Raw genomic sequence first — 144,179 nt, 5'->3', positions numbered from 1 at the left:
TATCCACCAAAGACAGATTTTACTGTCAGTTGGTGTCAGTGTAAGACCCCGCCCATCAAGGGTTGTGCTCAGCAATAGTGGAGGAAGTATTCAGATCGCTTACTTAAGTAAAAGTACCAATATCATAATTTGGGTCGTTGGGTCTTCTCTAAAGAGTCACAAGATGAATCTGAGGGGCCGTAAGATGATTATTGGGGGAGGAAAGGCGATTTTCATTTTTGGAATCCAGTCCTATCTTTAATTCAACCTCTTTGAGCTTCAAACTGAATTTAAATCTAACCACCTGAGAAGTTTAGAGAGTAAATCGCTCAATGGTGGAACTGCTCACAACTCATAAACTAAAACCTGCCTGCCAAGGGTCAGAATCCAAAAACATTGGGAATCACTGGTTTATTCTTTGACAATGCTATTTATAAGCTGATCATATGTGTATCTATGTGAAATCTTATTTTGAAACATATGTAGTAGCTATAGCTGTCAGTTAAATGTTTTGCAGTAAAAAGTACAATATTTGTCTTTGGAATAAAGCGGCGTATATATATATATGAGTAGCATAAAATGAATAAAGTCAAGTAAACAAGTATCTTAATATTGCACTTAAGTCAATGCTCAGGGTGCCGGTGGTGCTGGACACGAGACATGACAGAGTTGGGGTTTGTGGGACACGGCTTGCTTCCTGTGCCTCTACATTGCTCCTGTGTCGAGCATTGTGTTAATCCGTTGAGGCTTAAGTTGGGCGACAGATGCCCCGCTTCGCGGCCTGTACAACCGGGACCTGATGAGGAAATCCTAATGGAGCAGATTGGATCTCTCTGAGTACTTTTCATTGTTCCCACGTGGCTCAGTGTAACATATTTGTAGCAGTTTGTTAACAAGTGAAACCAGATACAAGCAAACTATGTTAAAAGTGTTAATATTGGATTTTGTTTTAGTGTAACTGCTTTGTTTGTTGACCCCTCTGTAGTTCCTTTCACCAAGTGGGAGATATCGCTAGGGTTTAAGAAATTCCTGATATGTCCGACTCGAGTTTACAAGTCGGAGGCTGACGTGAACAGTATTTCCCACTCGGCTGCTTATACTCACGCTCTGAACGATATGACCTGAATGTTGCACCAGCTAGTTTGGGAGACTCCTCTTTCCTCGTTTCTTTCGAGACACATTTAAACGATTGGGACATCCTTGATGATGGCGGACCTCAATCGATTTCCAGGTCACGGGCCGGAGAATGGAGGAGCGGAGGATGGGAGGAAGCATAATTACCAGAATGGAAAGAAGCATCTCTCTGACACGTATATCCCCTGTCTCGTCACAGACATCTCCCTCCTCTCCTGCTTCGATGGAAGGCGATGGCTGTAGAAAGACGGCAGTGATGCAGCAGCGTGATCTGTCGGGCCCAGTCATGCCGGACAAAGAACCGTTGTGATACTGTGCTGTCACGTCTCTCTCCGCCCAGCTCGACAGCTGATTACCGGATCAATAAATAGATTTAGGCACTCAGTCGACTGTGGAATAACTAGGTTAGATGGCTATGCTACAGAGCTCCCTCTGGGCTGGAAAAATACTTTGTAATAGATTTGGGTCTTCGGATGTATACACCACACAACAATGTCACATTTCCTGTTAATATCCTGTTATCCAAACAAGAAAGGCTTGGTGCTTTTTACACAACATTCCTGTCCTCTGGATTGGTCATTCTTCTTATGTCGACATCTTTTCTTCTAGAATAATCTATGGCCAGCTGGCTTGTCCTTGCTCCCACAGTGCCAGTGGTTCAAAGTGAGGCCCCTTGCTGGCGAAGTGCAATTAGGCCAGGGATCTTTATGTAAAGCCTGTTTGTTAAATATAAAGAAAGAAAGAAAGAAAGAAAGAAAGAAAGAAAGAAAGAAAGAGGTACGAGAAGGAAGAGGATGAGAGAGATTTTGTCTGGGCATGACTTCTGATTTGGTCAAGCTCCTAAACAGATTTTCTTAAGAAATCAGTTATTAAGGTAGCACAGTGATATGTTTTCTCAGCAATAACACTTGTGTTTGGAGCTCGGTGCATGATTAGGTGATTGTTGGCAGTTCGGGAATAGGATAAAGTCATCATTTTTAAATTTTGCTACTGAACAAGCAGTGCAAATGTGGAATTGTTCATCTACAGTCCAGCTGAATACGTTCACAAAAGGCAACTGTGAGCTATTGTTTCTGACGAGATTTTCCATTTACTGCGTAATGTCTAGCTCCCTGCAGCTCATGTGAAATCTCACTCAGAGCGGTTTTATACATCACGACCTCAGGTCCATTACCATGGTCGGCTGCCTCCTCGATAAGCCCTGACTTAGATTGTGGCGGCTGTAAATTGAAATCCTCCCTCACAGACGTGTGCAGCTCCAAGAGAATCTGTATCTGTGCATGTTGATCTGTACCGTAGATGCAATATGCTCTCAAACAAGGTCTGTTATGTGTAAATCTGTAAAATTGCATCAGGAAATCTCCCAGTGGCCTACTCAGAAGGATAGCATTCTTTCTGAGCAAAGACATGTTTGAATTTGCATGACAAGGACGTTTTATCTTTACCTATCCAGGGTAGGAATATTTATCCTATTCTTTAATGTAAAGAATAACCTTCAGGATCATTAATTTTCTCTCCAGTTTTCCTTAAGGCTCTGACACACCAACCCGATTATCGGCTGTCGGACAGTCTGGCGAGGTCGGTGACTCGAGTCTGTTTGGTGTGTTCCGTGCCGTCGTCAGTCTCAGGAGCCTTTGGCTTTAATTTGGGCCGATTTGACTTGTTGAATCGGCCAACGGTGGGCAGTCAGACTCAGTGGTGGAGGAAGTACTGAATCTCAGTACTTAAGTAAAAGTACAAATAACCAGAGACATATTTACTTTAGTAAAAGTAGAAGTACAATGATGACAACCCTACTTAAGTAAAAGTAAAAAGTATCTGATTTTTAATGTACTTTAAGTATTAAAAGTAATGTCTATATTCTAATAATAAAAAATAAAAACAGTATGGGCCGTGGCATTTTTATTAAGTTAGTTTTAGGTTAATGTAATTGTGCTTACCATCTGTGGCCCAGTTTACATTCTGACTTACAATTCTGGTCAAATCTATCAGGGTGATCTGCATGAAGCTCGACTTTGCATTATTTCCCACGGGACAGTGAATGCTGCACACATTTATCTAGCGAGAACACATGGGCTTGGACAACAAGTAGGCTACGTGACTTCACAGCACAGGAGGACCAGGAGTGTTTTTAAGATAAATATACGGCTTGTATATTAACCCTACGTGAACGGATGCTTCACATATGACCAAGCAAAGTATCAGGAGCAGCAGCCACAGGCAGCAGCAGTACCGGGAGCAGCGGTAGTACCGGGAGCAGTACGCACCTGGCCAATAAATGCTATTGAAGGGCGGGTCTTAGCGTGGGACTCGTAATATTGCGAGCGATACCAGGAGCTGGACGGCCGCTGCTGAAGGCTTCCCTGCGGACTGCAAACGTGTGACGTCAGGAGGACCTTTTGGCAGGGGGGAAAACTGATCAGAAAATGTAACGAAAATGTAACGGAACGTTGTAGAAATGTAGTGGAGTAGAAAGCATAGATAATTGCTGCAAAATGTAACGAAGTAAAAGTCAAAAGTATGCATTATTGATTGAAGTAAAGTACAGATACGTGAAAAATGTACTTAAGTACAGTAACGTAAGTATTTGTACTTCGTTACATTCCACCACTGGTCGGACTCAATGACCAATCTGATTGGTGGAGTGTTAGCCCTTGACTAGCGAATCAGTGCACTTATGTTAAAACACTTACCAGAAATGGCGAGTGGGAGGAGATTTTTGGACTGACGGGAGCCGAATGATCAGCCCGACTGCCTTTTCTGCCGACGGTCGGCCGTCGGGTTGGTGTGTCAGAGCCTTTAAAGGGGCAATGCAGTAATTTACTGTTGCACTTGCCATAAAGTTGGGGGACTTGTGAGAGAGACCGATTGGATAGGGTGGTCAAAATCTCAGCAGCAGAGGTCAGGATATCCTGACTTTTAGTCCCTAATATGGGCTTTGCAAGAACTGGATCCTACATTTCCCCTAATGCAACTTTGAATAGAATCTTCAATCCTGGCTAATTTCCACATCTTAAAAATCCACAGCTGCAGTTTGTAACACAGACTTTTCTTTTGTAGTGGAATAGAAGTATAGCATAAAATGTAATGTACCTCAAAATAGTACGTCAGTACAGTACTTACAGTACTTTAGTAAATGGACTTAGTTACATTACTGTTATTTGACTGATCATTTCAGCATTTCTTGAAGTTTAAATATATCTCTGATGGACTTCTGAATCTAAGCTATCAAATCGCTCATCTGTTCAGTCAGAAATCTTTGGAAAACACACATTTTCCTTATTGTACTTGTATGTTTTCAGGCTGTATCTGATGTGTTTTGTGTCCCCCCTGTCAGAGATGTGGTACTGGGTGTTCCTGTGGTGTCTCTTCTCCTCCCTCTTTGTCTACGGGGCGGTGGGGCTGCTCATGTTGGTCATGCTGCAGCGCCACAAGAGGGGCCGCCTCATCACCCTGGTGCTGGTCAGCGTGGGTTTCCTGGCCTCCCTCTCCGGAGGCGTCATCACCAGTAGGTCCAGTTATTCTCTACCATTTTTTTTTTTTTTTTTTTTTTTTTTTTTGTTAATCCTTTTTTTAGACTGACCTCCACAGCGTTCAGCATCCAGTCAGCCAGAAGAAGCCGGGAGATGACAGAGAGATTTCAGACTGTTTACATGTTTACCTTTCTTTTTGTTTATGTAGCACAGGAAGCTTCAACTATGTCTGGGTAAAAATCAAATATATCATTGTTCTTGGCCAAATTCAATATCTTGATTTAGAAAAATGTGATAATAAAGTAAGGGTGGCTATTGGGGCATTTACAAAGTATGTACACCCAAGAAAAATAATGACTGAACAAGTGCAGAAATGTAGCCTCAGTATTTAAACTGTCACAACATTACATTAGGGCTGAGAAATGTTTAGAAACTAATGCCACCATGATACCTGCAAGGCTGGATTACAAAGTGGGCCCAAACGCCCCCAGGGGCCCTGACAAATTCATTTGTGGTAATTTAATTAATTTCTATTAATACTTAATGTACCACACAATCATAATATAAACTGAAATGACAGGGGCCTTAAAGGGGCACGCCAGCGATTTTACACATTGAGATCAGTTTTCTGGTCATGCTGCGCACTGTGATTGTAGAAAAATGTGGGCATCTACAAGGCAGGGATAGTCTGACAACAAGATGCCGTAGGGCCCTATTTTAACGATCTAAGCGCACGGCGTGAAGCGCCTGGCGCAGGTACGTTTAGGACGTGTACGAATCCACTTTTGCTAGTTTAACAGCAGAAAACAGGGTCCGTGCGCCACGTTTGTACCTTGGGCCATTGCTATTATGATGGCGGATTTGCTAAGCAGGAAGGAAACATTTTCAGGAGAAGAAACTGATCTGCTTGTGCGTGAGCAGATCATATTATAATACTATTTCACATTGTAATATTTAAATTTTTTAGTCTATTGCTAGTTTGTGTGCTGCTGTGCGTCCCTGTGTGTGTAACAAGCATCGTGTGCGCGCCCTGTGCGCGAGCCTAGGCGCATTTTATTAATGCTGTTAAAATAACAATGAAATGCTGCGTTATTGACTTTAAACCAGGTTTTTGTTGGTCAATGGCCCGGTCACTTTCCGCTGCCTCATGATAGCAATATGCCAAGAATGCACCTCAACACACCTCCCTGTAACTGGCAATTTCCACCGGTTGCGGAACGGCGGCGGAGTCATTAGGTTTCCGTTAAAGTCGATGTGTGTATTTCCACTGACTGCAGAACGGCTGCGTTCCGACTGCGTCCCAGCTCCGTCAGTCCACAGCCCTCCGCAGCAGATACGCAGAGCTTCTACTTTTGCCGGACGCCGGAGAGCTCCGCAGCAATTCAGCACAATTCAGATTGTGCGGGACAGGAAGTCGAGCACAGAAACAAAATAAACATCTGGTTAATTTTCTAAATAAAATACACCGTGCTCACGGCAGATCATATTTCCCTGCACTACACCTTGAAAACAGCAGAGAGTCGTTTCCCCTCTACTCCTCTGGATGGAAACAAACTGTTGTTGGTTTTGTGGTTCTAATCATAGACTTAACAGTCTATGGTTCTACTCTACGTGAATTCACGAGATCTCGTGGGTCCTCGTGACTTCAGCTGTCAGTCATGGCCGCAGCCGTTCTGCAACAAATCCGGCCCCGGTGGGTATTGATGGACGGCGGAGCACGGGGCCGTTCCACAGCGGAGCCGTTCTGCAGCCGTTCCGCAACCAGTGGAAATTAGGAGTAAGGGGCGCACAGATTTTCATTTAAATGACATGGGCGCTGGACAAGAAATTGACAACTGCGTCGGTCTTAAACTAGCAAAGACACTTGCGTCGGGCTTTGCGCTGCGCCGGGTGCAAGATAAGCCCCAATTATGGGAATTTTAGAATGCATCATTTATGGACCTTAAACCAAACTAGGGAGTAAAAGTCAGGATATAGATTCGGCCTCTGCTCTATCAAATTTGTCTTTGCCAAGGCTAGGTGAGGCCCCTGACTTTACAAATGAAATACAAAAAAAAAAATTTTATTTGACAAAATTTCATTTGGTTAGATTTTAATTACAATTGTATCCCAGTCCTAGCTTTACCCTGTATTTTGCTGCTTTCCAGTCACCTTTTTATTTGTATTTGTTTATCTGAATGCACTCCACAGTTTGTTTTACCTGTTACGAGAGCACCAGATATTATTTAAGCCTTCCTTTGTATTTTATTACATTCCATGTTATCACAGGATGTGTAAATAGACCAGAATCTATCTGAGCGTAGGGCAGATGCTCTTCAGGGCTCAACTGTGTGAATCACTCTTCATCATAGATGCAAGCTGGCCCCTAAAATAGAAAGACATTTTATTATTAATGTGTAGCAATCAGGGAGAGCAGACTATTGACTGTGAGCACACACACACACCCCTCAGTCTCACCCTCCATGTGTACACCAGCCTGGCTTAAAGTCAAAGTTTGGCAGAGCAAAAGCAGCAGCCAAGCAGAAGGAAAGGAAAGGTCATGTAGTGTTAGGGAGAGAAAACATCAACCTTTAAAGCCCCCAGGCACTTGGTTTCCGATAATCTGTGCGGGTGTGTTTTGATCAGATTTTATTGACACAGTGGTAACACAAGTAAAGAAACCTATAATAATTGCTGTCGCATTGTGATTTTAAAAGTTACGGTTAGACTGTTTTCATTATGCGGCAAATTTGTGAGTGTAATGGATTATATAGGTTAATTTAGAGAGGTCTGCGATGGCTTTTTTAGGCCTATATTTGTAGAATAGAAAAGAGAGTGAATTTGATTTCTTCTTACATATATTTGACAAAGAAACAGGAGATAACTGAAAAAATAACACAATGAAACAGATTACAACTTGGACACTGTTTGCTTTAAATATTCCTAAATCCAGCTTCAAAAGCCCAGACAAAAAAACACAGACAGAAATAATCCAACCAGTTTTAACTAAAATTGCTCATAATATAAATAACTGTAAGGCTTTTGAATCTAACTTAATCCCTCCGTTTGTTAAATTTTGGACCAAAGTCAGGTCTCTCTGTTTTTGTCCTGGTATTAAATTCATAAAAAGTTCCACTTGTCACTGTCTGTTTCCATGACGATGGCCCAAACAGCATATTGTGAGGCTAAGCTTGAACACAGTATGTGGCTGTGAATTGAATGTGGTCACATGAACGCTTTAACCATCTTTTAGTAAATATTCACACACAAAAAAACAGATTTTTGTGCAGAATACTTGACTCCCGGCGGGACGTTGAAAGGATGAGGACGGATGTGTTTGTCCTCATTGTGAATGGACAATCCGCAGTAATGGTGACAGGCCGTGACAGTCAGCTGTGTTTGTGTTTCTGTTTACTCACTGTGTGTATTAACACTGGTGATGTGTTTCTCCCCCCCAGGCGCTGCGGTGGCGGGGGTGTACCGCGTGGCAGGGAAGGACATGGCACCGCTGGAGGCTCTGGTGTTGGGCGTGGGCCAGACCGCCCTCTCCATCATCATATCCTTCTCACGCGTCCTCGCCACTCTGTGAAGCGAAACCCCTCGACGAGTAGACGCACAGACGCTGAGACAAGAGCAAATGAATCAAGCCAGTCCGAGATTTCTCGGCGGCTGGGTTTGTTTAAGGAGACGAGGCAGAGATGCTCTGGACCTTTGGGGCTGGATGCAGGAGACAGCGCCCCCCGGTGTCTCTGCTCTGTTACTGCCACAATCACACTGCAATTCAGAGGGAAGTCGATGCAGGCCGGTTGTCTTCATGTCAGAGAGCAGCACCAGGCGGAGACGGCCCAATCCTTATCTTGTTGGCTTGAAAGCCATGTTTTCGGGTGTTTCCAGAGTTACATCACTTCTATATGCCAACAGCCTTCTCTGGGACATCCAGATGCCTTTTATGGCCCCTGACTCTTTAAGGCTTTCTGTTGCACTTGTGGGCGGAGGGGAAGGGAAACCTTTTCTTTTTTTTGTTTTTGTTTTTTAAAGCAGAGTGACGACTTGTAAGGACGATCTGATGATCTCCTTCGGTGATCAGTGGGAGAACTAAATATGAGCAATGCGAGGTGTTTAGGGAGTGACACAACATTTTTTCTTCAGTATTAAACATCAGCCTCACCGGTCTTCACGTACGGTTTATCATGATCAGTCCTTGCCCTTAACTGGTTTTAAAGCTGCACCATCCAACTCACGAGCAACATGCAGCTTTGAATTTTGCACTTTGTAAATGTTTGAGATGCTGTTTGCCTAACAGGGTGTGAAATCAGTAGACGAGGAGGAGAAAACCAGCATCGCCGCTACGTTTGGTTTAAAATATATTTTCATTGTGTGCCAACGAGAACTCCGATTAAAGTTAAAGGAGTTAAGGGCATGTTTTGACACATAGGGAAATATGCTCATTCGCTTTCTTGCTGAGAGATACATAAGGACATGCCACTCTCCCGTCTGTATGGTAAATATGAAGCTACAGTCCGCAGGTGGCTATCTTAGCTTAGCATAAAGACTGGAAACAGGAGGAAACAGCTAGCCTGGCTCTGTCCAAAGTTAACAAAATCTACCTACCAGCAACTCTAAAGCTTAATCATTACCAAGTTAGCTTGTTTAGTTTAAAAAAAAAACTATTATACTCCTTTTCCGCATCATATTTGTACTCTTAGGGTCTTCTGTTTACATGCTTTGATGTTCAAAAAAAATATTATGTTTCTCATACTGCCTATTGCTGCAGCTCCTCCACCTGAAACAGTATGTCTGAGCTATTAGCCCACCTTCCTGAAAAACCCAGTCTGCTCTGATTGGTCAACTGGCCCCTGTTGTGATTGGTAACCAAATTCAAAAAAAGCCACTGGGCAGGCTGTGCTTGCTCAGGCAGCACCAGTGGGTAGCACATATGAAAAACTGGGCTGGCATTCTCAATCAATGAGATCACTAATTGAGGAATTTCAGTCAGGAATGTGGGCGAGATCATTTTTAGGCAGTTGAGAAAAGGTGTTGTCTGTGGGAGAGAAAGCTCCATTTGGAGTGAAATGTTGTTGTTTTTTTACTTTATACATCTACTACATTCACAAAAAAACTATACAGCATACTAAAAGATGGGAAAATCCAAAAAGCATAATAGGGGCTCTTTAAATACAACAATTTGCAGTTTTACGGGGGTTATGTGCCTGATTTTGTCTTTGCTTGAAGCAAAAACTTGGAACATGGAGTCGAGAGCAGTTGTTCCAAGCCAAGAAATAGTCACCACATAGAGAGGCAAAGTCCCTCCCCTTTCCGGTGGACCCCCATGGGACCTTATTTCGGAAAATAAATATGTACAGTAGTGAATGACGAGAGACAAATATTTAATTGATCCCGTTTGAATGGAGCAATGAATTACACACATGATGTTCATCAATTTAAAGATCATTTTTCAAGTCAAGAAAGTTTCAGTTTGTCGTAAAACTGTTGAAGTATAATACTGTGAAAATACATAATTAGAAAGACTACTCACCCCAAAGTCACGTTACTTACATAAGCAACAGGTCTTGCTCGTTCTTTTGTTTCTTGGCAGATAAAAACACATCAGGTAGACAACGTTATGTGTTGTAGAATATAACTTGAATATAACTTATAGTATTGTGAAAGCTGTAGTAACAGACAGTTATAAGCACTTCTGTGTCATTTGTGTCTCACGAAACAGTCGTACACACAATTCTGTCCATATTGTATCTGTGGTTCTATCTATATGTTGTTACGCTGTTTGTGTGCACAAAAAAACAGCGCAATGCGTTGTTAGAAAGTGGTATTGCTAACATGGCTAACCTGGATAGAGCTAATGAAAACACTGAAAATCTGACTTGTAAATGGAACGCGTTGAACTGGGTGTGACATCATTCCCGGCTTCTGCTTCCGAGTTTCTGAGGTAAACGGAACAGGCTATTAGCTAAGTTAGCTAGCTAGAGCAAGCCAAGTAGCAAAAAAGTTGACGTATATTGTGTGAGACGAGATATGTATTTCACTGAGCGCTTTCACACAATACACACAATAAGTGGTACTACGACAAACTAAGACTTTCTTGACTTGCAAAATTATCTTTTAAATTTACAAACATATGTGTACTTCATGGCTCAATTCAATCTAGGTCAAAAAAATTGTTTGTCTCTTGCCATTCAAAAAAATAAGGCTCATGGGGTCAAACTCTCAGCAAGAAAGAGATTAAGCGTTGAAATATGTCTTTAAAGTATACAGAACGGCCTGGATGAGCCCTCGGAAGGGTTTGCATTGAGCAGGTTTGATTCGGGTGTGGTTAGCGTAAGATCAGGTTCCTCTTATTCAGGTTTTAAGAAAGATGGGGGTTGTTTTGCTGCTTGAGATTTACATTTTCAAACAAAATATTCTGCGTCCGTGAGTCCTGGTGCAGATTTTCTGTAATAACAATGGAATCCATTACTAACATTGTCTGAACTGCTACAGCATACATTCCCCCGTGAAAAGCCATCCCTCCCTGGAGAAGGTCAGACCGATTCTGCTGCTCAGACGGCCATTTTTCTATGGCTTCCTCTTTTTCTTGTTTTGTTTATCAACCCATGTTCCTTAAGTTTAACTTTGCATATTGCACTGAAATGAACTGCCTTGTTTTAGCCCAGCGTGTGGTGATACCACTCTGGTGTGACCCAATCCAGTAAACACTGTTATTATTCACAGAAATCAGTGATAATAGACACTGATAATCAAAGAAGAAGAATGTGCGTGAAGCTACTGTATTTACTCAAACTGGTTTATCATGTTGATGCATTTGTGAACCCATAAATCCTCCCAAAATTCAAACAGATTATCTTTTGTGCAGCAGGGTGAGAGGAGTTAGATTCTAATGCCAAAGTATCGCTGACGTTCTAGCTTTATTTATTATCTTTGTGCCAGTCATTTAATTGATATCATAGCCACGGATTTTTGTTTTTGTTTATTCAGTTTTAGAAACATTTGCACATTGGCTCGGCCCCCAGACCTGTGGTACAACTTCATAAAACCACAGTTTATATGAATTTGAAAAGAAGAAAAAAAGATGCTTGCGTCGTTAAGTGTGTGTGCTGTGTGGTTTTGTAGCTCTAAAGGTAAATGAGTTATGTAATTGACACAGCTCACCTTCGGTACCAGCTCAGCACACAAGAGGGCGATATTGCACAGAAATGAAGTGGCAGCCTGAATGCCTGAAAGATGATTGTGGATTTTAAAGAATAATGAAAATGCTACACAGTGTTTTGATACAGACATCGGACAAAAAAAAAATGTTTTCTATCCTAATTTTCTCCCACAAAAATGTAAGTGTTAAATTTGAGAACCCCCCTCCTTTTTATCCACTGAATGCTCGACATATTGTTCATACTACCTGCTTGAATGTTTTAGCTCAATTTCAGGGACCAAATGTGAGTTGCTGCTGATGACTCACCTGCTGTCATAGTGGGGCAGTTTCTGCATGTTTGTGTGTATGTGTGGTTCATAGGAGACATGTGAGTATTGTTGCTGTATTTGGTGTTGGCATGTGAGTAGTATAACAGAATTTATTTTCTTTCCTTAGAGTGGGTTGTTCACATTCTTTAGCGGACCCCTAAAGCGTCAGAAAGGGTGAGGACTTAATTGTAAGTGACGCCGCGTTCAGAGGAGCAGCTCACTGGGCAATGTCTTACAAAATGTGTTGGAAAACTTTTTTATTTGATGTGTTAGAAATGACTATTACTGCAGATGAAACCGGCAGACTGGACATAAGTTGTGTGTACTGTACATCCATGAGCTGTATATAGCCATAGTGTACCAAGTCTTCACCTGGATAGTGTAACCAAGAGCCAATATCAACAAACAAACCACTGGATAGTATTCAAGGTGATTTTGGGAGTATTCACACCCAGTGCCATGATCGCTCTGATGATGACTACTGCGTTTTATTCTGCTCCAGGTTCTGTGATTCAGCCGCCGTCTAAGTGGCTGTGTGACTGTGTACTGCAATATCTAAGGAGACACCCAGCAACTAATAATCCCCTCTAGACTTTTTAAAATGCCATCGCACTGCAGCAAGACGCCCAGCTCAATAATCCTGTCTCTTTCATAGGCTTATAACTAAAGCTGCCCCCTCAGTCTCCTGTTGTCCAAATGCCACATATTTCCCCCCGGACACTTGCTGTGTACCCGCTGTGATTGCATGTGCAGTGCAGCTCAGATAATGTGTGAATGGGACTATATGGACAATCCAACAAGAGACAATGTTGTACAAAAACCCAAAGTGGCACTTGTAGATAATGTACAATATGTTCTTTTTTAAATTTTGTACCAGCCAAACCGCTGATATTTATAACTATTGCCTATTTATGTACAAATTGTTCCTCCTGTACATACTCAACAGCGAGTTGAATTAAAAATCTTTTGCAGTATAAACGCTCAGGTGTTTACATTCTTTATCTGTATTATCATCCTGTGCCCTTTACCTTTTACCATCACTGTCCTCTTTCCACTCATTACTTAGACAAAACATGAAATACTTAATTAGCTGAGGAGAGAAAATGTTCTCCCAATTTAGTTAAACTCAGCAAAATTTCCACATTCTGCAGTAATTTAAGTTCTTTCAGAGCTATAGTTCATCTAAAGGCTGGGAAATCTGCTGTGTGGTGTGGATTCAATCCATCGTGGTGGCGACCTCAGTCAGCCTTAAAATGAGGAATGCTGCAGATTTTCCATTGTTTATTAGAGCTCATTTATTTAAAGTTGACAGGTGTTGATTCGGGAGTCGTTTGTCTGCTCTTAGAGCTGATAATGGTCTCTGATAAACATAAACTGACATTGTGTTTGTTTTTATATTCTCAAAGTTACAGTTAATATTCTCTGACAGTTTTTTCTGGGTAACGAACCTAAAAGAAAAGAATAACTTAACAGAAAACTCAAGTATTTGACTTTTCAACAAGTAATATCCCCCCAAGAAAGTGCACATTTGCAAATGATTTCATCCGGCCTGACTCCAAATTGACTGCCTGACTATGAATGTAAAGTATCATACTCATTAGTGTCTGTTACTGTTGTGTTTGTCTCTTTATGAAAACAATTAGAGGCAGCATCAAACTGGCACACAAAGCCCAGTTTGTGAATGCATTATTATTCACTGTGTCTCTTTTTCTATTGTCCCCGGGGTCAGAAGCATCATCTCCATTCGTGGCTCGTCTCCTGGTGGCACCGGGTCAGACTGAGATCATCGGCCCTCCTGGCACAGCTGAGAGCCACTCAGGCACTTCACTTTCCTGTACGTGCTCTCCTGCAGCAACCATTTTTAGAGAAGCAAACGTGTTTTGTCCAAGGAAGTTGGCTGTTTTCATTTGGTGGTATCATTCCAAAAAAAGCTTCCAGTACGTGATGCTTCATGATTGTAATGACAGGGGCAGGACCTCCTAAAACATTTTGATTGTACCAAAGACTCCATGAATGAACAATACACAATTCAGACCCAGGCTTAATTCTCATATCTGATTTGACATTTTGTTGCTATTCCACCCGTGTGATGTGCTTTCCTCCCTGGCTTGAAAGGATTTGACCGCTGGCTACTTTTTAAGGCTTTTTAAGACTAACATAGCCATGCCTCAGTCGAGCCAGTTGTCTAATGTGATATGTTTATAATGCTGAGAGGAGGGAAGGGGGCTATGAATAACTGTGATGGAATTTAATCAGCATGCTTGTGAATTTGAAGGGACAAAGGTCTTGAGTTGTTATCACCTTGGTTTTTGTTATTTTATTATTTGATGGCACAGAGCCTGTGACTGTGCTCCTGGTTTCCACTCATCAGCAGCAGCAGCTATGTGGACAGCAGTTTTATAACCAATAGAAGAGAAAAGGCTGAGCAGAGCTGATAAGAGCTGCTCTGAGGGCAGGACGTGTTTTAAAAGAGGCCAGGGAATGTGGCTTTTTATTTATGAGTGTTTGGTAAAACGTGAAAAATTAACTGTAGGCCTACAGCAGAGACAATAATGTTTATGCTCTTAACTAACTCTAAATCACCTTGAATCATTGCAACATGAGAATTATTTATCTATGTGTTTTCTTGCAGATTTGATGCTTAATTTTCCCAAAAAGAGTTTGTTTACCCATCGTGTCACAACCTCTGCCTCTCTGTCCCTCCCTGCAGCAATGTTCTCACTTCCCGAGCCCTCTGCGTTGCCATTCTCCATCCATCCACCAGATGCCCTCAGACTCTCCCACCTGTTCCAGTTACCAGACTCTCTCATCCACCTGCTCACCTGTTTCCACTTTCCCTCATTAGCCCCATATAGTATATAACCAGCCCTTTTCCAGTCATTCCTGGTTAGATTGTCAGTGTGGCTTTGTGGCATTCCAGTCATTTGGAGCCCTGGTCCTGGAGCTGAACTCTTCTTGTCTGCCTGGCCTATCTGTGTTTGCTACCTCACATTCACCTACCTGACACTGACTGACTGTAAGTAGTACAGATATGCACTTATTTGTCAGGGGCAGAAAGGTTAAAGATATAGTGCGTAGTTTCTGTCGCCCCCATGAGGAATTCTAAGTGATGACAACCACACTGTTGGTGCATCCACATGACACAAGTCTTTGAGGAACGGACACCGCACCCACCCATCCTCCACGCAGTTGCTAGTAACTCAAGGAGCACACGGAGGATTAAAAAACATGGATTCTTCAGAAGAGGGAAGTGAGAAGGCACCGTGCGGCACCGTGTTGTAAATATAGCCATGCTGAGAAATGCATAGTGAGTTTTGTGGAGCTGATAGGCTTAATTAGCCTCCTATCAACTCATTTGGCAATGGCTTGAATGTAATGGACATTCATTTAAATAAAATAGTTGCGAACTATAGCTTTAAGTGTATAAATCCATGACAATATCAGTTAATGAATCTTCCAGAGATGGATGGTTCTGCAATTTTGTGTGTGTGTGTGTGTGTGTGTGTGTGTGTGTGTGTGTGTGTGTGTGTGTGTGTGTGTGTGTGTGTGTGTGTGTGTGTGTGTGTGTGTGTGTGTGTGTGTGTGTGTCATAAAGGTTGATTTCTGTTTTGTCACAGGACAGGTTACAGACTTTCCTGATAAAGATTCTTTGGGGCTCTGGAAATTTATATTGTTTGCAGTGATCGTTTACAGTTTGTTTACAGCCACTTTGCATATCCAAACATTCAATCATGCAGTAAAGAGCCCCCGACTCCCCTTCATGCTGACCACTGAGCCACTCGCTGCTATTGTCTTATTGATTCCTCCACAGGAAATACTCAAAGAGTTTAGCGTGAGTGCAAACAAGGGGATTGCATGCTTACTTTGAAAAAAAAACACCCCTTCAACAATGACTGGAACTGGGCCAAGTCTTTTGACCCGGCGGATCACTTCACATTATTGACCTTACCTTTGTGCTCGTTGACTTGACTCCAGTTGCTCATAATGTACAGTATATAAAGCACAGACAACAAACAGCGCCTGCCGTCTGGATAAAGCTGTGATCTCTGTCTTGGTTTCCTCCGATTCCTGTAATGTCCTAACCATGGAACATATTCTCCTACAGTGTCAACACAATGGCATCTGAGTAAGACTGGGGTGTGTTTACATTCGAAAGAATGTCTTTATTTTCCAAATTTTTGTTCAGTTTGTGGCCTGATAATGATACTTTTGATGGATTAATCGGAAGAAAAACCGCAGCTGCTTGCAGAATTTGAGGGTGACAAAGGTTTTGTAATTTAAGGTTATAAATTATAACTAGAAAATACATTTGCTGTTGAAACATTTGTGATAGCCAAAATACTTCCACGGTTGAAGATGTAGTTGAAATGGCAGTTAAAATACAAACACTGAAAGAAGCTGAAACGGCAGATAAAATGGGAAGTGCTGAAAGGAGTTGAGGTGTCAATTTAAATGTAAGCAACTGAGTAGGCGTTGAACTGTAAGCTTTGAAAAGAGTTGGAATGTCCGTCAAAGTGCAGGGGATAAATTGAGCTGCAGATTTCCATTAATTGAAGTGTAAGCCCTGAAAGAAATGAGTCAAAGTGTATAAGCAAAAGATCTCAGTTGAAGTGTGATTGGAATGTAAGCCCTCAAAGCAGTTGGATAATTGTGTATGAACAGTGGAAATTTGGGGAGCGTGAAAAGCTGGAGACGTTTTTCTTGTTGGTCTTCAAAGGGGACCTGAGACGATAAGGATTTTGAAGTACCAGCCTGTGTCCGCATTTTTGAAGGAGTTGAAACATCAGTTAAAGGAAAAACTGATGAATGTAGTTGAATATTAAGTTGAAGTTCAAGCACTGGAAGAAAATGAAATGTCTGAAATGTTAGTGAGAAATTGAGCTGCAGGTTTTAGTTTAAGTCCTGAAAGAAATTGGTGCCAGTTCAATTTGTATAAACTAAGAAAAGATGTCAATTGAAGTGTTAGCACTGAAAGCAGTTGGCTAATTGTGTATGAACAGTGGACGTTTAGGCTTCTTTTCATCTTTGTTGTTCAAAGGTGAAGACCTGACACCCTGACAGGTTAGTTAAAGTACACTGAAAGAAGTTGAAATGACCCCACCAATCTCTGACCCCGAAAAAGAAACTGTTACAGATAATGGATGGATGATGACTTTATATCGGTTATGTAGATTTAAAAAAAAAAACAGCAGCTGGAAGTTTTCTAATCACAGGTGATACATTGGAATAAATGTCTCTTATCATCAGATAAGTAACAAAGTAATTGTATTACAGAAAATGTGGTTACAATTAATAAAAAAAATTGCAAGTCACCTCCTCTTCCCGTCTCTGGGGCAGGTTTTGTTAACAGATTATTAGATTGATGATGAAAAATACCCTTTTTTCTTTGCCTCCATTGTTCTGTAGAATGTCAGCTCGACACTCCCGAGTAGGAACAATGTGGGATCCCCTGCTGACTTCCTCCCTCGTTGATTACTTTCTGATGAGGCACTATTGTCTCGACCAACAGTGGTCGCATGCGAGGGACAGTGTGACAAACCTCAGCAGACAGCCCTGATTCTCTGGCTCGGTCTCCAGACAGGAAGGACCATCCACTTTGAGGGAGCGAGAATCCAGGAAGCCTTGACAATCCTTAATATGGGGCCTGATAAACTTTGAAAAATGAGGGCTGGACCTTTAAACATACCCACATTCTTCTTGATCTTTGGGCCTTTTACATCCATTTCATTCATGCATATCTTTAGCCGTATACTAGATGCATGGTTCCAGGGATGGTAACGCCCGTCTGTCCAACACTTTCCAGACTGAAATATATCAACAACTTTTAAATGGATTGTCATGACATTTTCTAAACACATTCATGTTACCTAGAAGATGTGTCCTTATAACTTTGGAGATGTCCTTATAACTTTGGTGATCTCCTGACTTTTCGTCCAGTGCCACCATCAGATTTATCAAAAACTTCAGCTGTATTCAGGTTTAGTGCTACTCTGCATGTTTGCTAATATCAAACTTGCTAACATGCCAACATGATACACAACATTTGATAATAATAATACACAAGCAATAAAAAAAATCTTTAACTGAAAGTAAATAAGGAGTCCATATTAAAACCAAGGACTGTGGACTGTATGTCTAAGATAGATAGATAGATAGATAGATAGATTTTTTTTTTTTTTTTTATTGTCTTTTTTTTTGTAAAGAGAAATGCTGTTATTTTACACTCAAAATAAATTGTGTTAAGGGTCAAAAGGGTTATATTTTCAAAGCACAAACATTTTCTGTCATTGCAATTATTTGCGTGTTGAGTTTGTTCAGTTATTGCATCTACTTCACCACATCTGGATCTCAACTTGTATCTGACAAGTTTGTTTTTCTTTACTAGCTTTAGTCAAACAAGACCTTGACAGCAGAACACGGTAGAGATTATAAACGATCCGGTACAACCAGCTGTGAGATTTTAAAGTACTGTTGGTGTAGCAGGTTTCTAGAATAACAAATGGACAGCTGCAGTCTTTCAAAGCTCCACATCAATTGTTATTCTCTATAAAAGCCACAAGAGAGCAGCATCACATTCCTCACTCTGTGGTTGCCGGCTGTCCAGACATCACCCACTGGGATCCCCACAATGATTCAGCCTGCGAGCCGCTGCGAGCCCATCGCTCATTTAGCTGGTCAATATCCGATCCAAGCAGTGATGATCCCCCATAAATCGTGGCATTAACCTTTATATTCACCTGAGGCCCGGCAGGAGTGATGGCCTTCTCTGAAGCTTCTCACAGAGCTGTGGCACCAACTGGAGGAAAGATTGGAAAAAATGAACCATCTGCAGGAGGTGTACTGGTTTTACTGTTTTTATTTGATTACATATCCAGAGAAGAAATTTATTCATGTACTGTAGTTAAGTACAAATTTGAGGTTGCACTTTACTTGAGTATTTCCATGTTGTGCTACTTTATATATAACTTTATTTCTACTGCACTACTACACTACATTTCAGAGGCAAATAAGACTTTTTACTGCACTGACAGTAGTTACTTTGACGATTCAGATCAATACCAGAACATATAAATCAATAAAAAAAAAGATTTTTACAACAAATTAAGCTACCCTGTAGTACATAAAATGGTTCAAATTAGCTCCACCTTTACCAGCTGCAACATTAAAGTGATGCATCAACAAATAAAATCAAATAATGTAATATACATTATTCTGAAATGGGCCATTCTGCATATTGAGTATATTCTGATGAATACTTTTACTTAAGTAAGATTTTGAATGGAGGACTTCAACAGAGTATTTCTACTCTATAGTAAATATATGAGTACCTCTTTTCACCACAACCACCACGAGGTATATTTGCAAAGAAAAAACTAAGTACATCCATGTAAAGTGGATGTTACAGTTGACTGACAGGTAATTATCCATCTATCCGTCCTTCCATTATCTACCAATATATCCACTTATCCTGTGCAGGGTCCCAGGGGTGGGGGAGGGCTGCAGTCCATCAAAGCTCACATTGGGTGAGAGGCAGGGTCCTTCTGGACAGTTTATCGGTCAATCACAGGGCTGATACAGACAGGGTTAAAGCTTACATTCACACCTACAGGCAGTTTAGTCTCCAAATCTCCGAGCCGGCACGTCTTTGTATTGTAGGAGGACATTGGAGAACCTGAAGGAAACTTACAAAGGCAACAGAGCTGCAACGATTAGTCAACTAATTGACTGGTCGATCGACAGAAAAATAATCAGCAACTATTTTAACAATGATTTATTTTCAAAAACTTTCCTTAAAATAAATAGACATTCATCACAGAACAATCTTTAATATAGTTGATTATTCTGAAAATGTTTTGATAGAGGTCCTTTCTCTCTTTCTATTGATGTTGGTGACCCGGTTAACTTTCCTCTCGCGCCACCATCAGACCGACACTTTGTCTAATCATGTTTGAGCCTCGTAAATGTGCATTCTTGGCGTTTCTCTTGGAAAGATACGGCAATATAATGTATAGTTGAATGAGGTCATAAAACAGAAGTTTGAAAAGAACATCAGGCAGAAGACATCTGAAATTAACAGAATCATCCAGGAGGAACAGGATATGAAGTATAAAATGTGATTGTAATTGTGTTGATTTTTTTACTGGGATTCCTCTGGTCACTCTGCCTCTAAAACCTTTTGGCAAACACGTTCACATCTGCACAAATTCCATCCAGCCAGATGGGCAAAAGTGATTTGTCGTTGTGACTCTCTATCAGATGCGATGGGTCTGTTTGAGGATGGCAAGTTTTACACAGTGTGATGATAAGACAGAACATGTCTCCCCACCGAGATAGCATCACGCTGCACAGCGAGCATGTCGGATGCTTTTCAGACACAAGACTAAGGGATTTTCTCCTTCATCCACTTCAACGCACGGTTATGTAATGTGTTCAGTTATAACTGCAAAGTGTCTGGTGGTTTCTTGATCCAAATAAGTTGTGCTAAAAACAAGCTTCTTCATCCTCATCAATAATGGATTCCAACTGTAAAAACGTTTGTCGTCCCTGCTCTTCAGGACCACCCTACCAGAACAGTTATGTAACACCAGGGGCGGGGTTAGAAACCTGGGAAGGAGGACTTGAGCTCAGTTTTGAAGAAGGTAGGCACATTTGTAAAATTAGTAAAAATGTGTGGCAATAAATAATTAGAGGTCATTAGAGTCATTTTGCGTCTCTTTATTTATTTATGTAATGAAACATAATGCTTGCATCTGTTTGTGGTCGGCCTCTTTGTGGTCGTTCTGTCTTTTTGTTCTGTCTCTTTGTGGTTGTTCTGTGTCTCTTTGTGGTTGTTTTGTGTATCTCTTTGTGGTCCTCTTTTGCATCTTTTTATGTTAATTTTTTTTTATCTCTTTCTGTGTGGCCGTTTTCTGTCTCTTTGTGGTCGTTTTGCATCTCTTTAAAATCGTTTCAAGTCTCTGTGGTCGTTTTGTGTCTCTTTGGGGCCCCTGGGCCTAAACCCAGAAGGCCAGCTCAGTAATCCATCCATGATGCTAACAAGCCAACTACCCAAAACTCTGTTACTCTGGTCGGGGGGACACGTGTAGCATGGCCGACAAGTAAAATGCCACGGGCAGGGAGGATGGCATTCTTTAAGATGGAGGGGACAATGGTTGGACCCCTATCAGGCCACCTCCAGGCCTGCCTGCCCACACCTCGGCCTTCCTGCCAGGCCCCGGCCCTGACATTATGACTGAGCACACGAGGTCTGTGGCGGTAACAAGCCACCGCTGAGATGTCGCTGCTGATTTGGGCTTTGTCTGCCATCCTGTGACTTTACCTCAGCGATGGGAGGGATAGGAGCAGTTTTATTCCGGCCATTACTCTCAGTCCACTTGCTGGGACGCTGACCTTTTCATCAGTGTTGGTTTGGCGGTAAATGCTGATTAGCACAGTTTTACTGAGCAGGAATGTGACAGTGATGTGCTGGCAGGTGTGAACTGAGCCTGCAGGTTGCTGAGCACCAGATGAGAGTTTCAGGCAGGAGTAGTGTTATGTAATGAAACATAATGCTGGATTTGTGCAGACTGCAGTCTCTTAAAATAATGACTATGCACCAAATCTGATCAGTTCTTGTCAGAGGCAGTGTAAAGATGGGATGGAGTATAATTTACAGTGTTTGCTGTGTTACACTCTTTATCTCCATCATGTAATCACAATGATATCTTGCCTGGAAGCAGATGCGTTTGATGTTTTTATTTTATAATTTAATCAGCTAAGCCTTTTATTTTATACTTTTTATAAAATAAATTCTACTCAAACTGATTTACAATTACAAAAAGCAGACAAATACGAATAATGGCAGGTGACAAAACAAAATAATGCATTAGTTCAAGGCTCTACAAGGCACATTAGAAGGTGTTTAAGCTGCTATGGGAAGCAGCTTTGGGTTCTTCTAAAACTGTATTAACTACTGAAATGATCTGGCTTAGTGAATACCCAGTGACTCAAAATGCCCCTAAAAAAATGCCAAAGACATTTGGCTGCTCCAAGGCTTGCTTGCCTTTTGTGTTGAAGAGTTTCAAATACATATAGAAAAACATTTAGCTATTTTAGCTGATGTTTTGTGATTTATTTTACATTCCAAAGCCTGTGATTGAAGAAAACAGCACTTGGAAGATTGACGTGTAGATAACCAATACTTTGATTATTCTGGAGAGGAACAAAGATTGTAGAGGAAGTGCCTGGAAAAGATGTCTAATGATCCTTTAATTCATTCCACTATTTCAACCTGCAGCATTTGGGAGAAAATGATCAAACTTGTTATATTTATTTTGGACATCATTCTGGGAAAGAAATGTTGTTGGTTTTGGTGAGGAAGATGCAGTCATATTATAACAGCTTTGTACAGTTGGGAAATGTCTAAACTAATACTCTTTTCTTTTCTTCTTCTTAGAAATAGGCAATGGGTGGGTGGGCAGATTGTGGGGTATGAGTCACCGTTCCCTCAATCCCAGTCTGGATATAAATACATCCACATAGGCACACGTATACACATACGCTTCTCCACGCGTGGCTGACATTACATAAGATGGAGCGTGGGAGGTGTGATGCGAGGCATGTATAATTCAACAATGTGGGATTCAACTGAGGGGTAGCTCTTATACCCAAGCAAGCCCCCGAAAACATCAGCAATGTTTCTGGGTTGAGTTTGATGCTCGATTCTTCGTAGACGAACGTGAAAATGAAGACTTGAGTGTTAAATCAGTCCGTTGCAGTGGTGAGTGTGACAGAGGGCCCAGAGGCTGCAGCACAGAGCGGTTATCATTTAATATGACAGGAAGGGAAGAGAAAGATCAGATTGTCACAGTGATGGAGCAGAAATGGAGACATGAGGATGTACTGAAAAATCTGCCAGGAGTTGGAGGAGGATATAGTGTGGTACCAGAGTCAATTACATTTTTAATTCATTTTAAACCTGCAATGTTTTGGCCACAGCTGTAAAACACAACGCTGACATACTGTATAATTGCCGTCATTTGCACACATTTTGGAGTTGTGTTTCTGGCAATATTCTCTCTTTAACTCTGTTTTGGTCTCCTCCAATTCTTTAGCTGCTAAATGCTCCACTACATTCACAAATCTAGTCTCAGATGTCTCTAGACTCACAGCTGCAGCCAAAATGAGAGCAGTGAGAGTGAACCAAATCAATAAAGTTGGGAGGTGGAAAATCAAAACAGTGAGCAGAAAGATGCAAAAATGATCTGTGCTGAGGGGAGTTGCAGAGTCAGGTAATTATTCTCTGTGAGCCTCAGATACAGTTATTTAACCCACTGTTGGTATACAAATTAGGGTTATAGCTGCTTTAATTTACTTTATTTAAAGGTCCGCAGTTGAAAAACAAGATAACATTTCACACATCTTGCTGATTTCACTCATTTTATAAACTGTCAGGTGGCCAAATTTAGTGTATAACAATTCATTGTATTATATAGGATTTTTAAGATATGATATGTCAAATAAATGTAGTGTAGAATACCATATTTACCTAATATATAAAATAGTGGAGTAGAAGTATAAAGTAGCATGGAATTAAAATGCTCAAAGCACTACAACTCCCTTAGCATTTAAGGTTTAATTTTACTGTAGCCTACTTGAGCAAATACTTACTTTACACTGTTGCACACATACATACAGAGCAATTACATAGAATGAAATAAAAAATAAATAATATACGTTTTTGTGCATGCTGCAAAACTGCCACCACAGGTAAAGAACTGAGACCCATCTATTTATAAATATTACAACAAAAGTGTTTGGGATCAGATATTCAATTATTTTAATTTTATTTGTTACTATCCAAGTGTGGGAAGTGCTGGCTGAAGTGTGTTTCTGTTTTGTCCACAGGGGGCGTAAGAGAGCTTTAAACAGTAACAAATGTATGATTCCCCACTGCAATCGACTCCTTAACAGTAAACAAAATACCTCCTACTTTACCATTAACATGATCCTGTAGGAATGCTGCATTATCCTTAAACAATTACATTTTTTAATTTAGTTTTTTTTTCTTTTTCTTTTTTTAAACCTGAATGTCTAACTATCAGAGAGAAAAAGAAAATGAAAGCCAGAGCTGCTGCCAGCAGTGGTATCAAGAGAGCAGTAAAGATGTGTCAGAGCAGCATGGGGAAAGCCTGCATTTGATTTTGATTACAGCTAATATAAGATACTATAAAGAAACTAATAACATGTTTCCAGTCTAATGCGGTCAGATTCGACTGAAGAAGTGAAAGAAGTGTTGAAAGCCTGGAAAATTTTTTGAAGAAACACTTCCTACGACTGAGACACACTATGATACATTTTGAAAATAATTTGAGGTTGATTAGAAGAAGAAAAAAACTATTTTTAAGAATATAATTAGCTTGTATACTTTCACATCCACAGGGAAGTACTTCAAGTATGCTGCGTGACCCTGACAGCAGGAAGTAACCTATTTTCACCACCTCAGGTCTCTTTGGGGAAACACTATATGCCAACAACAAGTAACCGAGATACTTTCTTCCTCCTTAATGTCAGATAACGGTTCAAGGAGGAAACTAGACCAAAACAAATCAGTTTTAACCTGTCAATTAAAAAATAAACTAAACAAGCTAAAAAATAAAAAAAGCAGGAACTAGCATTTAAATCACTTATTTCTACTCTCAACAAGAGCCTTGGTCTCCCATCTTAAAGGTATAATTTGAAATTTTGGGAAATATGCTTATTTGCCGTCTTGTTGAGAGTGAAATGAGAATAAGACTGATACAACTTTTTATGCTAGATATAAAGCTGAAGCTAGGAGACAGCTAGCTTATCTTAGCATAAAGACTGTAAACAGAGGGGGGCAGCTGACCTGGCTCTGTCCAGAGGTAACAAAATCCGTCTATCAGCACCTCTAAAGCATTAATATGTTGTTTGTTTAATCTGTGCACAAACCAAGTGTCAAATGGTTTTCTGACGAGACTGCAAGAATTCGGCTCCTGACCAAAAACAGTTTGGGACATAAACCTTGTAAAACCGCATCTTGTAGTTTTACACTTTTTGTACGGATTAAACAAAGTATAACTTGTTAATTGGTGAGCTTTAGAGGTCCTGGTAGGCATTAGCTTAGCATGGTATGCTAAGCTAAGCTTAGCATGGTATGCTAAGCTAAGCTAACTGTCTCCTGGCTCTGTAGCTTTGTATTTGGAGAGTTGGATCAATCTTCTCATGTGACTCTTGGAAAGAAGACAAATAAGTGCATTCCTGGTTGTAAACAAATCCACCGGTAAGTCTATTTGGATTATTACCTAAATTGTTTGTTTGTCAATAACCGTTTCAGATTTCCATGGTCTTTGAATGTTACCTCCAAATAAAATGGTTTAGCTTTTACTTGTTGCGATATTATGACTGTAGATGTTTCGGACATCTTTTAGCATTGTCACAACATTGTTATTGTTGTAATAAAGCAGAATTTGAATCAGTGTGGATCAGAGGTGAAAAACATCACACAAGGTAGATCTCCAAGTCAAGGACAAAATATTTACTTTTCAGCACTCCGAACAATTGATAGATCATTAAATTGGAGGTTCCCCAGCACAATGACCCCTGGGTCTCCTGTGCTCTCTGCTTCAGGGGTTGGACTACTTTGACGGTCCCCAGGGCCCACCGCTCACAGGGACAGTAGAGGTTATTAAGTGCTGTGTGTACTAACCCATAAATCAGCTGATGTATGAAGTACCAAGGGAACGGTATCCGGCTCCTTCTACCCTCTCCGGCTTATGCAGCTTTTTTCCAAGCAAACTCCGTGTGTTTCTTTGTTTCCTGCTCTCTTTTCCTTTCCAGTGAGATTGAAATGTAGCAACAACCTACACATTCTCACTCCCATCGTGTAAAATACAGACGCTTGGTCAGGTGCTTTTGGCGTTGTTATTGACGCTAAAAGTCTCCTTTAGCGCCCTATCTAAACGCGCTTTATCTAAACTCACTTTTGACGCAGTTAGGTTAAGGAAAAGGTTGTGGGTGGGCTTATAAAAAGGTACGTTTCCATGACACGCGGGACAAGAACGGGACAGTTGTGTTTAGGAAATGTGACATGCGGGACACAAATGTTGTTTGACCCATCCACCACCCCAACCAACCTCCCTATGCAGATTTTTGGGCTTTCATACTACTCGCTACCGTTGTCGCTCTTAATGCTACATCATCTTCAAGCGCCGTGTAGCTGCTGTTCTCCCCGGTGCGTTCCACACACGCTGAAGGGTGATTTTTGCGTCGTATCTGATGCTGACAGCTACCGCCCAAGCGTCTGTATTTTACGAGTTTGGAGCGAGAACGGGTTACAACAACACAGCTGACATGATTCTTTCCCCTCTTCTTTATGTAAACGTTTTCCACGCATTCAGAGTGCAAACAAGTGGAAACAAACCAAGAAGACTTTTATTTAAAAGATAAGAAAACCTCATTGCCAACTTTGAGGTGCTGTGTCATACTTGAGTTATAAAGTTCAAGATTCAATACTTTATTGCCATTTCAACATGATAGGAATTTGGTTTGGTGAGCTCAAAAAAACAAAAACACGTATAACCCACTCGCATAGCAGTGACCACTTAGGACATAAATTAATAAATAATAAATAATTAAAGCAAGCAATCTTATTGGGATGCTATCAGTACCAGCAGCTATGATGCATACCATTTCATACCACCGTCAGTAAACATACCCTTACAGTGTCTTACAGACAGGAATACTAGCAGCACTAATAGCATTAAGGATCAAGAGTTAAAGTTTTGCACGAACAGCCTAAGTGCTGTTGCAAAAGCTGGTTGTTCTGGTTCTAAACCTTTTCGGTCTTTAAAAGAAGGGAGGAAGTGTTTCACAGGGTGAGAGGAGTCATGAAAAATATTGTGTATTTTTTCGTCCATATTCTAATGGTGTAGATTTCTGCAAGGAATGGTAACTCCTTGCTTATGATTTTTGGTGTTTCCCTGGTGTTTTCTCATGCGCTGTTTTGAAAAAAAGGAGTAGGATGCATACCAGTTTTTAAATGGACCTTTCACTTTCACTTCAGTATTCCTAGAAGTATCTGCGATCTCTTTTTGAAGCTCAGTGCAACGTTACGCCACTCCACCTTTAGGAAATGGTATGACTAACAACCCACAAAAGTTTCAATGTTTCCAAATATTTTCACATTTTAGTTCTTTAGTTGACATTTTGACTTTATTTCTAAAAAGTAACTAGCAACAAATTTAACAACTTCAGACCATCAGGAGAAAAGCAAGATATGTTACATTGTAATTGATTTCCATCCATGCTGTTCAGAGTAATCCGTCCACGGCTCTTCTTGCAACAGCACGGGGTTTCTCTCTCCCGACTTTTGGCGACCTTTGGAGCTAGTGCTAGCTACTTTCATTGGCTAAGAGTTGGTAACACTGTGTGTCACAGTTGCATGGTTAGAGTAACTGAAACAACTGACAAAGCTACAGTTAGCCAGGCTTGTGCACAAAATTGAATTGAGAATGACTCCTAAATTTCAATTCTTGAATTTGAATTTATGTCAAAAACAGGATCTAGAATTACAATTCAAATTTGAATTAGAGGAAGCAGATTTGCAATTCAATAAAAAATCAAAGAAATTAATATACATGATTTAAGAGTTTAACAATTAAGCTTTACAATATATGTCAGATATGATTGCATTAAATATTCTATAAATGATATTAGTTTGAACTACTTGTACAGATTACATTAACAGGAAATGTTTTCCCCCAGCAATTCATGTTAAAAGCTCTAGTCACAGAACAAATAATTATGTTTGATTTATTGTAATTTAAATTAAATTTCCCAGAATGCTTTACTTTAACCAAGTATTTAAAATGGTTGCCAAACAATTTGAGGTGGACATTGTTTGAAAGTTTTTTTTCTACAGTCCTGTAATATTTTAGACACCTGTAATAACAGCGACATGGAAAATAATAGCAGGCCTAAAAGGTCCTCTGTACTAGTTCATTTTGAAGAACCAATTCCAACAAGAACACCTGGAAACTACCAGGTTTCAGAGCCATTGCAAGCACTGCAGTGCTCCAGTCTGTGGCTCCATCAAGGCTACTTCAAATTTCAAAAGGCATCTACAAGTAAGTTAACAGACAGACAGTCTTTTATTTTGAAAACCCTCTCTTGATGGTATTATGCTACTGATAGTGTTCCGTTCATGTATACATGCGGGCGCCATCTTGGGAAAGCAGTCACGACCAGGTGAACGACGAATGCCGTGCTTGAGCTATGTTACTGGTGACTGGTTGCACGGCATCCGTCGTTCAACTGGTCGTGACTGCTTTCCCAAGATGTTGCCCGCATGCATACATGAACGGTACTGTCTTTCTAAACTATCTTTTTAATAAACTGTCTGTACACTTACAAAGTTCTCAATGCTTTGGAAGGACCGTCATTATGCTACCGTGGAAGTGTGGTGCTATTCTGAGCCTTGTTAGTGGTATAGAAATAGCGATTTCTTTTTACTTTACCCTCTGCCCCGAAGACTAGCATTATAAGCTAATTAGCGGTTTGCGATGAAACTGGTCACATCCGATTAGCATGAAAACATATCCCAGAGAACGGTCGACTCGGGGCACGTATGTAATTAACCCCTAGGTTTATTTTGCGTCGTATTTGTCCTTTAATATAAACACTGGCCATTCACAACCTTGGTCTTTGACAAACCGGCCCACAGAAAGGAAAGAGACCACATGATTGGCACACTGGTTTGTCTCTCATCTGAACATTGGCCAATCACATCCCACTATGGCCCACTTCCATCCTACCATTAGAGAGGGAGCACATTTACGTCCCGCCCCCACCGGTGGTGAAAATACTCCACAAAGTGCCCATTAGCTAGCTAAAAACACGAGATTTAAGCATGTCAAACGATTATTTTAGCACCCTTTGTCTAACAGTGAGGAGAAGTTAGCTCTTGGTAAGCTAATGTTATGTATTAGCAAGCTAAGGCACTTACAAACATAGAAGCCTACTAGGGCTGTCCTCGACTAAAGAAATTCTTATTCGACTAACACTTATACGATTTTGTCGACTAATCGATTAGTTGATTTAATTGACAGAGCTGTGCGCTTTGAGAGGTCGTTAAGACTAGAAAAGCCCAATATAAATGTAGTTAATTAACCATCTGTAAAACTGAGTTTCTCCTCAATTAATCCTGCAAAAGCACCACTTTAAATCTTGTGTTTACCATAAATGTGCTCAGAAGTTTCTTGGAAATAACTAATTAAGCATGAATAAGCATAAAAAATGACTAATTGACTAAAGAAATCTTAGTCGACTAAGACCAAAACGACCGATTAGTCGACTAATCGACTAAGAGGTGGCAGCCCTAAAGCCTACTATACCGTTCTGATTTATCCACATTCCACTATAACACAAGCTGCATACGGTGTACACAATGCAGCTTTAGTTTAACTTACAGACTTGTCATTTGTTTATACTATACAAGACATCTTGATGACAGCCATGCTCCACCCTCAACCTTTAGCCACCTTGCCATCAGGAGCCAGGCAGCCTGTTTGAATCAGTGAGTACATTATCATACTATCTTACTTACCACTCAGCTAAGTGAGAGTATTTGGAGATGGTATGCAGGGTTCAAAATTAACTTTTGTCCACCAGCCAAATGGCTAGTGAACGTTAAAATTTGACCTTTTTTTGGGCTGGTGAGTCAAGCAAATCTACCAGCCACTTGCATCATTTACCTGTATTTGGCTGGTAAATGATGCTAATGTTGAACCCTGCTGGTATGTACATGTATTGAAGGGAATTGCAAGGGCGGTTGGTGTCCGGCCAATTGTGGTGTGCTGGTCTGTGGCTCAAAAGTCAGAGCTGATTTATTTTTTTTACCCCAGTCCAGCCCTGTAGCCTATGAATACTACTAATTGTAAAACACATATTTCACTTTGTACGCCTATGAACACAACAAAGTAACAGCTACATTTACAAACGATTGCAGTTAATGTATTTAGCTAGGACATTTACATTTTTGTGCTTTACTGATTGATTCAGAAAATTATTAGTTTGAAACTAGCTAGTTATTCACTAAGTAAGGACGTTGCACACAAATTAATCCTATACAACCCTGCCCATGTGGTTAAAACCTCCCAAATCCTCAATGGTAGCCATGGCATGGTTTTTGAGCACTGCTATACATATTTTAGCTACAGTAATACAGAATACAGCTCTCTTTGATATTTCTACTCCGCCCTGGAATAGAATTATCTCCTCTCATAATAAAGCATTTACTGTCATATATGCAGACACTTAAAGCATTTTCCCTTATTAGCGCAGCCTGGCTTTCCCAACAGCAGGGGTTTTTCCCTCTGTGGTAACGTCACTGGAAATGTTGACATAACACCAGGCTTCTCCCTGAAAACACTCTTTTAGGATCCAGGATTTTAAGTCTGGCCTCCCTCAACCCACATCCTAGTCTTAGCGATGCTGTGGAGATGTCGTCACATCTCCAGCTCAGTGTCGTACCCTGGTCTGCTGGTTAGTGTCTGCAGCTAAATGGAAACTCAGCTGCACTGTAGTAAAATTCACTGGCACCAAGTCTGTGGCAATGACTCAACGCAGGGCCAGGATGATGGCTGTGCTTTAAAGAGTGGCTTAAATAACATTGGATTTTTTTTTCACTCTGGACAACATGTGGGTCACATGGGAACAATGAAAGAAGAGGGAATTTATTTTTTGCAAGCGCTCACTTTGCATGGCACTGAGAGCTGGATGGAGCCGCTGGAGTTGATCGGAGCACAGAAATGGCATTTTCCTTAGCAATACTTTTCCGAGAAAAAGTGTTGCCTTTAAAGCTGACATAGGGCAAAGTGATTTTCTTACCAGTGATTAGTGTCAGCGTAAAATCTTTCCACTTCTGCTTCACTGATTAAACATTAAATTCACGTACTGTACGATGCTTAAAGTCGGGCCTTAAAAGTGGCTTTAGCTTGAGTGGATTCCAGCTTAAACCAAGAAGATTTACACAAACAAACATTTCCATATGAAATAAAATTTCTTTTTGTCAGCTTTTCCCTCCCCCCACACATACACACAATTAAACAGTCTGTATATGTGTGTATATATATGTCTCCCTCTAAGGGCCAACACACACACACACACACACACACACACACACACAGTCCATCCCTGCTTTCCTTTTAGATTGATAAGCATCTTTATGTGTGAAAATGCTCTCTCTAGCACTGAAAAATGCAATATACACACATACCTTTTCCACACCTGATTTAATTTCCTGAGAAAAAAACACAATGATACTTTGCTCTAAATGCTAACATTATGGTTGCTGCCACGTTTATAAAGGCAATGCTAACGAGCTAATGTTTAGCAGGTATAATCTTAGTTTTGCATATTAGCATGCTAACATTTGATGATTAACACTAAACAAAGTACAACTTATATTTGGTATTTGGTTGTAGCATTGGACAACCATAAACTTTGACCCATCAAAGTTATTACACATTTCATTGCAATCTATCCAATTGAAACATTTCACTTAAAACCACAGATGTCAAACTTATGTTGGCCGTAGAGGAAACCTCAGAGTATCATTAAAGTCATTAGGGTTCATCCTCTGGGGATCATGAATGTCCGTACAACATTTTATGGAAATCCATCCAGTAGAAATTTAAAAGTTTGACCTGCTGGTTGCGCTAGATGAAAAGTCAAGGAATCACCAAAACATAGAAGGCAATCCATTAAATAGTTGTTGAGACATTTCATTCTGGACCAAAGCGACAAGACAAATAACATATTTGGATTTCTACCCCTCTAGGAGTGTACTTTCTATTAGCTAGTGAAAGAATAATGTGAATGGCATGCCATTATATAAAAGATGTAAAGGAGACGTCACCTTAATACTTTTGGACTGCTTTCTTAGAAACAGAAGATGGGTAAGATAGCTGTCCAGGGGGACAAAAATGGCTTTTAATTGATCAGTTTGCTGACAGATACAGTGGCGGGGGGAGGCCCAGAGTTTCTAATTCTGCCTTCTGAACAAGAAGCTGGTTCGATGGACTGTCAGATGGTGTGTGAATGGAGCTTCGAGACGGCGTCGAGAGCTGAGAGCGTGCTCAGCGGCGCTGTACAATTCATCACAAAGAGACAGCTCTTGTGCGGGGTTGCCTGGTGTTGTTATTGTGTGGCTCAGGAAGGCAGGAGTGCCTCCCTGACCTTGAATTCAACTAATGTAGCTGATTGCTCACACAAAGTAATGAAAACTGACTCACACTCTTGCCATTCAGCAGCCGCTGACAACATGTACATTGTACTGTGCAAACTGGCTGGAGAGCTTACATTACATTTAGTTGTGGGCTGCGATTTGATGTACAGCCATAAATAACAAGATGTTTGATTGCAGGTAATAAAATGTGGTGAATGTTTAATTTGTTTATCATACAACACCGGGGTGGATCATCATATTGGAGATGTTTCTCCTCCTGGTGACTGTAAAATATCTCTTAGGAACAACATTTCCAGACACCAGAGAGAGGCCATCTCGTTAAAGGAGAGCACCAGCGAGCGTTAAATCAACCAGTCAAGACACGTGGTCGCAGAATGTCCTGTTGCCTGAGCAGGGCGTGAGTGTGTGTCTGTGTGTTTATATGTATGAGTGTCTAAGGGTGATTGGGTGAGGGGTGGAGTCTTTGCGTTGCCACGGCAACAGCCTCAGTTATGTAACATCATATGGTGCGGTGTAAACAAAGCGTCCAGCAATGTCTTTTTATCAGTACTGTGGAGAATATACGAAAACAGACATTTTGCCCAAACCAATGCACAAAGCAGTTAAATTATAAAATCTATCTCACTAAATCCTTTTGTTGCATTAAAAACACCCTTTATGGATACAAATTACACTGAGAGCAGTGGACATTATAGCCTCATGATTTACCTTTTACAACCATGCATGGTACCTCTAATTAAAAATCCTGATATAGTTTGTTAAGGAGGCGAGCGGCTGTTTGTGCTCTGCTTCTGGATTCTGTAATGGTGTTTAAAGGGAAAGCTGTCCGGTGTGATATGTGTATAAGGTAGAGCTTATCTCCACTGGACAGCTTGGGTGTCAAAACCATTGTACCATATTTATATAGGGTGTTTAAGGCCACTTCCTTGCAAATCTGCAGCAATAGGAAGTGTACGGAGGAAAAAAAAAGGATGAAAGGACACCACCCTATAAATATTTCAGCAACATCAATCTTTATTCAATGGCCTCACTGTGTGCCACGTGAAATCGGACACTCAGACATTCCCTTATGAATACTGTCTCTCTTTGGAAGGTCGCGTCCAATAAATATCTATCATTAACATGAAGGAAAACAAAGATAGACAAACAGCACAAGAACCCCATAACCATCAGTTAAATAAGGACACAAACAGCAGTGCCTTCCCTTCACATAAGAGGCTATTGTTCAGGAGGACAGTTCTGCTGGGCAGCTGTGCTTATTTTCTGTAACCACTTAAGGATATTAATAGTCCCCACTGCCGTTCACTAACACTGCTGTGGGAGCAGTTGAGGAAGTCCCCTTTTGACTATGACTGTGATTACATTGCTTCACTGACCAAAGTTTAACTGACAAGGCAGAGTTTGGGAATGTCAGGGAATCCAAACAGAGAGGACCTACTGTTGAGTCTGTAAGTTGACACACAGATTTGATCTGTAAACGTGTGAGGGGTCAAGTCAAGTCTAATACATTTTATTTATATTGTCAAAAATCACGAATCACAAATCGTACACTCTATCCAGAGACCCTTGATTCAGGTAAGGAAAAACTCCAAAAAATATCTTTTTAACAGGGATGAAAAAAGGAGGAAACCTCAGGAAAAGCAGCATATGTCATGTTCAGAATAGACAAAAACAACAGTGGTAACAATAAATGTTATTACACCCAGGATCATCAGGATTTGAAAAATAAAAAAAAGGCAATTTTTGTTTCAGCTTTCTGAAACATTAGAAGGCTTTTAATATGGACACATGGCAAACTTGCACATTTTCTGATGCATGTGCAATTGATTGATGAATGTATTTGTTATGCTTTTTTTTACTGTTGCTTTTTGATTTTATGCTGCAGACACTGTGATGTCCAAGGCAAATTTTGAATTGGGACAATACAAGTCTATCTTATTTAATCTTAAGCCTGAAAAGCAAACATTACAGTAGTCAATTCTGGAAGAAACAAAGGGCTCTCCACATCAGCCATGTACAGAAAAGGCCACAGTTTAGCTATGTTGCACATGTAGAAAAGAGTGGTTGTTGATGTGCAGGTCAAAAAAAGAGGATAGGATTAAAAGTAACAAAGATTCATGGCTGGTCCTAGGGTGAATTATTAGGAGAGAGGAACAGCACCTCTCCCTCCCTTCATTACTCTAAATCTACAAACACCTCAAAGCAAAACTGCATTTCTGAACCTTAAAGACATACATGGATCTAGTCCAACTCCAGCCACAAAAAACTCTGATTTAATAGTTGCTCGCATTGACTTTGGCCAACAGAGTGGCAGCTAAGGGCTCAATTAATAAACAATTATTTTACTCTTGGCATTGCATTAGCTTAAACCAAACAAGCTGTCTGAAAAATGTGGTTATGTAAAAAGGTTTTTACATCACACACACTCCCTCCCCCTCCTTGACTTTTTCATCATGCACTGAAGAACCAAAAACATCTCAATTGTTATGTGGGCGTACAGACAGCAGTGAATGCAAAAAAAAAAGAGAGAAATGTCAGAATCTCAAAGATTAGAAGCCTTTGTTGCCATTTTAGATTATTTTAAGCTTCATTATATTTGAGAGAAACTGAAAAACTTTTACATGCATAAAGGGAACAAAGCCCCTCATTGATTCATACAAAATCAATCGCCAAACGGACAGAAACGCTGCATCAATTTTTTTCCGATCGCTAAATGTGGAAAGACAACACACCCCGTTTCTATACTTGCATGGAAAAAAGTTCCACTATTCAAATGTGCCATTTTAAGTCGAAGCAGTTGAAACAGGTGAGTCATAAAGCTTGACTGAGCCAGTAGTCCCACTCTGCAGTCTGCAGGAAGCCTGTGATATGAAGGTGGGCGGCTGTCACACAATCACTTATTAATGATTTGCCTCACTGCAGCAATGTTTCTTTGGGTGACTGTGTGTTTCTCATAGACAGTTTTTGTAGCGGCTTGACATGAACAATTTTAAATGAAAACTGGGATTCAGTTCAGTAATCTGGGTCATCTCCTCTTACACTAAAGCATTACATTCAATACAAATGAGCCTATTTTTAATTAGCCTGTCAATTATGTGCTAATTATACTGTAATGCTTTCTCATACACATCACATGTTGTTGCTCTGGGTGAAAACTTTAAATTTATTTAAGTATATTTGAGATCTATTTCTGACTGTGGCAAAAAATATCATGACCTTTTTCATCTCCGTGATGTGTTATAGCTGGACCAACTCACACTCAACGGTGGCCATAATTAGAGGACCACGGACACAGGATAAAAATAACAACACAGTGCCTTCTTGACACTAGACACACCAGTTCACCAGGCAACAAGTCTAACAAGAAAAAAAATCCATCAAATATAACAAAATATAAAATCATAATCAGGAAATCATCTTATTTTAAGGACATTTCTTTGACTGCGTGGGCTGTGAGAACATGTTGCATTGTGGGGCGGCCATGTTTCATGTTTTTTCACATGCTTATTGGAAGAAAGGTGAAACTGAGCAAGAAGTAAAATTTCCCTCCATGCTGGTATGCTTCTCTTCACTAGCTTTAACAGCATAAGCGGCTCACTAAGATAAAGGTACTGTGGAAAGTAACGCAGGGGAAACACAAGCGTAAAAGTGAGTATGACTTCACAAAGGTCATTTGAAGCTATAACTCATTTGACTCTTTACATTAGGTAGGCTACTCACATACAGTTTGATCTGAAGATATGTGAATGGTGTGTAGTCCTCAACAGATCAAAATACAAAAATATTGGCCTGTTTGACAAAATATTACTGATATTAGCCTTAGCATAATTGGGGAAAAAATAGCTGAACTATTGATCATCTGTGTTTTAGATGTTTGTGGCGAACTTTAAAAAACTCATCCATTTCTGCTGTCAAAAAAAGGGTATGAAAGTAATTTTAGGCAAATGTGAATTCTCCTTTTGTTAACTAATATTTTACTTACAGAAGAAAGAAAATATGTATTTGCTTTGGAGATATATAGCTAGCTCCTTAAGCCTCCTAGCCTCTGCAGAGGCATGCTGCTACTTGTTTGACTGACAGTTGAATTAACAGACTTACTTTGCTAACTTTCATATAATGTTAGAAGTGATACTGAAGAACATGTTTAACACTTTCCATCATCTAACAGCTGATCTTAACGCTTGTAGGTATGTTTTAAGGCTGTTCACAGCCACAAAGGATATTTGTTTGCTAGTCATGGATGTAGTATTGATATTGCTAGTTTGTTCAACAAGTCAGGGGGACAAACCATGCAGTCTGTGGGACAAACATGCTATGTAATATATATGTTTGAGGAAAAGATAAAGACATTGGTTAGAAATGGAATGGGTGTTTTAAAGCTATTGTGCGTAGTTTCTGTCTCCCCCATGAGGAATTCTAAGTAATGACAAAACATTTTTTTGGTGCATCCACATGATACAAACCCTCCGTGATCGTGCGCCCACCCGTCCTCCACGCAGTTGCTAGTAACCGAGGAGGACACGGAGGATTAAAAAAAAAACATGGACTCTTCAGAAGAGGTCATTATATTCACTTGATTTTCTGTGCATGAAAGTCGCTGGATGAAACAATCTTCTGAACATAGTCATACTGAGAAATACAGAGAGAGATGTGTGGAGCTGATGGTCTTAATTAGCTTTGTAGCAACTCATTTGGCAATGGCTTGAATGTAACGGAAGTTCATTCATATAAAATAGTTACGCACTAAAGCTTTAAGCATCTAGGCTATATTATTTTATTAAATGTATTTGTCAATAAAGTGTCAATAAAAGTGTATTTATCATGTAAAAAAACATACCTCAAATACAATGGGATATATGCACTTTATTTGAATTTAAACTCAGATATTTCATTGCCTCAATGATGTTCATTTTTGGTCCGTAAGAAACAATATAATTAGCTATATTTTATACAAGAATTTCAAGATAAACCTGAACTTGAAATGCACAAACTCCCATACTTTAATCTTACTTTAAGTAGTCCCCTTGTGAATTAATCTATGTTAAGCTACTTCGATTCAAAGCCTACCTGGGAAACTCAAATTCACCTGAGTTAACCTATCTTTATTAACCACCATTATAGCAAATCAGGCCAAGCTGGTGTAATTTACAGGTCAAGGGCATGATTATTTTGGAAGACTGATCCCACAAATTAACATTTCCATTGGAATACTGTTGAACTGCAGTTATTTGAGTGGTTGTTTGCACCAATGGAGGCCACATTTTATCCATGTTTTCCATTATTAATTACCCCCCACCGGCACTTGCTGCAAGAGGACCCCGATGTTATGAGCCCGCTGCGGGTTTGTGCATGGGAAAGCCCGGTCGGTAGTGGCGGAGGGGCACAACGTGACCTGACAACAAGGAACCTCCGGGAAAACCGTCAGTTCTAAAGTATGTGCAGAAGAGAGGGTGGTGATCCGCCAGGGGGACTTACGACAAACGACACGACCTGCGGCTCCATTAGAAGCGTCTAGCAACGAATAATATAAAATCCCCGCGGAAGGAACAGGAAGTGTAGCTTTACGCATACGGAGCAACACACGGGTGAAATTTTGGCATCGGTGTCATCGGCCTTACAGTGGCGGAGCAGCCGTCGCGAGCCTCCCGCTGCCCGCAGAGGACACCCCGTGGCTGGGAGGCGGAGACGGGACCCCCGTTGACGTCAGTGGGCCTGTCTGTTTCCTGCAATAGAAAGTGAGAGAGAAGGTGAAAGGAGAAAATACAGAGCTGTACCCCCCTGCTTCTCCTTACACTTAAAGGTGTGTTACAACCCTGCACCTGTGAGTATTAAAAGTCAGTTTGAGTGTGCTTGATTTGTGTTTCTGTGTGTTTTTGGAGCCGATGCCGGAGCGGGGTTCTGTCAGTGTGATATAGGTCGCTCTCGGTAGCTGCAGCCTGAGAGAGTCGGACATGCTTTTATCAGTGTACGCTGTGTGTCTCGTCCGGGTTTAGCCTGTTGTGAACTTCAAAGGGTCCGTTGAGTCCAGTTTGTTTAGGTAGAGGCAGGTTTTTTTGCGCAGTATTGTTTTGGACTTCTGCAGCAAACCGGGCTCTGAGGAGGCAACTTAAGCTCCCTGTGCTTCTCTACGCAGCGCTCTTTGTTGCTCTTTTTGCACTGTAGGAAAGCCACAAGCTACTCCTGGAGTGTGTTCATGTGTTCACACATTCGCCAGTGTTACGATAAATGTGCATGTGTGACGGCGGAAGGTCTTTTGGCCGCGGCGGGGTTATGTTGGATAAGGGGGAAGTGTCCCATTCGAGCGCTGTTGCAGAGACAGCGAGGGGTTTTCCCTGGCTCCTCCCTCACTTACAGGGCGTTCACGTGTGGCAACAGGCACAAAATACGCTAATTCCCACGCATTGTTTTGGCTGACTTCATTGCATGCCGTTAAAATCCCAATTTTTTTTTTTCCCACTGCTGTGTTTGTCATAAGTGCACCCGCTGAACCAGGCGCTCATCATCTCTCCTTGCAAAAAAGCATGTGCATATCACTCTGTATTTATATGTTCTCATATTTAATCGTATTAATTAGGCTATATCAAAACTCTAAGACACCGCCAATGCCTGACTTTGCGTGCATTACCGCCGCTGCTGCCCCGCTTTTTACATAATGCTTCTGGTTGATCCTCAGGTGTGAACGGAAATCATTAGTCACCAGCAAGCGCATTCCAGCCTGCCTGTGTTAGGACATAGCGTTACAGCGCAGCTTTGGCTTAAATCACCGGTATGTTTAGTTTTTTTCCTTGTGCAGTATCAGGGTGTTTCCTTAAATATCTTTGCACACGCACGCGCGCACGCACATACACAGAGTCACGCAGAGAGGCTGGCAGACGGACTGACAGACACGCCAGAGAAGATGTGCACGTCTCTCTTCTCCGCCTCATCGTCCGCGCTGTAGATCCTGAACTGAAAAAATATGCATCACAGGTGAGGCGCTCTACATGTTTCTATCGTGTGACTTCAACCCGACCTGGATATGTTTTTAAGCGACCTGCTGCAGCCGTCGTGCACACTCTATACCTACATCCACCGTGAGATGATGTCATTGCTCTAGCGCCACATGTAACAACTGTATGGAGCAAAATCATCACCCAGTTGTAGTAAGTGTTATGTAATATTGGTAAGAGGGGAAACAAAGGCTGATTCCTGAAGCACTGCTGCTCTCTGCAGCGCATTGCTCCAGCAGAAGGTAGAGGTGTTGTGGGTGACATGGTGGAGATGATGCAAGGGCAAGAAAGCTTATAAAATATGATTAAATTAGATATTTATTCATGATGTTTAGATTTTCTGTCTATGCAGAGGTGAGCTTTTCTTCTGTGGTCGTTTATGCACATCAGGGAGCTCACAAAAGCGTTTGCAGCTCTGTTGGTTTGACATCTTGGTAAGGTTAACTTCTACACCCAGCTTGTTTCCTCACCTAATTTGAATGAAACCTTTATTATGCTTGTAATCCTTCATTTTGCAAAAGGGCATCAGAGTGAAAACAATTACCCTGTTAAAGGTGAAATGCCTTTCTACAGTTCTCTAACTTAAACAGGGAGATTTCTCAGATAGTAACCTCTGTGTGGCCGCCCAGCTGCCCAGAGTGTTCATCACCGGCACACACAGGACCTTATTGTTTGCATCATTCGTCATCTGCGCTGACATTCGTCAAAGTGAAGAGTGGGCACCCTGTATCAGCCACTGACATGTCAATCAGACGTTTCCCCATAAACAACCTCTGCTCCTCCACCTCTCTGTCTTTTGTTCGAGATCAGAGTGGCAGATAGCAGCTGCTGCAGAGGTTATACTGATATGGGGGAACACATTCACACCTCCTCCCAATGACCGCAGACAGTAGCCCGAGCTGCACTGCACATTATTACACAGCAGTTCAGAGTGGAGAGGCCTGAAATGAAAAGTCTAGCCTTGTTTGGGGGCAGCTGTTTGAGGAATAAACTCAATCAGCGACTCTGTCCTGGACTCCCAGACAGCTGCCAAGTGAGAGCAGAGGACTCTACCCACTGCAAGGCCAGCATAGTGCCTTATTGATCTGTGGGAGTTCATGTTTAGCTGATTCTGACTCAATATAATATATATATATGTGTGTGTGTGTGTGTGTGTGTGTGTGTGTGTGTGTGTGTGTGTGTGTGTGTGTGTGTGTGTGTGTGTGTGTGTGTGTGTGTGTGTGTGTGTGTGTGTGTGTGTGTGTGTGTGTGTGTGTGTGTGTGTGTGTGTGTTTTCTGTAGATGTAACCAGACTGTGGTTCAGGAGTCAACTCTTCTCAAGGTCCACAGTTAGTTTCCCCAAGATGCACCTGTGAACAGAGGGCGGAAAAGATGCCGCGCACCAAACAGCACAATCCGAAAAATTTAAAAGGTAAGTTCACAGTGCTGTGTTCTGCGTTTCCTGTCAGCTGGCGGATTTGTTGATTTGGATTTCAAGGCCTAAAAGAGGAACTGCTCAGTTGTCTCTTGTGACCACAAAGTAATTGGATCACTTCATATTGTTGGTCTGAGATGTTTGGCTTAAAATAGTGTGATTATTTCATTCCTATGTGTCCTGAAATACAATTACAGAAAGACTTGAGGAAAGGATTACAGTAGATAGTTTTGGTAAGAGCAGGTGGTCTTCTGTTTCTGTCATAGTGGTGGGTGAGATTGCCTTAAAAGGATGCCATGACATTGAAGGATCTATTAATGTCAATATGATGAAATACTGAGAAATACTTAATTGACTTTTGTTGAAACAAGTTGCCGTTTCTGTGGAGATGCTTGACCCTGCCAGTGTAGTTTCGGTTGTCCAGTGAATACCATGCATCTCCAAATTTGGTGATTGTTTAATTTTTCACGTCAACTGTTTTAAGAATTAAGAGAGAAATCCTAATCCTAAAAGAATTAAAGATCAAATAGATTGCTGCTCTGTTACGAGCCATGCAGAGCTTTAAGATCCTCTGGGACAGGTTTGTCCACGGTCCCCAGGGTCTATGCACCACAGATCTGGTATGAACTTCCAGAACACTTGAGGCCCGCCCCAAACCTTTTGTTCTTTTAAACCGAGGCTTAAACGTATTTGTTTGCCACTGCTTGTCACGTTGTAATTCATTTTTATACTTGTAAGCCTTTTAAATCCTTTAAATCTACCGTGTTTTTTTTATTTGTATGAATTGTCTTTCTTACTGTTTTATTTGTTTTGTATGTTTATGCTTATGTAAAGCACTGTTGGTGCGTTCCGACTGGGAACTCGAAAATTCCGATTCCCGTTTTGAAATTTTGCCTCTTGTAGTCGGCTTTCCAACTTGAAATGTTAGGAGAACCTCACCAACCTCGGCATCACAACCCAACATGGCTGCTCCAAGCATAAACATCAGTGAAAGTTGTATTAATATACTATTAATAAGCACTTCTGTCTTATTTGTGCTTCATTAAATCGTCCTACATACAGTACTGTCTGTCTTCTATCTGTGGACGTGTTGTAAATAAAAGCATAATGCGTTGTTATCAACTGGTATTGCTAACAATGGCTAACTTGGCTGGAGCCCCTTGCCAAATAGTGTATGTAATATAAAATAAAATAAATATGGTTTTCTGACTTATTACCGGAGCGCGGTGAACTCGTGTGTAACGTCGTTCCCAGTTCTGACCTCCAACTTCCGAGGTAAATGGAACGCAGCATTTAAGTTGCCTTTGTGTCTGAAATGTGCTATATAAATAAACCTGCCTTGCCTAGATTATCTTCTTTTGGAGATGCATGGTTTTCACAGGACAGTGAAGCTTGTGTGATCTTTGGCTTTCTTTGTACTCAACCGGTTGCTTCTGCTTCCGATGGACTAATAAAAAGTTTCTTACCATCAACCCAACATTTACTTTTGTCTGCTATGTATCTGGGTAATCTGACGACAACTCTGCAAGTGGTGTACGAAAAATGTCTCTGATTTTCCAAGTTGTTGTTGTTGTTTGCAGTCAGGAACTAATTTTTCGACACCTCTCGAGTGCAGCATATGAAGAAGAGGAACATTAACTGGGCAAATGATAACATTATTCAGAGACTTTGTGGAGATGCTTTTTTCCCGGCTTGAAAACGTGCTTTCCTTGTTGTTACTTCACTTTGATGTTTGCCCTTCACTGTGCAGAATTATATCCAGTATGTGCAGTTAGAAGGCTGTTTTCACATCAGTCTACTGAAGGGAAGAAGGTTCCCCTTACTTAAATCTAAGTTAAACAGGTGAATGTATGCATGTGGTTTAGAAGCCAGTCATGGTTCATTATTCTACACTTTTCAGTGAAGTAAGAGACATATTGTGTCCAGCAGTTAAACATTATTTGCATTTTCATAGATAATGGATTTCATCAATGAGAAACTCACATTGGACACAAATTATAATTCATTATAATTCTTCCAATCCAAAGAAAAAAATTGGGTGTGTAAGGCTCTAATCCGGCTGCTTTTTCTCTGTGGGTCAAATCTGGCAACACTGGAGCCAAACATTGCGTTACTTTTATGTAATCATGAAATAAATAAATCAACAACATTATGGGCCCTGTTTTAACGATCTGAAATGCAAGTATCAAACGTGAAACACAAGTAGCTTTGTGGGCAGATCTCGGGCGCTGTTGCTATTATACTGGCGGGATAAATGACTCCTGTGCCCGACGCAAATCTAAAATGGGTTGGTCTGAAGTAGCTAGGTGTGGTTTGGGCGTAACGTGCAATAAACCAATCAGAGCATCATCTCACATTCCCTTTAAGAGCAGGCGTGCTTGTTCCATGGCGGATTGCTATTATAACAGCGGATTAGCCTGGATCACGCCAGCTGGAGCGGTCCGGGATGCGGCAAAGTAATAAATGCCCATCTTGACCGGGTGGCGATGTTACTGCGGCCTCTCGGGTGCATCTCCTCAAGTCTGGAGAGGATTGCTGCAGCCATGGAGCGTGGGCCTCCAAACGCACCACATGCTCCTGTTGTGCCCCTTCCTCCTTCCCAAGGGCATAAATCCCAGGGGGGTCAGGGGGGTCACGACCCCCCCCCATCTAAGGGTTGTCCCCCCCCCTAGAAATATCATTAAAACAATGCTGAGAATTGTAAATAACATAATGATGTACACTTAAATATCTGTGTAAGCAGTAAAACAATACAAACCCCAAAAAGTGCTTTTTAAGTTTAGAAACATTTTGAGTCCCCCCTCCCTTGCCTCAGAGTGGTTTGGTCCACTGCATGCTTTAGGATCTGCGCTACATTCACGGTGACAGTCACATCAGTAGTGACAGGAATGTAGTAAGTAGACGGTTCAAAGCTGTCTTATTCACATTAAACATCAGATTAAGTTTTTCTTTTCTCATATAGAAATGATGCTGAGTAATTAATGAATTAGTCATGACAAAAAAGTTTGCTATGTTAGTGTAATATAGTGTAACGTTACCTAGCTTGTTGGATAGAAATGCACCCACTACAACTAACGTTACCGCGGCAATAAGCCTTATGTTATGTGTGTGAACTTATATTAAGGGTTAATTTTGGACATCTACAGTTGTTTTTTGCTCAATATGAAATTAAGTGGCTGATCAGTTAAGTATATATCCTCTGTCCCAGACATAATCTAATATTTATGTGGAGGACACAAGATCTTTTTTATTGAATCACGAGAAACACTGAAAAGAAGGATAATGGTACATGCTCCATGCTACACTAATGATAGTATTAAGGCTTTCCCCAGTGTACGCATGTCTTCTACGAGTATAATTGTGGCTGTATTATTTGTGTCCCCTTCAAAAATTGCTCTTCAGAAATTTTATGTTTATTGTCCCCCCCTACTGTTAGATCAGATTTACGCCCTTGCTCCTTCCCCCGCTCCATCTCCGTCCACCCGCTCCACCAGGAGCGCATCGCGCATTACTCCCGGACCAGATCCTGCCGTAGTGTCCAATCACGCCGTAGTTCAACATCACGTCTCCTTAAGTCCTCTAATATTTCCTCATTTATGTCATCAAAACATCCATGATTCATGGAAATGTCGTGTAAAACACAACAAGCCACAAGGAATGCTGCGACTTTTTGAGGACTGTACTGTAAAGTGCCTCCTGACCGATCCAAACACCTGAAGCACATTTTCAGTCATATTTTTCCTTGTAATTATGTATGGTTTGCAAAAATGGGAACTGCTGCGTCCGTTTAGATGAGAGAAGCAAAGTGTATGCGCGTTGTGCACACGCTACATTATTGCCAAGCATGCGCCTCTAAAATAGCATCTGAATAACGCACCACTGACTGTAGACTAGGTTTTTCCTGGTCTGTGGCGGAATTGTTTTCTGAAACGGGAGCGCAAATACATTCCCTAATTTATCGACGCGCGTCTGGGGAGGGAAAAGTCTGCTGTGCGTCGGGTGCAAAATAGGAATGATACGTGCGTCGGTGTACAAAGGCAATTGCGCTGAGTGCAAGATAGGGGACTATAAATAATGTGGCATTATTGTAAACAATCATGATCTGGTACACGTCTACTCTTGTCATTTCTGCTTCTCTCTACCATGTTGCTGAGTCTGTGGCTGCATTGTGTGTGTTTGGTTTCTCTCAGTGGCGATCATATTGTCTCATATCTAATGAGACCGTCTTAAACGCAGACGCATATATTCAAAAGGTATTTGTTGTGAATGAATGTGTCGCTGTGAGTGAGAAAAGGGACACTTTGTGAGATGGGACGGATCCTCGAGCAGCAGAAAACACTTGGATATAAACTACAAAATACAACCGAATGCAGCAAAAGTACATATTGAAGAGAACGGACTTGACAAGATACTGCATCTTCCCATGCTAACACAGAACACCAATTGGCTTGAAGGATTTCGTGTTATGTTGAGTATTGACAGATTTACGTGTCAACAGACGTTTGCAGTTCACAGATCTACGAATTTGCAGCGTTACATGCTGGGTGGGAAAATGTGCATCTCTGCCATTCCCCAGCAGCAGATCCACACAGCAGATTGCCTCATGTCTGTGAGCAGCGAGCCAGAGTCCCTCTGTTTATTTATCATATAAACACTTCCTGTGCTTTCCGTTTCATTCTGATTACTTGGCCAAACAACATAAATAATTAAGTTTTAGAACAGTACATTACATCGCCCAACAGAGGACGATAGGAGCGGCGGCCAATACTTGATTCTATTTTTAATGGTGACTGTTCCCTCGCTGCTCGTGGTGCAGACAATAGAGCTGCAGCTGCTGCTGCGGCATTTTGGGATTTTGTTGTACTTGAGGGTAAAAGATCTCGATGTGAAAAGAGTATAATTGACAGTAGTTTGATTGGTATTGAAGGCCCTTAATTCAGGGGCGGGTTTAGAGACTTTTTAAAGAGAGGGGCCACATTTGTGAAATGAGTAAAAGTGTGTTAAGACTCAAATTGATAAGCGCTGGTTCTCAGCAATAATATCCTGCACATTATTAAGAGTTACATTGTTTATTCAGGGTAATAAATGAACTCCAAATGAATAACACCATATTCTAATATGAAATAAAATCAATAAATAGCTGATATTTGAAAATCCAAATATTCTACATCCATGGACATATTATGAGACAACAGGCCCCTGGCCACAGACACAGACATGTACAAGGCCCCCTACCCTTCCTACATAGGAGCAAGACCCCCAGAAACAAAGAGGTTCTTTGTATCGTAGGCTCTCTGTACTCGTTTTGTGTGTCTGTGTTTGTTTTGCATCATTTTGTAGTCGTTTTGTTGCTCTTTGTGGTTGTTTTTGATCTTATTGTGCTTGTTTTTTGTCTCTTTGTAATCATTTTGTGTCCCTTTTGCAGCTTTCCCTCTGGTCCCGCCCCGGCCTTAATTGTGATTTATCGACTAAAGAATTACATTTAAAGGCAGTTGAAGCAGCAACAGTCTCTCATTTAAATACAGTACAGTGTCTTAGAGGTGTGATCTGGAACTCGATGTAACTTGCAGTCTCCGGTTCTGCTGAAATGACTCATGTTGTGGGGAGTACCCAGTTCACTTCCTCATCATCTGATAACTTGTTGAGACATTCGTTTGGCTTCTTGTTTTGCCTTCTGACTAAGTTCATCACCTCTCCTCCTGGGCCTGCACTCAAGGCTTTCCCTTCATCAGACAGGAAATGATAATTGCATGGCATGCTATCACATGCTTAAACTCTGCCGTAGAGAATGTCTTTTCCTGGGAACTCTCCTCATACTGCCCTGAAGCCATCACACAGTGATTCGTAATGCCTAAGACCTGCTTTTAAAACTCTGTGCTTGAAGCTAAATGAGCCTTTTAACACTGTATTTCAATTGCTTCACAGCATAGCAGTAATTAATCTCAGCACCGATGCAAATGTGGTATTTACTTTAGAGTCTTGGCTGGATGATGGGAAGACTCGGCTCTTCTCGGGTCATTTCTGCCTCAGAGGCTTGGCAGCAGTCTGACTATATAAAAGAAAATTTCGCTCTCGGTGACCTGACACACTTTGTCCTGTCGTGGGACACAAAGAATGAATTGTTTTATTGACAGCTTCCCGACGGGGCTGCGCTGCTGACATCTATCAGGTGAATTCAAGGCGGCACAGCTTTCTTATATGATGGTATGAGTACAAGCTTGTTGTCAGTAAAGCTGCAGTCTGAGCTCTCATCAAAACTTAATATGAGCCATGATAACATATTACCTTCACTTTTGTTTAGTGTGAATACTTTGTGACATTATTATTTGCATTATTTTACTAAGTGTTAACTTTATTGAATCCAAGTCGTTATAATCTAATTCTAGCCTGGGAAAACGCCTGACGAACTTCCGGCAAATTTGAGATTTGCTCTGCAAGTCCGTCTGGTCAAGAGCCCCTTCAAGGCCATTTCCAATTTTTCCAAATCGAGGCACCAATCACAACCGTTGAGGCGGGCTTTACACGATGACAATAGCGCAGCGACGGCAAGCAGCTTTTTGTTTACATTCAACATCGAAGCGCAGCAACCCGTTGATGTCGCTGCTACGTCACCCAGATCGTTGGTCTGATTGGTTGAAGGACTATCCAATTGCGCCCAGAGGCATTTGAGCGGCGTCCGTTGGTGATGCCCCTTTGGAAATGAGCTGTGAATGAACGTTCCCAGACCCACTCTCCGTTACAACTGAGAAGGTTCTGGTGTCAACCAGGCTAGTGCGGTTCAACAGCCCTGCAATAAATCTGTCCTGTAAGAAGCTTACTGTTTCTGTTGGCGTTGTGGGACAGTGTTGTTAATTAATACTAGTACTAAAAACTCTTCATTACTTTTTAAAGTTATATTTCAGTTGCCATTGTATTGGACTAAATTATTTGAAGGGAAAGGATATTTAAAACTCAGGAACAGCTTTAAGTTTTTCATGGCTAACTCAGCTTTAGGGCCGGTCCATTGTAATAAGCATACAGCTTCTTGAACCGGTTCCAACTTGGAACGGTTTCAAAAATTACGATTGCAATGGAATCGTATTTATTTTTTTTTAATCGTTTGGAAAATTCGATTTTGAATCTGATCATCGGTTCCAAATTTAAGTTTAATGTCCAATTTTTGGTTTCCATAGCGCCACCGTGCTTCCAGGCGCTTCCAGCAAATCTTCACATTGACAAAGCTTGAACCAGAGAGTTTTCTTTTGGGCATTTCTGCTTGAAAAGTGATTTAAATGATGACAATCAATTGTTAACATTCCTGCAGATTAGGTTTCAACTGTTCAGCTCTAGATTTTTTGGTATTTTACATTTTATGTAACCATAATACTATAAATTCATTCATTGAAAAAAGTAATGGGTTATTCAAAGATGTATATTATCTTAGTCACTGTGGCAGAGATTAATTGTCAACTCTAGTAAATTTTCAGGTCTGTACTGCATTAAATGCAGGCGACAGAATGTTCTAAAAAAATTATTCTGATTTCAATATATACATAATGATTAGCAAATGTATGCAAAATCACATAAAGAAAAGTATAGAAAAGCTAAGATGACTATAAATGACAATATGATTCTGCTGAAAGTTGATAAATTATAATTTTGGTTTATTACCGACATTCATAAAAAATGCCTTCTGTGTACCTAAACTGGTGACTCTGTGTTTAAATGCAGAAATGAACAAAACAATGTACAATACAAACATCAGAGAGGAAGGAACTTTGAGTCTGTTGTGATGAATCTTCGGGAGTGCATTCCTGCCTGTGTTTTTATCTGAATCATAATAAACCATCACACACTGTAAACAGAGTAACTAAAGGAATTGTCCGCTGTTTTAGGCTGCATACTCGGTTATTTTCGGATCCTCTTTGTAAAGAAAGAAAAACCCCCGCATAGAGACGCTCAATAAATCATTTACCCTCGAGGGGCATTTCATGTCATTCATTTATTCATTCATAAAACTTGACAGCTTAACAAAGTAATGTTGAACAGGATGAAATGCATAAACGGTTACATTTTCACTCACTTGAATCTTAATTTTACAAATGTGTTATGAACCTTTTCTAATATTTTTTAATATTTCTAACATGCCTGAGTCAGTATGTGCTCCTGTGTTTGTGAGTCTTATGACGCAGTTTGTGGGCAACAAAGAAGGAAGTGAGGAACTCCTTTAGTCTTTGTTTACTTTTCTCAAACAGCTTTGGTCTCATTTATAAACGTGGCATACGCACAAAACGGGGCTGAAAATGTACGTACGCCACTTCCCACGCAAAGGTTGTGATTTAGAAAAAAACAAACTTGAGGGCAAAATGTGCGGTCCTCCACGCAAACTCTGACCCATGCGTACGCACATTTTGGAGACAATGGGAATTGGCGACGCAGATGGTGAGGTGGTGAACTGAAGTCAGACTGCAGAAAGTACATGTGGGGATAACGATTACTCGTAATATTTTCAAGTATTGATGCCTCACGCACATTTCTTCACTCCATATCATCCACGTTGTCATGAAGATTAAATCCAGCAGTGCTATTTGCGCTTGTACTGAGTGATAACTGTTCCATAAACACCTCCAACTCAAATCTTAAATAAAATGTGTTCTTAATATTTAATCAGCGGTGTCTCACCATCACTTTGTCTGCTACGGAGCGCAGGAGGAGGGGATGGCCCGACTGCATGGAATACAGGATAGCATCAAATACCCTAGCATTAGATAACTGCAGAACACAGTGTAAATAACTAACTATCTGTCTTTAAAACTGTGCATATATCATCAAATGTCAAAGTCTGGAAATACAGCCGTTAAGCTCTCACGCAATCGTTACGCTCTATGTCCTCGTTATCAGTCCCAACTTTAATACTGTTCATTACAAAACCTGCATGAAGGAAAGTGTGTTTGCCTATTAGACTTTTGTCTTCAAATTGTATCTCGGGGTGGGGGATACCACTAGTTGATACTGTGATTTTGGCAAGGTGTCTACAGTCACAAATTGTTGTAAACATGTATATAAATAGCTGATATAGTATATAAATACTGCGGTGACCTCCGCACGTAATGCTGCATGATTGCATTGCTGGCACTGTAGGAGGTCTAACCCCCAATGGAAAAATCAGGAGAGAAAGAGACTTCAGGGGCCATGACGATTCCCTAAAGCTGCGCTCTTGGAACTATGTACTGAATTGGGTCCAGTAGAGAGGGCAACGCGCCGCAACCATGCCATCCCGGTCCAAATACAGGTCCTCGCCACTCTGGGGGACACCGGCTGTTTCCAGAGGGAAATGTCAGACAGCTAAGTGTTTTATATAAATATTATATATGATCTTCAACTTCATCGCTAAGGCTTGTTTGGATATAATATATAGTTCTGTTAAATCTTATCATATAGGTCTGGTATATCAAAGCTGTCCCCGAGTGCCAGCCGTTTTGGAAGGTATTATTAATATAGGTAGTCTATAGATCAGGTTTACCAACACCAGGGGTGACCACACTTTTTCAGCTTGCGAGCTACTTTTAAAATGACTAAGTCAAAATGATCTACCTACTATAAAAATGCAAAACATTTATTTATACATATTTATTTATAAATATATTACATTCTTTATATGTACAATATACAGTAATAATAATAATCTTCATGTGGGAAAAGGCTGACTCACATAAATAAGTGGAGCCGAATAATGCAGTCAAGGAGGTAGCACATTTCCTCATGTTGGGGTACTTTTCCCCTGTGAGTAAGTTCCAAAACTGTCCATGAGCCCTGGACTTGAGCTCAATGTCAGCTTGTAGTGTCAGGATCTCATCCTCCACTCCAGACGAGTTCAGGGTGAAACAGTGTTGCAGTTTTTGATGCAAGTAAATCAACCTCTGCATCTTCCCGAAAAGGGTAGTACATGAATGTAGCGACTGACTCCAATAAAGCAAAGTCTTGAAACCGTTTTGTTAAAGTCTGACAGTTTTCAATCTGCTCTGTGTAGCGTCCACTGTCAAGTTGCGAACATGTCTTCTCTTGCGTCTCCAGTTCTGATACGAGGTTCTGGAAGTTTGCCAAATCATGGCGCTGCAGCTTTGAGCACAGATGTTGCATTTTTAGTTTGAACTGTTTTGTCTTTTCCTTGCAGCTCAACATTAAGGTCATTCAACATGTTGGTCAGATCGGTTCAAAATGCTAAGTCTAGTAGCCACTGTTCGTCATTTAGTTGGTTGTATTCTGCATGTTTAGATACAAGGAAAAACTCTTTAATCTCCGGACAGAGCTCTCGAAATCTTTGCAGGAATTTCCCTCCACCAAGCCACCTTATGTCAGTGTGTAGCAACAATTCAGTGTGGTCACAGTCCGCCTTCTCCTGATGCACACGGAACAGCCGTCTTTGAAGAGATCTGGCGCGAATAGAACAGGCAATCTTCTGTTAACAGCTCCTCTTTTGCAGTCATATCGGTAAACGCCATATGAATAAAAATGCACAACTGGGCTGTGTCACTCACATCTGTAGACTCGTCCAATTGCAGTGAGAAACACTCGCAGTCCCTCCTAAGTTTCTCGGTCACATCCTCGGCCATTGCTTCAAAGCGCCGTGTAACTGTACTTCTTGACAGCTGGAGAGATTTGATTGAAAATACTATGTCTGTTTTTTTTTTTAAAGTCTTGAAACAACGATTCAGCCGCTGCAACGAATGCCTCTTTTATCATCTCTCCGTCTTGGAAGGATTTCTTGTGTTTAACGATGACGTGACTCACCCGGAACGATGCTTCGGTGGCGGTCTTTGCTTTTGTGGTAAGCTGTGAGAAAAAGGCCTGCTCTCCGGACAACTGGGATTTTAGTTCTTTCACCTTTCTCCTTCTCAGTTTGCTTTTTGGAGGGAAGTCCGTGTCGTAGCTTTTATGAACAGTCCGAAAATGCCGCTCCACATTTCCCTTCTTCGGAATAGCGATGGTAGATTTGAAGATGAGGCAAACGCACTTCGAATAGGACATTGTGAAAAAAAAAGTCCTCCTCCCATTCTGTATGGAAGTGGTAGGTTTTTGGCTTCTTACTTGGCCCAGCTCCCCCACTAATTTTTATACCCTTTCTAAGATCAGACATTAGACTGGTTGTCCTGTATGTCAATCAAGTGACAAATGTCATAGTGAGGATGGATGATAGGCTGACATCTATTTTTTTTTTTTTTTAATGCCATGCGATCTACCCACACTACCTTTGCGATCCACCAGTAGATCGCGATCAATGTAATGGGCACCCCAGACCTACACTGTGTGAGAACAGGCCGAAATTATAATTCAATTTGCGGCAATTCCTGAGCGTCTCAGAAGTTTTTAACTTTTTATCCGCCAGTTGTCATGATTCTGCGTAAAAGAACAACTGCCAGGCCGTTAACATACTAATCAGCATTCATGAGGTCCTTTGCATTGACTATTTATGGTTAAAAATGGGCGTGCACCGGGCGGGATTAGAGGCTGATTCACGTACGCACACTTGTGGGTAATCTGTGATTTATAAAGGGAACATTGCTTACAGATGTGTGTTCGCACGGTTTTATAAAGCTGATTTTTTTTTTTTGCCGTACGCCATTTTTTAATGAATGTTTTATAAATGAGACCCCTGGTCTCTAAGCAAGAATACACAGTAGTTTCCCCTTCAGACAGACTCGCTCTCTCTCTCTCTCTCTCTCTCTCTCTCTCTCTCTCTCTCTCTCTCTCTCTCTCTCTCTCTCTCTCTCTCTGTGGACTGCAGCTGAAATACACATAATACTCACTGCTGCCAGGCAAACTGTGAATATAATAGGTTTTCTTAATGTGTACAGTAGAAACTGTAAAACCAATTAAAAAGTTAGTTTATTCAGGCTGAACTATGTCGTTCCAACTACGAGATTTTTTGTTTCTCAGTGAGTAAATCTGCAGTGTACTATCTGTAGTGCACATTTTTCGTACTTTAGTATTTTGTTTGCATGCTACTTTTTCCTTCCACTGGTGTGTTCATCCAGACAGTGCCTTCAGTGGCTATGTGGAGTTTGTCAGCGGTCTGTATGGCGTTTGTTTTTTTCAAAGTGCCCCTGAAAATGCCCAGACTTGTTAGCAACACCAGTGTTTATAGAACTGACTCTTGCATTCCTCTTGTCTTATAAAAAAAAAGGCTCCTCGCCCCAGAGCCCTACAGGTCTTTAGTGGAGAACATGCTGCGTGATAAATGGTGAACTGCAATGAAAAGGGGTACATTTAACAAGGTGGAAAATGTTTACCCTGTAAAGCAGATGCAGGGACATGGAGACTGAGTTTTTCATCCCTCCAACATCACTGTGCTGACAAGGATTTTTATGAACAGAAATAAAGTTTGTGTTTTATTACATTAACGCTGATGGCTGATTAATGCTTGGTGGATTTATTTTGCTTTAAGCAGGCGCAAAATTGCCTTCACGAGCCAAAATGTGAAAGGATGAACACAGTTCAGATTTCCATGGTGTTTGTCACCGCCTCAGTAGTTTGCAACAAACTGACAACAGTTTCCTGTTAATGATCAACCGTGCTTCTGACCTCAGCGCTGACTGTGGTTAAATAGCCATGGTCCGAATAAACTGCACTGATCGGAGTTATACACTAACCCAGAGACGTCCACACCCCATTTTGTTGGTTTAAAGCTACCTTGTGAGTCGGGCTTCTCTGGCCCTCATTTTGAGCTTAATTTAACCCTCAGAAGTGTCTCAAAACAAAGGTCAGAGAGGTTTGTGAGGCTCTTCTGCAATTCTTTGCCCCAGCCTTGTACTTTGTCTTTAACTGCTATAAAGTTCCTTCCCAATCCCTTTTAATCTCCTTGTCAGATCCACGATCAGGGTCTCCTGCATAGCACACCACTGCTTCAGCAACCATCGGTTTTGTAGAAAAAAGACGAGACGAAGAGATTTAAGTTTTATTTATTTCTCTGCAGACACAATGTGCCCTAAAGTTTCTCTTCTCACTATTAAATGAGTGTAATTAGTGTACTATCTGTTTCTGCAGGCACTGAAAGTCATGCGTAGTGCCACTTTAATTCCAGTGGACACAAAAATAATACAAAATAGAATGAACAAATACATTATGATTTATTATTATAGGTTAAGATCAAACTTTAATGATCCCCAGGGGTACATTCACAAGTTACCCAGCAGAATAGAAAGACATTTTTATATAAAACATACATAAATGAAAAAAAGTAGCTCCACATTTACCAGCTGCAACATTAGTGATGAACACATTAATGCATCAACAATCATAATCCAATAATATATATTATTCTGAGCAGTGTCATTCAGCATAATGATTATTTCTACTTTTGATACTTTATGTATATTTTGATGCTAATAGCACTTTTACTGCACTGTGGAATTACTACTTTTAAGTGGAAAAAGTCTGAGTACTTCTTCCATCACTTTCTGAGTGTAAGCTAGTTAGCCTAGCTTGCTAGCTTATGCGTCTCCTAGCAACACCGGCCCTCAAATGTCAATTGACCGTGAAACTTAAAATAAAAATAATATGTCCAAAAATTATTATATTGTCTTTTGATTTTAGATTTCCTTGTGTAAAAGTTCATAAGGAAATTTGAGTGTGCTGTAAGGTATTGAGCATGACTACTTTTACTGTACTGTAATTACTATTTTACCTTTTTACTGCTTTTTAGAATTTTAAAAATGCCTCAGGGGTGCAGAGAAAGAGTTAACATATTGGCCTGGGCAAATGGATTTTTACATGTTGTGTCATGCTCAGGCAGCCAAACCAGTGTTTCCGTACGGTCCCTTCAAATTACAGTGTGTTCAAATACAGCGAGATTCACACAAAGGGAACTTCTCTCCCTGAGGCAGGAATAAACCAGGGTTTTAGCAACAGTAACTACAACAGACGGGCTGAAACTAGTTCGGGGATGTCTGTTTGAATTAGTGGTAACGCCGGAGAAGCTTTCACTTTAGGCAGCGCTGGGCTAGGGAGGGAGGAATCTTTATGACCATATTTTGTGTGAATGAAATTGAATATGGTGAAAAGAAACTCACTATGCCATCCTGAAATATCTATTCCTTCTTATTAATGGAGGCATATACTTTAATCTTTGTTCAATGTGTGCTGGTTTTAATGGTTCAGACATCCTGGAGAATACATTTTGAATGATGGAAAATGTGATTATGAGGGACTTGTGCCCTTTGTCCATTTTGTGTGAACTCTTAAGTGTGAGGTGTATCTAAAAAATGGCGATGTTTTTATCACCTCGGGTCATTTGCTAAGTGGAGGGCGGTTGCTCCCTGACTAATCTGCCCTCAAGGTAATAAGTACACTGTGGTGATAAAAGAGAGGAACCTCCCCAACACCTGGCAACATCTGGTTTACGAGAAAGCAATTTGTGAGTTGCCTAATTTGTAATGGATTTCAGACTGATGTTTACAATGTGCTCCCTGTAAATTCAGAAAGTATTATAAATGAAGTAGAAATAAATTTAAGAAGTATTAATTAAAATATTAATTGGAAATGGTGAATACATTTTAATCACTTAATTAGGTGAGTTAGAGAACTGAAGAGACGATACATTTTTTATGAATTATAAGAATCAGAGCTACAACAATTAGTCATTTAATTCATCTGATCGATGGAAAATTCATTAAAATTAGTCAGGAACTATTTTCATAATCGATTTAAGTAATTTTTCCAGCAAAACGTTCCATGTTCTCAAAGCCTTACAAAAAATTAGTTTTGGACTATGAATTGGGCAAAACATAAAAATTGATGGTGCTGAGTACTTTTACTTTTGTACTTTTACCTTTTTAATCCTCTACATCATCACTTATGACCCGCTAGAAATGTGTTGTGGTGTCTGTATCTGCAGAGATCCTGCTCTCTGCCTGCTAATACAGCAGCTAATATTGACAGCAGGTTAGCGGATGCCCGATACTGCACCTTTCCCTGCTGTGTGTGTGTGTGTGTGTGTGTGTGTGTGTGTGTGTGTGTGTGTGTGTGTGTGTGTGTGTGTGTCCCTGCTCTCAGTGAAGCACGAAGATCAAAGGAGAGAAGAGAGAGACAGCAGACTGCAATAAAAGACTCTCCCCATGAACTGAGCTGAAATGGAAACACTGCGCTGCAACACGTGTCTTTCGGATTTATGATTATAATTATTCTACAGTATTGAAAAAAAAAAAAAAAAAAGCCAGCCCTGTTAATTACTGCACTGCATCGGTCAACCAGTAAATGACTGTTACTGAATAAATGATCAATTTAAACAATTTATAATCAAATATAACGTCTAAATTCACTTGTAAAGTATAATAAGCTCCGGCTTCAGCCTACACCTTTTCGGTCTTGTTTGTTTCTTGTCGCTATGTATGTTTGACTGTTGTGAGTTACAGATAACCGAAAAACGTATTAAAGAATTAAACTTATAGCCATTTAAGTAATGTGTCTTTACATTGTAGCTCCTTCAGTGTTTTGTAGGCCAAAGACCCCTTATCTGAAAGAGAGATCGAGCAGGGACCCCCTTCTACATATATTGTATAGAATTAAGTTGCATATTAAACTGGGCCTACAATAACATGTAGGGCCTGAAGTCTTTATACATACCCTTTTTGCATAGAATACAAAGCTATTGAAATAGCCTAATAATTGTGGGCTTGATTTTATAAAACATGTTTTCATGTTAAACATTCATGTAGCACACATTTGTGGATGGCCTTAGTGACTACCTTGACTATAGGCCAGTAAGCAGTGGGGATTTATATTTGCTAATAATATGTTGGATTTATGTTAAGACTTTTTACATTTTTGAAATAACTTTTAAAAATTAACAATGATTTGGAGGCCCCCCTGCATTGACTCTGAGGACCCCATGTTGAAGATCCCTGCTTTAGAGTGAACCAAAGTTTAATGTTCAGACCTTAAACTAATGATTATTTTCATTATCGATTATTCTGCTGATTATTTTCGTGATTAATCGTTTAGGTTTTAGAATGTTGGTTGGACAAAAAAAACATTTTCACCTTTTTATAGACCAAATATCTTTAGTTCACTATCCCACAAGACAATATTTAAATTCTCTGCCACTTTAGCGGTTCTTCCTCCCACCTCAACTAAAACCATTTGCTGTGTGCAGATTCTGTTTGAATGTCTGTCAAACTCTGCCCGTTTATGAGACGTTGGTGACTAATACCACAGCTAACACCACCCGCCTGCTTGTGCAGAAAAGGTTTCAACTGTGTGCATGTTTGTGTGTTCATTCGTTTAAGGCTTCTCGTTTTGTGCTGCGAGCGTCTCTCTGTGGAGGCAGAGATGCACAAAATGTTCTACAACTGATCAAGGCATCCTTCATTAACAGCCTGCCAAAGCCTGTTTACCTGTCGCTGCTCAGACGTCCACACATGAGCCAGGTGTGTGTGTGCGTCAGTATCTTGCCACCCACTCAGCCATTTACGTACGGCCCCCTGAAGACAGATGACCTGACTGTTTACAGCTTTGTGTGTGTGTCTGTGTGTCTGTGTGTGTGTGTGTGTGTGTGTGTGTCTTCATCTTGTGTCAGTTATAAGGACTGCTGCCCAATCAGTCATATTACTGGGCTTAAACTTTTCAAACTGAAGCATTAGTGAAGGGCTCAGGCAGGCCGAGTTAAATTGGAGCTAACGAACGGTGACCTTCCCGTACTTGTTAATACCTTTTCCCTCCACAGGTGAGCTTTTGCGGCCCACGGAGACACTTCCTGGAAACTTTGTTGAGCAGCATTGATGTTGGCAACTCAGAAAGGTGAGCGTCTGTGCGGGAATGTCGGGAAAAAAATAAACAGGGTGGGGGCCGGCAGGATTTGCTTCTGCTCACGTCAGCACAGAGACCCAGAACAGTGGAAGAAATTCTCCCGGCGGTGGTGAAGCAGGAGCGATGCCGAGGCTGGATGTCACATTTTTTTTGGAGATGTGCTGAGGACACATTGAGGGGGTGGAGAGCTCCTGTACGCACTAAGGATGTATGTCATCTGCAGAGAAATGCCCCAACAAAACCTGCCTCTGTTAGACGGGGGCTGCTGATCCTCAGGGGGTCATTTTTATGATTGTGGGGAAAATGTGACGCCAGTTAAGCTGCAAGAGTTTAAAAAAATAAAAAATAAAAAACCTTTGGAAAAACTCAAATTTGGAGAAAAAAAAGAAAAGAAGGGAACGTCTGCAAGCCGGAAACCCTTAAAAGGGTGTGTGTGTGTGTGTGTGTGTGTGTGTGTGTGTGTGTGTGTGTGTGTGTGTGTGTGTGTGTGTGTGTGTGTGTGTGTGTGTGTGTGTGTGTGTGTGTGTGTGTGTGTGTGTGTGTGTGTGTGTGTGTGTGTGTGTGTGTGTGTGTGTGTGTGTGTGTGTGTGTGTGTGTGTGTGTGTGTATAGCTGGCATTGCTTAATGGTTTGCACACGCAAAGCCCAATGTAGGGGTTGCCAGGGAAACAGAGCAGCATGAGTCTCGGTCTGCAGGTGCTGTTCCTTGTGTCCTACTGCTGGAACCTCCTACGAATGTGCAGGGAGGGGTAACAAGACAGAGGAGGGCAGAAAAGCATTCTGGGGGGAGAAAAGCTCAGAATACTGGTAGAAAAATAGCTGCTACAGATACATAGCTAATGGTACAAAAGCAGGGAAAGTTAGGATTAGGTCGGACCTAGTCTATATCCTTGACGTTCCACTTCTGGGATTGCTCCGTTGCCGACGGAAAGTCACAGCATCACAAGGTTAAACGTGCACTGAAAGAAATATGTGCCACTGTTCAACATCACTGTATTATCTCCTTGGGCACAAAGAAAACATCTGTTTAATAAACTTGGAGCCAATTTTAATTTTGCTGAGAAGATTTTTCTCTTATCAGATCGGTCTGTAAAAACTATTTTTCCCCCTCAAGCTGAAACAATTAGTCCATTGACAGCGGCCAAAAAGTGCAACGGTTTTGATAATCGATTCATCGTTTCTGTCGTTTTTCAAGCAATAATAGTGAAAAAGTGCCAAATATTCTCAGTTTTCAGCTTCTCAAATGTAAGGATTTGCTACTCTTATTTTTCATATATCGTTGTTAGATGAATATATTTGTGTTTTGGACTTTTGCTTGGATAAAAAGACATTTGAGGAAGTCACCTTGGGCTTTTGATGGGAACTTTTTCACATACAAAAACCTTGTTCTACCACAGTAATAATCTGACCAGCCTTCCCTCTCTTTATCTAGCAGAACTCTTAGCATACGGCATGCGAGCTAATAGAAATTAAAAGAAAGTCACAATTTCAGGGACAGCAGATGTAAAATAGCCTCCATGCAAATTCTGGCACATTTTACTTTTATGTGTTATTAGTGTGCATTGTCCCTGATAAATAAACCTGAAATAAATATTATTTAAGTGCTTGTGCATGTTGTTTATAAAAATGTATCTGCTGATTTGGAGCATCGAGATAAAAGCTAGAAGAGGGCGCAGAGAGATGACGTAATTAAATGAGCAGCAGTCAAACCTCAAACGAATGACAATGTTGTGGAAAACATGATGGAAATATGGCATTTATGTATATTTTATGTCTTATTTTGAGGAAAGTTACACCGCTCATCGCTCCACAGATTTAAAGTTTTCATCTGCCGTCATTTTTCTCTTTGGTGGATATTTCAGCCTAATGCTTTATGTACAACATGATGGATTCACTCCGTCTGTTTCCATTGCTCTTGCTGCATTTTACTTTTATCGATAAATTTACTTTTCCACCTCAACCAAGCTTAAAAATGTTTCATAAAACGTAAAAGACACGTATGTCGGAATGACAAAACGCCAGCACTGCATCAGCTTGATGTTGCGTATTCCACGGCTGGAAAAGGGGCTTAAGTTGAGGATGGATGAACCATAGTCATGCTCTCAGAGAGGGTTTGAAGGAAAAGGAAGAAGTTGCTCTAAGAGAAGGGGAGGGCAATAATACTGTCAATTCAACCCGAGTACCTGGCAGAGAGCGGGGCAGTGAGGTTGGTTTGAGGGATGAAATGGCGGAATGTGTGGCTGTCCGTTAAATCTGGTGTTCTCCCTCCTGTCCTCTGACTGACAAGCCCGGAGGTACATTCAGACTCCTCTGTGAATCCCCCTCTCTCCTCTCTCCTCTCTGCTCGTCAGCCTTTTTCCAGTCCGTGTCTGTCTGGTCCAGTCAGGCTGCGCTCACATCATGCATTGATTCATAAGGCCGTCAGGAGAGCTGCTGACTCTCTGATTTCCCTTATATACGTTTATTATTAGCATTAATGGGAGCAGTTTGCTGCAGCGACATAATAGCTCATAATTAATTCAATGTCAGTGTCTTAATTCTGCTCACGGCATCTGGGACATTAACCCGGATGTATTTTCTTCAGTGATAACACACGTTATGCTGAATTTAAGATCATAAATTACATTTAAGTTTCAGTTTGTGAGTCTAGTCAGCCTTCAGGGGGAGAGTCCTCTGCAGCTATGCTCAGCAGATGTTGAGGGCAGGTGGGCAGATGGGTGAGAAGGCAGAGGTAAGCAGTGTGGTTTTCTTTAAGGTCAGTCCGTGGGCTGTATTTATCAACAGTGACACTTGCTTTTTCTCTGCTGCGTGGGACGTCTGCCATCATCACTGCAGTGCAGTAGCCAATCCGAGCACGGCTGTGCGGGGTCACATGCATCAGGCAGGGGAATGACTATCTAATAACCAGCAGGCCTTGTGTGAATAGAAACTGTTGCTTTGCTTACATGCGTCAAACTGAAGCATACCCCTCCTTAACACTTCACTGTCAGGAGACATGTTAATTTGCTTTCTTAAAAATCTCCACACAGCACTTTTCTGCACCAGTAGAGATCATCCAGTCGCCTCACTGCGTGTTTCAAGCGTTGACTTTTCTTTTCTTTTGGTCCTCTTCCCGTTTAAACATTTTGTGATCTGTGGAGAATCTCAGAGGGGAAAAATGAAAATGTGCTGTGCTGATGATTAGAGAAAATTGCCACAAGCCTTTTGTGGTGTGCAGTGAAGATATTCTGTTTGTTGACACAACACTGCTGAGACAATAGTTTCGGATGGTAGTGCTACGAAAACATTGTTTTTCACTTTGGACACAAGGCTAGCTTGTGCCCCTGCTCCCAGGCTTTATGCTAAGCTAAGCTAACCTCGATGTGACTCCAGAGGCCTGTACTACGAATCAAGATCAACATGCCCTGGATTTATTTCAGTTACCCGGCTTCACCTAACCTAACAACAAGAGCCGCATATTTTACATAACAAGAGTAAACTATAATTCTACATAAATATGAAGAACACAGACATGGTTTTGCAGGCAAAACGCAATACAGTCGCTGCTTCCTAAAACAGGAGGAAAGCTGGCAAAAAAATAGCCGACGCTGTTATGCGTAAATCACAATGCTTATCAATATCACTTCCATCAGTCAGGCACAAGATCTGACCATAATTACACTTGTGCTTTCCATAAACTGTCGTTGCTTTAGCCTTTTATTTCAGTTGCAACCTTGGCAGTGGTAAGCGATCGTGAGAGCAAATAAAAAAATATAAAAACATAATTCAAACCGTTTGCGCATTGACAACACACGGCTCAAGAAGTCAACAAATAGCCTATACATAATTCCCTCCTTTTGAAAATCTATATCTTTCATAAAAATACCCTTCAGGTAAATGTTTAAACCTTTTATGAGCGCACCTCTCTCTCTCCACGCACAAAGCTCGGGTTGTCTAAGAACGGTGATGCCGTTATCAATCGAGTATTGATTGGTCAGTACACCGGTTGATCTCTAATCGCCAACTTAACCTGCTCCCAAACAGGTTAGGTGTTCGGCATAAGTTACCACGGCAATTTAACCCGGTGACAAGTGAGCCACCTGGTGATACACAAAACCCCGAAGTTACCTCGTTAACGCCAAATCTTGCTTCGTAGTACAGGCCTCTGGTCCGTACTCAATAAGTAAGCCTGCTTTTTACATAAAAATATCTCATTCGACAGCTTACAGCTGTGCCAATTTATATTATTTTAATGCAATTTTTCATTTATCAGTTAATTGTTTTGTCCATAAGTACCCATCATAGTTTCAAATGTTTGATTTTGTCCGAACAACAGTCCCAAACTCAAATATAAACAATTTCACAAAGTTTTAAAACCAAGAAAAGCCACAAAACTTCTAATTTAAGAAGCTGGAACCAGGTAATGTTTGACTTTCTATGCTTGATAAATGAGTTTATAAGTAAACGATTACCAAAATAGACTAATTTATTGATTAATAGGTTGAGCAGCATTGTTTGACAAAAATAAATATATATAAAATAAAAACATTTTAACAAAAAAAGCTCCAATCTCTCAAATGTTTCTTAAACTGTTGTCTTAACACTTAAAATACGGCCTAAAATGTGATAATTCTAAATGGACTCTTGACGTGTCTGCTACTTCTACAAACATTCATGTTAATGTTCACTCAGTCTGAGGACTCACACAGGCTTCTGTGGTCTGTCAGCATAAAGCAGGATGCTGAATAATGGAGCTGAAAGCGATTTAACTGCAGACTGTGGGCGTTTTACAGGAATCAGTGGACCCTTTGCATGTCCGCAAATCACTTCCCTCTGTACAGCCTCTTTAAGAAAGCCAGGGGCCCCGCCTCATATCAAGAAGCCTGTTCATTCATAAACTCTTTGTTTTGTTTTCTTGCTGCTTGCAATCACCAGGAAATGTGTTGTTTCATCTTTGCGGTTTGTGTGTTTGTAAGGTATTGACTGAGCGAGGATTCAGAGGAGGAGTAGGAGGAAGTGAGTGTTGTGTGCCCTGAAGAGTCTGTCAGTGTCAGGGGAAGGGGAGCACAGGGGTGAGGAGTTTGTCCTCAACTGCCTACGACCCTGCGGACTCCAGCAGGTCGATGTTGAAAGATTGAAAGCCCCTAAACAGTGTGAGTCATCAGGAAGGTTGTGTGGGGTCAGCGAGGTCGGGTCAATATTTTAAAGACATATACACACTCCCTACTAATATAATCGGAGAACATTGTGTTCGTTTGTGTGAACGCGCATATCACAAGGACCGTTCGACCGATCCACTGCACACTTTGCCGGTTTATTGCTAGAGACCCAAGGAAGAGTCGTGTCAAATTATTATCCTAAAACATTTTTTTTTTTTTTTTTGGGAGGAACTACTGTCAACCGGAAATACATTTCCGCTGTAACACACAAAGCGTTTAATCTACTGGAAATATAACCGAAGAAGAAGAAAAATAATTTTCTGTTTTACATTAACGTTGTGTCATGCCTAAGTGCAAATCGGCACTGTTGTGCCAAATGGAGCAGATTGGCTCCCGGTAGCAAATCTCCAAAAAAGTCAGGTAAGATTTCTGAAGTATATTGTAGATTGGCTGTTTGTCCTAGCTAGCTATCGTTAGCTCAGCGTTCGCCTTTCGTGCTTCTTGAGGTTGGCACACACGTTAGAAGCTAACCTTGGGTTGCTATTTAAACCCAAATCATGCACGTAAGCCTAAAGCCTGTCTACAGTGCCTACCTGAGCAGCGCTGGTGCATGGCACCATCGCAGACATGTTAACACCATAGACTGCTTCAATGTCGATATCTGAATATATATATATATATATATATATATATATATATATATATATATATATATATATATATATATATATATGTATATATATATATGTATGTATATATATATATGTATGCATGCTCCCCTGGTTGTTTCATGTCACACAACTATCTGACTTTCAACTAAGCACCGTGAGGACAACCGACAGAATGAGGCTGACCAGCTCAGATAAATACTCATGATTTCCTATTAACTCTTTCCACCTGCACATGTATTGTGACCTCCCTGGTCTCCTGGAAATTATGTTTTATGCGCTACTAGTTTGCAATGGCAAAAATACGCTGTTAATTAAAGTATCTGGTAAGTCTCGGAAATGTTGAAACTGAATGTATTGGTAAAACAATAAAAACTAAACTATGACGGACATATGGGCAAATTAAATAAGTTGTTTTAATGCAGAGTCTTAATGGATGACCTGCAGAACAACGCCCAGAAGCCTCCTGGCTCCTGATTCGTAAAACAGTATTCTCTGCCGCCCAAATATATCTTGTTCTGAAGTTGATTTAACTGCTTGGCCTGTTGCACTACTGTTAATAAGATGCACCTTGCATTCGTGTCTCTCTGTCAGGAATGTTAGTGTTTTGGACTAAATTCATCTACAATTCACTGAGAGTTCAATAAGAAGCAGCAACAAAAAAGCTGGGACAAACTACAAAAACATGCAGCCAGCACACCAAACATTTAGAGAAATGTAAGCCACAGTAATGTTACTGTATCAGGTGATGTGGACCAGCAACCATCTAAATCTTCCTCCTGATGTTTGTTAAAGAAATATCAAAACTTAAATGACCCTTTTTTAATTGATCCATCCATTTTTTTGCCTCTTATCCAGGTTGCAATAATGAAATCATATTGTAAGCAAATATTGTTATACACTGCTGGAAAGTACTGAAAAAATGTGATAAGATGATAAATAAAATTTTAAGTCATACCGTCCATCATACTTTGACGTTTCAACCAATGTGATCGTGACTACAGGTCATTGTGTGTGGAATTAAAAGGTCTTGGTGAACCCTGTAGAGACCCTGATTATGTGACGCAGGCTTTACGGTGGGAAACTTGTGCTCCGCTCCCCTCAGCAGGGTCAGCAGGTCACATCGAGCCTCCATCAAGCGAACGGGTCAGTTGACTGTAGAAAAATCTTCTTCTTTTTTTTTCTTCTTCTTTTTTTATGTAAAGCCGCTCAGCCATGAAGCAGCAACATCGCAGTGTTTCTGCAGCCACGGACAAAGATAAATGCCTCTGAAAAAGACTGGAGGAGAGTGTGAAAGGGGGAAATGAAAAGGGGGTGAAGCAGCAGTTGAGGATGGGGAAGGGAAAGATGGCAGAGCGCCAGAGTTAAGGGTGTGAAAGAAAGCGTGAAAGAGGGGGAATGTTAGGTTAAGAGAGCGATAGGGACAAATGTAAAGAGGGTTAATAGTGAGGCTCTGAAAATATGTGTGAGGAGTAGGAGGAGGAGGAGGAGGAGGAGGAGGAGGAGGAGGAGGAGGAGGAGGAGGAGGAGGAGGAGGAGGAGGAGGAAGAAGTGGTGCCTGCCTACTGGCAATGCTTCATCCTCTTACATAACATGGGCTGTATCTTCCTTTAGCCACTGTTGCCATTGGGAGAGATGTTGGGAGGGGTGGGGGGGTTTCTGAGCTCCCTATGCCTCCCGGGTGGGAGAGACTCTGGGGAATTCTGAGCTGAGAGTTCCCTCCTCGAACAGAGAAGAGTGATTTATAAATCCTCTGGTGATATTTTTAGACTTTGCATTCTGAATGATTTCAGTCAAAGCATTAAGCAAAGCTGCCGGCTACTCCCAAACAAAACACATTTAAAATAAAAAAATAAAGAAGGTGCCCCCTTTTGAACCCGTGCGTGGGCGTCATAGGTTTTGTGCGTGGGAACCTGCAGGGCGTCGATGGGTGACTCAGGCTCTGGTTCAGGTGTGTCTTGTAAAATGAAATCCAGGCTTTGTTTATAACCTTTTTTTTTTTTTTTTTTTTTTGTATGGCATGACTAACCGTTCGTCTCAGTTGCGTGTGTGTGTGTGTTATCAGTCCAGTAAGTGAGTGATGAAGAAAACATGTATCCTCTATCACCTGTAGTGCTGATATGAACAGTTGATTCATCGAAAGCAATTGTTTGGCTCGAAGGACTCTTCCAGGACATTTTCTTTTCTTTCTGAGAGTTGGATGAGAAGATCAAAAACACTCATCTCCGTCCGTTTAAATGTATAGCTACAGCCACAAGGTGATTAGCTTAGCCTAGCATAAAGACTGGAAACCACTGCTAGCCTGGCTCTGGCCAAAGTTGAGAAATCCGCCTTCACCAGCACTGTACAGCTCACTAATTAAGATGTATCTGTTTTGTGTTATTTATATGCAAACAGAAAAGTAAAAACGTATAATTTGTGTCTTTGGAGGGAGTTGTCACAATGAGTTTAACCACATCCTAACTCCAGCGCCATATTTATAACAGCCATGAGATTGGTATCAATCTTCTCTTCTCACTATCGAGAAGACAGAAAGTAACTATTTCTTTTTAATCATTTAAGTAATTTTAATGATCACAAATTACTAATGTTTGTTGTTTCAGATTTCTCAAATGTGAAGAGTTGCAGCTTTCTCAGTGTTTGATATAATTTAATTTGTTTTAAGTTTGTTGGACAAAACCAACAGTCCTTGGACATTTTGATGGCTGTTTTTCAGATGTTATAGACGTAACCCTTGAAGGCAACACACACAGGTGGCGTCAAGACTCCGGGATTGTTTTTTTATGCAAGCCCACACAATGTGGTGACTTGCAGAGAATTTGTGAGGTTGTTTATACCATAGTCGTGTTTTATGCCAAAATGTCGAAGTAGATTGTACATGGGTACCTAATAATGTGGACACTGTGTTTATATTTGAGTGGAAACTATTTATTAGCAATTCAACTAGTATCAAAATAACTGCTATTAATTTTCTAGTAAGTTTTCAAGCAAAATGCCAAATATTTGGAGGATTTGATGCATTTCTTTGTCGTATGTGTCTTTGTGTTTGGACTGTTGGTCAGACAAAACAAGACTGAAAGATGAATGGATTAATTAAGGAAAAATAATCTGCAGATTAAGCTCTAATCAAAGTAAAAATTCTCAACATAGTCATGACTTGCACCCAGTCTTTTCCCTGTGTGTTGATGTTGAGGCGGTAGTGCGTTCAGGTCCAGGTTGACCCTGTACGTCACACACCTTCTTCCTTTCAGTGCCTACATTAGTCCCTCCTGCTCATTCCACACAGATAGGATCAATGCACAGAACGGATAGATGTGTATTAATAGCATCTGTGGGGACGTGGGAGGTTGTACGCAACAAGTAGGTTAGCTGCTAATCTGATGTTGACAGAGCGTGTGTTGAAGAGGAATTAGTGCTGCTTTTAGAGCCTCCATCCTGCTTTTTTCTTTTTTTCTTCTTTATAGGAAAGGGCACTGCTGCTCGGCTCTGGGAAGTCAGCGCTCATGCAGGCAGGCAGGGAGGGCTTTCCCTGATTTAGAGTAGGGTTTTTTTTTTTTTTTTTTTTTTTTTTTTTTTTTAGAAGGAAGACGAGGAGGAAGGAGAGGAGAGAAGGGGGGGAGAAGGAACACAAAGGCAGGCAGGGAGGAGGAAGAAGCGTGGTTGCTACACTGACAGAGGAGAAACCAGGCAGAAGTGCGAAGTGAAAGCACAGCGGCACAGCTGTGTGTTAGTGTGCGAGGACAGACGGCGGCCAGACGCTCGGCTTTCCGCTCTGCAGTGGCATTTTAGTTTTTTTCTTTTTTCTCCGGGAGACAGAGAGGCAGAGGAATGTCAGCGGTTATTGGTTGGGAAAGTGTCTCTGTCTCTGTCTCTCTGGTTCAGGAATGTCAGGTGTTCCCCCCTAAGCACAACTGACTCCGGGAGGGAAAACCAGCAGCAGCTACTCTCTGAGAAAGTGTCGACCTTCTTTGGTTCACTTCTGCCTCCTAACAGGTATTGTGCTGCGAGAGCTCGTCTTTGTGCTGTTCAGTTTATGTTTTATTCCTCGATGCAGGCTTTTTGTTTGAAAGTGGGCTCAGTGTTTGACAATATCTTCCTCCTCATTTTCTCGTTCTTTTATGTCATTACATCATTTCAGTTCTCCTTAAGTTTGTAATTGTTCCCCTTCTTGCCTCTCTGTTTTTTTGTGTTGTTTCATGAGGGGTTGACCCTGCTGTGATGGGGAAAAATCCATTTAAATTTATCAGGATTCACATTCTTTCACTTATTTTTAGGGCTGAAACTAACTATTGCTTTCATTGTCAATTAAGCTGCCAATTTATTATCTTGATTCATATAAATTATGGTCTAAAAAGTCTATCCATTCCAGTCTCCTACAGCTTAAGGTGCTTAAGGTCTTTTTTGTCCACAACCAACCATCCACACAAAAAAAAAATCTGTTTGCTTGTTCACACAAGGCGATATCAAAAACACATATGTACATTATTCAGTTTACTAAATGTAAGACGGTCAAAAAGCATAGAATCTTTACATTTGAGAAGCTGGAACCATGAAATGTTTGGCATCTTTTGCTTCAAATGATTATCAAAATAGTTGCAGTAGTCGACTAATCAATCAACTAATTGTTCCAGCTGTACTTATTTTACTGTTTGAATTCAACAGAAAATAATCACAATGTCACGAAGAAAACAAGTTTCTGAAGTTTTTCGTCCTTAAAATATGATTGTTACTTTCCACACCCGCCAAAACATTTCCTGCTGCCTGTTGGTCTCCTTTTCTTATTTACGTCTTCTTCTAACGGTGTAAGTCATGGGGCTCTCTAACTCCACACCACTAACAGCGCTGGCCTGCGGCGCCGTGTCCGTCTTCCTCGTCCAGGCTGCAGCAGCTGACTAACAACATGAGGACAGGATAAGCCTGTGGATGAGCTGCTGGTGTTATGCAACAGCTCGGTCCAGAGATAGAGCAGAGCTGAACTTAGACACTTCTGACTTCTTCTTCAACCACCATGAGATCATCAGACTCACTTAGCTTCCCTCTCCCCCATGCTGGGCGGCTTAATGTAAGAATAGATGTAACTATTATAGAGAAGACACACAGTGAGGTCAGTAATGAGCGCTGTTGCATGCACTCCTGCCTGTATTTATCTGTAAACATCCTTTTGTTAATTGCTTTTGCTTTGTTAAATTCTTCTGTAATTTCATTACGCTCTTTTAAATGCGTCATCTTGTTAGCTTTCCTGGAAACATCCACCTCAGCAGCGGCCTCCGTTAATCCTCCGGTGTTGCAGGATTTCCTTCCTTTCCGAGTTGAGCATTTACTCACTAAGTTTCCATTCACCTGTTTGTATGGCCATTTTTTAATTGAGTAGAAAAGTTTGTATGCTTGGCTGAGGAGAAAAAAAAAAACCAAATGAAATGGAAACAAAGACATCATGATGTGTGCATGCGACCCAAACTACCACTGCAGAGACACCAACATCTGATCTCAAATGAATACACAAAACAATCGTAAACAGCACATTTTCCACATTGTTTTCCATCGTTTGAGGTTTGACTGCCGCTCTTTTAATTACATCATCACGTTACATCCTGCATCAGTTCAATGGCACCCGACTGGAGAATTAGCGCCACCAGCTGTTTATATCGATGAACCAACGCCCAATGTTCACATAACAAACAGTAGTGGATGGAAAGGGACATACATCCTCATTTTCTTTTGCAGAATTTCTGTTAATGTCGTTAAAGATTTGTGCTATATTTGGATGGAAACTTGACTATTATCTTGTAGAAAAGGATATCGTTAGTAGAGCTGCAACTGTTTTGATAATCCATTTATGATTTAAGTCATTTTTATTTTAGGCAAAGGTACCAAAAATGTGATGGTTTTGGCTTCTTAAATGTGAGAATTAGCTGCATTTTGTTTGTCTTACATTGCAGTGAATTGAATATCTTTGGGTTTTGGACTGTTGGTCAAACAAAACAAGCCATTTGAAGAGATAATTTTGGGCTCTAGGAGGTTGTGATGTGTGTTTTATTGGCTAAATGATTAATCGATAATGGAAAATGATCGTTAGTTGCAGCCCTTATTGGGACTGGCATTGTTATTTTGTGCTCAGATAGATGGGTGAACATGGGAGTAGAGCATTAGCATTAGTCCTATAAAACAGGTTTTATAGGACAGACATGTCCTTATACTGTTTTTCAACTCTGATGTGATACAAACAGAACAGAGGGGAGTGGACAGTGGAGGCAGGAAAGAGATGGAGAAAATGGGAATAAAAGAGGGTGACGATGATGAGAAGAGGCAGAAAGGAGGGAGGAGAACGGGAAGACAAGGTGGGGAAATTGAGGATTTTAGAGTAGGAGGAGAAGGAACAAAAAGGGAGGGGGACGCCATGTCTCTCGTGCTCGGTGTGGTTATGTAACGTTACCTTCTGCCTACTGCTGATGGCAGAGGAAAGCGCAGAGTAACAGCAGTGAATGTTGTGGCGGTGGGTGGCAACAATAAACACCGCAGAGGAAGAAGAAGCAGCAGCAGTAGCCATCAGAACCATATCAAAGGTCAAAAGCCGCTTTAACCTCCCTGTTATTCCCAGAATGCAACTTGCTAAAGATGATCGGTGTTGTTTTTTTTAGTTCTAGGTGGTCGTAAATCAATAATTTGGGGGATTTTGGACTGGTGATTAGATAACACAAGTTATTTGGAGACCTTCACTTGAGATTTAGGCAATTAAAATGTATTTTGGTAACCATTTTCTCCCATGTTATAGACCAAACAATGAACTGATTAATTGAGATAATGAAAAGAGAGAGAAGAATTTGCTGCAGCCCTAATACGTCATTTGTTAGGCAGTTTGTGGGTTTATGAGGTTGCACAATTTCACTCTGGCTGGTAACTGTAAGATGATAACATTTAAATGACTCGCGTACAGTTTTTTTACCACACTTGTTTCTGTAAAAAAAATAAAAAATAAAAATAGTTTTAAGTGATGTATTTTTGTGAAAATGTAAGGTTGCTGTTGGTTTTTCACAGGTTGAATCCCTCAAAAGGTTAATTTCTGACTCTGGTGCTAACGCTTCACTGGTTGACATACACATGGCTGTCTGTTGCGGTCACTGTCGAGACATGTCCCTCTGTGTTTACATGCAGTACCAGCCATGTATGTACGAGACCGTGTATGTGCTAAATGAGCTATAAAAGCAGATGGTTGTCTGGCGGCATCTACAGAGAGAGAAACCAGAGAGAGCCTCAGAGCAGCTGCAGGAAAGCCCTGTGGGAGTCTGCAGAGCCGGCCACTGGTCTCTGCAGGCATGCCGACTGTACAAAGTAACAACACACTGTAACCACTAGGGCTGGCTTTTTTTTTTCGATTCTAATCAATTTTTATTTGAATGATCCAATATCAATTAAAAACATCCAAAATCACTCTCTGTCTGTTTCGTATGAAACTAGAAGACCTATGTCATGCTAGCTTGTCGGAAAGATGGTTAAAGCTTTTTGCTCGCAGGTTTCTCTATACAACTCCCCCTACAGCTTCGGAATAGATATTTGGCAACACTGTTGTAAAAACTTGTTGGCGACTCTCCCCCCTCCCATCTTCTCCTTTTGGTCATGTGCATTTGTTTTCAAAGAAGCCGGCGAACGCACGGAGCACTGTCCACTGTCCACTGTCCACTGAGGTAGACAGCTAGTAAGCACGTAACAGCCGGTTCCTGTATGTGTGCAGTGCGGTGAAGCAATTTGTTACATCGCGAGACCTGATATCACGCGATACTTCCTGACGCTGAGGCCGGCGGCTCGCCGGCCGAAAGTTGCAAGGGTTTTTCTTCCGCTCACAGGCGCTAGGGGAAAGCGAGACAACCACCATTTAACCCGAAAAAAAAGTAATATAACCATTCCAATGACTCCAAAGCTGTTCAGTTAAGGTAAATTAAGCAAAAGAAAACTGCATAGTTCCCCTTTAAAAAAAACCCTCATAGGCTACATTTTAGCGAGGTAAAAATTGGCATGGACATTTTAAAATGGGTCCCTTGGACTCTCACCTCAATATATCTGAGCGAAATATACTGACTGACTGTAGAGCTGCACTTTATTGTTTTGACTGCTGTAGTGTGTTCAAGTGAAATAGTACATCTATGAAACTGCCTTGGGGGGTCAATTCTTAATGTAAACATTAATACTTTTAATAACGCACCAGGTTAGATGGAACCTTGCACAATTGTAGAACCTTTTTCATATCCAAGCAAAATTGGTTTCGCAACTGAAATATCCCGAATCAAATTGTAATTGAATCGAATCGGAAATTGAATCGAAATCTTGTGAATCGGAATCAAAACAATTCAGTAAATCAGTGACAATACCCAGGCCGAGTAACAACACACTGTAACACACACACATTAACAACACACTGTAAAAACACAGTGTAATAACACTGTACAACACTGTAAGCAACAGCTGCTGTTCGACTAATTAAATAATAATTCCGGCTCTAAACTGGGTACAGCCTGAAATAAGAAATGTGTCTTCATTCGAGACAAGACAGAAAAAGAACATTTGCTTAAATGAAGTCATAATGGATTTCATGCTGTGAACATGTCTCACATGTTTCCATGTACAGCAGCTCCTCCCCTGAGGGGTGGGAGGCAGCGGCTGGAGGAGAGGCTGATGGTTGTTTTGCAGTCGAAATGGCAGAAATGAGGACGGAGAAAGAGAATCCGCGAGAGGCAGCCAAGATACAGAAGCCGATTCTGAGCAGGATCCCACTCTTGTTTTGTAACATGATCAGTGACCTCATGTACCTTTCTGATCCTTATTTCCTGTATAGGCTCTCTGCCTTTTGTTACACCCGCTGCCCTCAGCCTCATAAGCTCCAGATCTAATTAAGAGTTGTCTCTTTTCCTTGAATGCTCGGCAGCTATAATAGTCTCCCCTCCCGCAGCGAGGATGGCGCTGTGATTAGATTTGGAGATACGAGAGCAACATCTGTCAACCGGATGAAACTTATTGGCCAGAATTGTGTTAGATTCCTCTGATTGTACTCCACATTATAAATGTGTCTCTGATGGTAAGTGGTCGTGTTCAGGCTTCTCTGGAATTTTAGCACTGGTGGAATAAGTATTCAGATCCTTTTATTGAAGTAAACGTACAGAAGTATTACCAGTGAAGTATCAAAAGTAAATATATCAGGACTGATATATTATTATATATGACAATATTGATTAATAGGAGAGGTAAGAAGAGCTGCCACACAAATATTTTTGGACTTTTCTTGATCTTTGCTTATTGTTTATGTTTAAAGTACATATTTAAATCTAAAATGTGACAATGAGCCACAACTAGACACTACTTTGTAAGAGAAGACTTATCGTAAGTTTTTCTTTGTAAAATCTATTTACAACAGCGGTCAGATAAATGTAGTGGAGTACAAGTTTTAAGAATGGAAATACTCAAGTGAAGTACAAGCATCTCAAAATTGTACATGAATATATGTACTTAGTGACCACACTGGTTTCAGGTTTGACCTTTTGCTTCTGATAAAAGTTGAAGTCTTTTGCCCAAAAAATCTGCTCATTTAAAATAAACAAAAGAACATCTGAATGTGGCCTTTGTGTGCGACTGAATGCGGTTCTGATCGTGACTGTACGCATTAAAGTTTTGACATGAAGCCAAGTGAAAGGAAGGTTATGATGGGAGCTTTCTCTGCGATTGTTAGTTGTTAGTTTTGTTATTCATCGTTCCTCCCTGCGTGGTTTTGGATTGGTTTCAGTTTGGTATTCAGAGTATGAAGGGGTCAGCGTGGGCGTCTGGTTGTATGCAGAGAGGATAGGATTTTTTTTGGCAACGGAGACTGACTGACTGTGAGGATGTGTGTGATTATGTGTGTGTTTGCCGACATCTTTAACCTAATGGACACCCAGCACACACAAAGGGCAGAGTATTAGAGGTTACTAGCTGGATTACTTCATTCAGGCTGTGTTGCATTATCACCAGCTCAGCTGTTATTAACACAGATGCTCCCACAGGGATGAGGCGGTGTGTCCTCCACTGCGCTCCACACTAACACTTACAGGGGCAGTGTTTGCACAGTGATCCCTCCTGAGGTCATTTTTAAGAACAGTAGAGGCCGTGTCGGTGACTCAGTGCTTATTTTTCACCAACACTAACTTTATGCTGTTGCTTTGGCCGGCCTAATTACAGAGCACGATGTTGATTCTGGAGTCTTTGCCTGTGAAGTATTTATCTTCTGTACCCTGGCAATGACAGTGCAGAAACTGCTTGGTCACCCTATTGTCTCTGGTCGTGGGACAATATTTATCTGATTTTCTGAACTTCTTTTGCGGCCGAACTGTAAAACCCTGAGAATTCCCCGTAATGACTAATCCAGAAATAAAAGCAGAGGGAGCTTCCTCTTTTTTCCAGTACAGTGAGGTTAAACATACAGGCGGGCATCACTCAGGGAGATGCTTCTGTCATTTGGTACCCAGCTAGTCGTGTTTATATAACGCTTGTCGGTTGTCAGCCTGTCTGCCCTGAGCGGGGTGAATCCCCCTCCTTTAAATATCGACCCCGGCCCTTTTAAAACCGTGACCTGCAGGCTGTGTCTGACTGAAACCCTGCAGCGTTATCTCAGCCTGTCAGTGTCAACATCTCTCTGTCAGTCAGTGTTTACCAGAGCTTCAACTGTCTGATACAAAATTTTATGTTGACTGTAAAAATTCTGCAGTTTTCACAGCCACTTCCAGACTCTTGGTTTTGCACCCACACACAATCTTCTTAAAAAAGAACAATATCGCTGCTTGGTGTCTCCGTTTTCCACAGATTTTCTCAGTTAAGATAAAAAAAAAAAAAAACATCAGTGCTTTGCTGCTTTTAAGGCATGACAGGGGAAACTCCATTCTTTTAGGGCATGTTATGTGCTTTACATTAGACTTACATTATTTAAATGTCACTTTATTAACCAAAGAAGGAAATAAAAAAATACAAGCAACAAGAAAAGAGAGAGAAATGCACGTTACAGTTAAAAAGTCCCTCTCCAGTCACACCTGTTTTGTTTCATGTAACTTGGATGTTTGAGCAAGAAAATTAGGTAAGTACATTTTTTATCCATAGAGCAGCAGTTAAAATATAGCCACAACTATTTGTAAAAAGATTAAATAAATGCAGTAAATGTATACAAGTAATGAGAACTGGTTGAAGACAGGTACGGTATGCACATAAATACATATACTGTGACGAATAAACAGCTTTTAAACAGGTAGTAAATTAAATCTATAAATATAAAAATGCTTGCACGCTAAACTTTGTCTGAATAAAACGGTCTAAAATTGGCAACATTTTGATTTAAATCATTAATCAGATTAAAGTAAACAAGGGCATGAAAATGATCAGACATTCTATGGCACACAAGGTATTTAAAAAGATGTCTGAAGAGAGCCTTGGTCATCTCAAGCACACTAAAAGCAAAACAAAACTACACTGTTAAGATGCAACCTCATTATTGAGAAGGAACTGAAAGAGAAGCTGTAGGACGAGAGTTGGAAGTCTTCCCCATCCGGGGAGGGAGCGGTTGGGCAACCAGCAGTTGGAAGGGCTCATTAAATTCCTCCCCCTCTGACACAAACAGAAAGAGGGAGAGCGAGGGAGAAAGAATCCCCTGGAGGGTGCCAAAGTCGGTTTAAGTGACGTCACCCCGGCCTGCTCTGTTTGGGCAGGCCCTCCTGTCCTCCTCACCCCCCACCCTCTCTTCCTGGGCCTTACAGGAATTCCCCTCCTCGTCACTTTATGCAGAGAAAACCGCCCTGCACCGTTGCATAGCCACAGCTGATAGGGCGGAAACACAGACTTGTGACTGCTTGTGTTGACACTGGAGTGTATGTGTGTGTGTGCGTGTGCACTTGTTGTTCTTTCTCCAGTCGCTTTTTGTTCCTGAGCAAAAGAAGCTTCTGAGTGTTTGTTTTCATGAAGCATCGGCAGGGTAAGAAGTGAACATTTTGTCCTATAGCCCGTTGTGAAACACTCCGAGATATCCTGCATTATTTACTGTTATAAAGTAGCTGTTTGCTCTCTGCTAAATGGGATGTTTGCAGCAAATTGAGGTCAGATGTGCGTGCAGCTGCACATAAACAGAGTTATGTGTGGCGTTTTTTTGACTTCTAAAAGTCCACAGCAAAAACCACCTCTGCTCTTGTTAAACCGAATGAGACAGCTCTCGGTGAACGACACAAACTGGAAGCAGTGTGCTGTCAGTCAACCGTGGCGCCACGGTAACCAACAACAAGGAGGCAGAGGGGCATTCGAGCCTGAAAGTGTTTTCAAAGTTGCTCAGTAGAGTTCCTTCAGCTGAAGCCAGCGCTGCTTTCAATTTTGATTGGACACGACCTGCAGGATGCCAGGCTGCTCTCTGTAGACTGATGTGTAAGCCCTGGTTTTAATTTTAATTTTTTATTATTATCTGTTACAGTAAAGCTTTCTCAGAGACTGTGTGGTTATCTGTTAAGTGCTTAACTTTTGTTGACAGGAGTATGGCATACATCAGGCAAACAGTTTAAGACCAAGAAATAGTCAATCTACAATCAATTGAGATATAAAGTGTTCATGATTGAGCTTTAGAGGTGCTGCTAGCTGGAATGTGTTTTGTATGGAGGGAGGCTAGCTGTTTCCCCCTGTTTCCTGTCTTTATGCTAAGCTAAGCTAACTGGCTGCTGGCTCTAGCTTCATGTTTACCGTACAGTACAGTGACGGCAATCGTCTTATCTCTCACGAGAAAGCAAATAAGTACATTTTCCACAAGCTATTCCTTTTAAATTTGATCGCTTGTTTTGTTGGACCCGAAAGATATTCAGTCTTGACCTTGGAAACGGTTGTTTAAAAATTGGAAAACAAAACAGGAAGTTTTTTTTGTGGTGACATTGTTTTTGTCAACTAATATTCAGTTAACTGTCATAACAAAAACAAAGCAAAGCAGCAAGTTTGACATTTTAGAGTTGTTGTCATTTTTATTGGAAAGTTTAGAATAAAACAATGAATTAATACATTTTCTGTCACTCAACCTTTAAACAAATAATCATTTCAGCTCTATTCAACGTGATTATTAAATAAAGTCTGAGCTGCATATGAACCCCTCCTCCTCCCTTTTCTTCTTCTACAGCTCACGCACAAAGCTCAGTGTATGTGTGCAAAATTAGTTGGTTTTTTTGCACTGAAACGAATGAATCGTGCTTCCTGTCCCACAAGGCCCGGCGACACACCGGCCGTCAGTGGCTGAGCTCAGTTCTGTGTCACAGCACCTCACAACCGGTGGGGGGGGGACTCGAGACGCTGACTGGATGAAGTTTGACGTGCAGCTTGTTTTACTTCCACTTTTTTTTTAGCCTTTGCAAAGAAAGAAAGAAAAAAGTGTGTGCTTGTGTACAGTCGAGGACTCACTGCTGAATTTCACGTCCTATCTGAAATAGTTAGGCTCAAACACTGACAGGAATCTAAAGGAAGAAGTTGCTCAATGTTCAGTTAGTACTTTTTTATAGAGCAGTAGGTTTATTAGAGCTAAAACGATGAGTTGAAAATGAATTATTAATAGTAATTTTTTCAAACTAGTGCGTGGAAGCACAGAAGGGAGGGGACGGGATGATGAGGAGGAGGGAGGGGCGAGCTAGCCTCCGTTTTGTTTGACAGTACTTCAGACGTCGACAAGAAGTAACGTCATCCAACATCGCTTAGAGCACCTTTAAGTAAAGGATCTGAATACTGCTTTTCTCTGTTTTATACGATTTGTAAACTGAATATCTTTGGGCTTTGGACTGTTTGGTCAGATAAAACACACACTTGGAAGATTTCACCTTGGATTTTGCGATATTATGTTTGGTATTATTTTTACTTTTTCTGACACTTTGACTAAAATCAGTGTCACCCAACCGTTTTGGCTTGTGATCCTCTATAATTGGTTTCATATTTCAACCAATTGTGACAACAAGTTTAACATAAAAGTGATTTTTTTTTTTCTCCTTGTTTTGTTTGAATTGTTTTAAAAAAGGCTAGACGTGCTCAAACCACCCAGTAATTTGTAAGACAAAAGATTAAAAAGCAGAAGTCTGTGTAGTAGAAATGTTTTTTTATGCTTTAATATCCTGTTAAGACCCCTCAGACTGAATTAATCAAGATATTAATCGATAATAAAAAAAAAAAGAAATTTAAGTTGCAGATTCCTCTGGGCAGTTTGTGATTTATTTGCCAACATACTAAACAAACAGGCTTCACACCTTCTCTGATTTGTGGCTGCGAGGGAAGGAAATCATCATTTAGTGTTTCTTGGCTGCTTCTCTGTATTGTGTTTGGAGTCTGGCTCATTCTGGTCTATTTCTGTGCAGGCAGTTTTTTTTTTGGGAGGAAGGATAATCGGTGTGTGTGGTCTGAAAAAGGTTGAAGAGGTAATATTCACATTCACGTTCATCCCCGCCTGCACCATTAAACCCCCCTACACACACGTACACACATGCACACACTTTTCTACCCACCCGGTAAAGTTCTCGTTATATCAATTTTTCACAAGGGTGCCCACGCAGTCCCAATAATCAGTGGCCTCCAGTCTGCTGCTTCTTCCACCTACAGTTTCCTGCGGGGGCAGCAGTACTACACAGATACCAAACCACTGTCTTTGTCTGTGTGTGATCAATATTTCATTCGTTGACTGGGGGTTTGCAGCTTCATCACGAATTGTTACGAGGGAAGGAGTAATGACCTTGCCGCCAAACATGTCCTCTAATTATTGTTATTATATTTATAGAAGATGGGTACCTCAAACAAGTTAATCCACATTTCTGCTTATGATTGTTGATCCTGTGTTTTTGTGTACAAGAGCGGCATCTTTTCCCCATTTTATAGACATACATTATTGAAGGTTGCCCGCCCGAAGCTCTAGCTAAGGCGTTTTTATTTTTTATTTATTTAACTCATAACTGCCCTGGCTATGTCATTTCCATTCAACATTATGCACATACTGTAAACAATCTGGACTGCTGCCTGCCTCCCTCCACCTTGATGCTGAGCAGTCAGCAGTTGATCTCTAGGCTGCAGAGAAGCAGAACTTTGATTGAATGCTTAGTTTTAAGTTTGTTTTTAGATACCCCAAACACTCCTCTTCTTCTTTTTGCTCTGCTTGTTGCTCTTTATCTGTATTGAAAGACAGGTATTGTTTTAAATCATTTGATTCTAGTGCAGATACAGACTTTCCTAACCCTGATTAGCTTCTGTAATTGTTGTGTATTTGATAATAAATAACTTGAACTTGTAGTCACACCATTTAAATAGCCTAAATTGGCTACATTTGTTGGGTTATATATCTGGAAGCTGTTCATTAACAAACTGTGCTGAGCTAGTTTGTTGTGGGAGATATTGCTGCTGTTAGAAAATTACTAAAACTAGTAGGCTGATGTGAACAGTTTTTCCTACTCAATTTGCTCGTCAATAGGATCTGAACGATATAACATGAACACAGAGTTAAACAATTATTCGACTATCAAAACGTCCTCTACAACTCTCCTAGGTCTCCATCCTGCATCTTCTCCATCTCTACCCTTTAACGTCGGTTAGATCTGATAGAAGGAGCCACTCCAGCTCTCATCCCAGCTATTGTGTGGAACGAGACGGAGGGAAGTCACTTTACGCTCCCCTCTAAGCCAGCTGATGATCATAGACTGCAGGTTAATGGGACAATGGTATGGCGGAGGGGATTCCTCTGCTCTGCATCATCTATCCACGAGAGCACTTCCTGTACCGCTTTTTATTCTTGCAGTCTCAGCTTTCGGACTAGTTCATCTCCCTCAAGGCCGTCTCTTTGTATGGGTGTGTCCGTTAAGATAAAGAATGTGTCAGATGCTGACAGTAACCCTTATGGCCACTTATTGCATGGGTCAGCTGCTGAGGGCTGCAGAAATGCTCCATCTCCTCCGCAGGCCACAGGAAGAAAAAGCTAAGATAACATCAACACACTTCCCTTTCAAAGGTGACAGGGAATTATGCAAAGCTCATGCAACTCCCAGCTGTTGTTGTGACCATTATAGGAGGAGACGTCCTCGTTTAATAATAGTTATTCTCATATGAAGCCTGATTGCATTTTTTTTGAGTGAGTGATACTGATGTTGATTCACAGTTAAAGAAAAGGAAAGGTTGTTGCTTTTACATCTAATATGTAAAACGGCAATAAACTGTAAAAAAACAAAAAAGAACAAATAAGTTAAACCAGCTCTGGATGAATCTGCAGAATATTAATAGGTTCAATTTCATGTCATACAGCAGGGAATCTTCACATTTGAAAGGCTGGAACCAGCAGATTTTTGATTAATCAACATTAAAACTGTTGCAGATTAATTTTCTGTGGATTAAGTAACCATTTAACTGACAAATCGTTTCAGCTCAAATGTAGAGGGCTGCAATTAACTATTATTTTCATAATTGATTGATCTGCTGGGATATACGTTAGAAAACAGTCATGAGAAAGGATATTGCCTTTTTTTTCTTAAACATGACTTAAATAATTGATAATTGATATCAAAATAGTTGCTGATTAATCGACTTATCATTAATCTCTACATTTAGGTTTCCGTCTGTTTTTGTTTAGTGGAAAATGTCCTTGTTAGTGATCGCTGTGCACACAGCCGGGCGTGTACAGCAGGCTGGTGGAGGTGCTCTCGAGTTACATAATCTCCATCACCCTCCCGCACAGTGACGGAGAAGAAGGGGGCAGCTGCCGACTCCCATCTCGTCATCTTCATCCTGCTGAGGCATCTATTCCTCCTCTTCCCCTCCAAACACTGTGTTTGTTTGGTGTGCTACATGTGCAGTCCACATCCAGCTGGCAGTGCACCCAGACATCAAACTGCTATCACTGTATGTTAGTGTGTTATATCAACAGCTTGCTCCGCACTAACAGGCACTTCAACCTTTAACACATATAATGCCGTTTGTACTAAAACATTAAATATGTTGAGTGAGATAAAGTGATTTGCTGCAGCATTTGTGCAATGATGGCTGGTGGACGCCCATCTGCCCAAACACTCACTGGCATTGTTCAGGCTTGTTGCTGGTATACTGGCGTAGTGTCACGCATACTGATGACACCTCAACCCTCACAGATGCTGTTTTTGCAAACCAACTTGTCCTTCCTTCCTCCCCCTGAAACATATATCTTTGATGTTAGCAGGAAAAGCTGGAGCTGAGCCGTCAGAGCCATCTGAAACACGTGAACGCTGGGCATATGGACTCTGTGAAAAGCTGTCGTTGATGGCCGCCATTTGGCATGTTAAGGCCCAGCAGGGCAGATTGTCATGCAAAATATGAATGTGTTACAGGCTGGCAGCGAGGGCAGGAGAGTGTGTAGAGCCTGGTTATTTGTCGGCCCACAGGCAGAAGGGGCCTCTCTGGGGGAATCTGGTGCCAGGGAGATGCAGTTGTGCTGTAGCATGTGGGTTGAAGTTGCCACTTTGCTGTAATGTAATATTGGTATTCATTAGACAGGTGGGGGTCTAGTTCCACACAGAAGTTTGGTTTATTAGGTCCAGAGGCAAGTTGACGCTCCAACTCATTAGCATGTGTTTGTATCTGCGGCTACATCTTCACTAATAATTGTCTGTCAGATGCCTTAATGGAGTTGAGATGGGCTTCCCCTCCCACTGAGCAACCCCCTGGCCAAAGCTGATGGATTGTAAATTCACATCAGGTGGGATTCAAAAGCATGCACGTTTTCTGTGTGGTGACGTCACTTTGGCCCTCGGGGCGCAAATTTCCCACTCTTCCTCAACAGTGCAGAGAGAGGAGTGGGCTGGAAGATGCCGGGGGGGGCGCATACAAGATTTGTGGTTGTCATGACAGCAACCAGTGAAGAAACCGACTCCCTCGCCCACAAGCCCCTGCTTAATTGACATGTACCCGTCCTCTCCGGCCCCTCCCAGAATAATCCTCACATATCATTAGTTGTCACGTTGCCCAGATCAAAGATCACGAGTCGGCCACCTTGAGACTGCACCTCGATCTGCATTTTAGATTTTGTCCTCGCATTTGTAGTACTGTCAAACAGCGCTGCATTAGGAGAGTTATCGGGAGCATCAGGCAGATAAAGGAGGGAAAGATGACTAAACAAAACGTGTCAGATGTAGATCCATCTCTTTTGTGATTTAAGTAAGATGCAATACCACAGCCACATGTTTAGGCTGCATCAGAAGACTGTATTGACTCCTATTCTACTAAATTATTAAAGACAGTCAGATGCTTCACATGCTTTTTGCTTACAGCCTACTTAAGCATACTAAACCCCTCTGGTGGAAAGTGGTTCAATGTGCTTTGCAGATTTTTGGTCATTTTTGTGTCATGTATTGGTTGAAAGGAGCTTTACCAAAAAAGAATCACAGTGTGACTTGTCTTACAGTATGTAAAGTACAGTATTCTAAAGTTTTTCTGTTTTGTTTAAGACTACACTTGTGAACAGTTTAGTTATAAGTGTGTCCTTTTTTATGTTTAGTACCCTCCAACTGTGTTTTAATCAATGTGCTCTGGTTTTCATCACCGGCAACATGCAACATTTGTGTAGATTCCTGTTACTGTTTTCCCGTGGTTACAGGACAATTACACAGATTTCAGATGGCATGTCGAAAGTCTCGAGGCATCCATAGTGAAATGTGTAGTGTAATATCACCCAGGCCACCTCAGCAACCCCAACAGCCATAATGAGGGAAATATGAACGACCCTATAATCATTCCCTGCTGTTTTAATAACTCGGGCACTGTGCATGGAATATTTCTTTGGCCTTTTTTTGAGGCTAACACTGCCTGGTCCCTTTCTACTGATTTGGGTGTATCCTGTTTTTTTCCATGCTCCAGAGCTTCACTTCATGGTTGTCATTCAGCATAAGGGGTCTTCTTTGTGGCTTGTTATGTAAGAAATGCAATCCGATCTATAACAGCTTACACTCTGGTCTCCTACCATACACAACCACTAATAAGATTTTTGTTGGGCAGTAATCACTTATGCATCGGTTTGCCAGTGTGGTCTAACACAAGACATATGTATCAAGCTGTGCAATGAAGCATATGCTCGCAAAAATCTACCTCCTAACCACTAAAATAAGCATTTATTATCTCAAATTGGTTTTGCAATAACAGACATTTACTTGAGGAAGTTGTAAGGGTGACCCATGGTAACCATGAGGGAAGTTCATTTCTGTGTGTGTCGCTGCCAGGAAAACAAAACCTACCTGATTCCTTTTGTAGGATGCTGTACATTTATGTCCTACCTTTCTGTCAAAGACATAAACAAACACTCTGCCCTCGCCTCATGAGCCTCGGTTGCTGTGTTCCTGCTGGCAGGGTGTCTTTGTTTTGCTCCACGGCGGCACAGGGAGGGGTGGGGATGCATTATGTAATCTGTGGCATGTGCCTGGGATACAGAGAGACATGGAGAAGGGTGTGACTATAGTGACACACACTCGATGAAATAATCTACTGACCTCTTCTGTGGCCCGCTCGTGTCCACCCTCTCCCCCCTCCTCCTGGCATCGCACTGTGATTTTTGGGAACTGCAGAAGAACATCCTCTTTCACCCTCCATTAACGTTTGTGCAATCTAGGACAAAAATGTTACCATTGGTCCTCCTGGACTAGTCTTGCACTGTAATGTTATGTTCAGGGCACAGAAGCCACAGAGGGTTTATTTTTCCATCTAGTTTTCATGGTCATGGGAGGCAGAAACATGCTGAGTTTCTCTAGTAAATCGCCTGTTTTTCTCTGGTTATTTGTGAGTGTGTGCACTTAAACAGGTAGAAGGCTCATTGCTGTTACTGATTTACACATCAAAAAAACAGATTGGTTAAAAATGTTCATGTAGATTTTATGCTTTTCACATCCAGAAGTTGCTGTTATCTGCTACAAGAAGAAACCGATTACTGCAATTCACAGTAAACAAAACTGCCTAGTGGTGAGCACAGCTCAGAATATGTTTCACATAAAAAAGTGAAGAGAAAAATATGGAGGAAATAACAAAAAGCTGTTGATGGTGCACTAGATTTCCTCAAAGTAATCAGAAATACAAACTGTTAGAGTTTGCAATGTAAATATTTGTTTTATATCTTGCCATTTATATTATTCACAATTTAGCCTGTTGTCTTTTTTTAATTAAAAACTAAATCTAATGAGCCTTGTACATGTACAGTATGTATGTACAGAGTATGTATACTCCCACAGCCTGTGGTAACACTGCAGGAGGCTCTATTCCACTGTGTATAAAAATTAAATAAATTCCCGCCACAATGAGCCGGCATATATAATTAATATTGATTACAGTAACACACATTGAATACTGCGTCACCTCCCACACATGCGTATGGTTTACACATAAACAGGTTCTTCACCTGCTGGATTGTGGGTGTTGTTTGTGACGTATAATAGAACTTCCCTGAGGGGTGTAAATGCAATTTAAATATGCAAATTGACCTGTGGGTTAATGCTGGCTCTGTGATAATGAGAATGAACCCACCATATTGACCTGTTTGCAAACTTAACCTGTATATCATACATAGTCACGCTATTAATGTTTTATAAGTGGGTGTGCTTGCATGGTAGTGTTATTGTGTGTGCACACGAGGCTTGCCCCCTTCATAATTACAGTAGTTTCCATAATGTAATAGCTCACTCTCTCCCAGCTATGGAAGAATATCTGTTTTTCATTTGAAGGACCTTCATCCTGCTGCAGCCGTGTGGGAAGCATCCCCAGAATCGTTAGTTACATTCTGCACTGCCTTCGCTGTGGAGCAAGAGTCTGTGTGCATCTGTGCTGAAAATGGTTTCTGTTCTTGTCTTACAGATAAAATCGAAGAGGCACAGAAAGAGCTCAAAGACCCCAAAGTCTCACAGAAAGGTAAGAGATGTTTTATCAAGACTTTGGTGAAATGTTTTCTCTTTAATTTGAATGGAGGTTGGTAGAATAGGAATAAAATGCTTGAATTAGGTTTTTTTACGGCAAGCACAAAATGAATGTAATTCACTGGTCTGGAATGTAAAGTGTTTTTTGTTACTGGTGCAAAGAATATCCATTATATTGTAGTATTGGTTTGTCATAATTGTCCTTTATTTAGTTATCATTTAATTAAACTCCATTATTGGTTTATTTATGATGTCCTTTAAAGATGATATATTCACATGTAAGTGGAATACATGTGCTGCTGTGCAGCTTCTGGATCTTTGCAGCAGCCACCACACTTATTTTTCCTGCTTCAGTAAAAGTATTTGCAATATAAAAGTTTTATTCGGCGAGTGAATTCCTGAGTGAATTTTAAATTTTTTTTTGGTGGCACAGACTTGGCCTGATTGTGCTCTTGTGTTTTTAGCAGACCTGTCATAATTATAATTCACATTCTGCAGAAAGTTAAATGATTACACTGCAGTTAAATAGTTTGCTGCACAGAAAGCAATCTTCATGCAGAAAATGTTTTATCACTTTTAATTTTATAAATGTGATATATACACACAGTGATCTTTGCATATAGAGAACACTGTATATTAGTAACACTACGGCAATGCCATCATAACACACATGAGTAACATTTTCATTTGTTGAGTGGGTTGTTATGTAACTACGTCCATTTTTTGAGCTGAAACAGCTTCATCGTCTCTGTTTAAGCTGAGCTTAACTCGATACTGCAACATTGTTCATTTTGAAACACCCAGCTTATTTGCAGGACATGCGAGCTTTGATTGAATTAGCCACTGTAGTTGAGCTTGAGTGGAGACACTAAATAGAAAGAGCACAAATAAGAATATCTCAATCCCCCTCTCAAAGTACAGCAGGTACTGATGTCCGTGCCTGCAGGTCGAAGGTTAATCCCTCTGACAACTACCTTTTTAAAAAGACGATAATTCTGTCAGTAGCTCTTTCACACTTGAGTCTTCATTCTATATTAAAAATCACAAGCTTCATACTGTAATATAAGGAAGGAAAATTATATTGGAACAGAATTTGCTGATTTGATAAATTTCATTTTTTCCCCGACACATAATATACAAAACCAATAAAAGTTGCAGGTGAAGACAGACAGTGACAGCTGTTGTTTGTTTGTAAAGTACTGTTTTATGATGGAAAAATGGTGGCAAAGTCATGGAATCTCTTTTGCAGACTTAGTCCTAGTTGTGGGTAAGAAGAACTAATCCTTTTCCCACGTCTTTCAGCTGCAGTTGAAAGAAATATGTTTCTCTGTAAGGCGAGTTATTAAAAATCACAGGGTTTAGCTTTGAGAGCGTGTTACATTGGTTGTGTGCTGCTTTAAAATGGCTGCATGTTTGTGTGGAGAATGGATTAACTTATGTAAAGACAAGGCGTTCCTCAATCTAATTATAGTGGAGACCTTGAAGGAACCCTGACCTCATCTTGGGAAATACCTACCAAGCCAGGAAACTGTGACAGGGCACGGCTAATCTTATGCAACATGTCCTTAAAAAAAATAAAATAAAATAAAAAAATGCCTGAATCACTATATTACAGGGCCAACTCGAACAAATTATGGGACACCATGGTATGGGTGCGCCCTTTTAAAAACAGTGCTGCTTTATTATTGAAATGCAGTTTTGAATGCACTTACATTTTCTAATCAGCTGAGCCTCCGTGCAGCAAGCAAAAAAGCAAAAATATTCTTTACTTATGTAATGAAGCGTAGGCCTCTATGGTATTAGTCACACAGCAAATAAATAAAGGTAAGGGTGATGTGTCTAAATTAGGGAATATATGCTCATCCAATTTTAACAAAAGAAATTATTAATAAATTAACCAATTAAAATACAGAGTAAAAGCATTCACCTTTAGTGAAAGCTTTTCAGAAATTTTATGTGGCAGGTTATTTCTTCTTTATCTTTAATTTACAACGCTTAAAATAGCTGTTGAGTACAATACTTTTTTCTTATATAACGGCAACATCGATAATGTTATTATATTGCACTGTTATTATTCTGTATGTTCATCAGCATTACATTGCTGGTTTCAAGAATGACTGTATAACTCTAAAGTGAAGCAAACTAGAATATTAGTTTTGATTTAGTCTGAAGTTCAGCAGTGTAAACCCTAATGGTCACTAGAGTTTGCACAGCTTGTACGGCATATAATTAATATTAAACATAGTCACGTTGTCATAATAGTGATGAGTAAAACAAAGGTCTAATTAGAAGGCACTATATAATCCATCAAAATACACTATTGATTAAAACAGTACTTATTTGCTTTTTGATCTAAGAAATAAATATAATGTCTGCAAAAAGGTTTAAAAAGCATCTGTGACCAATAAATGACAAGTATAGTAATTTGATCAGTTGATGCTTGTCAATTGATGCTAAATGTCAGATTAAAATCAATGAGTTTATTATTGAGGAGATAAATTGCACCCATTGTTTTCCTTCATGTGCTAAAGTGTTGATGCAAATTAGGAATACAAATCAAAATAAATATTACTAATGTTTAATTGACAGTTATATATTTGACTTGGTCAAAACAAGACCAAGTGCCATAGCTTTGGGTGTTGGTGGCCTCTCTATTCTCCACTATGTTACTAATTTGGAAATGGGCACTATTTTTAAACCAAATGACAAAATTTCTAAAAGGTCTAACCCCAAATACAACAGGCTAGAATTATCTGTAGTCTATAGTTTTAAATTAAATGCTATTAGTTTAATAAGATAATAAGAACATTTTAACAATTCAGCACTGGAATTTATTTTCTCAGAGGGGACTTTTGAGCTTAATCTGCCCATATAGTAAAGTGTTGGGAGAAGTTTGGAGACAGATGGTGTTGTTGTACCAACTGTGCATTTCTGTCTCTTTCTCCCACAGGGATATCTGAAAGCAGTCAGAGAAATGCAGATAACATAAAAGGCCTGAAGAGGAAAAAGGTTGTTGTAGAGAATCCTCTAGAGAAAATTCCAAAATCTCCGGTGAAGAAGCCCCTGCAGTTGAAAACCTCTGAAACTGTGCTCCACGGAACATCGTCCAAGGAATCTACACCTTCTTCTTGCTGCTCCTTTGCCAACAGTCCTTCCCACAATCCTTCAACATCACCTAGTGAGAAAAGAGACCCACAATATGCCCAACCAGTTGCAGCATCCCCACACAAGGGGTCACCTTCCACCGACTCTGAAAGGCTAAAGCAGGAAGAAACATCTTCTAGGCCACCATCACTTGAGCCCACTGATGGTGAGGAGGGCTCGTTGATTAAAGTGTCTCAGCCCAAAGACAGCAAGAGCCAAAATCCCAGCTTTGAGGGAGATCCTTACCACAGCAGTGCTTCACTTGATGTTCTACTTAAGGCCATGGAGCCTGATTTTAGTACACTGGCTGAGAGGAAAAACTCCTTGCAGGTCACAACCATTGGAAAACCAGCATCCGCCTTTAATGCTCAATCAAGTGGTGAATTAACAACAATGCCAGCTGTCAATGTTGGTCTCCAGAACCAACCTTCCCATATGCAGACTTATTATATCGACAAGCAAGGCAACTTTATTGGCATTTCAGCACCACTACAGGGAAACGTGCAGACATCTACACAGGGTACTCCCATGCAGTCCTCTCCGCTCGCTACACCGCATTTTATGCGTGTTGCTTCAAATCCAGAAAAGCCCAGCTTGCACATGAGCTTTAATAATGGACCATCCACTATAACCCATGCGCCTGTTCCCTCAGGCTCCAATGCTTTGCCACAAAGCCAGCCGCCAGTTGTGCACACATGCCAGTCCCTCTCAGCAAGTGTTCCCAGTACCATTCAGGTCCCAGTCACACCTGGCAGCAACCAAGTTCAGATGACCACTGTAATGAATTTTAGTGGTGATCAGGTTTTTAAGGACCAAAAGCCTAAGAAGCCCGGAAAGTACGTTTGCGAATACTGCAGTCGGGCATGTGCAAAACCCAGCGTGCTGCTCAAACACATCAGGTCTCACACAGGAGAAAGACCATATCCCTGTGTTACTTGTGGCTTCTCATTCAAAACCAAGAGCAACTTGTACAAGCACAAGAAATCACATGCCCATGCTATAAAACTGGGTCTCATTGCACGCTCTGAATCTGGAGGTGGATCGCTTTCTCAAGAATCTGACAAAGCCCTAGGAACACATTCAGAGGCGGAGGAGAGCGGTGACAGTGATGAGGATGGTAGCACTGCAGACTTGGACCCTGACTCATCACAAAGCAGTGTCGCAGCTTTATCTGAAAAAAGTTTACGGAGTGCAGGTACAAGTCAAGCAAGCCACGAGGAAGTGGACTCATCAGCTGTGTTAGAGTCAATTAAACCAGCCCCAGATCAGAGGATGCACGAGCCCAAAGGGACAGCTGCACTTCCAAAAGTTGTTGTATACCCAGTTAATGTCTCCCCTCTGAGGGCAGATAGCCCAAGAGTTACATGTGCGGCACCTGAGCAAGCGGCTGCACAACGGCAACGAGAGTTCCAGACTGCCAGCATGAGATCAAGCTTGACAGTCTTGTCATCTCTAAAAGAGGTGGATGGTACAAATCCCTCACTCGATACTGTAAGCGAAGATGAAGACCAACAGTGCAAGTCTCCACTGTTGGGTGGACATGCTCAGCTTCAAAGGCAACAGGCAACAGACTTCTCTCAACAGCAGCAGGTTAAGTGTCTACTAAGTCCTCGCAGTTTGGGAAGTACAGATTCTGGCTACTTCTCACGTTCTGAAAGCGCTGATCAGGCAATGAGTCCACCCAGCCCATTTGTTAAGATAACTCCACCAGTGGACATTGACATTGCCAAGAATACTCTTCCCCATGTCCCTCATGCAGTTGCCACAGTAATGCACGTAGCAGCTGAGCAAACGTCACAAGCCACAGAAGGACAGATGCGTCCACCATTAGAAGTCAAAGCACTCTCTCTGGAAGAACGCATTTCAAAGTTGATATCTGATAATGAGGCAGTTGTTGACAACAAGCAGCTGGACAGTGTAAAGCCAAGGAGGACATCTCTCTCAAGGAGAGGTAGCATAGACTCCCCTAAATCATATATATTTAAAGACTCTTTTCAGTTTGATCTTAAACCAATGGGAAGAAGGTCAAGTTCCAGCTCAGACATCCCCAAGTCCCCATTTACTCCTACAGATAAATCAAAGCCAGTATTTCTTCTCTCTGTACCTTCTCAATACCCACCAATGGATTGTTTGCCAATAACAAGAAGTAACTCTATGCCTACTACACCTGGACACTCTGCTCTTCCCCTTAATGTTGCCCCCCTCCCCCATCCTCTGCGAATTTGTCAATCATTTGATGACAAAATAAGTTTGTCTAATGATGATGTATTTTCATCAGCCCCATCGACCCCAAATCCAGCAATACATTCTCGTACCTTAGTCAGACAAGCAGCAGTGGAGGACTTTACCACAAATGAGGGGCATGGCCTCCCTACTGTACGCTCCATGGATGAGGGATATCATGGTCCAAGCAGTTCCACAGAGCTGATGCAAAGAAGCAGATCTTTTGAGCACAGTCAGGACAGAAACAGAAAGCCTCAGCAGAATAAAGGCACAATGTATGAGTGTGAAACGTGTCGTAATCGCTATAGAAAGTTAGAGAATTTTGAAACTCACAAGAAATTCTATTGCTCTGAGCTTCATGGTCCAAAAAACAAGCCGATTATGGCTAAAGAAACTGATCAAGATGTTTTTCACGTTAACATAATGCAGCCCATAGTCCCTAGATCAACTAGTGGTTCAGGAATACTTGATCAACAGACATCAATTAGGAAGAGAAGGAAAATGAAAAGCGTTGGCGATGAGGATGATCAATCGCCCACTGACACCATTCCACCTTGTTCAGTTAGTTTTGAGCTACCAACAGCTCTGGACAGACAGACCTTTTCTCAGCATGCTGTAATAGTAGACATACAGCCCAAAAACAACCAGTCAAAGCTAACTCAGATTCAGCTTGTAGCAAGAGGTAATAATACTTCAGATTCCAGACTGTCACCAATACGAGAGACCCAGATCAGCACCTCTCCTAAAGGAGACTTGCAAAGGCAAGGCAGTGGTACTTCAGTCATTAGACACACCAACTCTCTCAGCAGACCCAATTCATTTGAGACGGAATCAATTGACAGGGCCTCTCCTGTTGATATTTTGGAGAAGGATCCCCTCACCAAACTCAAAACGGATGCAATAATAAATGTCTCAGCCGACCGCTACCATGAAAACATTTCCAAACCCAAGAGTGCTGACTATGGAAATCAAAGTAAGGAACAATGTACTGATGGCTCCATAGCAGCAGCTGGTGAAAACTCTACTCCTGTCCATCAGTCTCGTTTGGTTCGTCAAAATAACATCCAAGTTCCTGAGATTCTGGTCACAGAGGAGCCTGACAGAGAACATGAAACCCAGACTACTGAGCCAGCAGATAAGCCTGCCGATCAGTTCAGCTGGCCTCCGAGAAGTGAGAGTTTGTCGAAGTTACCAGCAGAGAAACTTCCGCCAAAAAAGAAAAGAATTCGTCTAGCTCAAATGGACAACTCCTCAGCTGAATCCAGTTTTGAGTCCAGCCTCTCGCGAAGCCTCAGCAGGGACAGTAGTCTTTCTCGTTGTTCCAGCATCTCAGCCTCTTTTGACAGAGATGAGACATCTAGGTCAGAGAGTCCTTCTAGAGGGGAGTGTGTCAGCAAAGTTCCAGAGCCTCAAGGTTTGCCAACAGCCTTCAACACCCTAGGTGTGCCTGGAATGATGAGGCGTGCAGCATCTGAACAGATCACCTGCACTCAACCCTCTGTGGAGATTTCATGTGACTATCGTAGCAAGTCCTTTGACTGTGGCAATGTATCTCCCAGCAGATCTCTCTCACCTGTTGGCCAGCCAAAAAGTGGACAAATCTTCCAAGTTGCCCAGGTGCCACTTATTGAAAGGAGGCGGGGGCCATTAGTTCGCCAAATGTCTTTAAAGATAGGCCCCGAGAGTCAGCAACCGGTTCGTAAAGCTGTCATACCTCTAGATAAACCCCCCATTACAAATGTTAGCTCTTTGACGCAGAATAGATCCCAGCAGATTCACATTGCCAATAGGCGCACCATGGCTCAGCCTTTTATTCTGCATACTGGAGAAGCACCCTTGCACAAGAATGAGCAAATTGTGCAAAGCATTCATTTGGGTAGCCTAACCCAGCAGCCTCAAGTCCATGGCCTTCCACACCCGTGGCATCAAACATCAAGGGTTCAAATATGCCAAAAGTTACAACAACCGCTGAGCCAGATCTTAATTTGTCGTGAGAATGTCCAAAACAAATCAGCCAATTCTGAAGAAAAGAAAAGTTTTGTGCCCAAATACCAACTGCAGTGTCCTGCTCTGAGAGCAAGCCAAACATTTTCATTCTCCAGCACACAGGGAACTCAGACAGCCTTGCCAGTTATAACAATACCTATTGCCAATCCAGTTTTGAGCATTTCAAAATCGTCGGATGTACTCCAAAATGTATATGTTGGTCAACACAATCATCAGGCCTCAGATATTAAGACACAGACTGTTGTTTTGTCAGGTGTACAGCAAAGGGACCCATTTGGTCAGATCCAAGCAGGTGCTATACCATTGCCACAAATCCTCATAACTCATGAGCAGATGCACCCTGCTCCCTCTGTGTCCAAAAAAAAAAATAGCTTATCATCCACTCACAGTGTAGAGAGTGATAATCATGCTGTATCAACTGCAAAGAAGGATGGGAGTCATAACCATACTGGAGAAAGAGCACCTTCTACTGGATCTTTACATTGCACAAAGAAACTGGCATCAGTGACTCTATGCCCACAGCAGGAACCCACTGCCTCAAGTAAACGAATGCTGTCACCTGCCAACAGCTTAGACATCTACATGGAAAAGCACCAAAAACGGGCTAAGGATGAGCATGGTGTGGCCTGTCTAACTGATGGCAGGTCAGTCAATTATCTTAATTGCAAGATGTCAGAGGTTACCAGGCAGCGGAAGCTAACACTTGTTAGGCAGGTTTGCACAACTGAACCGGTTGACAGTCCTATTGAGACTGAAGCCCCACCTCTGCCGCAAGTTACAACAGACGGGGAGAAGGACTCACAGGCTACTGATGATGTTAAGCCTATGTCACCTGACAGTGCTGGGCTAAAGAAAGACACAAACACTGTTATTCATGAGGAGGCAGGCCCTGCACGGAATACTACACTTGGTAGCCAGGGCACCTCCATGTCAGCTAATAACACTCTAAAGCCCCAAGAGAAAGTTGAGGAACAGAGATGGACTCCTGCCAAATCTCCTATTAGGCCATCCAGTTTCCATGGTGGCCAGGTGAAACTGACCACATCTGTGTCTGTGGTTAACACAAAAGACAGTCATCGCCTGTCTTTTCCCAGCCTGAAGACTGCCACCACTTTTACATGGTGTTTCTTGATGAAGAGGAAACCTCTTCATGTTCCACAGACTGACCTGAAGACTTCAGCATATGCTGTCTGGACTGTCAGCCCCAACAACCACAACCCTCTTGGGTTGCCCACCAAGGTGGTCATGTCTCTGTTTGACTCCAAGCAGAGCTCCAAGAAAATACACTACACCTCGGCCATAAGAACGAGCGGGAAATCTGACATCTTGTCTTACTCAGGCAAGCTAAAAGACGTCATGCCCAGGGTAAGAATAAATGCAAAGTTTTTTTTTCTCTTATATTGCCGCCTTGTTTCTTAAATCAAATCAATAAATACATCAATCACTTCTTCTTTCTGCAGGTGCCAATAACCCAGAAGTCTATATCAGTTGAAACCAGAAATAAAGTGCAACCAGAAACTCAGGCCAGCAACGAGTCAGACAAGGACGTGGCATCTAAAACGGAACCAAGACGGGTCAAAATATTCGATGGCGGGTATGATTGAAAACGATAAATTAATTGTATAATACAATTTGAAATTGTATTTATTTGGTTTTATGTGTTTGTCTTCCTATCTTACGTATATGTGTCATGGTTCTATTGCAACCCCACAGATACAAATCTAATGAAGAGTATATTTACGTCCGTGGGCGTGGACGCGGTAAATACATCTGTGAGGAATGTGGGATCCGTTGCAAGAAGCCAAGCATGCTACGCAAACACATCCGCACCCACTCTGACGTCCGGCCATACCACTGTGTCCACTGCAACTTCTCTTTCAAGACAAAAGGTTAGAGCTCAGTAGTTGATCAGTTTTCAAAGCTACAAATCTAAAGCCACTGCTGCCTTACTTGTTTATTTTACATATGTCATGATTTCATAGAGGTATAGAGAAGTGTAAGAGTCTCGAAATTTTCACAATAATCAATTATACAAAATCAAATAAATACATATAAACCATTATACAAAATAATTTTGTTACACTGATCTTACAACTGAACATAAAATTAGTTTTAACACATAATTTACATCAGAGATGATATATGTGTAATAGCCTTCAACTGGTACAGTTCAACATCTTCCTTTTATAAAATTGAAGATGTTGTTTCACCATCTCCTAAACCAAGACAGTATGATTCACCATTCTTTATCGAACTTGCCTACCCACGCCACACTGCAGAACAGTACTCGGTGTCAGTGCAACCCACGTTCATTTAAAAATGTCTTTATCAGTTACTCACCCTTTACATACAGTTGCCCAAAGACCACATTTTCTTACATAAACTCCTTCTGTGCAATTGTTTGAGCTCCACCCACCTGCAAGACCTCACTACCTCTCTTCTTACAGGAAATCTGACCAAGCACATGAAATCCAAGGCCCACAGTAAGAAATGCATGGAGATGGGGGTTCCTGCGGGTCTCATTGAGGATCAGGATGCAGAGGACTCAGGTACAGTGCTTCACTGTGCAGCCTTATCCTAGAGGGGAATACAGAAGGATACTTGTGTGCTTAAAATTTGCTTCAGTTCTAAACAACAGGATTGCCCTTCTTTTAATAGTTCTGTTAATGACATGAGATATAAAACACAGATTGTCCCCGCTTGTGCTCTGTTGCTATGTCGATCAATAGCTTTGCCATGGTCTAATTAGAAATTCTAAATGCAGCTTCTTCCTCTGTTAACTCAAAGCGCATGTGGGTGGCATGCACAGCGTTTAGAAAGAGGAAATTGCTGCGTCTAATTTTAGAAGAAAAAAAAGAGAGAATCTGCCTGAAAGCATTCTATGGTCCCAGTCTCTTAAGACCATATTTGTTTTTCCTCCTCTTCCTGTGATGGAGCAAAGGGCTGTAGGGTGGTCTAGGGTGTGAAACACTGCAGCAGGAGCAGAAACATCACTGAATGTGAAAGAAACCTACATGATCATAGAGCTTTAATGAATGAAAATGGTTCAATACTACCAAAGAGCTTATATATACCAGCTCTGATGACTAATATGTTCTGCAGAATACCAGGAATAGACTTCCTTCTTACGTATTCTCTCATCTACAGGAGACCGGAGTCAGGTCAGCAGCGTTGACCGTCAAGATTCAGATGGTGACGACTCCGATGGCCCTGATGATGAGGAGAATGATGATAACGAGGAGGAAGAGGAGGACAGCCAAGCAGAGTCTGGCCTGTCTACCAACCCTTCTGTCTCTGCCAGCCCTCAGCATATCCCTTCCAAAGAGGCTGAAGTCCCTCCTAGCGCCCTCCTAGCCCAGATGTCAATCAGCACTGTTGCCCTTACTCTCTCCCAGCCTCCAGCTCCCGAATCCCACACATCAGACTCTGAATCTGTCCCCATGATGAGCCCTGTGTCCCTGAGCAAGCAAATGTCCATCTCTGGGTCCTGCTACAGCTCAATGCCCCTCCCTTACTCTCCTCCGCCTGTTGCCATCCCATCAGACTCCTACACCTCAGACACAGAGTCAGTGCACATGATGAGCCCAGTGTCCCCATGCAGGCAGATGTCCATCGACTACCCTGACTTTGATGTGCCCCCTAGTCCCCCAGTGCCAAGCAAGAGCTCCAAGCTAGCCCAGGTGAGACCCAAGTATTGTCATTATGTCTCTCTCCATCCCTCCCTGCCTCCCCCCCTTCTTTCCTATCCATACCCTTACTTTAAATCCTACATGTGAAGCACTTCAACAAAGCTCCTTTGAATGCTCTGAAAAAGGTGACGAGTCTTATTGATTCTGATTAGACTCTGTGGATAGATCCAAATACTATTTCACTTTAACTGTTTTATGAACTCCGCTAGGTAGTATCTATGTGCAGATTATGGAATAGAGTTTTGGATATGAGTGACAGTAGATTATGTAAGAAAATGTTAATATGGGACATGCAGATGGGTGGGCCTTGAGCTGAGCATATCCATGTTATTAGGACAGGATTTGAAGTATATTTTATGCGCAAAAAGGTAGATATTGATGTGATAAAATACACTGTTTTTCAGCAGTGGACTGTTGAGATTTGGTATAAACCAAAACTTAACATGTATAGATTGATGAAAAATTGATTTTGGTATTGAGAAATATGTAAAATATAATCTGTCCAAGGTGAAAAGATCTGTGTGTGCTCAGTTCAGGTCTGGTATACTCCCTCTCCATATTGAAACAGGACGTTGGTCGGGCACTAGTGAGGAAGATAGACTCTGTTATTCATGTGAGCTCAATGAAATAGAAAATTAAGTTCATTTTGCTCTGTATTGTACATATTTTCATGATTTAAGATTGAAGTTATTTAACAAAGTTGAAGTAAAAGAGATGAGGCAGTATAAAGATCTGTTAGTTTGGTTGTTTGAACGTAAAACGTTTTTATTTGCAAACTTTTTATAACAAGCATGGGCTAAAAGGAGGAGGAGGTTTGTTATTTCTTTAGTTTGTGTGTCTGTTGTTTTGTTTTATGTATAAAATGTTTAGTTCTAGTTTGACAATTAATGGGTTACAATATTGTGTTGTGGCTGTTGTAATGTAATGCCACTTACTGGCATGACACGTAAATAAAATATCATTAACCTCTTTAAATCTTCTAGGATTTTGTCAATAAATAAGACTGATTATTGAATTTTTCTCCCTTTTCACAGGACACCTCTGGACCTCCTGCTGTGGCAGTCAGTGAATCGGGCATACCAGTAGACCGCAGCACTCAGACGTCCTCTTTTGCCTCTCAAGGTCTCATGCACTTTCCCCCACAGGGTCTTGCCCAAACACCAGGAACAGACACCCAGACCCACCTGTTCAGTCACCTGCCCCTGCACTCCCAGCAGCCCTCTCGTTCCTCTTACAGCATGGTCCCAGTTGGGGGGATCCAGCTGGTGCCTGCTGGCCTGGCAGCTTACTCCACCTTTGTACCAATCCAGGCTGGCCCCGTGCAGCTCACCATCCCCGCAGTGAGCGTCATTCACAGGAACACAAGCCCGTTACCAGCTTCCAACACTCCACCACATCCAGAGGGTTTGCAAACCCAGCCTCTTGTGGTCCAGGAACCAATCAGTAGTGTTGTGCCCTGCTTCCCCTTAGGGCAGGTCACTGGCCTGCAGGCTCCAACAATACAGCCAGTAGGTCTGGAGACACTTAACCTAATGGGGCTGACTAACACAGGCCTGGCATCCACCCAGCTGCTGTCTCAGCAAGGGCTCACCCTCAATGCCACCCTGCAGGTTTTAGCTGCCAACCCCACCTCGCAAAGCAGCACCGGCCCCCAGACACACGTCCCAGGTCTGCAGATAGTTAACATCGCCCTGCCTGCCATCATTCCTTCTCTCAGCCCTCTGTCCACCCTCAGTCCTGTCCCTGGGTTCTCAGAGAGACAGGGCAGCCCTGAAGGTCCTGGAATACAGCCATCTCAAAGTGAACATTGGCTGGGTTCTTTACGGAGTTGCATGCTGCCTGCTTCACCGCCCGCCCCTTTTAAGGTTAGCAGCTGCCCAGAAGTGACCTCAGGCAGCAGGCCTAGTACTGGAGGCAGCAGCAGAGCAGAGCTCACACTGACTGTTGAGAGGCAAGAAAAGGATAAATCCCCCCAGCAGCATCGGTCACCAGCTCCTGAGAGGCGAGCAGACAGTGCTGAAGAGTCATCATTTGAAGGAGCCAGTGATCCTGCACCTCCAAGACCACCGCCAGTGACTAGTTGGCAGAAGGTAATTGATGACTATAATGAGGTATCCAGTGATGATGAAGACAGACTGGTCATTGCCACCTAAAGACCCAACATGAAAAGCTCTTCTTGTTCCCTTTTTGTAATTCTTGTCACTTTGTAAGACTGAAAACACTTTTTAGGGGTTTGTTTCCTTGCAAATCACCTTTCAAAGCACAAATGCTGACATTCATATTGTATGTGCAATCATAATTATAATAATGACCAATCATTTTCTTTCTTTTTTGTCAGCTCCAGACAATTTCCTTTTTGTACATGTTGTATAGACAATTGTGCCTTTATGGAGTTTCTTGTTTAGGAACCTGTACATAATTCCTTATAAATTCAGTGGTTGCTTGTGTTTATTTCAAAAAATAGAAGTAAAGAGAGGCATACAAATGGACGATATCAATTTTATTTTGGAGGATTTGTCATTCATAAATTTATGGAATTATAAATGTTGTACTGGTATATGTACATTTCTATGGATTATAGGGCAATGTTTCTGTGTACAGATATTGTATTCAACTATTTATTATAATCCATCTAGTGCCCATTATGATTCATAAGTCCATAGGTATGTGCATTATGGTAGCTTTACATTGTTGTATCAATATTCTTAACTGTATCAGTAAAACTTTGTTTACAAACATTAAAGTGGTGTTGATGTATTTTTCTACGTTAAATACAAAACACATATCTCACTACATATTTTAAAGGTGGACTGGACATTGATTAGATGGCAGATATTACGGTTAAAGTCATACAATACTTTAGTATGTCGAAAAAAGTCTGTATAGTATGTCATAAAAAGCCTTAGTAAAATTTGTCAGGAAAAGCAGTAAGTCACGAAAAGTCATAATATAGTATGTCATGAAAGTCATAGTATAATTTGTCATAAAAAAACAGTATGTCATAAAAATGTCAAAGAAGTCCGAGTATAGTATGTCATAAGAAGTCCTAGTATAGTACGTTGAAAAAAGTCATAGTAATGTATGTCATAAGAAGTCCTAGTATAGTACGTTGAAAAAAGTCATAGTAATGTATGTCGAAAAAGTCATAGTATAACAAAAAAAAATCACAAAAAGTTATAGTTTAGTACATGGAAAAAAAGTCGAAAAAAGTCATAGTATAGTATGTCGAAAAAAATCATAGTGTATGTTGAAAAAAATCATAGTATAGTATGTCGAATAAAGTTATACAAAAGTAATAGTATATTATCGCAAAAAAAGTCACAGTATAGTATGTAAAAAAAAAGTCATAAAGTCAGAGTATAGTATGTTGAAAAAAAGTGATAAAAAATAGTCAAGCGACAAGACAGGTAAGGTGCTCTATCATATAAAGTCATTAAAAAGTCAAAGTATAGTATGTCATAAGAAGTTATAAAATATGTCGAAAAAAGTAATCAGACAGTATGTTGAAAAAAGCCATAGTTTAGTTTGTGATAAAAAGTCACATTATAGTATGTTGAAAAACATCATAGAATAGTATGTTGAAAATAAATAGTATGGCAAAAAAAAAGTCATAGATAGATAGATACTTTATTGATCCCCAAGGAGAAATTCAAGGTCCCAGTAGCTTACAGACATCACACACAACATACACATACATCATAAACAGGATGATAAAATAACAAATCCACATGAATAATATGGACAATAAAAGAAAAGATACTAAATAAAAAATCCACATGAATGTACTAAGGGATGTATAAGCATGAGACGCTTGCAGCGACAAGGCAGGTAAGGTGCTCTATCATAATAAAGTCATAGTATAGTATGTCAAAAAAAAGTCATAATGAAGTCAGAGTGTAATATGTTGAAAAGAAGTGATAAAAATAGTCATTGTATAGTATGGCAAAAAAGTCATAATAAAGTATGTTGAAAAAAGTTATTAAAAGTCATAGTGTAGTATGTCATAAGAAGTCATAATATAGTGTTCGAAAAAAGTCATAAAAAGTCATAGTACAGTATGTCGAAGAAAATCATAAAAAAGTCATAGTGTAGTATGTCGAAAAAAATCATAGTATGAAGCTCAGCATAAGATCTTACAGGAAGACTTCAAATTTCTTTTTTCATCACTCCTAATTGATCAGCTGTTCCATGGCATTCACTTGTCAGCAGACAATCGGATTCAGCTGTTTCATTGTTAGTTAAACCAATCAGATTCAGCCATGTATCACAAGCCAATCACAGCATGACATCCTGTTTTAAATCTTCTCTCTCCTCTGCGGTTGTCAGCTGTCGTTTCAGGAATAGAGTGCGTCCCGCCTCCTCCCCTTCAACCACCGGTCGTCTCACCCACATACTCCGGGGATCGTCAGCTGAATGGCAATCTTGATTGGTTCCTGGGCGTCTTCATCACCACCACCAGTGTATGGACTCCATCGGGGGATATGTTTGGGTTCACTACCCCTTTTATAACATATGGATTCGATGGAATCTAATCTCCAGAGACTTTGCACATTTCATTTTTCATATTTTGTCCTGTACAATAAACATGTTAATATTTGCAAGGAAGTCTCTCCTGATTGAAATAGGATCTTGAAATAGGATGTTGAAAAAAGTCATAGTATATTATTCGCAAAAAAAGTCACAGTATAGTATGTTGAAAAAAATCATAATGAAGTCATAGTGTAGCATGTCGAAAAAAGTCATATTATAGTATGTCAAAAAAAGTCATAATAACGTCAGAGTATAGTATGTTGAAAAAAAGTGGTAAAAATAGTCATAGTATAGTATGTTGAAAAAAGTCATGAAAAAGTGTACTAAGAATTGTACCAATAAGAATGTACTAAGGGATGTATAAGCAGGAGTCGCTTGCAGCGACAAAGCAGGTAAGGTGCTCTATCATATAAAGTCATAGTATAGTATGTCGAAAAAGTCATTAAAAGTCAAAGTATAGTATGTCATAAGAAGTTATAGAATAATATGTCGAAAAAAGTCATAAAGTAATCAGACAGTATGTCAAAAAAAGCCATAGTTTAGTTTGTGATAAAAAGTCATAAAAAGTCATTATAGTATGTCGAAAAAAGTCATAGAATAGTACATTGAAAAGAAATCATGAAAAGGTCATAGTATAGTATGGCAAAAAAAAGTCATAATATAGTATGTCAAAAAAAGTCGTAGAAGAGTATGTTGAAAAAAAAGTCATGAAAAAGTCATAGTATAGTATGTCGAAAAAAGTCATAGATAGATAGATAGATAGATAGATAAATAGATAGATAGATAGATACTTTATTGATCCCCAAGGGGAAATTTCATTCATTTTTCATATTTTGTCCTGTACAATAAACATGTTAATATTTGCAAGGAAGTCTCTCCTGATTGAAATAGGATGTTAAAAAAAGTCATACAAAAGTCATAGTACATTATTCGCAAAAAAAAAGTCACAGTATAGTATGTTGAAAAAAATCATAATGAAGTCATAGTGTAGCATGTCGAAAAAAGTCATTATAGTATGTCAAAAAAAGTCATAATAATGTCAGAGTAGTATGTTGAAAAAAAGTGGTAAAAATAGTCATAGTATAGTATGGCAAAAAGTCATAATAAAGTATGTTGAAAAAAGTCATATAGTATGTCAAAATAAGTCATGAAAAAGTAATAGTATAGTATGTTGAAAAAATTAATTCATTCATCAATCATAGATAGATAGATAGATAGATAGATAGATAGATACATTATTGAGCCCCAAGGGGAAATTCAAGGTCCCAGTAGCTTACAGACATCACACACAACATACACATACATCATAAACAGGATGATAAAATAACAAATCCCCATGAATAATATAGTTATATATATATATAGTACGTCGAAAAAAGTCATAATAAAGTATGTTGAACAAAGTCATATAGTATGTCGAAAAAAGTCATGAAAAAGTCACAGTATAGTATGTCGAAAAAAGTCATAATGAAGTCAAAGTGTAATATGTTGAAAAAAGTCATATTATAGTATGTCAAAAAAAGTCCTAATAAAATGAGAGTATATTATGTTGAAAAAAAGTGATAAAAATAGTCATTGTATAGCATAGCAAAAAAGTCATAATAAAGTATAATATGGACATAATAAAGTATAATATGGACAATAAAAGATAAGATACTAAATAAAAAATCCACATGAGCAGTGGTGGCCAAAAAGTTAGAGAAGCGAGCTTGTGACCAGGAGGTCATAGGTTCAATACCCAGACCGACAGGATAAAATCTGGGTGGGGAAAGTGAAAGAACAGCGCTTGTCCCTCCCTCATTACCACCATTGTCGAAAAAAGTCATAGTGTAGCATGTTAAAAAAAATCATACTATGAAGCTCAGCATAAGATCTTAAGGGAAGACTTCAAATTTCTTTTTTCATCACTCCTAATTGATCAGCTGTTCCATGGCATTCACTTGTCAGCAGACAATCGGATTCAGCTGTTTCATTGTTAGTTAAACCAATCAGATTCAGCCATGTATCACAAGCCAATCACAGCATGACATCCTGTTTTAAATCTTCTCTCTCCTCTGCGGTTGTCAGCTGTTGTTTCAGGAATAGAGTGCGTCCCGCCTCCTCCCCTTCAACCACCGGTCGTCTCACCCACGTGATCGTCGGGATGTATAAGCATGAGACGCTTGCAGCGTCAAGGCAGGTAAGGTGCTCTATCATAATAAAGTCATAGTATAGTATGTTGAAAAAAGTAATTAAAAGTCATAGTATAGTATGTTGAAAAAAGTAATGAAAAGTCATAGTATAGTATGTCGAAAAAAATCATAAAAAGTCATAGTGTAGTATGTCGAAAAAAGTCATAGAATAGTACGTTGAAAAGAAATCATGAAAAGGTCATAGTATAGTATGGCAAAAAAAGAGTCATAATATAGTATGTCGAAAAAAGTCATGAAAAGTCAGTATAGTATGGCAAAAACGTAATAATAAAGTATGTTGAAAAAAGTAATAAAAAGTCATATAGTATGTTGAAAAAAGTCATAGTATAGTATGTCATAAAAAGTCATAGATAGATAGAGATAGATAGATAGATAGATAGATAGATAGATACTTTATTGATCCCCAAGGGGAAATTCAAGATGTATAAGCAGGAGACGCTTGCAGCGACAAGGCAGGTAAGGTGCTCTATCATAATAAAGTCATAGTATACTATGTTGAAAAAAGTAATTAAAAGTCATAGTATAGTATGTCGAAAAAGTAATTGAAAAGTCATAGTATAGTATGTCATAAGAAGTTATAGAACAATATGTCGAAAAAAGTCATAAAAAAGTCATCAGACAGTATGTTGAATAAAGCCATAGTTTAGTTTGTGATAAAAAGTCATAAAAAGTCACAGTTTAATATGTCAAAAGAAGTCATAAAAAATCATAGTATAGTACGTTGAAAAACAAATCATGAAAAGGTCATAGTATAGTATGACAAAAAAACGTTAGTGATAGTGTAGTATGTTGAAAAAAGTCATAAAAAAGTTTTAGTATAGTATTGAAAAAGTTAAAGTATAGTATGTCAAAAAAGTCATGATATAGTAAGTTGAAAAAAGTCATACAAAGTCGTAGAATAGCTTGTTGAAAAAAGTCATAATGAAGTCAGAGTGTAATATGTTGAAAAAAGTAATATTATAGCATGTCAAAAAAGTCATAATAAAGTCACAGTACATTATGTCGAAAAAAGTCATGAAAAAGTCATAGTATAGTAAGTCATGAAAAAGTCATAGTATAGTATGGCAAAAAAGTCATAGTCATATGTATGACGAAAAAAATCATAAAAAGTAAAAGTGTAGTATGTCGAAAAAAGTTATAGTATAGTATGTTGAAAAAAGTCATAAAGTCAGAGTATAGTATGTTGAAAAAAAGTGATAAAAAATAGTCATAGTATAGTATGGCAAAAAAAGTCATAATAAAGTATGCTGAAATAAGTCATTAAAAGTCATAGTGTAGTATGTCATAAGAAGTCATAGTATAGTACGTCGAAAAAAGTGATAAAAAGTCATAGTAAAGTATGTCGAAAAAAGTCATAATAAAGTCATAGTATAGTATGATGAAAAAAAGTGATAAAAATAGTCATAGTATAGTATGTCATAAGAAGTCATAGTATAGTACGTCGAAAGAAGTCATAAAAAGTCATAGTATATATCGCAAAAAAAGTCACAGTATAGTATGTCGAAAGAAATCATAATGAAGTCATAGTGTAGCATGTTGAAAAAAGTCATAGATAGATAGATAGATAGATAGATAGATAGATAGATATAGATAGATAGATAGATAGATAGATAGATAGATAGATAGATAGATACTTTATTGATCCTCAAGGAGAAATTCAAAGTCCCAGTAGCTTACAGACATCACACACAACATACACATACATTATAAACAGGATGATAAAATAACAAATCCACATAAATAATATGGACAATAAAAGAAAATAAATCCACATGAATGTACTAATAGATGTTTAAGCATGAGACGCTTGCAACGACAAGGCAGGTAAGGCGCTCTATCATAATAAAGTCATAGTATTTCGAAAAAAGTCATAAAAAAGTCAAAGTACAGTATGTCATAAGAAGTCATAGAATAATATGTCGAAAAAAGTCATAGTATAGTATGTCAAAAAAAGTCATAAAAAAGTCATAAGACAGTATGTCGAAAAAAACCATAGTTTAGTTTGTGATAAAAAGTCATAAAAAGTCACAGTATATGTCGAAAGAAGTCATAAAAAGTCACATTATAGTATGTCGAAAAAAGTTATAGAATAGTACGTTGAAAAGAAATCATGAAAAGGTCATAGTATAGTATGGCAAAAAAAGTCATAATATAGTATGTCGAAAAACAAAGTCATAAAAAAATCATTTAGTATGTCAAAAAAAGTCATAGTATAGTATGTCGAAAAACAAAGTCATGAAAAAGTCAGTATAGTATGGCAAAAAAGTCATAATAAAGTATGTTGAAAAAAGTAATAAAAAGTCATATAGTATGTTGAAAAAAGTCATGAAAAAGTCATAGTATAGTATGTCGAAAAAAGTCAGATAGATAGATAGATAGATAGATAGATAGATAGATAAGATAGATACTTTATTGATCCCCAAGGGGAAATTCAAGGTCCCAATAGCTTACAGACATCACACACAACATACACATACATCATAAACAGGATCATAAAATCACAAATCCACATGAATAATATGGACAATAAAAGAAAAGATGCTAAATAAAAAATCCACATGAATGTACTAAGGGATGTATAAGCATGAGACGCTTGCAGCGACAAGGCAGGTAAGGTGCTCAAAAGAAGACATAATATAGTATGTCGAAAAAAGTCATAGTATAGTAGGTCAAAAAGTCGAAAAAAAATCTTATATAGTATGTCATAAGAAGTCATACTGAATGAATGATTGATGAATATTTTTTCATTATTGTGTCATGCATACAATAAAATATGCCCAGCACACGCAGGCTTACAAGCCTCTTTTTGCCAAGCTTAATGTCGAAAAAAAGTCATAAAAAGTCATAGTATTTTATGTCGAAAAAAGTCATAGTATAGTATGTCGATAAAAGTAAAAAAAGAAATCATAGTATAGTATGCCCAAAAAGTCATAAAAGTCATATTATGGTACATCAAATAAGTCATAAAAAAGTCATAGTATGGTATGTCATAATAAGTCATTGTATAGTACGAAAAAAGTCATAGTATAGTAAGTTTATATAGTAAGTAATTTTTTTATTATTGTGTCATGCATACAATAAAATATGTCCAGTCCACACAGGCTTAGAAGACACCATTACCTAGGACAAAGGACCAGATGCCAAAGTAACCTCATACCCTAAACAAATAAACCTTCTAGCCTTTTGTTGCCAAGCTTTAGAATAGTAAAGTATGTCGAAAAAAAGTCAGAAAAAGTCATAGTATTGTATGTCATCAGAAGTCATAGTATCTTGTAAGTATAGTAGTAGTATATGGTCACCATTACCTAGGACAAAGGACCAGATGCCAAAATAACCACATATCCTAAACAAATAAACCTTCTAGTCTTTTTTGTCAAGCTTTAGAATAGTATACTATGTCGAAAAAAGTCATAAAAAGTCATAGTATTGTATGGTGAAAAAAGTCATAAAAAAGCCATAGTATGTCAAAAGAAGTCATAGAATAGTATGTCGAAAAAAGTAAATATAGTATTCCAAAAACAGTCATAATGAAGTCATAGTATAATATGTCGAAAAAGTCATAAAAAGGTCATAATAGAGTATCTCATAAGAAGTCATATTATAGTACGTCAAAAAAAGTCATTAAAAAGTCATAATAAAGTATGTCATAAGAAGTCATAGTATAGTATGTCGAAAAAAGTCATAAGAAGTCATAATATAGCAGGTCGATAAAAGTCATAAGAAATTATAGTATATCCATCCATCCATCCATCCATCCATCTTCGTCCGCTTATCCGGTGTCGGGTTGCGGGGGGAGCAGCTCCAGCAGGGGACCCCAAACTTCCCTTTCCCGAGCAACATTAACCAGCTCCAACTGGGGGATCCCGAGGCGTTCCCAGGCCAGGTTGGAGATATAATCCCTCCACCTAGTCCTGGGTCTTCCCCGAGGCCTCCTCCCAGCTGGACGGGCCTGGAACACCTCCCTAGGGAGGCACCCAGGGGGCATCCTTACCAGATGCCCGAACCACCTCAACTGGCTCCTTTCGACGCAAAGGAGCAGCGGCTCTACTCCGAGCTCCTCACGGATGACTGAGCTTCTCACCCTATCTCTAAGGGAGACGCCAGCCACCCTCCTGAGGAAACCCATTTCGGCCGCTTGTACCCTGGATCTCGTTCTTTCGGTCATGACCCAGCCTTCATGACCATAGGTGAGGGTAGGAACGAAAACTGACCGGTAGATCGAGAGCTTTGCCTTCTGGCTCAGCTCTCTTTTCGTCAGATTTAGAGGTGCTGATCCTCATCCCAACCGCTTCACACTCGGCTGCAAACCGACCCAGTAAGCACTTATAGTATAGTTTGTCATAAATATTCATAAAAAGTCATAGTATAGTATGTCGACACAAGCCATACTATAATGTTAATCAAAGTCACAAAAAGTCATAGTATAGTTTTTCGTAAAAAGTCATTGTATAGTATGGTGAAAAAAGAAAGACTCATTGAGATTAAAAATCACTTTTCAAGTGTCCTGGCCAAGAAAGGCAGCAGTACAACAACACATACACACAAAAACATAAAAACAACCGAATCAGCAAAGTAACCACAATCATAAATACATCAGGCAAAATATCTACAGCCTGATGTGGCTGCCTCCAAGTCAATCAACATCCTCTTAAAAGCGACCAATGAGAACAGCTCATTAAGTTTCATGGATTTCTGTAATTTGTTCCAGGTAGAGGGAGCAGCAAACTTAAACGCTTTTTTCCCCTAGTTCAGTTTTAACCTTTGGAACAGACAGAAGGACAAAATCCTTCCCAGGATACTATTTACACTGATATACAGTAGGTCAGAAGGTCAGAAGGTAGGATGGAAGGAGACCTAAAACAGCCTTGTATATATTAATATACGCCAGTAAGTCACCGTGTAAGTCACTGTTTGTACAGTTCACAATGGTGAGTGAGGGCTTTAAAACCAGTGATGAACCTCAGCGCTCCATGGTACACAGTGTCCAGTGAATGTACACTTTGAGACAAAGCATGCATGTATAAAACATCACCATAGTCAAGTACAGAGATAACAGTGGCAGATTCTTTGTAGATTCGGACAAAAGACAGAATTTGATTCTGAGTTTAAGTTTTAATGTTTTTGCCAGCTGCTGAATATGATGTGTAAAAGAAAAGAGATTTGTCAATTAAAATACCAAGATATCTGTAATTAGAAACACATTCAATCTTCATACAATGGGAAGTGAGGATTGAAGGCAAGTTTGGAGTATATATAGTATGTCGTAAAAAGTCATTAAAAAGTCATAGTATAGTAAGTCAAAAAAAGTCAGTATAGTATGTTATAAAAAGCCATAACAAGTCATTTTATACAGTGCTGCTTATGAGTTTAGGAACCCATGCTAAAGTTGACTAAAAAGAGGAATAAAAAAAATCAAAAATTGATCTTAATGCCTTAATTTAAAAAATTTGGAAAAATCCAACCTTTTTCTTTGTGAATGAATAATGTATTGTAAATAAATAAATGTTCTTCCTTAAAATACAGGGGGCATAAGAATACACACCCCTATGTTAAATTTAATGACTCCAGGATACTTTGCATCCTGATAAAGTTCCCTTGGCCTTTGGAATTAAAATAGCCCCACATCATCACATACCCTTCACCATACCTAGATATTGGCATGGGGTACTTTCCATAAAATCATCTCTCAGTGCAAATCAAACCAGCTATTAGGCTAACTGAAATTAAACCATGGGTGGAGGGCCATGAGGAAGCAGCTAAGAGAAAGAAAGCTAAGTACCAGCAGCTGGTTCAAGACTGCCAGGACAACATGGCTGTTCACTGCTGAAGTGGGTCGTCGAGGATTCCCCACACAGTCAGTGTGGAATCTTATGACAAAAATCGGAATAAGAGGGCAGAAGCGGCTGTGCAAAGGTTGGGAGAAGCAGTAGAGAGAGCCTCCTGCTGGCTCTGGCATAAGAGGAAGGATATTAGCTGGAAACCTGGAGGAGGGGGGAAGTGACTTGGCCACCACTGCCGGCCCACCAACTGGAGGGTGTCGTAGGTGGAAACACACAATGATGGTTGGAACCACCTGATGACCCCTCCCCAGGCCGAATGCTATATCCATTAGAAATGGATGTATTATGGCATCACTGATGTATGTTCAATCAGAAAGTCATAGTATTGTGTATCATAAAAAGTCATAGTATAGTATGTCGAAAAAGGTCATCATATAGTATGTCAAGAAAAGTCAAAGTATAGTATGTCAAGAAAAGTCATAGTATAGTATGTCATGAAAAGTCATAGTATAGTATGTCAAGAAAAGTCATGGTATGTCATCACCTGTAATAGAAAAGGTCATAATATAGTATGTCATAGGAAAAAGCTATTTAAAAAGTAATATATATATATATATATATATATATATATATATATATATATATATATATATATATATATAAAATAGTGAAAGGGATGTTCAATCAGATGAAAAATATGTCAATCAGGCAACAATGTCAATCTTATTTAAAAGCAACTTTAATACAATGCATTGGACAGGCATAAGATGAAAAGGGTCTAACCAGAGAGAGAAGCAGGCACAGATTGTGTAGCCAACATACATACAAGTACATCACTCTCACAGCCATAGATCATGCCATGATTGCTACTGAAAAACAGTATTAACAAGACCATCTTTCTGGCCTTGCTCCAGATAGACAGAAAGAACCTTTGAGTCCCTTCATACATTCTCCATAGAGGAAAAATACAGGCCTGGTGTCTTTAAAGCTACACAAACTTATAAAAAGATATATAAAAGCTTTAAACATTTATATGGAGTTATTATAAAAAAAAATATATAAAAGCATATTAAGTTGGGATGATTTTTGTTAATCAATCCCTTTTTTATTTACCTTGTGTTTTATATTTATTTATTTTTATTTCTAATACACTTATTTCAGAATTTAACATGTGACATTCTGTGATTACAGTCAGGAAAATCCATTTGGAAAAACCTGGAATAACATTTATACTCATCGGTTTTCCCCAGCCTACTTTACTTTGGCATTGCTTGTTCATTGCAATTCCATGATGTTATGTCTCACACAAATATCAAAAACATATATTTCACATTCTGATTTGTATTGATTTGACATATTACCAATACAATATTCCAGAAATATATTCCATAGTCTTCTTTATACAACTTTCCTCATAGATGCCACAAAAGAATGGTACTTCATTGTGCATTTGTATATCCAGTGTGATCTCAAAGAATTATTATTGCATGCTTTTTTTTTTTTCGTTTTATTAAATCCTTACAAGGCAAGGCAGAGCACCTATAGCAAAAGCATGAAATTAAGACCACAAATCCCAACACAAATCAATCATTTCCCAACCAATTTAAGACCACGAGGAATACCACAAATTCTTTGCACCGACAAAGCGAGTAAGTCAGTGTTGAGGCTGTAAGCAGGAAACTGTGCAGGGGTATGAACTGTCCTTGTTGGTGAGGGGGTGCAAAGTGGCCTCATCACGCCTTTGGAAAAGTAGAAGATGAAATGCTGATGGTTCTGCAGCATCTCCAGCTCGAAAGGCCTTTTGTCAGCCCACACCAAACTAGTCTGGCATACTTTAGGATCTGATGAACAAAAGTCAGGTATATTTGTTTATGCTTCATTTGTTCAACTCAAATTTAGAAAAAAATAGTTAAACAATTAAAAGAATCTTTCACTATTCCCAAGTCATAGTATATCATAAAACTGATAGTATAGTATGTCTTAAAATGTTTTAAAAAGTCATTGTATGGTATAAAATAAATGTCACAGAAAATGATTTTCTTTCTCTAATTTGTATGTTTCAGGGTTTTTTTTCTTAATAGCAAATAAACATTATTTCTACCAAAACAATACATACAACTTATCGTATAAAAATCACTGGTGTGATCTAAAACACTACCATGAAATACTAGTGTATACACGTTTTGGCTTCACAAGGTCTTGTTACATACTCAAATACAATTTTGTAGAAATTGTTTCCTTTTTCTTCTTAATATTTTAGGATTTAAAGAAAGCTTCTAATGTTCAGAGTTGTGTGCATAATTGAATTTGGTGTGTGTATATATACAATTGAAAAAAACTGTATTGTGAACTGAAACCTTTAGGTTTTGGACTGTTGGTCCAACAAAACAAGATGTTACTTGAACTCTGAAAAACTGGAATGGAAATTTTTCACTATTGTCTTACAGTTTAAATCTAAAAATATATTATTATTATTATTATTATTGAAACCTGCCAGAGGGTTCTGACAGTGCCTAGCAACGGTTGCTAAGCAGCAGGCATTGTTTGGGTGGGTGGGGCTTATGGAACAATCAGTTCCCTTGATCCTGTATCTGAATCCTTTGATGTGACATCAGATTCTAGAATTCCTTTGATGGCTTTGGCTCTATTCTCTTTACCATGCAAGGATCATCCAACTTGTCTTCATTCTTACAGGGAATTCCTACTGGAAACACTACGTGAGCGAGACCAGAGCAGCGTGCTAGCATACTACAGACCATTACATTGCAGCAAAAATAATCAAGATTAAAAATACAACAAGAATCATCATGTCTACACCAGAAAAACAACAGGCTGAGGAAATGCCGGAGCTTAACGTAGATACTGTTCTACCAGCAATTGAATCCTTTTTTAGAAGGATTACAACGGAACAATGGAGGTTGTTGAAATTAGGCACCGCTGATATTGCCACTGAAATACTGTTGGCAGAACTCATTTTGGAAATAATAAGATCGGTGTCAGCAGCCTTGTTGAAGGCTAAGAGCACAAATGTAGTTGTGACTGAAGAGAGTGTTCGGTTCAGTATGGGCAACATGCTCTCTCAGTGTTTTGGCAAGGTTTTAGACGCCCCCTGTGTCAGCTCAAAAGGCTTGACAAACTTGGTCGCTAAAGAGGTTGCAGAAAATGTCACCTCTGCCCTCTCCACTACTGAGCGCACAGGAGAGCCTGAAATAATGCAGCATGTCACTCTTCCACACAGACTAAATGCTATGGTTAGTCATGCCTGCACAATGTTGAAGTCATTTACATCCAAGATAAAAATCTTGTGCACACCTCGACCACGTACGCAGAGACAAACTCTGACCGCCTTCTACCGCGACTTAGGTTTGAAGGTGTGGAGACGCATGACATAAATGACAGCGCTCAGTCACCAGTTACAACTATTGAACTAGAAACCCGGAAGTCTCATCAAAGGACATCTCTGAGACCGCAACAGCTACAGCTGTCGAAGACATACTTAGGGAGGAGATGAGTAAGATAATGGATCCTCTCTTGGATGAAGTGCCAGACCTAGAGTATGAGCAACTGAAATCTGAAAGCTCTCAGGAGATTTCAAGTTTTTGCGAAATGCATTGCTCAATCAATTGCCAAGAGTTTGGACAAGACCGATGCTGCAGAAGAGAAGGAGAAGCATGAATCGTCTATGGAAGAAATAAGGATCCAGATTAACACCTTTTTGCAAAGAACTTCGTCAAAACTTGATATATCGTATGCTGGTGCAGCTGAAGGCCAAATTCCACCAGGATTCCAAATTGAAGCGGGCAGTCAGTGCCGTCAATCCTAGAGGATATTGACTCTCTGATTGAGCCAGTGCAAAAAAAAAAAACACAGGCTGGAAAAGAAGATAAACTGTTACAGCGGCTCAAGAAGTTTTCCACTGGTAAAGATTGGATATTCATACAGGCACCGTGACCTCCTCTCCAATCACTTCTCACCTGGGATAGTGCGCAAGACTATCTTAAGACCAATTAACAAAAAAGCATTTCGCAGGCCAGTTCCTCAGTTACGTCCAGACATTGATGCTGACATACAGAACAAAATGTGGAGTTTCATGGGACTGCTGAGATGGTGGCTGAACACTAGGGTCGGTGGCCACAGTCAACAAGCTCTAGACCGATTTGAAAATGGGTCTCTGTCACCAACACACATCACACCACCACAGTCACCAGAGGCAGGTGAACATGAAACAGCAAAGACGTCAACAAACAAAGTAGCCATCGTGATAATCGTGCATAAGCTGGTTTCACGGACATTCAAGAAGGCAAAATTGGACTGCACCGTTGCAAAAAGCGAGGACATCGTTAACCGTCTGATTGAAAAAACATGGGCCGAAGTCGAGGGTGTTGATTTTGAGATCACCACAAAAACTTTGAAAACCCTTGACAAGGCCATTTTCCAAGACCTGCGTAAGAAGTGGGGTTGTGCAGAAAACATCCTGGTCTCCATGAATACAGGTGAACCAGCACTGGAAAACTGTATCGCCTCCTTTGCCAAAGATCACCTGATGAAGTCATCAAAAAAGTGTAGCAGAATCGGCAGGTTCTTCTCATCCGTGGGTAAAGCCATCGCCAATATCTGCAAATGTGGAAATAGGGATGGTGTTATTTAAGTAAAATGTATTGTGTATACTATGTTAGGGTTTTCTCTGGGTGCTCCGAGTGTTTCTCCCACATTTAATTAATATTAATTTAAAAAAACATCATCTTAAACATAGTATTCACCTTGAAGGAAAGAAGTGTTTTTTTCCTTCAAAATGAATGCCATAAAGAGCTCCAGTCCTGCCTCATATCCACGTCTCCACCTCGTCCACTGGCCTCCGCCCTTCGTGATGGAGGGACAGGGGCCAGTGAAGCAGGAGGTTACCTGGATGGGAGGCAGGACTGAAGCTCTCAGGGTTTCCTCCGGGTGCTCCGGTTTGCCCACATTCAGTGCATATAAACATCTGATAACTGATTCAATAAAATTTAAAAGTTAATTTCTGCTTCTCTCTCTCATCATTTACTATAAGAACTGTAAATATTCAACTAAAACTTAAGTTCTGCTGACTCAGTTCCATTCATGAATTTCACATTTGTATACACTGTAAAACAAAATCCTAATTTTACTGAAAACTAAATTTTTACAGTAGTTTTCAGTTCTTTTTTAATTGTGTACAAAGGTCTGTAAAATTATGGACAGAAAGTACAGGTAATTCCGTGAAAATGTAAGGAGTAGAAGTAAAAAGTATGCTGTAAAATAATTACTCCAGTAAAGTATAGATACCCAAAATTTCTACTTAAGTAAGGTAACGAAGTATTTGTACTTAGTTACTTGACACCTCTGAAAATCACGGGTGTGATCTAAAACACTACCATGAAATACTAGTGTATACACGTTTTGGCTTCACAAGGTCTTGTTACATACTCAAATACAATTTTGTAGAAATTGTTTCCTTTTTCTTCTTAAAATTTTAGGATTTAAAGAAAGCTTCTAATTTTCGGAGTTGTGTGCATAATTGAATTTGGTGTGTGTATATATACAATTGAGAAAAACTGTATTGTGAACTGAAACCTTTAGGTTTTGGACTGTTGGTCCAACAAAACAAGATGTTACTTGAACTCTGAAAAACTGGAATGGACATTTTTCACTATTGTCTTACAGTTTAAATCTAAAAATATATTATTATTATTATTATTATTATTATTATTGAAACCTGCCAGAGGGTTCTGACAGTGCCTAGCAACGGTTGCTAAGCAGCAGGCATTGTTTGGGTGGGTGGGGCTTATGGAACAATCAGTTCCCTTGATCCTGTATCTGAATCCTTTGATGTGACATCAGATTCTAGAATTCCTTTGATGGCTTTGGCTCTATTCTCTTTACCATGCAAGGATCATCCAACTTGTCTTCATTCTTACAGGGAATTCCTACTGGAAACACTACGTGAGCGAGACCAGAGCAGCGTGCTAGCATACTACAGACCATTACATTGCAGCAAAAATAACCAAGATTAAAAATACAACAAGAATCATCATGTCTACACCAGAAAAACAACAGGCTGAGGAAATGCCGGAGCTTAACGTAGATACTGTTCTACCAGCAATTGAATCCTTTTTTAGAAGGATTACAACGGAACAATGGAGGTTGTTGAAATTAGGCACCGCTGATATTGCCACTGAAATACTGTTGGCAGAACTCATTTTGGAAATAATAAGATCGGTGTCAGCAGCCTTGTTGAAGGCTAAGAGCACAAATGTAGTTGTGACTGAAGAGAGTGTTCGGTTCAGTATGGGCAACATGCTCTCTCAGTGTTTTGGCAAGGTTTTAGACGCCCCCTGTGTCAGCTCAAAAGGCTTGACAAACTTGGTCGCTAAAGAGGTTGCAGAAAATGTCACCTCTGCCCTCTCCACTACTGAGCGCACAGGAGAGCCTGAAATAATGCAGCATGTCACTCTTCCACACAGACTAAATGCTATGGTTAGTCATGCCTGCACAATGTTGAAGTCATTTACATCCAAGATAAAAATCTTGTGCACACCTCGACCACGTACGCAGAGACAAACTCTGACCGCCTTCTACCGCGACTTAGGTTTGGAAGGTGTGGAGACGCATGACATAAATGACAGCGCTCAGTCACCAGTTACAACTATTGAACTAGAAACCCGGAAGTCTCATCAAAGGACATCTCTGAGACCCGAACAGCTACAGCTGTCGAAGACATACTTAGGGAGGAGATGAGTAAGATAATGGATCCTCTCTTGGATGAAGTGCCAGACCTAGAGTATGAGCAACTGAAATCTGAAAGCTCTCAGGAGATTTCAAGTTTTGCAAAATGCATTGCTCAATCAATTGCCAAGAGTTTGGACAAGACCGATGCTGCAGAAGAGAAGGAGAAGCATGAATCGTCTATGGAAGAAATACGGATCCAGATTAACACCTTTTTTGCAAAGAACTTCGTCAAAACTTGGATATATCGTATGCTGGTGCAGCTGAAGGCCAAATTCCACCAGGATTCCAAATTCGGAAGCGGGCAGTCAGTGCCGTCAATCCTAGAGGATATTGACTCTCTGATTGAGCCAGTGCAAGGTAAAAAAACACAGGCTGGAAAAGAAGATAAACTGTTACAGCGGCTCAAGAAGTTTTCCACTGGTAAAGATTGGATATTCATACAGGCACTTCGTGACCTCCTCTCCAATCACTTCTCACCTGGGATAGTGCGCAAGACTATCTTAAGACCAATTAACAAAAAAGCATTTCGCAGGCCAGTTCCTCAGTTACGTCCAGACATTGATGCTGACATACAGAACAAAATGTGGAGTTTCATGGGACTGCTGAGATGGTGGCTGAACACTAGGGTCGGTGGCCACAGTCAACAAGCTCTAGACCGATTTGAAAATGGGTCTCTGTCACCAACACACATCACACCACCACAGTCACCAGAGGCAGGTGAACATGAAACAGCAAAGACGTCAACAAACAAAGTAGCCATCGTGATAATCGTGCATAAGCTGGTTTCACGGACATTCAAGAAGGCAAAATTGGACTGCACCGTTGCAAAAAGCGAGGACATCGTTAACCGTCTGATTGAAAAAACATGGGCCGAAGTCGAGGGTGTTGATTTTGAGATCACCACAAAAACTTTGAAAACCCTTGACAAGGCCATTTTCCAAGACCTGCGTAAGAAGTGGGGCTGTGCAGAAAACATCCTGGTCTCCATGAATACAGGTGAACCAGCACTGGAAAACTGTATCGCCTCCTTTGCCAAAGATCACCTGATGAAGTCATCAAAAAAGTGTAGCAGAATCGGCAGGTTCTTCTCATCCGTGGGTAAAGCCATCGCCAATATCTGCAAATGTGGAAATAGGGATGGTGTTATTTAAGTAAAATGTATTGTGTATACTATGTTAGGGTTTTCTCCGGGTGCTCCGAGTGTTTCTCCCACATTTAATTAATATTAATTTAAAAAAACATCATCTTAAACATAGTATTCACCTTGAAGGAAAGAAGTGTTTTTTTCCTTCAAAATGAATGCCATAAAGAGCTCCAGTCCTGCCTCATATCCACGTCTCCACCTCGTCCACTGGCCTCCGCCCTTCGTGATGGAGGGACAGGGGCCAGTGAAGCAGGAGGTTACCTGGATGGGAGGCAGGACTGAAGCTCTCAGGGTTTCCTCCGGGTGCTCCGGTTTGCCCACATTCAGTGCATATAAACATCTGATAACTGATTCAATAAAATTTAAAAGTTAATTTCTGCTTCTCTCTCTCATCATTTACTATAAGAACTGTAAATATTCAACTAAAACTTAAGTTCTGCTGACTCAGTTCCATTCATGAATTTCACATTTGTATACACTGTAAAACAAAATCCTAATTTTACTGAAAACTAAATTTTTACAGTAGTTTTCAGTTCTTTTTTAATTGTGTACAAAGGTCTGTAAAATTATGGACAGAAAGTACAGGTAATTCCGTGAAAATGTAAGGAGTAGAAGTAAAAAGTATGCTGTAAAATAATTACTCCAGTAAAGTATAGATACCCAAAATTTCTACTTAAGTAAGGTAACGAAGTATTTGTACTTAGTTACTTGACACCTCTGAAAATCACTGGTGTGATCTAAAACACTACCATGAAATACTAGTGTATACACGTTTTGGCTTCACAAGGTCTTGTTACATACTCAAATACAATTTTGTAGAAATTGTTTCCTTTTTCTTCTTAAAATTTTAGGATTTAAAGAAAGCTTCTAATTTTCGGAGTTGTGTGCATAATTGAATTTGGTGTGTGTATATATACAATTGAGAAAAACTGTATTGTGAACTGAAACCTTTAGGTTTTGGACTGTTGGTCCAACAAAACAAGATGTTACTTGAACTCTGAAAAACTGGAATGGACATTTTTCACTATTGTCTTACAGTTTGAATCTAAAAATATTATTATTATTATTATTATTATTATTATTATTATTATTATTATTATTATTGAAACCTGCCAGAGGGTTCTGACAGTGCCTAGCAACAGTTGCTAAGCAGCAGGCATTGTTTGGGTGGGTGGGGCTTATGGAACAATCAGTTCCCTTGATCCTGTATCTGGATCCTTTGATGTGACATCAGATTCTAGAATTCCTTTGATGGCTTTGGCTCTATTCTCTTTACCATGCAAGGATCATCCAACTTGTCTTCATTCTTACAGGGAATTCCTACTGGAAACACTACGTGAGCGAGACCAGAGCAGCGTGCTAGCATACTACAGACCATTACATTGCAGCAAAAATAATCAAGATTAAAAATACAACAAGAATCATCATGTCTACACCAGAAAAACAACAGGCTGAGGAAATGCCGGAGCTTAACGTAGACACTGTTCTACCAGCAATTGAATCCTTTTTTAGAAGGATTACAACGGAACAATGGAGGTTGTTGAAATTAGGCACCGCTGATATTGCCACTGAAATACTGTTGGCAGAACTCATTTTGGAAATAATAAGATCGGTGTCAGCAGCCTTGTTGAAGGCTAAGAGCACAAATGTAGTTGTGACTGAAGAGAGTGTTCGGTTCAGTATGGGCAACATGCTCTCTCAGTGTTTTGGCAAGGTTTTAGACGCCCCCTGTGTCAGCTCAAAAGGCTTGACAAACTTGGTCGCTAAAGAGGTTGCAGAAAATGTCACCTCTGCCCTCTCCACTACTGAGCGCACAGGAGAGCCTGAAATAATGCAGCATGTCACTCTTCCACACAGACTAAATGCTATGGTTAGTCATGCCTGCACAATGTTGAAGTCATTTACATCCAAGATAAAAATCTTGTGCACACCTCGACCACGTACGCAGAGACAAACTCTGACCGCCTTCTACCGCGACTTAGGTTTGGAAGGTGTGGAGACGCATGACATAAATGACAGCGCTCAGTCACCAGTTACAACTATTGAACTAGAAACCCCGGAAGTCTCATCAAAGGACATCTCTGAGACCGCAACAGCTACAGCTGTCGAAGACATACTTAGGGAGGAGATGAGTAAGATAATGGATCCTCTCTTGGATGAAGTGCCAGACCTAGAGTATGAGCAACTGAAATCTGAAAGCTCTCAGGAGATTTCAAGTTTTGCAAAATGCATTGCTCAATCAATTGCCAAGAGTTTGGACAAGACCGATGCTGCAGAAGAGAAGGAGAAGCATGAATCGTCTATGGAAGAAATACGGATCCAGATTAACACCTTTTTTGCAAAGAACTTCGTCAAAACTTGGATATATCGTATGCTGGTGCAGCTGAAGGCCAAATTCCACCAGGATTCCAAATTCGGAAGCGGGCAGTCAGTGCCGTCAATCCTAGAGGATATTGACTCTCTGATTGAGCCAGTGCAAGGTAAAAAAACACAGGCTGGAAAAGAAGATAAACTGTTACAGCGGCTCAAGAAGTTTTCCACTGGTAAAGATTGGATATTCATACAGGCGCCGTGACCTCCTCTCCAATCACTTCTCACCTGGGATAGTGCGCAAGACTATCTTAAGACCAATTAACAAAAAAGCATTTCGCAGGCCAGTTCCTCAGTTACGTCCAGACATTGATGCTGACATACAGAACAAAATGTGGAGTTTCATGGGACTGCTGAGATGGTGGCTGAACACTAGGGTCGGTGGCCACAGTCAACAAGCTCTAGACCGATTTGAAAATGGGTCTCTGTCACCAACACACATCACACCACCACAGTCACCAGAGGCAGGTGAACATGAAACAGCAAAGACGTCAACAAACAAAGTAGCAATCGTGATAATCGTGCATAAGCTGGTTTCACGGACATTCAAGAAGGCAAAATTGGACTGCGCCGTTGCAAAAAGCGAGGACATCGTTAACCGTCTGATTGAAAAAACATGGGCCGAAGTCGAGGGTGTTGATTTTGAGATCACCACAAAAACTTTGAAAACCCTTGACAAGGCCATTTTCCAAGACCTGCGTAAGAAGTGGGGCTGTGCAGAAAACATCCTGGTCTCCATGAATACAGGTGAACCAGCACTGGAAAACTGTATCGCCTCCTTTGCCAAAGATCACCTGATGAAGTCATCAAAAAAGTGTAGCAGAATCGGCAGGTTCTTCTCATTTGTGGGTAAAGCCATCGCCAATATCTGCAAATGTGGAAATAGGGATGGTGTTATTTAAGTAAAATGTATTGTGTATACTATGTTAGGGTTTTCTCCGGGTGCTCCGAGTGTTTTTCCCACATTTAATTAATATTAATTTAAAAAAAACATCATCTTAAACATAGTATTCACCTTGAAGGAAAGAAGTGTTTTTTTCCTTCAAAATGAATGCCATAAAGAGCTCCAGTCCTGCCTCATATCCACGTCTCCACCTCGTCCACTGGCCTCCGCCCTTCGTGATGGAGGGACAGGGGCCAGTGAAGCAGGAGGTTACCTGGATGGGAGGCAGGACTGAAGCTTTCAGGGTTTCCTCCGGGTGCTCCGGTTCGCCCACATTCAGTGCATATAAACATCTGATAACTGATTCAATAAAATTTAAAAGTTAATTTCTGCTTTCTCTCTCATCATTTAGTATAAGAACTGTAAATATTCAACTAAAACTTAAGTTCTGCTGACTCAGTTCCATTCATGAATTTCACATTTGTATACACTGTAAAACAAAATCCTAATTTTACTGAAAACTAAATTTTTACAGTAGTTTTCAGTTCTTTTTTAATTGTGTACAAAGGTCTGTAAAAGTATGGACATTACATATAAATTAACAACCAAACTGTTATTTTAAGTATTATGGCAATAATGACAAATTACATTTATTTTTCATTATTATACAGAAAAATTACTATATCATTTATACAGTATTTATTGTGCTTTCTTAAATTACATACAAATTTAAGTAAAATGACAATAAGTATCTGTAATTAAATATGTAGCTCATTAAATAAAGCTTTATGTCCAGAGGCACTTTTTATTTTGCTATATCTCTTTACATAAATATGTTTTTCTACTACTATGGGCTAACAGTTAACATAGAAACGATAAGACATACATTTAAATGCCCTCTGTAAATAGACAGTATTACATGGCTATGCTGCCGTGCTGTGCAGTTGTAAAGAACCTATCCACATCCAAGAGTAGCAATTATTATTCTTATGAATCTTGTTGAAGCAACAGGTGACATTCATCAATGCCCAGGCCCATTGTCTAGCTCCACAGTTGAGACAGAAAGTCATATTACCTTAAAGCACACCATGGCAGGCGTGTATTCTGTTCTACAGGTACAAACATCAGCAATACTGAGATTTTAGAATCGGATTACCCACCCATGTTTGCTGCATGCTTCCTGAGCACCATGTGTAGACCAATGTCGTCCTTGGTTGCTGATCAGACGGGACCTGGGAGCCCGGATGGTGAGGTGGATTTTCCGAAGGGGTGTATCGGAGAGCCGCTGACACCAGAACGGCGGGGGTGTAACGGCTTGTATATAGATTCTGTTAAATTCCTGCATAAATGGGGACAGCGCTGTCTGTCACTTTTCACATTGTAAAAGTAACATATTATGGATCCACAGCAGAACTCCTGATAACTGCTGTGGTAAGTTGCATCTTAAATTCTGCAGAGATAATATTAGCCAAAATGCTTTCAAGCCCACTACACAATGTTTTATTTCACTGTATTTTTGTTGTGATGTAGTTTAGAGATAAATGCAGTTTGTTTGGCGTTGAATGAGTCGTTAATTCTGGGCTCAGAGCTGAATGCTAAATGTAGCTCATTTTGCATTGCTTCTAATGCCATTTCTCCATCTGACTTACTGTGCATTGTGTAGGGCTATTTATGTCTCTGTCTGCAATGTCTACGTGCCTGTCTTGATTAGGACTGGTTTCCACTGTGCAGGTAACTGTTATTGAATTTGATGTTGACTTTTGTTATGTGATTTGTTATGTGATCACAGTTAAACGAGTTTAATAAAAAAAGCAGAACTCCTGATAACTGCTGTGGGCTATCAATGTCTCTGTCTGCGATGTCGACGTACCTGTTTTGATTCAGCCTGGTTTCCCCGTGTGTAGATGCAGCTCCATATACACAACCTAATGAGATGTCACGTGGAGGACCGTCACGCGCGGACATCCGATGGCTGGCGGTCCTACAGCGTGGCGAGCTCTCGAGGCTAACGCAATACCAGCTACAGGGAGGCATTCTCGGGGTCGACCACTTTGCAGGCTCTATTCATCCCAAGCGACAAGTCAACGCCCGTGGCTGGTCAGGTAACCATTGACCAACTAACAACACTCTGAGTTTTAAATGGTTGTTCAAATATTTAACTCCATCAAGAGTCGTTAACGACAGCAGTATAGCTCAACCTAATCAGCTACGGAAAATAGGGCTGGGACGGTTACCACATTACCGCAATACCGTGGTCATGCGACGCTTACCGCAGGTCTGAGCTTGTCACCGTCATCACCGCAAAAAAACATTGGCCTGCACATGTGTGCACGTTGTGTCTAATGACATGGATTGTGTTTGATGACATTGTGTCTTACATGGATTCAAGGTTTTCTAAACAAAACTTATCAAAACATGGAGCAAATCCGACCTTTCGCAAGTTGGGGAGCGCAATGTTCCATGACACATAATAACATTCCATTCGTGTTGACTATTGGGCCTATATGCGAGAGTCCCTGTGTAATGTCTTGTATCGGAGAAATGTCTTTGCCTTTTCCTACGTGTATTACGGTAGGAAAGGCAAAGACATTTCTCCGTTTTCAGCTGAGGTAGACACAGTAACTAGCTTAACAAGCTGCATTGTTTACCATTGCACATTAGCCTAGCAGCTAGCGGAGTTTCCTTCTGTTTTATAGTTTTATCCCAATAAAACACCACGGTTGAATTTCAGCCTGCATGCATGTTTCGTAGCCTAAAACAGAGCAGCTTTGGTAAAGAGAGCAACAAGTTAGCAAACTGCCGAGTCGCCCTCTCTGCTCTCTATCTGCTCAGCTGCTAGACGGGCTGCACTCGGCATTGTTGGCAAACTATTTTATTTATATTTTACTTAATTGACAAAAGAGCTTTCTGAACTGTCTGTGGAATGGATCAATGGAGATGAGAGAAACCATTGTGGCCTTAAATGACAGCAAAACTCAGTAAAGACTCTCACATTGAGCTGAAATGGAAACACTGTGCTGCAATCTTTTAATACAGTCTATGGCTGCAACACATGTTGTAAGGTTTAAGCCGATGTTTTTTTTGGGGGGTAACGGCATTCACTTTACCGGCAGTATTGACAATAGATAAGCCACCATGTCTTGAAAAGCTCTAGCTTGTTGTTTTATTGTTCATTTTTAACTCACTTTATATATATTATTTTATATTATATCATCTTTGCTATCTCTTTTTCCTCTCTCTTTTCCTCACAGCGGCACTCATACGCTACTCCCCGTTACCGCTCGCTCTCCTTGAGCGAAAGGGCACTGACGTCACTCTGCCATTCTCGCTCTAATTTACGCTACTCTCGTAGGGGAGTTGCGATATACCGCTCTACCACGGGAATTTCTTGCTTTTCAACCACGGTAAGAAAAAATCCATACCGTCCCATCCCTAACGGAAAATCACAGGACTAAAACCAGCAATTAAGAAACTACGAAGACTGAACTTCTTTCAAACTGCTAACAATGCTAAAGTACTGTGGGATCCTGGTGCTAAACCTAAAGGTCTGCTTGGGGGGCACCATATTCGCAGCATTATCCCAAAAAGTGATCAAATTAAACATCTTACAGATTCTAACCTAGATTTTCTCTGTTTATTTGTCGGAGACATGGCTACATAAAAACTCCCCATCTTCTGCCCTGTCTATTATTATTATTATTGAAAACTGCCAGAGTATTAGAGTACTAGTGTATACACGTTTTGGCTTCACAAGGTCTTGTTACATATTCAAATACAATTTTGTAGAAATTGTTTCCTTTTTCTTCTTAAAGTTTTAGGATTTAAAGAAAGCTTCTAATTTTCAGAGTTGTGTGCATAATTGAATTTGGTGTGTGTATACACACAATTGAGAAATACTGTATTGTGAACTGAAACCTTTAGGTTTTGGACTGTTGGTCCAACAAAACAAGATGTTACTTGAACTCTGAAAAACTGGAATGGACATTTTTCACTATTGTCTTACAGTTTAAATCTAAAAATATATTATTATTATTATTATTACTATTGAAACCTGCCAGAGGGTCCTGACAGTGCCTAGCAACGGTTGCTAAGCAGCAGGCATTGTTTGGGTGGGTGGGGCTTATGGAACAATCAGTTCCCTTGATCCTGTATCTGAATCCTTTGATGTGACATCAGATTCTAGAATTCCTTTGATGGCTTTGGCTCTATTCTCTTTACCATGCAAGGATCATCCAACTTGTCTTCATTCTTACAGGGAATTCCTACTGGAAACACTACGTGAGCGAGACCAGAGCAGCGTGCTAGCATACTACAGACCATTACATTGCAGCAAAAATAATCAAGATTAAAAATACAACAAGAATCATCATGTCTACACCAGAAAAACAACAGGCTGAGGAAATGCCGGAGCTTAACGTAGATACTGTTCTACCAGCAATTGAATCCTTTTTTAGAAGGATTACAATGGAACAGTGGAGGTTGTTGAAATTAGGCACTCCTGATATTGCCACTGAAATACTGTTGGCAGAACTCATTTTGGAAATAATAAGATTGGTGTCAGCAGCCTTGTTGAAGGCTAAGAGCACAAATGTAGTCGTGACTGAAGAGAGTGTTCGGTTCAGTATGGGCAACATGCTCTCTCAGTGTTTTGGCAAGGTTTTAGACGCCCCCTGTGTCAACTCAAAAGGCTTGACAAACTTGGTCGCTAAAGAGGTTGCAGAAAATGTCACCTCTGCCCTCTCCACTACTGAGCGCACAGGAGAGCCTGAAATAATGCAGCATGTCACTCTTCCACACAGACTAAATGCTATGGTTAGTCATGCCTGCACAATGTTGAAGTCATTTACATCCAAGATAAAAATCTTGTGCACATCTCGACCACGTACGCAGAGACAAACTCTGACCGCCTTCTACCGCGACTTAGGTTTGGAAGGTGTGGAGACGCATGACATAAATGACAGCGCTCAGTCACCAGTTACAACTATTGAACTAGAAACCCCGGAAGTCTCATCAAAGGACATCTCTGAGACCGCAACACCTACAGCTGTCGAAGACATACTTAGGGAGGAGATGAGTAAGATAATGGATCCTCTCTTGGATGAAGTGCCAGACCTAGAGTATGAGCAACTGAAATCTGAAAGCTCTCAGGAGATTTCAAGTTTTGCAAAATGCATTGCTCAATCAATCGCCAAGAGTTTGGACAAGACCAATGCTGCAGAAGAGAAGGAGAAGCATGAATCGTCTATGGAAGAAATAAGGATCCAGATTAACACCTTTTTTGCAAAGAACTTCGTCAAAACTTGGATATATCGTATGCTGGTGCAGCTGAAGGCCAAATTCCACCAGGATTCCAAATTCGGAAGCGGGCAGTCAGTGCCGTCAATCCTAGAGGATATTGACTCTCTGTTTGAGCCAGTGCAAGGTAAAAAAACACAGGCTGGAAAAGAAGATAAACTGTTACAGCGGCTCAAGAAGTTTTCCACTGGTAAAGATTGGATAATCATACAGGCACTTCGTGACCTCCTCTCCAATCACTTCTCACCTGGGATAGTGCGCAAGACTATCTTAAGACCAATTAACAAAAAAGCATTTCGCAGGCCAGTTCCTCAGTTACGTCCAGACATTGATGCTGACATACAGAACAAAATGTGGAGTTTCATGGGACTGCTGAGATGGTGGCTGAACACTAGGGTCGGTGGCCACAGTCAACAAGCTCTAGACCGATTTGAAAATGGGTCTCTGTCACCAACACACATCACACCACCACAGTCACCAGAGGCAGGTGAACATGAAACAGCAAAGACGTCAACAAACAAAGTAGCCATCGTGATAATGGTGCATAAGCTGGTTTCACGGACATTCAAAAAGGCAAAATTGGACTGCGCCGTTGCAAAAAGCGAGGACATCGTTAACCGTCTGATTGAAAAAACATGGGCCGAAGTCGAGGGTGTTGATTTTGAGATCACCACAAAAACTTTGAAAACCCTTGACAAGGCCATTTTCCAAGACCTGCGTAAGAAGTGGGGCTGTGCAGAAAACATCCTGGTCTCCATGAATACAGGTGAACCAGCACTGGAAAACTGTATCGCCTCCTTTGCCAAAGATCACCTGATGAAGTCATCAAAAAAGTGTAGCAGAATCGGCAGGTTCTTCTCATTTGTGGGTAAAGCCATCGCCAATATCTGCAAATGTGGAAATAGGGATGGTGTTATTTAAGTAAAATGTATTGTGTATACTATGTTAGGGTTTTCTCCGGTGCTCAGTGTTTCTCCCACATTTAATTAATATTAATTTAAAAAACATCATCTTAAACATAGTATTCACCTTGAAGGAAAGAAGTGTTTTTTTCCTTCAAAATGAATGCCATAAAGAGCTCCAGTCCTGCCTCATATCCACGTCTCCACCTCGTCCACTGGCCTCCGCCCTTCGTGATGGAGGGACAGGGGCCAGTGAAGCAGGAGGTTACCTGGATGGGAGGCAGGACTGAAGCTCTCAGGGTTTCCTCCGGGTGCTCCGGTTCGCCCACATTCAGTGCATATAAACATCTGATAACTGATTCAATAAAATTTAAAAGTTAATTTCTGCTTCTCTCTCTCATCATTTACTATAAGAACTGTAAATATTCAACTAAAACTTAAGTTCTGCTGACTCAGTTCCATTCATGAATTTCACATTTGTATAGTAAAGTATTAGCAAAATGTTTTCTCAGTGTTTTTTCATGTGAAAACCATTTGCATCTGCATTAAATTTACAGTCATGACCCAGAATAGTCAAAAAAGTCAATACATTAGTGTTGAGTGTTAAAGGGTTACTACCGTTTTTTTAAAACAATCTTTGAAATTGGTCCAGTATTAGGCGTGAACACTGTAACTGGCAGCCACAGACCAGGCTGCAATGTAACCCTATGGGGAAAATGCATCGTCTAAAATGTTTGTTTTTTTTTCACTGAGAGGCTTATTATTCTAAATGTCTGACAACATTATGGAAAGGGTCCCTAAAGAGAAAGGCCTTTTTAAAACTTCTTTAAGACTTTTTTGTTTAACGAGAAACAGTTTTGAGATCGTAAATGCTAAACCCACCAGACCCCATTTAAAAAACAATACTTTTAGCGTGTATAGAGCAAACATATTTTCACATGTAAATCAGTAAACTATGTTTATTTCAACCAAAACTAGAGTTGTGATGGTTGGAACTAAACCTGTTTGAGTCGTGATTCACTCGGATCTTTAACCCAACCCTTTAAATTAACTCACGAGTCGTGAGTCTCTAGTATCATTAACTCGGATCAGTTGAGTCCTACTACAATTCAATCTAAAATGATAACAGCGCCACACACAAACCTCTTGCAACATTAGCTACTACTAGTCCTAGCCATCTTAGCTGCCAAATTTACAAACTTATAAACTTACGATTGTTTTGGTACGTGTGGACGTGGCCTTAGACGGTAAATCTACACCTCAGCACCAAGTGATCTTTGAGTCTTTCCCTGCTGCAGGGCATGGTCAACCTACATGCTGCTACTGGCATCAAACACACACACTAGAGCTGCAAACTATAATCCAATAATTGACTAGTTGTTAGCTATTAAATTAATAGCCAGCTTGTTGATAATCGATTAATCGGTTTGAGACATTTTTAATGAAGAAAAAAAGTAATAATTCTCTCATCCAGCTTTTTAAATGTGAATATTTTCTAGTTTCTTCACTCCTCTGTGACAGTAAACTAAATATCTTTGAGTTGTGGATAAAACAAGAGATTTGCCGACGTCATAACAGGCTTTGGAAAACATTGATCGACATTTGCCCCCATTTTCACACTTTTTTTAAGACCAAACAACCAATTGATTAATTGAGAAAATAATCAACCCATTAGTCGACTATAAAAATAATCGTTAGTTGCAGGCCTAACACACACACACACACACACACACACACACCAGTTTATTATGTACACCTGGCTAAAACAGTCTTATCTCTCATCTCAAAGAGGCTTTACAGTGATATCCTCCTTGATCCCCATTCAGAAGGTGACTCATCCATCTACAGTACCGATCATTTTAACCCCTCCTCCAGCATGGCTGACTGAAACCGGCCGGTGAAAGCTATAGCAAAGCAAACAGAGACCTCTAGAGGTCATTATCTGCCATTGCTGAGAAAACTAAATGAAGGCTGATGTGAGGAAGAGCCACAACGCAAAAAAAATCTAATGTTACCCAACATCACAGTATTTTATTTTTTTATTTTATTACATTTATATAGCGCTTTATCATAGACACTCAAAGCGCATTTGGGGGGAGGGGGGTGGGGACTGCTCTCTAACACCACTAATGTGTAGCACCCACCTGGGTGATGCACGGCAGCCGTACAACGCCTTACGACGCCAGAACGCTCACCACACATCAGCTAGTTAGGGAGGGGGAGGGCAACATGCTTTTAGTGGTGGGGGGAACCGGAGAACCCGGGAGAACATGAAAACTCCACACAGAAAGGCCTGGATTTGAACCCAGAACCTTCTTGCTGTGAAGCCACAGCACTAACCACTATGCCACAGTAGCTGCATGATTCAAGCTACACTTGAGTGTCCTGCCTCTAATGCTACTCGACTGGCTTGTTTCTGTCTCCTCCTGCCATTAGCACAAGCTGTTCCCCTGGCCAGTGGAAACTCTAACAACAGCCTCTGATTAGGGGCCTCAGAGCTGCAGCATGTCAGGAAACTTTACCTAAGATTTTCCCACTTGAACGTGTGTACGCGCACACACACACAAACACACACAGACACACACACAGCAAAGTGTGTCTGAATATGTGATTTAGGGAAATTAAGTACTCTTTGGTTTCCACAGTTGATTACATTTGGTGGTGGAGGGAAACTATTAGATAAACCAGTTGGGAGCCTGGTTTGTACTTTGGGTAATCATTCATCAATTTAAAAAACAAAACACATTGGATCACAAGGTGCAGCGCCAACAGGACCTTAGATTCGCTGCAGTGGGAGGATGTAAGACAACACACAATCAGGACAAAAGATTATAGCCTAGATTGATTTTTATATATAAAGAAATCTGTATTTCAAGCAATATTGATGATACATTAATAATACACTGTATCCACCTACTGAAATGTTTAATCTCCAGCAGTGTCTAATGGAAGTTCAAACCCTATAATATTCTTAGGGACAGAGAATAAGGTGCATTAAAATTAGATTTTGCATGCAAAGGCCAAAATCCCCTTCTACCAGGTAACTGCTTTGTCTGCAGCAGTATACAGAGTTGACTGGCTCTCAAAGTGAAAAACTTCAATATATGACGAGATAGCTGCTTAAGAATGGGCTAAAATGTTTAATTAGAAGTAGTGCGATTGTTGTAATATAATTAAATAAACCCACAGCAAATGATTATGTCATATCTGTAATGCAGGACTTTTAGTTCTTCTTTATGTGGTATTGCCTATCTGAGTACTTCTACCACAACTGACGAAAACTAACTGCGAGTAAACTTTATGATGAAAACTTGTCGGTATGTTGGACAGCATCTCTAAATTTGAAAATGATTAATGGACACAGTATTTTGATATTTGAACACTTAGATTCAGAATTTCACACTGTCTCTGTTCTTGACTGGACTCTTTTTATTTGTCTTACATAAAGAATGCACAATTTATTAGTGAGTGGGCACTCTAATTGTTTAATGTATTCAATAGATTTTGTACTTATAATATAGCCCATTGTTTTAGTTCCGTCTCTATGCTCATGTTGTATTTAATTATTATAATTATTATTATGTATGGCTTTCAATTATTTATTATTTACCTACCTCCTCACTAATCTCAGTTTGTGATTCTAAATGGAGGAGTTTGGTATCCCTGGACTAATCCAAGATGCTAAATAAGTTTCCAACCTTAATAGGATTCAAAAAATAAATGTAAAAATCATATGACTGCTGGACCACTGTATCACTGTGATTTCGAAATTGTGATTAATAAAGTCCTCATGTATAGGCTACTTCACAAAGTTTGACTTGAGTTTTCAGCAAAAAAATATAAAGTAATTTCACTTCTGAGTCATATTTATGTCAAGTTACACTACTTATTATCTATAGTTTCTAGACTTATGCTTTATAATACAGGCTACATGATATAAAATAATGTCCATGAATCTTACATCATACCTTAGCCAATGTGTTGCCTAGCAGTGCTTTAGTGCTCTCCATAAAAACGGAGACTTTAGTCCTGTCGATTGACTGCCACCTGCTGACTCAGAAGTGCAACTCATCCGCAGAGTCCAACAAGAGCAGGTCGCATAATCAGCCGGCGGCTCCCCCATCCACCAACTCGGAAACAAGGCATCTCAAAATCCTCAGCCTGGTCTGCACGGCTGCTTATCAGCGGCCGACTACTAACAAACGGCATTGTTTGGGTACAAGCCAAAGGACAAAACTGTACGGCACTGCAGGAGGAGGAGGGGAGGTGGGAAGCACTTGTATAAAGTCAAAGGGCTGCACTTGTGGGGCCACATTGACAGAGAGAGTCCAGATTGATGCCTCTGCGCTCCTGCGTCAATCTCTGAGGACGATCACCGAAACATTTTGCAAAGGAGTGATACATTGGATGCTTATTTTTTTCCCACTTCTGGAGGATTATTAATTATCTTGTGCGATATTTTGTTTTAGAAGAGCTCGGAGAAATGGACATGTACACTTTGATTTCCGTGTTGTCAGTGATGCACTCCTGGATTGTGTGCACAGGTAACTTTTTGCGTGTTGTTTTCTCCAAAAAGACAAACTACTCATTTGAACGTTTTAACCTGTGCATTAACACTAGGCCTACATTTTAGTTAGGCTACATGATATAAGGTATATCTGAATTAGGCTACTTTAATTATTGTGATGTGTTTTGTGTAAAATGTGAACCATATGTCTATAGAGCAAACATTTGCTGCCAGCAACTATGCTGATGACACGTCGTTTGTTTTATGCATTCTTCTGACATATAGCGTCAGGTTAATGTGCACGGTTTTGATAATGCTGATTTATTTCCAGTGCTATCAGCGCCTGCTGGAGAGACAACCACTGCCTCCACCGACACCCAGCGGCTCCATGTGCGGACCAAACGCTGCTCCTGCAACACTTTCATGGACAAGGAGTGCGTCTACTTCTGCCACCTGGACATCATTTGGGTCAACACACCTGAGTAAGTCAACATGACAAGAAGAAATAGCTTACTTTTCTCCAGCAGCCCGAGTAGAGAATGGGACATTTGGGACACATGGGAAATATTGATGATTCTTTTTTTTTCTTTTTTTTGCGGAATTCGACGCTTACTGTTTTTGTGGCGGGTATAACGTAACTGAAAAGAAAGTAGGCATACATTTCTGGGGTATGCTACATTATCATTAGATTCTTAAATACTTTTACTTTCAAAAGTTGAACACTCAGACTAACACGCTTAAACCGTCGTGCGTAACGCTACGTTATTACGTGTTTAACGTGAATAGTTCTGACCATTGATTGATTGGAATCGTGTCCCTATGGTTAATTCCAGGCGCGTGGTCTCCTACGGACTGGGCAACGCTCCCAGAAGGAGGCGCGCGGTCGCGGACTCCATGGCAACCAGCGGCGGACCTCGCTGCCAGTGTTTCCGCCAAAACGACAACACATGTAGAAACTTCTGCCGGCTGGAAAACCACCTCAGGTATGTCAATTTTCATTCCATACAGCTTCTAAAACGTCTCGTGAATATGACAACAATAAGCCACACATTTATCATATTTGCAGTGATAGTACTAGTAGGCTACTAGAAACCGCCTGAGTCCATCCTTTTTCGTGTTTGTGTGTTTCCACCGCATGTGAGAACAAGTTTCGAGTCTTGAATGCAGTCTGAATGTGTCGAAACTGTGTGATTAATAAATGAAATGGGATCCGGCTTCTCATCGTGTGTTTTTCTGTGCTCGCAGGTATGAGCCATCGCCAGACACGGTGATCCCCTCTGCCGAGGGCGATGCTTGTTCTGAGGCGCAGTGCAAACACAAGCTGGCAGCCGACACGGGCGCGATTAAGAGGTAAGACAACGCGCTCACTCTGAGGGAGGCTGAATACCTCAGTGTATTTGCAAAATAAATGAACGTTGTAATTATAACCACAGGGAACGCCGATGTGTTTTGTAGGGCAAAATATCTCAGAGTATAGGCTACATTATTTTGTATGGTGAGCCTGAGAGATAAAAAAAAACAGTCAGCATGTGGAATTTCGAGATTAACCCTCAAGCAAGGAATTCCCTATATATCATGATGAATGGATTCCATAAAACCTCTAAGATTTTATGGAATTCAATGCATCACTTTAACCATGAGAGTATAATAGGCCTATAAGGGTAATAGAGTTCACTCTCTGCCACAGCTGCACTTATGTGCCATCGTTTTTCCAACTCAAACACCTCTTAAAATTTGTGGCGCCACACGTCTGCACTTGCTGACACATTAATAATTGGAAAAGTAAACTTCAATCTGCTAAATATGCATGACACTTGGCATGCTTAGCGGTTTAAATGGGAGTGACCTTTTACATAACCTGAGCGATCAATGGTTCTGATGTCTGATTGTTTCCTGTCTTTGTGTGCAGGATGAGGAACAGCAACAAGAAACGGGAATCACCTCCAGCTATAAGGGCTGCCTTGAAAACCCGTCTGCTGCTTGAGAAGTGGAGGGTGAGACAGCGCCATAGGGTGAGAGCATGGGAAGGCGAGAGACCAGCCTCCTAAAGACGACAGATAACCTCCGCACCTTGTCATACAGATGGGGAAAGGGTTTCATACTGTAAGCCTTTCTCTAAAGCCAGTGGGGAGCCTTTTGGAAGGCAACAGAGAGCCTGATTGGGTCCGGCAAACGTACTCCATTTTGACTTTGTGGTTGCGGTGTCAGAGCAGAGAGCATTTACAACTCGACTCGACGGTTGAACATCATGAGATAGATGAACGAGGTCAGGGACAATACAGGGAGTACAGATGAAAGAAGATAAGCTGAACAGAGGACTTCACCTCGGTCTGCAAAATCAAGGACATTCATTGATCTTGTAGATGTCACGGTCAGACCGTTTGGTCTGAAAAAACAGACACCAAATAGCATTTCAAAAACTGGACATTACTGGAAGGATTTCACATAAATCCCTCTGTTACAGAAAATAAAATCACTGCCGTATATAGATGAAGGCAGTCCTGCTTATTATATTTCAAAATGCCATTATTCCATTGCAAAAACAGACTGTTATGCCTAAATAGAAGGGATGTGTGCCTTGCATCATTGCTTTACGCAGGACACTTTTTCACTGACTGAAACTATTTACTACATATTACGTAACAGATTGTCTCCTGTATGTCAGGTCATTGTAGCTATATAGTACAGGAGCTGCTGGGAATTTGTCATGCTGACGTTATCATGGATTTCTTTTTATTTGTAATAATTTAATTATATTTCACTGAATGTGTTACATATGTGTTCTATTTATTTATTATTTTTACACATTGTAAATTGATGGCCATATTGGTCCCTCACGTTTGGGTTTGTCATTTCTATGAAATGTTTTGTCACCAAGGTGCCAAATTTTGGCCAAACAAATACATTTTTACACTTATTTAAAAACAACAACTCTTTCATCATTATTGTTTCATATTCTGTGCTGTATTGTATGTGCAATGAATTAGATCTTTAAAGCTAAAAAAAAAATTGATCACTGACCTGAGAAAAGCAGTGTCTTAAAGTCCGGTTAGTGCAAAAACAGTGATTTATTTCACATTATACATGTTAGAAAACACTTGTTGAAAACATGCGAGAAGACTATAAACTGTGTAGTACTGAATTGTAGAGTTAAGACTGTTAAACTGTTTTTCACCATTTATGTGTCCAGGATTATTTGGATGGGCTAAAATCATTGTTCAGTGACGCACTGGAGTCATCCTGACATAACCCCTCCCCTTACTATATAAAAACATCAGTGTTTTTCCTCGTTTTGGACGACTTAGGTGCATACATATATTCTGTGGGGGTTTAGGGGGTCCTCCCTCAAGAAAATGTTAAATTTTTCACAAAAGCAAAATGCAATTTCACATAATTTAAACCATTATTTTTTCCAAATCTGTGTCTAAAATGTCAGAAAAGCCAGGGCAGACAATAAATAAATAACATTCAAAAAGCTTAAAAACAGAACTAAAGAAGTCCACTGGGGACCAACTACAATCATTAGATCTGAGAAAAGTCATTTAGTTAGTTTTGATGCTCACACTGATTTTACATTCATTCGCCTTAAGTGGTGCCCAAACGGCCTAATAATAGTAGAGAAAACCCTGGATGTTACTTACTACTAACATTAGAGCGCATAGCATCAGTGGGGTTCACCCTGTGTGAGTGGCAAGTTTGCTGTGTTTTGCAAGTTCCTCTTAGCTCTTTCAGTCTATAAATACATGAATAAACTGTTGAATGCGACAATCATATTAGCATATAAGCAAAATAGCCGTCACTATTATACATTACATTCTTTCAGCCGTATGAGCTACCCGGCCCGCAGGCAGTTACTGCTTACTGCTGTGGGTGTGTGAGGTGTAACAAAGGCAGTCTGGGTTCAACGTTAGACGATTTTAAGTTGGTAAAGAAAGTGCATAAAGCAAAAGTGAAAGAGCAAAGCATGAGACAAAGTGAAAGAGACGGGATAGGGAGACAGAGATGTGTTAACATGATAGTGTTGATGTGGAAGAGCAATAAAAAAAAAAAATGCACTAACCCTGCCCTTTCATCTACGTGCCAAACCAGAGTATACACTGTCATTTCTAAATCAACTTAAAGTAGGTTGAAGTTTTTTTTTTTCAGCAGCTTAGATTTCAAAGACTCATCCAGCACGTTGTTTGTTTTCAGCTCTGTAATGATCTCCTTCGTTTTTTTTAGATATCTACCACCTTAAAACCTGAGCTTTTCCAACTTTTGTGACTCAGCAAAATTCAACAAAGCCTTACAACTACCTGCCTTGACCTCTCCATTCAACTCTGATGATTGATGCAGATAGGTCAACATTTACAGCTGCTGGGTCACCCTTTATCTAGTCTCGCCTTGCCAGACCATCCTCCACAGCGCTAAGGAGGAGGGTCTGGCTAGTCCACACAGCATTCCGGGATGGGTGAAAAATGTGCTCTGGTTTATTGGCATTTCTTTAAACCAATCACAATCGTCTTGGGCGGTGCTAAGCGTGGGACGGAGCCCCGGTGCCGCTGCAAAATAGCCTCAGGAAGGAACTTTTTTTGGGGGAACGTGTACGTTCAAAAGTTGGTTTAGTCGTGCAACAGAAAACTCAGATTGGACAGATAGTCTAGCTAGCTGTCTGGATTTACCCTGCAGAGATCTGAGGAGCAGTTAACCACAGTCCTCAGAAATCCACCCGAGAAAAAGACAAAAAAAAGCAGAAGGTAACGGACATCCGGCCGAAAAAAGTGACATCCAGTGGAATTCGTGGAACGTCGTGGTCATAGACCACCGTTTACCCATCCTCCTCCAGGGACCTTTGAATCGGTTTTTCTCTTTAAATTAAACCAAACCTCCTGGCACTTCTGCAGATATCTTAAATTTAATCTCGGCTCATAAATCATCTTAATTTCATATCAGTAAATCACTCATCCAGGTAATTTTGCTGCTGTCGAAAAGAAAACCCTGTATCATAAATATGCCAAATTTGCAGGAGCTAAGACAGGCATTTCTGAGATAGTAAAATTAGTTTTTAAATAGCCCAATAGATGAACATGTAATGTACATTAATCCTATAATTTATGTGAAAATGTAAAGATCACGACCAAACAGGGACATCAGTGGACAGCAAAACCATTTCTAACAAACAAATCCCTGAATAAAACTCACCCGGTAAGCATGGTTTAGAAAATAAGAATTACCTTAAACTCTTTGAGTTACAGCTGAAGTAGTTTGTTCTTTAAAGTTATGTCTTCCATCACATGCACTTTTTAAGAACTTTGCAAAGCAGAGATTAAAGCAGCGTGAATGTGTTGCATCAATCATATTTTTCCTCCCCACTCAGCTGTAATTATGAAGAATGTCATACAAATTGTTCATGGGTTCAGTTTAAACATTGGTGCGCCTAGAACTCGCTCCCATCACTCATCACAGAGCTGCTTGATCTGGCAGTGGAGAACAATCTAATGCAAATTGGTTGAACAGTCTTATCTACTGTATCCAGCCCATTTAGCAAACAAATCCATGGTGGATTCTGTGCCTCTGGCTTTTTGAAAGAAACTCTTGTCGTGTCCTCCTGTGTTCCATGGAAGACCTACTTTTTGTTTGCACAACAATTTTTTGACTTTCCTGCTGCAGGAGACAGTCGGGACTGAAGAGACAGTCTAAGGACAATAGAACGTTTAGATGACACGCAAGAATGTGTTCAACTGGATTTAATCCCACGATGCGAGTGCAGTGTACAATAATTATTTGCAGCCAAACAAACCTCCTGTTCATGGAAGTAGTCTTGTAAAAGGTGTTAACCAGCATGTTTTAGACCAGTAAAGTATTTGGATTCTTTATTTAACTAAAAGTGACAATGCCACAGTAAATACTCCTGTACAAGCAAAAGTACTTCCAGCTAAATGTACTTAAAGTATCAAAAAGTACTCATTATGCAGCACAATGGTCCATTGCATTGTTATATTATTTTATATATATTGAATTATTGTTACCGAAGCAGCAATTTAATTTTGTAGTTATTCGAAATGGAGCAAACTGGAAGTATTTTACATATTGATATACTAATAACCAAAAACATTCATGTTCTATAAACTCAAATCTGAATCTGAAAAGTAACTAAAACTGTCAAATAACTGTAGAGGAAATATCTTGCTCTGACATGTAGTGGAGAAGAAGTATAAAGTGGCATGAAATGGAAATACTGAAGTACAAGTACCTCAGAATTGTACTTAATGTACTTGGGTACTACTTTCACCACCGACAATATTATTCTACCACACGGCTATTGAAAATCCATATCGCTGCAGCCCTTTTAACGCACTGACTCCACAGTTTATCAGATCACCTTTATCAAAACGACTGCTGCATGTTTGCTTCTACGACTTGGCTCTTTCACTCCTTATCCTCAGAATGATCACATGCCCTTTACCACACGAGCCAGCCATGGCTTTATTAACCTTTCAGTTCTGCAGGGGTATTGCTGAAAAGGAGATGCCTTCACAGTGTTTCCCACAGGTTGAGAATTTACTTGGGGTGGTGGGTGGCGCAGGATGTGACGGCGCGGCACGTGATGGCTGGGTTCAGTAATAGACTAGTTGAACGAAGGTGAAAAACTATTTACATATTAAACATATTAGACTAAAAGATGATACAGATACAGATGAAACTATGCTGCATCTGACTCAAGGGTATTTATTAGGGCTGAACGATATGAGGAAAATATGCATAATGCCCTACAGTTGTTGAATATACCGATAATGATAAAAAAAATTACTTGCGATAAATAAACATTAAAATCTACTAATTTCTGACTTTCTGCTGCTTAGTATTCTAAATGCTAAAATACAACAAATTGCTCTTTGAATTTAAAACAAATGACAGGAAAGTGTAGCCATGATGTGATTTTTCTATTAAAATCAGGTTTTTTTTGCCAAATATTAACAGTTCAGCAAATAAAATACCCATAATACTGTACTATGACCCACACAGAAAGTTACATGTTATTATAAATCTCAACACTGTTTCCTCCTAACTCCTGTTAAATCACATAAGACTAGGGCCACCTATTTCATTCTGATTTTATTTACCTGGGGCAGGTCTCAATTTACCTGGACGGTGTGCCCAAGTAGAACCTACGTATGGGAAACACTGCTTCATGTACAGTACCTGCACACTGAAGAGGTTAACAGCATGCAGACGGGCCCGGGAACAAACACAATGGCACTTACCCTCTGAACTATGCAGCTCTATGCAAGGAACTCCCCTGAGACATTAGGTTCTGGCATAACTCATTAGTCTATTGAATAGAGCGAGCACTAAACATAATACCCCATTACACAGCAAGGAATCTCCTCGACTCGACAGGAATTCTCGAGCTCAGAAGCCGAACAATAGGACTCCGCGAGGAACGTCTGGGCGGGGCAGACTGGCCTCGACTTCTGACGTCTGCTCAACGCCTGACTCTACCTCCACACGCCCTGTTTTTCAACTAACACTCCCAGCTGAGCCAAAGCATCTCACAAAACCTTTTCGCAGCCCAACCAGAGGGGATTAATTACTGTGACAGACTGAGTCAAATTTAGGATTTGGCTGAGAAATAAATATCACCAGGTCACCAGGAGTCAGCGGAGCACCGCAGGAAACCTGTCAGGGAGGTTTACTTGAGGAGTGTGGGGGGGGGTGGGGAAGACGTTCAGTGTCTAGCTTTGCAAAAAGAAAGTTAAGACTGGCAATGTGAGTGACTCTCCCTTGTGGTTGAATTTCATTTGTCATCACATCTGGACAAGAGGGGCTGATTATAGGAATCTGTAGGTATCTATCAGCACTTTGTCTGCCTGTAAACCCTGATCGCAGTCCAACCCAACCCAGTTACTCCCACCCTGCCTGCCAGGAGCACAACAAATACTGAAAAACATTACAGGATATATCCCTTGGATATTCAAAAAACTGCTTTGCTGGTCGACATTAACGTCTGGATGAGTCGTGTCTTCAGTTAAATGCTTCTGCTCTTCCCTGGATTTATTCAACTTTACTGTAGTTTTAAATCAAACCGAGTGGGGGGCCTTGTCACCCATTGCTCATATGCACATTTGGAGGGAATGTTCAGAATGCAAAGAATTATACACCAAGTTTAAACTCTGTAGTCCAAAATTAACTCAAAGTCAGGGATAATGGGAAACTAATATATATATACCACAGATTCCAAATATATACACATTAGACAACAAATATATACACTTGATGTACGCAGATAAGAAATGCATGGCAAAATATACATTTATTTGGCACTTGAAGTAATTATTTGCATTTTTGTTGAAGTGGCTAACAGCTGTTAGACTTAGAGGATTCCAGATGGAGTAATTCACCCTGTCGGACATTTATCAACGTCTGACCAGAAAAGGCCTGCGGGTGTGCTATGTAGAATTACAGTTTAACCTCAGTCGAAGCTTAAAAGCGGCATAATTAACTTCAAAGAGTCACAGTTCCAGATATTTTTAGTCATGCTAGCAGCGTTGCTCTAGGGATGGCAATGTAGGTCTCATCTTAACGACGAGATGGATTGCCAAAAAATCTTGTGCATACATTCTTGGTCCCTAGAGAATGACTTTGGTGATCCAGACTCTTTTAGCACTACCATGAGGTGGACATTTGATTTGCTATAGATATTGAAGGTCCCCGGAGGATGAACCATAATGACGTTGTTGAACCTCTTTACTTTGTGTTTAGTGCTGATAAGCTAATGTTAGCATGCTAACACGATAAACTAAGATGTTGAAGATGGTAAACTTTACACCTGCTAAACATCAACGTGTTGGCACTGTTATTGTGAGCATTTTAGCATGCTGACATTAGCATTTAGCTCAGAGCACTACTGTGTCTAAGTACAGCCTTGCAGAGCCTGAGGCTTGATTTTATATGGAATAAAACTCTTGCACGGTTATCTTAGCCCAATGACAATGCACCACAAATAGGAATGTCCCTTTCAGTTTTTGACCCATATTTTTCCTACCGCTATAATTGTCAACAGTAAGTGCTGATATATTGGACCAAGAATAAACATTACACTATCTGAGAAAATGCTGTACTGAGCCAACAGACCGATATCAATCCGCTTTGGTTTTCCAAAGATAATTTCAAAGAAAAACACAAAGAAATGGCGACACTCACTTAGATCAGCACACATGGTAACACGTTATGAAGAGTGTTCCTGTTTGTTTTGCTCTCCTTTATCACAGTTTGTTTTGCTCTCCTTTATCACAGTTTGTTTACATTGCTAGGAGATGAAGCTTTTATTCTGTCACTCTATTTTTCTTGCTCAGTCGCTCTCAACACATGATGAAAATCCCTTCTGAAGGATGTACAAGGTAAATGTTGATAGACATTGATGGTGTGTAAGAAGTGGTGAAACCTTTTCCTTTGTGTGTAAATAATTTCAAAAATAGACATTTCATCAGAGATCATTGCCATTATCTCAGTTTTCATTTGTTAATGCGTGTAAAAGATGAAAGCCATACATAAGTCTTTTTAGACTGTGAGTTTTAAACAACAACTTTTGTGCGTGTTAAATGTTTTTTTGGGGGGTGGGGGGGGGAGGGGGGGTGTTTCTGGAGCTACTTATCCATTTGTACTCAAACAGTTTTATAACACATCCATACAGCCAAAACTTACATTCTTAAAAAGATTTTTAGGTTACTATGCAGTAAATAGCTTTAGTTTCCAACGTTTTTTTGCTTGATGGCTCATTAATCATTATCCAATAAGTTCAAACCAACACATAAAATATAACTGTATATATACACCGGGCTGTTTCTCCCTGCATTCAGTCTAATGCAAGGTTTGGCTAAACACATCCTGACTTCACCTCTACATGTAGGCCACAGACATGAGATTGAGTTGGAACTATTTGTTTAACAACAGCTTGCACTGCCAATATGGTTCGCACTGACCCTAAACAGGTTGTGGCTAGAAGGGATTCAGCTACAGCCGTAAATTACGCTCACTAAAATCTCGCAAAATCAAATCTAATATTATAATATAAGTTTAATACTTTCCCCCAGGAAATGCGTGTTTGTTCTTCGGGAGTGTTATCCTAAACTTAACTAGTTTTGGTGCCTAAACTTTGCCACTTTTTCTTGGCTAAACGCCATAGCTGTGTATCCCTTCTAGCCACAACCCCCTGAACACCCAGAGATGAGTGACCTGAGCGAGAGGTCAGAGCCTCTCTGCCATCCAGCTGCCAGCAAAAGCCAACCTGGGCCTCGACACCAGCTCCAAAAGTCCGGGTTGTTATTTTGACTGGACGGCTGCCAAGTGATAAACTTTGGGGTTTGACTCATTGTGTCAAGTCTTTTTATATGCTCCATCATCGTCCTCTTCAGCTCAGCCTTTCGTTGTATACAGTCGTGCCAAGATGATTGTTCATGTCGGGGCCTGGAATTTTGCATTCCCCTCTATTGTCAACCAGAAGAAAAAAAATGTAGTTTGATCAGACAGCAATCTCAACCAAAACAATAACACAAGCTGCTGCTCACTGTGATTCAACTCTGCACTCATATTACTAATATCTCTGGAGATATTTGTACAGCCTCAAAATATTCATATTCTTTTAAATTTTTTGTTGATACAGTCTCGTGAAAATCATTTCAAATTAAAATAATCATCACTTTTGAAGGAGTGACTAGGCCAATCAGATTAAATGACATGCTGACATTTTTGCTTTTAATTAATGTTGCTAAAAAAGTCTGATGTTTCTCCAAGCCTTTTATGCAACAGGTGGTCACTAGTTATACCATCACAGGTTTGTTGTAATTTTTTTTTATCAGAATTAACAGAATGAATTAGCTGGTTGCTGGCTGTACCCTTCAACATGTATCACTTTTTTATGTGTTAAATTGGATTGATGTAGTTCAGTGGAAGTTCAGAGATTTCATCCCATCCTGAGGCGGGGAATAAGGGACTAACAACAATACGGGACGAGCTGCAGTATGTGGTCTATAAATACGGGAGCTCAAAGGAATGAGGAGACTGTTGACATGTGTGCACAAAGACAACGTAGATGTTAACTGTGATGTAAACCTAAATCTTTGAAGTGCAGAGTAGTGGAGCCCAACAGGTCTGTGCAAAGTGCCATGGCTGACACTCAACTTGTTTAAATTTGGGTAGTTTCCAAGGCTGTAAACGGTGGGTTTCCGGGCCTAGTTGAAGAGTATTCCTAGAAATGATAAATGTCATGTTATCATAAAGTCTCCTACACCCGTGGATCCAAACCTTTTTAGCTTGTGACCCCCTTAATGCAACGAAATCATAGAAAGTGTTAGATGAAAAAATGTAGACCCTTCTCACATCTTTCCATTAAGGCAACAGTCAGCCGCCAGTTAGCTTAGCATAAAGACTGGAAACGGGGAAACCGCTAGCCTCACTCTGTCCAAAGTTACCAAAACAGTTTTCCAGAAGCACTAAATTTAAATAATTAACACATTATATTTCATTTGTTTAATCCGTACAGGAAACAAAGTGAAAAAACAACAATTTGTGGTTTTCCTGGGGGTTGTGTGGGGAACTATTTCTTTGCCAGGTGCAGTGATTTCCTGGACACCTCATGCGGATGACAAGACTACAGGAAGTCACTGCACCATGCCAAGACATAGTCCTACACATAAACACCGCTAAAAACACAATTTGTAGTTTTTGTATGAATTAAACAAACAGGATATTATGCATTAATTAGTAAGCTTTAGAGTTGCTGGTAGACACACTTCTTAAGTGTATCTTCAGACTGAGCCAGGCTCGCTGTTTCTGCATTTCCAGTCTTTGTGCTAAGCTAAGATCTTAGCCGTAGTTTTAGATTTACCATACAGACATGAAATTGGCATCAACATTTTTCTCAAAATGTCAAACTATTCCTTTAATATGATTAGGTAAACGTACTATAGTATTTGACGAGAAAAAAGCATTAAGTTTAGACAATAATCTAAATAATAAACAATTTTGTTTTAGATAATTCAGGTTGGAAATCACCATTTTACATCTGCAATCACTATTGTTATAGTTAAAAAACTCCATTTTGTAAGTGAGCTCACATACTGCAATTCTCAACTACCACATATGAGGAAGGAAAACCAGATAATGAACTACATCCCAGTTACCTTTAGTAAATTACTAAACTAAATTACTGCACATGCTGATGTACAGTTAGCGGTTTCCACAGCTTGGTCAATAGCGTTGAAAATTATCTACAAGGCCGAGGGGTTAAACACTTAGTGTACATCACTGATAAACCAGGGCATTACTGTACATTTACCGTAAACGCCATTATGTCCGGTTATGAAGTTTTTCTCTTTTTTTCCCCTCTTTGTTTCTGGAACACATTCCTAACATATCTTTTGCAAGACTTTGTCCCTTTTCCCAAAGCGCATGTCAGTCTGCACCGAGGCCCCACATGTCCCCACTCAGCACTGAATACCACACTCACAGCACCGGTGCAGACAGTGCAGCTGCACTGGAGGACTGCGAGCTGACAGGCCCTGTGGCCCCATCATGTGAGAGATGGTGAATCAAAGAGTGTAGGGTACAGTGTGGAGCAATTACAGCAAAGACACATACAGGCCTATTTCTAGCTGCCAACACTTCATCAAATTAAAGGGAAACCAGGGAAGATCTCAAAATCAATGCAATTCAATAAATGCATAAGATATTTCAGTCTGGTTACTCACACTATCAACATTTCATGGAAGGACTCTGGAGTTGGAAATCCACAGCACAAGAATTTCCCCTGGTCACAGTCTTAAGAATATCCTAAATGTAAAAACTGTCAAAGCTGCAACAGTGCTTTCAGCCTATTCTAAATTAGAGTTATAATCATTAAGATTTCCATATTTTATACAATGTATTGTCTGCATTGTTTCCGTAATAGCCATTTAATATATTTACATGTTGTAATTACTTCTCTATGTAGTAGTTTTTACTTTTAGTGTCAGGGACCACCATTCCCACTCTAGATTCAAATTGCCTACCTATGCACTTCATCTGTTGTTAATACGGTCAGTAAAGTGAAGGGTTTTACAACGTGCAGTGCACACAGACTGTCGCACAATTCAATTCAATTTTATTTATAGTATCAAATCATAACAAGAGTTATCTCAAGACACTTTACAGATAGAGTAGGTCTAGACCACACTCTATAATTTACAAAGACCTAACAATTCCAGTAATTCTCCCAAGAGCAAGCATTTAGTGGCGAGGAAAAACTCCCTTTCAGGCAGACACCTTGAACTTGAACTTCCTTTTAGGGAGAAACCTCGGACAGACCCAGGCTCTTGGTAGGCAGGTGTCTGACGGGCAAAAAAAAAAAAAAAAAAAAAAAAAGTGGCAATTATAGTCACAATAAAGATAATGGAACTATGACTAGAAATAGTAGTTGTTGTAGTTCATGGCATAGCAGGGCACTGCATGGCATAGCAGGGTGTAGCAGGGTGCCTAGCAGGACCACAGTGACAGCTTCAACCATGGTTTAGGTGCGGAAAAACAGTCTCAAAAGTATCCACACAAATAGAAGGAGATTTACAAATATATTTACATTGAAAAATACTAAGTTTGTTTACAAATGATGAAATACGAGTTACAAATTAGAGGCACGGACACAGATACAACTTTATAGATACAAATCGCTCTGCATTCATTTGTGCATTGTGTTTCACGAGTTGCAAATACATATGAGACTGTTTTAGCACCACAACTTCACTCTACAGCACATTTCCTGTACTTCTTCATATGTTATTTAATGTGTGTATCTCAGGGTGACCTACCATCCCGAGCAACAACATCCGAATTCCAGGAAAACTCACACAGGCACAAAAGGAAAGTGTTTACACATCCTGCTATCACTCCATCACCCCATGCTCTCCTCTATAACCGAGCTACCACAGTCCATGTGCAGCTCTGATCATGTCGCTTTGCCCCGTAGTTAAATAATCTACCCTCTCCCTCACTGCTGGTGATATCTCCCTGAAGCTAAACAACATTGTGTGTACCTGCAGCATGTTGAGGCAGCTGTTCCCAAACAAAACTCCAACTCCGTCAACAGCGGGTGAGCCAGCTGACACCCAACATCCTCAGACACCGCTAACCCAAATAACATGGAAGATTATCACAAACAAGAGTGAACCTCCGCTGAAACTGACAAATGTGCCATTTATAGTAATAGTAGGGAGGAATATTAGAAACTGGGATGAGAATGTATACATCTTTTGTCTTCAACTGGCTTTTACAGGAACAGTTTGACATATTGGGAAATAATTGTTATTGAAACCATGGTATTTCCAAAGAAAAAGGAAAGGCTTGCCACCTCTGCATTGGTTTACTGGTTGTCAACGTTTCAGTCACAAGGACCATTCTCTAGATATGTAGTAGAGTTGGTACCATGGTCCGTTGAGTAGTATCCAGTCTATATCCATGACCTTCCACTTTCGGGATTACTTCGTTGCCATTGGAAATTTCGCCGTATGTCCTTTTCGGCCGGATGTCCGTTACCTTACACTTTCTTTGTGTTGATGTGTGGATTTATGAGGACTAT

General features: G+C 40.3%; 3 protein-coding genes across 6 annotated transcripts in view; all 3 read left to right on the top strand.

Moving 5' to 3' along the window:
• tmem170b (transmembrane protein 170B) overlaps nucleotides 1–13,003 on the top strand; it is a 16,627-nt gene extending 3,624 nt beyond the window's left edge. The window contains exons 2-3 of the mRNA XM_028598269.1: nucleotides 4,451–4,621; nucleotides 8,024–13,003. Of these exons, the coding sequence (XP_028454070.1) occupies nucleotides 4,451–4,621; nucleotides 8,024–8,154 (302 nt within the window). The 3' untranslated portion in view covers nucleotides 8,155–13,003. The remainder of the gene's footprint in view (nucleotides 1–4,450; nucleotides 4,622–8,023) is intronic.
• Nucleotides 13,004–37,937: 24,934 nt separating this feature from the next.
• Nucleotides 37,938–97,988, top strand: hivep1 (HIVEP zinc finger 1). Of its 4 annotated transcripts, none has more exons than XM_028597184.1 (9): nucleotides 37,938–38,107; nucleotides 40,557–40,686; nucleotides 84,124–84,177; nucleotides 87,133–92,921; nucleotides 93,017–93,150; nucleotides 93,270–93,445; nucleotides 94,004–94,105; nucleotides 94,704–95,236; nucleotides 96,280–97,988. In XM_028597184.1, exons 2-9 carry the CDS (start codon nucleotides 40,647–40,649, stop codon nucleotides 97,396–97,398), a joined length of 7,947 nt encoding a protein of 2,648 aa, XP_028452985.1. In that variant the 5' UTR covers nucleotides 37,938–38,107; nucleotides 40,557–40,646; the 3' UTR covers nucleotides 97,399–97,988. The 4 variants fall into 4 exon arrangements, with proteins under 4 accessions (XP_028452985.1, XP_028452986.1, XP_028452987.1 ...); XM_028597185.1 differs by having other exon boundaries at nucleotides 38,029–38,086; XM_028597186.1 differs by lacking the exon at nucleotides 37,938–38,107 and adding an exon at nucleotides 39,177–39,255.
• A 31,244-nt stretch (nucleotides 97,989–129,232) lies between these two features.
• On the top strand, nucleotides 129,233–132,674 carry edn1 (endothelin 1). Its single transcript, XM_028597042.1, has 5 exons — nucleotides 129,233–129,629; nucleotides 129,924–130,074; nucleotides 130,426–130,575; nucleotides 130,838–130,942; nucleotides 131,502–132,674. Exons 1-5 carry the CDS (start codon nucleotides 129,569–129,571, stop codon nucleotides 131,638–131,640), a joined length of 606 nt encoding a protein of 201 aa, XP_028452843.1. The 5' UTR covers nucleotides 129,233–129,568; the 3' UTR covers nucleotides 131,641–132,674.
• Nucleotides 132,675–144,179: the final 11,505 nt, after the last annotated feature.

Source organism: Perca flavescens, chromosome 14 (assembly GCF_004354835.1).
Source record: "Perca flavescens isolate YP-PL-M2 chromosome 14, PFLA_1.0, whole genome shotgun sequence".
Classification (NCBI taxonomy): Eukaryota; Metazoa; Chordata; class Actinopteri; order Perciformes; family Percidae; genus Perca; species Perca flavescens.
Note: the sequence above shows the minus strand (reverse complement) of the source record. Positions and strands in the feature narration are given on the sequence as shown.

Coding starts and splice junctions, on each gene's coding strand:
- edn1 (XM_028597042.1), top strand. CDS start 129,569: ATGGACATGTACACTTTGATTTCCGTGTTGTCAGTGATGCACTCCTGG. Junction 130,075..130,425: donor ATTTGGGTCAACACACCTGA/GTAAGTCAACAT, acceptor GGTTAATTCCAG/GCGCGTGGTCTCCTACGGAC. Junction 130,576..130,837: donor CGGCTGGAAAACCACCTCAG/GTATGTCAATTT, acceptor CTGTGCTCGCAG/GTATGAGCCATCGCCAGACA.
- hivep1 (XM_028597184.1), top strand. CDS start 40,647: ATGCCGCGCACCAAACAGCACAATCCGAAAAATTTAAAAG. Junction 94,106..94,703: donor TCAGGATGCAGAGGACTCAG/GTACAGTGCTTC, acceptor TCTCATCTACAG/GAGACCGGAGTCAGGTCAGC. Junction 95,237..96,279: donor AGAGCTCCAAGCTAGCCCAG/GTGAGACCCAAG, acceptor CCCTTTTCACAG/GACACCTCTGGACCTCCTGC.